General features: G+C 45.2%; 7 protein-coding genes across 16 annotated transcripts; 5 read left to right on the top strand and 2 right to left on the bottom strand.

The window, feature by feature from the left end:
• Window positions 1-13,171: 13,171 nt before the first annotated feature.
• Window positions 13,172-25,595, top strand: LOC115394027 (macrophage mannose receptor 1-like). Its single transcript, XM_030099141.1, has 30 exons — window positions 13,172-13,298; window positions 13,391-13,792; window positions 14,699-14,872; window positions 15,857-16,012; window positions 16,099-16,212; window positions 16,303-16,443; window positions 16,526-16,705; window positions 16,894-17,051; window positions 17,135-17,251; window positions 17,328-17,443; window positions 17,643-17,791; window positions 18,719-18,918; window positions 18,995-19,101; window positions 19,191-19,272; window positions 19,368-19,518; window positions 19,617-19,655; window positions 19,749-19,912; window positions 20,029-20,093; window positions 20,202-20,302; window positions 20,406-20,545; window positions 20,692-20,800; window positions 20,906-21,075; window positions 22,602-22,707; window positions 22,789-23,021; window positions 23,463-23,628; window positions 23,743-23,892; window positions 23,987-24,103; window positions 24,254-24,412; window positions 24,707-24,739; window positions 24,824-25,595. Exons 1-30 carry the CDS (start codon window positions 13,229-13,231, stop codon window positions 25,048-25,050), a joined length of 4,296 nt encoding a protein of 1,431 aa, XP_029955001.1. The 5' UTR covers window positions 13,172-13,228; the 3' UTR covers window positions 25,051-25,595.
• A 7,641-nt stretch (window positions 25,596-33,236) lies between these two features.
• LOC115394025 (macrophage mannose receptor 1-like) lies at window positions 33,237-52,768 on the top strand. The gene is made up of 30 exons (XM_030099140.1): window positions 33,237-33,417; window positions 33,510-33,911; window positions 34,816-34,989; window positions 37,714-37,869; window positions 37,959-38,072; window positions 38,163-38,303; window positions 38,386-38,565; window positions 38,754-38,911; window positions 39,005-39,121; window positions 41,870-41,985; window positions 42,196-42,344; window positions 43,924-44,123; window positions 44,202-44,308; window positions 44,398-44,479; window positions 44,574-44,724; window positions 44,823-44,861; window positions 44,955-45,118; window positions 45,237-45,301; window positions 45,410-45,510; window positions 45,614-45,753; window positions 45,899-46,007; window positions 46,113-46,282; window positions 46,595-46,703; window positions 48,807-49,039; window positions 49,969-50,134; window positions 50,248-50,397; window positions 50,492-50,608; window positions 50,759-50,917; window positions 52,287-52,319; window positions 52,405-52,768. The coding sequence occupies exons 1-30, from the start codon at window positions 33,348-33,350 to the stop codon at window positions 52,632-52,634; spliced, it is 4,302 nt and encodes a 1,433-aa protein (XP_029955000.1). The 5' UTR covers window positions 33,237-33,347; the 3' UTR covers window positions 52,635-52,768.
• Window positions 52,769-53,850: 1,082 nt separating this feature from the next.
• Window positions 53,851-60,691, top strand: LOC115394535 (zinc transporter ZIP12-like). Its single transcript, XM_030099866.1, has 13 exons — window positions 53,851-54,077; window positions 54,856-55,145; window positions 55,808-56,125; window positions 56,207-56,414; window positions 56,615-56,775; window positions 56,917-57,088; window positions 57,562-57,734; window positions 58,155-58,310; window positions 58,588-58,668; window positions 59,646-59,718; window positions 59,858-60,016; window positions 60,110-60,297; window positions 60,557-60,691. Exons 1-13 carry the CDS (start codon window positions 53,936-53,938, stop codon window positions 60,683-60,685), a joined length of 2,250 nt encoding a protein of 749 aa, XP_029955726.1. The 5' UTR covers window positions 53,851-53,935; the 3' UTR covers window positions 60,686-60,691.
• A 3,427-nt stretch (window positions 60,692-64,118) lies between these two features.
• On the top strand, window positions 64,119-115,569 carry cacnb2a (calcium channel, voltage-dependent, beta 2a). Of its 8 annotated transcripts, XR_003932106.1 has the most exons (15): window positions 64,119-64,150; window positions 65,959-66,051; window positions 97,885-98,004; window positions 104,498-104,620; window positions 104,738-104,874; window positions 104,954-105,030; window positions 105,255-105,388; window positions 106,735-106,815; window positions 106,899-106,957; window positions 108,511-108,620; window positions 110,832-110,983; window positions 111,732-111,827; window positions 112,364-112,546; window positions 113,080-114,425; window positions 114,965-114,976. XR_003932106.1 is itself a non-coding variant. In XM_030099871.1 (14 exons), exons 1-14 carry the CDS (start codon window positions 64,121-64,123, stop codon window positions 113,863-113,865), a joined length of 2,067 nt encoding a protein of 688 aa, XP_029955731.1. In that variant the 5' UTR covers window positions 64,119-64,120; the 3' UTR covers window positions 113,866-115,569. The 8 variants fall into 8 exon arrangements, 7 of the variants coding, with proteins under 7 accessions (XP_029955731.1, XP_029955727.1, XP_029955729.1 ...); XM_030099871.1 differs by lacking the exon at window positions 105,255-105,388 and adding an exon at window positions 105,606-105,625 and having other exon boundaries at window positions 113,080-115,569; XM_030099867.1 differs by having other exon boundaries at window positions 113,080-115,569.
• Window positions 115,570-116,810: 1,241 nt separating this feature from the next.
• nsun6 (NOP2/Sun RNA methyltransferase 6) lies at window positions 116,811-122,249 on the bottom strand. Of its 3 annotated transcripts, none has more exons than XM_030099874.1 (12): window positions 122,212-122,249; window positions 121,294-121,395; window positions 121,031-121,186; window positions 120,858-120,949; window positions 120,589-120,695; window positions 120,321-120,474; window positions 120,134-120,215; window positions 119,443-119,562; window positions 119,133-119,277; window positions 118,908-119,053; window positions 117,875-118,000; window positions 116,811-117,806 (listed from the first exon to the last, which is right to left on the bottom strand). In XM_030099874.1, exons 2-12 carry the CDS (start codon window positions 121,366-121,368, stop codon window positions 117,636-117,638), a joined length of 1,374 nt encoding a protein of 457 aa, XP_029955734.1. In that variant the 5' UTR covers window positions 121,369-121,395; window positions 122,212-122,249; the 3' UTR covers window positions 116,811-117,635. The 3 variants fall into 3 exon arrangements, with proteins under 3 accessions (XP_029955734.1, XP_029955736.1, XP_029955735.1); XM_030099876.1 differs by having other exon boundaries at window positions 120,858-120,946; XM_030099875.1 differs by having other exon boundaries at window positions 122,216-122,234.
• Window positions 122,250-123,112: 863 nt separating this feature from the next.
• On the top strand, window positions 123,113-129,320 carry arl8 (ADP-ribosylation factor-like 8). Its single transcript, XM_030099878.1, has 6 exons — window positions 123,113-123,505; window positions 125,851-125,911; window positions 125,989-126,136; window positions 126,853-126,936; window positions 127,042-127,193; window positions 127,793-129,320. The coding sequence occupies exons 1-6, from the start codon at window positions 123,460-123,462 to the stop codon at window positions 127,839-127,841; spliced, it is 540 nt and encodes a 179-aa protein (XP_029955738.1). The 5' UTR covers window positions 123,113-123,459; the 3' UTR covers window positions 127,842-129,320.
• A 43-nt stretch (window positions 129,321-129,363) lies between these two features.
• Window positions 129,364-134,696, bottom strand: maf1b (MAF1 homolog, negative regulator of RNA polymerase III b). The gene is made up of 8 exons (XM_030099877.1): window positions 134,151-134,696; window positions 133,145-133,233; window positions 131,406-131,537; window positions 131,159-131,321; window positions 130,941-131,062; window positions 130,697-130,816; window positions 130,493-130,585; window positions 129,364-130,401 (listed from the first exon to the last, which is right to left on the bottom strand). The coding sequence occupies exons 2-8, from the start codon at window positions 133,225-133,227 to the stop codon at window positions 130,377-130,379; spliced, it is 738 nt and encodes a 245-aa protein (XP_029955737.1). The 5' UTR covers window positions 133,228-133,233; window positions 134,151-134,696; the 3' UTR covers window positions 129,364-130,376.
• Between the last annotated feature and the right edge of the window lie 1,475 nt (window positions 134,697-136,171).

Genomic DNA, 136,171 nt, shown 5'->3' with positions numbered 1-136,171 from the left:
ATTTCACAGGGATGGGAGTGCTTCAGGTTGTCGGAATTTAGAAACACAAATGGCAAATTTCATCAGTACAATGAATAAATGAAGCCCTGTTCAATAATCTATTAAATTGTTTAAGTAGCCTAATTGTTGTGTGACCAGCCGTATTCAACAAGGTGATCATGACATTTTGAAGAATTCTGGCAGCAAAAGTGTGTTTTTCAGAGCAAAATGTTGGTAAAAGGTTTTTAAGTGATCACAACTAAATATTCAACAACAAGTAACAAGCACTGAATCTTAGACTGCAGAAGTTAGAGCCAGCTTTGGTGAGTTTGAATTGCTTATTGTGCTGTTGTTGTTGTTGTTGTGTTTGGGGGTGGTTAGGTGCTTGCACTGCAGTTTCGGTTTCTGTCTGCCCAGTAGAGAGGTCGTTCACGAGGGGTCACACCTTCTATTGTCTGGCTCCAGTCACATCAGACAGGGGCGGGTCAGCCGGGCGCAATCAGTCAAGTTGGAAACAGCTGTGACTCCGTCAGGTACTTCACAGCACAGACTGCGCTTGGGCGTCAGCCACAGCGTCAGCCTAAGTAGTGCGAAGACCTGCGAGTCTACTTGCGCGAGTCCACCGAGCAAGGAAACCGGCTTCACTGAGGTCCATTTGTCACAGTCTAATATACAGGACTGTCTCAGAAAATTAGAATATTGTGATAATTTCTTTATTTTCTGAAATGCAATTAAAAAAACAAAAATGTCATACATTCTGGATTCATTACAAACCAACTGAAATATTTCAAGCCTTTAATTATTTTAATATTGCTGATTATGGCTTACAGCTTAAGAAAACTTAAAAATCCTATCTCAAAATATTAGAATATCATGAAAAAGTATACTAGTAGGCTATTTAACTAATCACTTGAATTGTCTAAATAACTCGAAACACCTGCAAGTGTTTCCTGAGCCTTGAAAAACACTCAGTTTGGTTCAGTAAACTAAATCACAAGTATGGGGAAGACTGCTGATCTGACTGCTGTCCAGAGGACCATCATTGACACCCTCCATCAGGAGGGTAAGACACAAAAAGAAATTTCTCAAAGAGCAGGCTGTTCACAGAGTGCCGTTTCAAAGCACATTCACAAAAAGTCTGTTGGAAGGGAGAAATGTGGCAGGAAACGCTGCACAACCAAGAGAGATGACCGCAGGCTTAACAGCATTGTGAAGAAGAGCCGCTTCCAGAATTTGGGGGAGCTTCAAAGACAGTGGACTGAAGCTGGAGTCCAGGTATCAAAAGCCACTGTTCACAGACGTGTCTGGGAAATGGGCTACAATAGCCGTATTCCCATGGTCAAGCCACTTCTGAACTCAAGACAACGGAAAAAGCGTCTGACTTGGGCTATGGAAAAGAAGCACTGGACAGTTGAAGAGTGGTCCAAAGTCCTCTTTTCAGATGAAAGCAAGTTTTGTATTTCATTTGGAAGTCAAGGCGCCAGAGTCTGGAGAAAGGCTGGAGAGGAGCAAAATCCAAGTTGCTTGAAATCCAGTGTGAAGTTCCCACAGTCAGCGATGGTTTGGGGAGCCATGTCAGCTGCTGGTGTTGGTCCACTGTGTCTCATCAGGTCCAGAGTAAATGCAGCTGTGTACCAAGAGATTTTAGACCACTACATGCTTCCTTCTGCTGAAAAGCTCTATGGAGATGATGATTTCATTTTCCAGCATGATCTGGCACCTGCCCACAGTGCCAAAACCACCAGTAACTGGTGTACTGACCATGGCATTACTGTCCTCGATTGGCCTGCCAATTCCCCTGACCTGAACCCCATTGAGAATTTGTGGGGTATTGTCAAGAAGAAGCTGAAAGACACCAGACCCAACAATGCAAATGAGCTAAAGGCCGCTATTGAAGCATCCTGGGCATCCATAACACCTCAGCAATGCCACAGGCTGATTGCCTCAATGCCACGCCGCATTGATGCAGTAATTCGTGCAAAAGGATTCCCAACCAAGTACTGAGTGCATTAATGGACATTTTCAAATGTTTGATTTTGTTTTGCTGTTATAATTTTGTTTTTTTACTTGGTCTGAGGAAATATTCTAATATTTTGAGATAGGATTTTTGAGTTTTCTTAAGCTGTAAGCCATAATCAGCAATATTAAAATAAAAGGCTTGAACTATCTCAGTTGATTTGTAATGAATCCAGAATGTATGACGTTTTTGTTTTTTTAATTGCATTTCAGAAAATAAAGAACTTTATCACAATATTCTAATTTTCTGAGACAGTCCTGTACAATGTGTTTCTTACGTATCCCAGTCATCGTCGGCAACTGGAAAAGACGCGTAGTCCTCCGCAAACGCAATCCACACAACCTGTCCGCTCTCTCTGGAAGTGGTCCCAGCCCACACTCAGTTATCTTCGGTCTCTGGAACTGTCAGTCCGCAGTTAATAAGACAGAATTCATCAGTTCTCTGATGAAACTCTCAGACATTCAGGTCCTAGCCCTGACTGAGACAGGGATCCGCCCAGAAAACTCAGCTACACCAGCTACACCAGCTGCACTCTCTGCGTCCGCTGCACTAAGCCACACCCCTCGCTCTACTGGCCGAGGAGGCAGTGCTGGCATTCTCATTCCGTACAACTGGTCCTTGTGATCACTGCGCCCGTCGAACAACAACACAACGTTTAAATATCATGCTCTAACGGTGACTACTCCCATCAAAGCATATATTCTGGTTGTGTACCGCCCACCAGGGGGTAATCTGGATGGCTTTGTCTCTGAAATGGACATGTTATTCTCTGACATCCCTGAAGATGGCACACCACTGATTGTCATGGGAGACATGAACATTCACGTTGACAAACCTCAGGCACAGGACTTTTTGGCACTGATGGCTTCCTTTGCACTTGTACTGGCTCCATCTCCTCCCACCCACAAAGCTGGCAAAATCCTTGACTTGGTGCTGACTCGTAACTGCTCCATAGCAGAGGTGACAGTTACTCCACTACACCTATCTGACCATTTCTTGGTAAAATTTGCAGCTGCCTTTCTGCCATTGCAGACACCGACACAGATGGTCTCCTTCCGCAGAAACCTGAAGTCTCTCACAGCAGCTCAGCTCTCTGAGGAGGTGAGCTCTGTCCTCCCGGACTACTCTCACTTCTCATCACTTCCTGTTAATGAGGCTACAGAAACACTCTGTTCCTCTTTGGCGTCCTCTTTGGACAAACTCTGCCCCTGGGTGTCGAAACCAGCCAAGAAAAAACAATCAAGTCCATGACTCTCAGAAGTTCTGAGAGAACAAAGAGCTAGACTCAGGGCAGCAGAAAGAAAGTGGCGTAAATCACAACAGCCCGCTGATTTGTCCTCATACAAACAGAAACTTGCTTCCTTTACCTCCCGCTTGCAGTCCGCAAAGAAAGCTTTTTATCAGAACAAGATCTGTGCAGCTTCTGATTCCAGAAAAATGTTTAATGGCATTCAACTCCCTGCTTTCTTCTCCAGCTGCTCAGCCATCCACTGAGCTGACTCCTGATATGTTCGCCTCCTTTTTCACTGAAAAGGTGGCTGCAATCAGCAACCAGTTCTCTGAGCCTGACCAGCCCAGTCACCTCAAACCCACTACTGCGCCTTCTCTCTGCCCTTTTGCTCCTCTGTCTCCTCGGTCTCCAGACTTCTTCTGAGCTGAAAACCGACAACATGTCCTCTCGATCCAATACCCACCAGCATCCTGCAGACCATCTTGCCCATAATCAAACCTGCAGTCACGCACATTGTCAATTCCTCCCTGGAAACCGGCATTTTTCCTGTTACCTGTTAACAAGCCCGCGTCACACCACTACTAAAAAAGCCTCATCTCAACCCAGCCCAGGTTGAAAACTACAGGCCAGTCTCACTTCTACCATTCCTGTCGAAAATACTGGAGCGCTCAGTATTTAACCAAGTCTCTGAACACCTGCGGAACAACAACCAACTTGACCCTTTTCAGTCGGGCTTCAGATGCGACCACTCCACCGAGACTGCACTCCTTTCAGTCACAGAATCTCTGCGGCTGGCAAAAGCTGCTGGTCAGTCCTTTGTCCTACTGCTGCTGGACTTGTCTGCTGCCTTTGACACCGTGAACCATCAAATCCTCCTATCCTCACTCTCTGACCTTGGCATCTCAGGTTCCATCCTGTTGTGGTTCACGTCCTACCTGTTGAATCTTCTGTAGCGGCAGTCCCTCGTGCTGCCCGGGAACCTCCTCCGGCCGCTCCCTCCGTTGTAGACATGTCTGCCTTCTACACTTACTAGAAAATAAACTCACAAGGAGACATGCTTCCTTCTTCTCGGCACAGCGCACTCACTCGCGCTCTCTCCTACAAGAGGAGGTGTCACTCCTTTTTATTTTTCAGTGACAAAACGGAAAACAGAACCAATCAGAACACATCGTACAAAGATTGTCTATTGTAACATAACGACAGATATCGCACTCTAACACTACCTCACAGGCAGATCTTTCAGAGTGTCATGGCGAGGGGAGGTGTCAAGATCACATGGCCTATCAACAGGGGTCCCTCAGGGGTTGGTGCTTGGCCCCTTACTCTTCTCTCTACACCACTTCACTTGGTGCAGTGATTCGCTCCCATGGCTCGTCCTACCACTGTTATGCTGACGACAGTCAGCTCTTCCTCTCTTTTCCACCTGACGACAGGACAGTCTAAGCTCGGATATCAGCATGTTTGGCTGATATCTCCACCTGGATGAAGGAACGCCACCTTCAGCTAAATCTGTCTAAGACTGAACTCATGGTCTTTCCAGCTTGTCCAGCCTCAGATCAGTGTCCAACTTCACTCGAGCCTACTTGTGCCAACTAACTCAACCACAAACCTGGGTGTCATGATTGATGACCAGCTGACTGTTAACGTTCATGTGGCCTCAGTTTCTTGGTCTTGTCGTTATGCACTCTACAACATCAGGAAGATCAGACCCTTCCTGACCCAACAGGCCACACAGCTTCTGGTTCAGGCTCTCGTGATATCACGCATTGACTACTGCAAGTCTCTTCTGGTGGGTCTCCCTGCATGTACAGTCAAACCTCTACAGATGATCCAGAATGCAGCAACACATCTGGTCTTCAACCAGCACAAAAGAGCTCATGTCACTCCTCTGTTCATCTCCCTTCATTGGCTTCCAGTTACAGCCAGGATCAAATTCAAATCTCTCCTCCTGGCTTACAAATCGCTTACAAGAACGGCTCCGGCCTACCTGGATTCCCTGATCCAGGTCTACTCTCCTTCACGCCCTCTTCGCTCTGCATGTGAGAGACGTCTGGTGCTTTCAGCCCAGCACGGCTATAAATCTCTTGCCAGACTCTTCTCCTCTGTTGTTCCCAAATGTTGGAACGAACTACCTAACTCTGTGCGTTCTGCTGAGTCTCTTTCTACTTTCAAGAGACAATTGAAGACTCAATTGTTCAGAGAACACCGAGGGACTTAATCCGACCCCATGTTTGGGGAAGAATAGGTCAGGCGTTCTAAAACCCAGCACTTATGTACCACTGACTAAGTTGACACACACACACACACAAAAAAAAGAAAGAAAAAAGGAGGGGGTGGGTAGTGGCTCCTCTTCTGCAATTTGATGGCAACTCCCTTGACCAATCGCACTTGAAGCAATTGAAGCAGTTACTAATGGTTTATTTCTTTCTTATGTCTGTATTCTTGCTTGTGTTGTACGTCGACAAAAGCGTCTGCTAAATTAAATTGTAGAATTGTAGAATATTCCCAGTAGAAGCAGGAGGGATGGAAGTTTGGCTCAAACGCCTGATGAATGTAAGATAAGCTGTTGCTACCCAGTCAACATGTGAATTTGCATGTACACTATAGAACTTCTTTAGATATCAGTGACCATATTTATTACAGGCCAAAGGAGAGCTTGTTGGCAAAGCACATTTTGTATAAATGACTGTTGAGTTAAGCATGATGACTTTAATGTAAATGCATAATTTTTTTACCTTTTAAACGGTGCTTTGGGAATGTGCCTTTGAGAGATCGCATGTGACATTTTTTTACTGCTATCATAAAGTGCAGAGAAAATATAAATCCTTTTTTGTTACCACTGGGTTTTTCTTTTCTTTGCTTTGATAAGGTTATTGAAGAAGCTCCTTAAAAACTTCATAGTTACTAAATGTAACTCCAGTTACAAGTGTATGTGTGCCCGCCTCCGGGCTTCACTATTGGTAATCCTCTTGGCGCCAGCCAATCCACTGAGACCAAACTGAAACCTGCGCACCAATCCTGCCTGTGTGTTGGCACAGCACCACACCCCTCCCTGAGGGCATAAAGCCGGTACTCGCTGCTTAATCTCCCTTCTTCTGAATCACCAAAGAAGGAAGCAAACAGCTGGGCCAGCAGGTAGGCGGGCACACATACACTCGTAGAACTGGAGTTACGTTTAGTAACTACTAATTCTACGTCGTGATATGCTTAGCCCGCCTACGGGCTTCGTCATTGGTATAAACCAAGGCGAAGGCTGCAGGGAATGAATGTACTTCCAGCTGGCATGCTGACAGGATTGGTGCGGAAGAAAAATGGAGGTAAACAAATCGTACGTCAGAACAGCTGAAATAACTTCCAGGAGAAAATGGGGCAAGCAGCCTGACCGAGGCACTGCCCAAAAGTGCATAAGCATCGTCAAGTGACACACACACATGCCGACCGGGGCAAAGCCACAGCGGCAGGTGAAGAACAGCCGGGCCACGAAGACCAGCACGGTTAGGCGACAGAACCCCTGTTCTCGCCAAGAACCGACATGGCCACAGTGTCCGTGCACATGTCCATCAGATATTAACGCACAAAGGTGGACGCGGACGCCCCAGAGGCAGCCTGGCAGATGTCACCCACCGTGACACCTCTGCACAGGGCCGCAGAAGCAGCCATACTCTGTGTGGAATGAGCACGAATCACCACCGGCGGCGTAAGATTCTGCGCCTCATAAGCAGCTGCAATAGCGCCCCCCACCCAGTGGGCGAGACGCTGAGAGGACAGCGGAGCTCCACGCCCCCTGGCTCCGTATCGCACAAACAGCTGATCCGTAGTGCAACAGCCAGCTGTGTGCTCAACAACACAGAGCCCTGACCGGGCAAGCAACCGCAGCCGCGGGTCGTCACCGGACGAACCAGGCAGGGAGCAAAGCATCCTGATCCGGATCACCCGCGACCAGAAGTCTGAGGTGATCACCTTGGGATGAAAAGCCGGATTAGGCCAAAGGTGCACGAGACCCCCATCCGGGCTGAACACCATGCAGGATGGGTGGACCGACAGGGCAAAGAACCCCAAATCTCTTGGCGGACACTAGCGCTAACAAGATGGCAGCCTTAAAGGAGAGAAAGCGGTCTGCCGCCTGCTCCAAAGGCTCAAAGGGGGGTCCCTTAAGACCCTCCAACACCGTGTGGAGGTCCCACGGGGAGACCACATGTCGGGGGGGGGGGGTGGCCGTAGGCGACACGCCACATGCAGAAACCGCTTCACCAGCGTGCAGAGAAGCTGCTGAAACCGCCATGACCCGCTGCAATGTCCGATGCAAACACCGCCAGGGTGGTTGCAGCGCGACCACTGTCCAGCAGGACCTGGAGAAACTCCAAAACTCCACCGAAAGCGCAGGAGACCGGGTCCAAAACCCTCTCCAAGCACCACGTGGTGAAGTGCTGCCACCGAGACCTGGAGGCCTTGACAGTGGAGGGAGCCCTGGCACTCTGGATGGTGGAAACCACTGCTTGGGGAAGATGGAGTTCCACTAATCTCACCCTCTCAGCCTCCAAGCCAGGAGCCTCCCACCCAGGAGAGGGCGGGACCGAAGGGCGCCCCCTGCCTACAGCAGCCCATCGGGCCCGTCAGGAATTGGCCACGGGTCTCCGACCGCTAGCTGGACCAGGTCCGCGAACCATCGGGCACTCAATGAGTCTGGAGCCACCACAATCACGTGGAGGTTCTGTGTCCTTACCCTGCGCAGTGTCGTGGATTTTTATTTAAAAAGTATCCTCGGCCAGTTGTGATGGACAAAAACCCACAAACACATTTTACAGAAAAATCTTCAATTATATCCACTCTTGATCCTTGAAGTCTTCAATCGTGGTGTTCCTCGGAAAAATCAGAGAGTTGGAGTCAGAATGCAAAATAGAGAGCTTTATTACTGAAACTCCTAGGAACCAGCGTGACTGTCTGAAAACTGGCGCACGGACCGCTCTCCGCTCCTTCTCTTTATACTATTTTCTGGGAGTACATTGCATCTCATATGACTTTTCGTTAAACTACACACATGCTGCAAAACACTCCGTAACATTCCACACATCTAAGAGCACAATTGTGAATCTGTCATTTGTCGGGCTGCAGCTATCGATTATTTTAGTAATCGATTAATCTATCGATTCATTTGGTCGATTAATCGATTAATCGGATAAAATATATTTTATATATACATATATATTTTAAACATTTCTTTTTTTTATTTTGGCAAGCATAAAACTCACCACGGACAAAAAAATTAACTACTATTAATGCTTGCAGTAACATTTATTAAACTGCACGAGAACACTCATTGCTAGGATGAAAATTGCACTTTAAATTCACAAATTATTTGAATAAAAAATAAATAAAATACCTGAGAGAGGGCTAAGTCCTTACCTTCATTATAAAAAAAAATGCACATGAAAGCTGATTATTAAAGAACACTTCAAGTACGGCAGGCAATATTCAGTATTATCAAACAATTCCTATTGATATTAATTTGCCATCTATCTTGTGCAAAAAACAAAAAAAAAAACCAATAATACTCAGGCTGAGTCCAAAACAGCACATTCACCTTTTTAAACTGGCAGCTGCCCTAAAATTTTAAAGTGCATTCAAAAGAGTGCACAACAGCAATTTCAGAATAAAATCACTTTTTTTTTTTTTCCAGCATCGACGTGGTGCTGCTACAATACGCCAGCTCCGCTTGGCAGCACAAACTTTGCACTGAGCTCTTCCCTTTTTTTCTCTTAAATTTGTCCCAAACTTTTGACATTTTCTGGCCTTTCCTTTGTTGTCCTTCCTCCTTTTCGCCAGCATTTTCTTAATTCTGCTCTTCAACGCCCCAACGCGCTGCGAAAACGCGTCTGTGTTGCGACAACCCGCCGCATCTGACGCGTCTGCGTCTCGTTGCTGGTGGAACGCGCCTTCCCATTTGTTTTCAATTGCATTTTGACGCAGCTCTATTTCTCGCGTCGTTTTACTGCGCTGTGCTCTATCTGCTTGCTCCGACATGTCCGTGCGTCTTACACTCTCGTGCGGAAACATGCTGCGCTTTAGTTCCGGGCGCTACACGCCAGCGGTTTCACGGTAGTTTCACTGCACACAATTAATAAATGAATCCTCGAAGCAACATAATTTAATTCAAAGCTTTTTTATAATCGAATTATTCAATTTATTCGATGAATCATTTCAGCGCTATTCATTTGCCTCTCTTCCCCCCTCCCTGCAAAGGTGCCTGTCTGTGACCTCTTCTGAGTCCTTATCAGGATCCACTAATTCTCAATCCATCCTTCACAAATGCCAGATGTTGTTCAACAATTCACATAGTGTCACATTCCTTGTCAAATGAGCCCCATTTGCGTAAGAGGGAAACAGAGAGGCAAAGCCTCAAGTAGTTTTAACTTTAGAAAAAACAGACTGTTCAGCTGCCAAGAGGCTGCTGTAAAAATGAAAAATGGCAGGCAGGAGAACAGAAAAAGGATACATGTCTTTTCCATGCCTGTGTCCACAAGCACACTATTTCTAACAGAGACATGCATAATGTGAATAATATTAAATAACATAATATAATAAGCATGATGTGAAGAATATTACAAAATTATTCAACAGCAGCAACGGGGTTAAGAGGTGGGCTGGAGGGAACGCGTGGAGTGGGCCTCCCCGGGACATTCTGTCTGTGCCGACGTTGAGGACCCCGGGCACGTGTCGCGCTCTGAGAGAGGCGAGGTGCTGGTCCGGCCCAAGAAACTTCGGGACCCCACTGCCCCCGCTGGGTTCATCACCAACAAAGCGCTGGTCCGCGGCCTCGAAGCAGCCGCCCGCGCTCTTTCATGGGACGCCCTCTCCACAGCTACATCTCTCAAGAGCAGCTATCCTCCCCCTTCCCGTGCTTGTATGACTAAGCATCAAGCTCGGCAGGGCTCATCTGAGTACGACGAACCGTCAGAGCGGCAAAGCGGTGCCAGCCCGGGTCCCCGCCGTAAGGCGCCCCGCTCCCGGCATCACTCGCAACGCTCCCAGCTTTATTCGCCGGCCTCCGCTCATGTTAGCACAGCGAGGCATCAGAGCAGGGGAGCCATGCCGCCCCGGGCTACCGCCGTGCAGCATCCCAGCCCCGGAATCACTCATACCGCTTCCAGCGATGTTCTCCGCCGGCTCCTGTCTGTATGAGCACAGCAGAGCGGCAGAGCGGCGAACTTATGCCGGCCCAGTTTCCCATCGTAGGGCGCCTTGGTCCCGGCTTCATTTGTTACGCTCCTAGTGAAGTTCGCTGGCTTCCGCCTGTATTGACACAGCGAAGCCTCAGAGCGGCGGAGCTATGCTGGCCCGGGCTCCCGCTATTGAGTGTCCTGGACCCGGCATCAGGGCCGGTTTTAGCTATGGGCAATGTGGGCGACCGCCCAGGGCGCAAGCCATGTGAGGGCGCACTGGTGCCGTGCACACGAGAAAAAAAAAAAAAAAACACTCGCCAATATTCCAGACTTGCACTCATTTCCATGTCAAGTTAGTGGTGTGAGCGCTGGGGTGCCCTCATTTGCCAAGCCATACAGCTTGTACGTCCGTTCGGCTGTCCGAAGAGGCGGGGGGGGGGGACTGGGGGGGCAGACTGACACGTACGGCTTCAAAATTAATTGTATTTCATAATTAATACAGAGCCACACATAACTGACTGGGTTATGTGGGAAAAAAAAAAAATGAAAAAAAAAATTACGTAAATTTGTTTACGTCATGTGACTCCGGACTCAGGTGAACTGTGACCGGAAGGTGCTGGCAAAAGGTGTAATGTTTTGATCATGGATCCAAGTAAAAGACCAAAGAAGCTATCAGGTGCCCCGTTTAGAAAAAGAAGAAGAGGAGAAACAGGCAAAAGATAAAGGTATGCATATTTTTATGAGTTATGTGAATGACACTATTAGCCATTTATTAGCCTTTTGCTAAGCCACAGAAGACCACTGTATCTGGTATTTAGTTTTGCTGAACTACCAACTATTGTAATTGAGGCATCATGTCATGCAACTAATTTCACCCAGAGGCAACCTGGTATAGTTTGTGTTTCAAGTGCAACATGAAGTGAAAATTCACACAGACATCCTGACTGTGGACTTATTCCCATACGCTATATGTTAAGATCAATAACTTCTAACATAAATTGACATGGCATTTTGTAAAATACACGAGATATGGCTTTTTAAATAATTTGTTTTTCCGCAGGGGTTTTTCCTGCGCGCCGTTCTTGCTCTGCCGCGGCTGGCGGATGTTGTGACCGTGTCGGTGCTTGGCGGGAACAGGAGTTCTGCCGCTTACCATGTCGGTCCTTCTGGCCCGTCTGTCGTGTCCCGAGTGGGGTTACGGACCAGGGTTTTTCCCCGCCATGCTGCTGTGGCTTCGGCACGGTTGGCGTGTGTGTGTCACTATGGCGATGCTTATGCACTTTGCGGGCAGCGCCTCGGTGCGGGCTGCTTGCCCCATTTTCTCCTGGAAGTTATTTCGGCCGTTCTGAACGTACGGTTTGTTTACTTCCGCTTTTCTTCCGCACCAATCCTGTCAGCATGTCAGCTGGGAGAACATTCATCCCCTACAGCCTCCGCCTTGGTTTTTACCAATAGCGAAGCCCGTCAGGGGGCCAAGCATATCACCACCAAGAATTAGTATTTCATAAATGTAACTCCAGTTCCACGAGTGTATGCGTGCCCGCCAACCGGCTGGCCCAGCTGTTTGCTTCCTTCTTTGCTGATTCAGAAGAAGGGAATGTCGCCGTCGAGCACTTGGTGATGTACCCTCGGGGAGGGGCGTGGTGCTGTGCCAACATACGGCTGGGATTGGTGCGCAGGTTTCATTTTTTGTCTCAGTGGATTGGCTAGCGCCTGAAGACTACCAATAGTGAAGCCCGTAGGCGGGCACGCGTACGCTCATAGAACTGGAGTTACGTTTAGTAACTACTAATTATATTTGACGAAGATTAGATCAATTATATTCATTAACAAGACAATGTTAACATACGTAAATTGTGTAATTGTTCGTATTTTCAGTACACTTATGTAATGAAGTTTCATGGGAATCCGACGAAGCTTCCTGTTCCGAGCTTTACCCGTATATCACTGCAGGATTTCATCTGCCTTTACTATAAACCTCCTGCACAGAACTTCAGGCCCCAGGAGACAAGGTTTGCCGTCATTCCTCGACAAACAAGAATAGGTCAGAGTCCGACATATGTCTGGGTCACATGTTGGAGGGCTTTTAAATTTGAAGCTGATACAAGAAGTCAGAACTCTTCACTAATCTCGATGTACATCTACACATCTGAGGGGTATCGCGGGGTACCCATGCAGTTTTAAGGCTAGGTAGTCAGATCAACAGTTGTTTCCCCCATGAGGAAGCAGGATTTCCTCCTGTCCTCTCTGTCCACTGACTTGTATCATCACTGCACTCCTCGCAGTCCTCTTGGGAGGTGGTGTCCCACAAAGAAATCCACAGCATCAGCAAAAAGCTGCACTCTTCATTCAGTCCTCATTCACTTTGGTGTGAAGTCAACATCTGGTCTCCGGGGTTTTTAAACAGGTGCAGATTCAAGCACAGGCTGATGCATCATCTCTCATGAATAAAAAGAAATCTTTATATGAAATTATAACATCGATTGAAAATGACAGTTTGAAAATAATGATTAAAAATGTTCACTTTCTACGTGTTCTGTTTTTCATAGCTTGACAATGTTGGTTCACGAATGTTCTTGCTGAATAATGTGATCAGATTGTTTCCCACTTCCTGCCTTCCTCCGCTCAGCCCAGAGGTCAGTGAAAGCTGGTGGATGCTGCAGTTCTGTGACCAGCAGTAAGGACTCATGTGACAGGATGTCCATCACAGTGATTAAGAGGGGAAGGCGCCGTGTCTCGGTGTCATTGCTGCTCCATGCCACATGGCTTTGAGCACATCGGTCTGCTCCATGCACAGCTGGAAAGCTCTTCTGCTGCCTCGTTCACCACTGAGTGTTGATAATGTTATCCTCTTTGCATTTTACTGTCGTCATCTGCCTCCTGCAAGTCCTCTGCATCACTGCTGACATCGGTAAGAACTATTGTTTCAGTGACTTTACCTTTAATTCTGCAAAAGGCTCTTGAAGTGTTTTAGAACCACTGTTCTGCTGTGTTCTGTTCCAGACAGCGGCACCTTCCTGATCTTCAACGTTGACCACAACAGGTGCGTAAAGGTGGAGAGCCCCACCTCCCTTACAGCCGTCCCTTGCAACCCTCGTGCCAAGGACCAGCAGTTTCGCTGGGCTTCGGAGTCCCGCATCCTCAGTATCTCTCATAAGCTGTGTCTGGGCGCCACGGAGATTAAAGACTGGGTGAAGGTGGCCCTCTTCGAGTGCGACAAAAACAACATCCTGCAGCACTGGCAGTGCAAGAACGACACCCTGTTTGGCCTGAAAGACGAGGACCTGCACCTCAACTACGGCAACTTCCATGAGAGGAGCATAATGATCTACAAAGGCTCAGGAGTCTGGAGTCGCTGGAGGATATACGGCACTCGGAATGACCTCTGCTCAAAGGGCTTTCAAGGTAACCAGTCTTGGTGAACAATGAAGGAGGCTGTTACGCTATCGTTCTCTGAGTGTATTGTATTAAAACACACATACTGGTTCAACATGAAGCTGTTTTATACCTGGCTGCCTCAAAATGTTGAGTCACGCTTCAGAAACATTAGTGACATTAGTAGTTTGCACAAGTTACACATGACTTTGTTAAACCAAGCTGAATATCTTGGAGAATTAAACTTTTTCCTTTTTTTTTAAGTGATGTCAATGAGAAAAAATTCAAATTAAACCATTTTAATTCCAAATTGCAAAAGCATATTGTGCAAATGTTTAAAACTGTTTCTGAGTACAGATTTCTCAATCTATTTTTTTATGGTTTGTCAGAGAGGCTTTTGACAGCACTCTGGCAGTGTTTTTGTATGCTAAAAGAAAAAAATGTCCAGTATTTGTGTTTATTTGTGCAGTTTATTTGTTACTTATTAAAGGTATTATGGACGATGTTTTAGCCAGTGAATTGCGTGATGCGAATCTCAACTATTGGTCCTCCAACATGTCAATCACGCTGGAGAAATGCTTGCGTAACGCCGTCAAGCGCGCTCATAGGAGCGGTAGAGCAGGTGGGCTGGTCTGGCACATGCACGTTTTTCAAAAAGCGAGTAACAGACGTTTGTCTTTGACTTTTTCGAGAAAATCGTCCACTATGCCTTTAAGTAAAAGGTGTCATTTCAGTCAGGGGTCTGTGAAGAGATACACGTACAAGCTTCAAATTTCCACTCGAACATAATAGCAGACGCTTGTATAAGGATGTCGCTTGGCTTTAGTATTAGAGTAGTATTGTACATTTAAGTGAAGTCATAACAAAGCAAAATATCTTTAATTTGCTCAGTCTCGATGCTAACTGACGTTAAATCAATGATCTGTGTCTCCTCAGAGATTTTCACCCTTGGAGGTAATTCCTTTGGAGCACCTTGTCAGTTTCCTTTCAAGTATGGCGATAATTGGTACTCCGAATGCACAAAGGATGCACGTGCAGATGGACTGCTGTGGTGCGGCACAGACAGAGACTATGACAAGAGCAAGAAGTGGGGGTTTTGTCCGACTAAAGGTAAGTATCACAACACAAAATGACCGGTTTGCTCTTTCAGGCAGTGGTGCCGCACTTCACAGTCACTGCGATACACCCCCCACAGTTATCTGGCTTTATTTTACTGAGGTCAGCACTCACAGGTCTGGTTTCTGACCCCTCCTCGCTCCAGTCCACTGGTAGAACAACAGCACCACTTCATGTCACGACTTGACAACACAGCCCTGTCCTTGCTTTCCTCTTTCCATCCCTTCTTTCCCCTGATGTTGCTCGAAGTCTGGAGCAGGAAAACAGCTGAAAAATGGAAGCATTTCACTTTACTGCAGTCTTTTATAAACCACAGATGTGTGTCAATCAGCATCATTCAGAACAAACTTTGACCCTTATCTCTCATACTCATCATCCAGTAGCTTAAAGGAATATTTCACCAAAACAACAATATGGCCTGATTTTCGACTCACCCTCATGCTGAGCAACACTCTGGAGCACTTTTTTGATGTCTCAAATGCAGCCGGAGATCCGGGGGGATTTTCGTTGTCAACAAACTTCTATATGACAGGGACCGACAGAGCCAGAAAAAAAAAGGTCCATAAAGTCCACGAAAAGTGCCTTCATACTGCTCATCTGCTGTAATCCAAGTGTCCTGAGCGGGTAACGTCCATAAATAATTCGAAACGAGGTCACTGAGCACATTTTTAAAGCAGAAACAGAGCCATATCGTACTTCCGCAGTGCACGTCTGCGCGCGCACCCTGAACTATGGAAGCCGCGGCAGACCATGTCAGACGCTTTTGCGCTTTTGCTACTGTGCTAAAGCACAGTAGTCCCTGAAATGGGACTACTTTCAAGTTTGTTGACAACGAAAATCCACCCGGATCTCCGGCTGCATTTGAGACATCAACAAAGTGCTCCAGAGTGTTGCTCAGCATGAGGGTGAGTAGAAAATAAGGCCATATCATTGTTTGGGTGAATATTCCTTTAATGGTGTGTCTTTTCCTGAGTGTAGACTCCCCTGGCTGGGACACTGGCCCAGTCACGGGGGTCCAGTATCAAAGGAACTTGCAGTCAGCGTTGACCTGGCATCAAGCCAGGAAGAGCTGCCAGCAGCAGGGAGCAGACCTCCTCAGCATCGTGGAGCTCCACGAGCAGTCATACATCTCAGGTACGTGGCCACCCCCTCTCACCCACCCGTCCATTTTCATGCTGTTTTAAACCTCGTGTTTTTTTTTCTCGCTCGTGCTGAAGCAGGGTTAACAAGTCATTTGGGAGCGCCTCTTTGGATCGGACTGAACAGCCTGACGTCTGAGACTGGATGGCAGTGGAGCAATGGAAACCCATTCAGGTATCTGAACTGGGCTCCAGGTACGTGTCCATTTGGTTTTCTATGATGTGTTTGTAGCGTTTAGGTAAATTAAAAAGACACTCAGGAACTACACTCTGCACTTCCTGCAGGTCATCCCTCGTCGGAGCCCGGGCTCTCCTGTGCGACCCTGAATCCTGCAAAAGCTTCAAAATGGGAAACCAGTGCCTGCTCTAAGAAACTTGGCTACATCTGTCGCAGGGGAAACTCAACCAGTCTGCCTCCACCACCAAGTAGGACTTTTTTTCGAAATGACTGGAAGGAAACAAAGCGGCACAAGATTGAACGCTCAGCTCTTTATATATCTGTTCACAGGCAAGGAGCCCAGCTTCTGCCCCAATCACTGGGTCCCCTACGCAGGAAACTGCTACTACTTGGAGAGGAGTAAAAAGATGTGGAAAGATGCTCTGGCTGCATGCCGCAAGGACGAGGCAGATCTGGCCAGCATACACAATATCGAGGAACAAAGCTTCATTATCTCTCAGTCTGGATATTGTAAGTACAGAACGAACCCAAACAACCATGATGTAGGACTAAAGTACAGCATTACAACAGACATTCATATGAATTTATTGAGAGTATTTGAATATCTTGGCAACAAAGTAAACAATGCAAGGTGGATCTATTTATCTTGGATTATTAGCCATTATATGACTCACTGCTCGGTGTATTTCTAACCTCAGTGCCGACTGATGTCCTCTGGATCGGCCTGAATGACCAGCGGAGCCACATGCTGTTTGAATGGTCCGATAACTCCGACGTCACCTTCACCCAGTGGCTGAGCGGCGAGCCCTCTCACTCCGCCAGCTTCCAAGAAGACTGCGTCCTCATCAGGGGGAAGGTAACAACCGCCACTGTGAAAACAAACCAACCGACAACATCAAAACTGCATCAGCTCTGACAGTTAGAAGGTTTCCCCTGCAGGATGGGAAGTGGGCAGATCACATCTGTGAGAAGACGTACGGTTACATCTGTAAGAAGAAAGGATCCACCAAGCCAGCTGAAGGGATCCAGGTAGACGTCAACCCAGGATGCGTAATTGTGAGTGGTGATTTTTGAAAACAAGTATTATCATAGTGGGAGTAATACTTAATATCACAGTATTTTTACTTTTCAGGGCTCTGTCAGGTTCGGTTCATACTGTTACAACAGCGGAGTGGAAGCAAAAACGTTTGAAGAGGCAAAGCAGGCGTGCTCACAGGCTGGGGCCAGTCTGGTGGATATAACTGACAGGTACTGCACCGTGATGTGAAGATCCCACACAGAATCCACCTCATGAAAGAATCAAACGCATACTTATGGAATGCCTGGTACTGAACTAAGCTGTTTTGCATTTTTGTCAATTAAAAGGAGACTAATTTCCCTGGAAATCCACAGCTAAAGAATTTTCTCATACCTTCTCACTTTCCTGTTTCTGTGCATTTCATTGCAGATATGAGAATGCTTTCTTGGTGAGTTTAGTGGGTTTGAGGCCAGACAAGTATTTCTGGATGGGTCTTTCCAACACAGCTGACAAAAGCACTTTCAAGTGGACGACAAGAAGAAAAGTTACCTTCACTCATTTCAATGCAGGAATGCCAGGTAAACTAAACAAACTTATAGTATTCATCATTTAGAGATAAGATCCAATTCAAAAATTATAATCTAAATGCAAGATCTCAACACTTAATTAAAGAAAATTACTCTTAAAACTAGTGAAATTATCAAATATCTCTCTTAAAAGGAGATCTTGATATAAGAATATTAAACCAAGAAATAAGTCTCCGTATCTTAAATATATCTTAAATCAAGTGAGATGAGACATTTTGACTGAAAACAGGACTTTTGAACTTCGTAAGATTTTGAATTTTTGCAGTTTTTGCAGTGTAGAATAATGTTTTAAAATATAAAATATTCAAAAGGTTTATAATATAACATAAGCAACAAATTTTATATTGAAATCAAAATATCGACAATGTCACAAAAATATTTTGTCATTTTGAACTTGAGAAAACAAACATGAAGAACAGTTCAGAAAGCACAATGTTGACTTGTCGTTGATGTGATTGTACATCACTGTTGAGCATCGTCAAGATAAAATAAGGTCATCTCTAAAAATAAGGCTCGAGAAACTGCATTTCTGAGTGTAGATTTTCCAAAACTTATTTGCGATTAATTGATGTCTCTAAATTGCTGGTGGGTGTGACTGTGAGTGTGTGCCACAGCCAGCTGGGGTCAGCAGAAGAGGATCAGAAGCCTGAGCTGGATAACGTGGTCTAGAATATCGAAGAATAGATTTTATCGTTAAGTAAAACCAACTGTTGTTAAAACAAACCATAACGAGTCATTATTCAGGGGGAAAATGAGAAAAACATTCAGGGATTGTTTAACCAGCTTTCAGCAGAGTCACTGCTGGTCCTGTGTTTGATTGCTTCAAGTTCCTGACATTGTACAACTTTCAATTCAGTTTATTTGTATTTTTTTGTTTTTTGTTTTTTTTTTTTGTTATTTGATTTAAAAAATAAAAAGACAGACATCAAGGATGTGTTGCAATGACAACTGGGATGTTTGCCGGGCTTTGGGACGTCATCAGCTGCAGCAGGAAGGAGAACTATATCTGCAAGAAGGGGGCCGAGGGTGTGCACGTGACAACAGTTCCACCCACCACTCCGACCCTGTACTGTGCGTCCGGCTGGAACCCTGTCGCCGGCAGAAACGCCTGCTACAAGGTAGGAGAACAAACACAGCAGTGAAAGTTGTGCTGCTTGAAGTGCATAACACTGATCTTTTCTATTCATCAAATAGTTTTACAAGAACGCAAACAACGTCAAGAAGACTTGGCAGGAATCCAATGACTTCTGCCAGGCCATCGGAGGAAACCTGATAAGCATTCACAGTTCGAAAGACCTGAGGTGCCGCTTATACTCTGTGATGTACATCAGAATTCAGGCCAGAAAAACAAAGGTAACGATCGGGTAATCTGTGCTTCTGTTTTCCAAAGTTTGTACAGAGGTGAGCCAGCTTGGATAGGCCTCACCTACCGTGGCGTGCGTGAAGGTTTTGTCTGGAGTGATGGATCGCCTGTAAGTGGCGCTTCACATTCACAGAAAGTGATATTTCTAATTTTGACATTCCAGGGTATAATGATGTGCGTTTCCCAAAAAAAACTGTGATTTAGTTCGCCTATGAGGACTGGGGACGTGGGGAACCAAACAACCACAATGACAATGAACTCTGCACAGAACTCCAGTTTTATGGCGGTTACGGACAGCATTGGAACGATCGGCACTGTGACGCCTACAACAACTGGATCTGCCAGATACGTAAAGGTAACACTGGCAGAGACAGTCTTGAAAGAGAAGTTCAGATATTAAATAAAGCATTTCCCTGTCGTTTGAGGCGAGTACTGTGATTCTTATGTTTTCAGGAGTGGAACCCAAACCTGAGCCTGTAATTGTGGAACCAGGTAGGTTTGGCTAGCTTTGTTTATCATTGCCGTAGCATAAGTACAGCCCTGGTGTGCTCTAAATGACTCCTAACGCCAGTTTTCTCTTTACAGTATACAACAAGACAGATGACGGGTGGCTGATATATAACGACACGCAGTACTTCATCAACAATGATAAACTGGCGATGGAACACGCTCGAGCCTACTGCAGGACAAACTTCGGTGATCTTGCCGTCATCACAGGAGAAAGCGAGAGGAAGTTTCTTTGGAAACAGGCAAGAAAAAATCATGCTTCATCAAAATGTAGCAACATGGAATGAGAATTAAAAAATTCAAAAAATGTGTGCAAAAATTTGACATCAAAGCATTTGACATCTTAACTTTCAATTAGATATCTCAAGGCTCACACGGACAGTACTACATTGGCATGACAGTGAACTTGGATAAATCATTTAGGTAAATCATTCTACTTGATATTAGGAGTTCCAGAAAATCATCGCTGATCAGTTCATTCGGTAACGTCATGAGGATGATGCATCATTCATTTTCTTATTCTATTTCCAGCTGGTTAGATGGGACTCCAGTGACGTATACTGCATGGGACCGAAATGAGCCTAACTTCGCAAACAACGACGAAAACTGTGTCACAATGTACACGAGCATGGGTCAGTCAAATGCAAGGACGCTCCATTTCTTTTGTTCGGTTCAAGTAAGAATAAATTCTCATTGATCACATTTTCTGAACATTTCCATTAACTCTGAATTTAGGATACTGGAATGATATCAACTGTGGTTTGGAGTTACCCTCCATTTGTAAAAGAAGCAGCCATTCAGTCAATACAACAATGGTCCCAACCACAGTTCCTAAAGCAGGATGTGCACCAGAGTGGCTGTCTTTCCAAAGTAAGGTAATAATAAATTAATATATAGTTTTTGTCTGAATGGCATGTAAGTCATTTATCTCAAAAAGTTTCCCCCTCCTTTTATTTGGGATTGAAAATTACTGTTGTGTTATTATTCCAAATAAAAGTGAAAATGTCTCTTTTTGACACAGTGCTACAAAATAGTCACAGGGAAGGACAATAAGAACTGGCAGGACGCAAGGAAATACTGCCACGACCAGGGAGGGAATCTGGTTTCTATCCTGAATGACAGAGAGCAAGGTGATCAATGTGCAGTATCCTGAAATCACCTTTCTGAATAAAACCGTTTTCCATCTTGTTCCATCCTTTTTCCCCATCATGAGTTTCTCATTTCTTTCTTCGTAGCATTCCTAACAACACAGATGCTCCACCACAATCAAGACTTGTGGATTGGCATGAATGACGTCAACTGGGAAATGCATTTTGTGTGGACAGATGGCAGAGCCATTAAGTACACCAACTGGGCCGAAGGGCACCCAACAACAGTACCCGATGGTCGCTATTATATGGAAGAGGTTATCTATCACTCTGTGATTGACAGAGGGTTCAACTCTTTGCCATGAAGCTATTGATGGATTCTAAACAGTCAAAATTAAACAAAGTTGATCATTAGGGCTGCCCGATTAACCGACACCTCATCGAAATTGAGGTTTTAACTACTGCGGTAACCAAACCGCACAGGGCTGAGGTTTTTCGAGGCATTTGAGTGACAGACCCATCCGCCAATCAAAACGTTCGAGTCTCGCGTTCTGGGCCACCGGCCAATCAGAAATGACAACAGGAAGCAAGTATGTATGCACTGCACTGCTGCAGCTGACTGGCGTCAGGTTGCTAACAACAAACCCTGCGCGTGTGCTTTGCGGTGTCGTGAGGAGCAAAAAGTTTTCAGTGTGACTCGTTCACGGTGTGAAAATGGCTGAGATGAGAGGGAGCGGAGCAGTTGGTATTAAAAAAGAATCGTTGTTCAGTTGTTTGGACTTACTTTGGGTTTGAAAAAAACGACGTGGAGCCAAATGTCCGAGATTGTGTCGCCGTGCAGCAGCCAGATCCAGAGGAAACACGTCTAATTTGTACTACCACCTGAAGACTCGCTGCTACACATTACAGAAATGTCGACAAGTCGTAGGTTATTCCGTCGCTCACCCGATCGCCCGACAGCTCCAGCCTTCATCCAGCGCATGTCGATGCGCTCATCTTTCTCCATGAAAACATGAAGCACAGCCCAAGAATGTGAGGGAAGATGACCCCGAGTAGGATTACTAAACTGATTGTGATCCACGAATATTACAGCAATAAGGATTCATTTTTTTTTTACCCTTTATCTGTAGAGGGTGGCAAGTTCTTTTTTTTTTTTCCGAGTTGAAGTTGGTTTCACAGTGGTGCCTATTTGCAGTTCTTTTTTTTAATTTCCATTTATTTCACGTTGAAAACTGTTGTCTAAGTAATTTTCTCTGAACCATGGAAGCAAGACCAGTATTGAATTACAATTTCGACAGCATTGGGTTTTGATTCTTTTGTTATTTCATTAAAACGACGCACTCTTTTTCTTTTTTTTTTTCAAACGTGATGCAGACAGCACGGTGGTGTATCGGCTGCCGCTGCCTGAAGCTTTGTCAATTTAGTTTACATTAGATTATTTTATGTGTCAACTTGAGCAAGACCATGTAAAAGTAACAAGATTTTTTTCGACCAAAATTTTGGCTGTTTTCTGCATTTGAAAGAATAAAATGTGAAAATCGCAAATCGAATCGCAATCGCATTATTGGTCAGAAAAATCGCAATTAGGTTTTTTTTCAAAATCGTGCAGCCCTATTGATCATTATTGCTATTAATGCTAAATTGTTCCATTTTTTGAATGATTAAAGTGTAGGTTAGCATTTAAGAGACACACATTAGGTCAACTGATCTTCTAAAAATTCAATGATGGTATGAATTTTGGAGGAATAAAAAGCCTGCACACAGTTTCTAGCTAGCAAGCAAGCAGCCTGAATGAATGTGATGACATTCCAGGGGAAGTGATGCACCTTTCTCTGCCCGATAGGCGTTTGACTGTGTGATGATGGTGGGGAGCATCTCCAAAATAACAGGACACTGGAAGGTGGAGGACTGCAGCACAAATCTCGGGTTCATCTGCAAGAGGAACGGCGGTGAGTGAGATTTTATTGGGACCATGTGGGCAGGAAGAATTTCCTGCCGATACTTCATGAAAATACCTTGTATTTGTCCAGATTCTCAGATCGCAGTGGCACCCACCACCGTGCCACCAAATGCCTTCTACAAGCTTGGCAATGACTCCTACAAACTGGTGGCTCAGAAGATGAGATGGGATGAAGCTCGGAGGCAGTGCCAAGCAGATGATGCTGATCTGGCCAGTATCGTGAACCCCGTAACCCAGGCGTACATCACGCTGCAGATCTCTAAGCTCAATCAGTCTGTTTGGATTGGCCTCAACAACAATGTGGTAAGAAATCTACCAGTTCTACAATGACAGAGAGGTTATATAAAGACACAAGGCTTTATTGAAACTTTATGATAGGGATCATGTATTCTGATTTCCTAAACAGAGGACCTTTGGTCCAGCCTCAAGATGCTTAAATTATAATCAAGGTTTTTTCAAATACACTGTGTCATTATAATATATTCAGAATGTCCCTTCTCTGTATAGACAGTCAGTTCAGTTGGAGCAGTAGTTAAACTGTTGGACGAGTAGTTAAACCAAAATTGTCTAAACTTCAGTCAACATTGAACACTGAAATCTAGATAAATTAATATATTTATATTGTTTTCTTCAGTTGTTCAGTGCAGTCCTGCAGTTGCTTCTCTCTGCCTTCCTTTGTTTGGTTGTGTTGTTGATCACCACCCTACATATTTTCCTCAGCCTTGTCTGTTTTTCTATTTGCAGAGTGGGGGTCGCTTCAAGTGGGTTGATGGCTGGCCTCTGTCTTACACCTTGTGGGGAAGAAATGAACCCAAAAACAACTACGGCTGTGTTTATGTAGATGTGGACAAATTATGGAAGACGGTGCCTTGTACCAACACATACTATTCCCTTTGCAAAAAATCAACAGGTCAGACCGTTGTCCTTTTTTTCCTTCTTCTTCTTGTTGCTCTTTATATTAACTGTAAGTATTCTTATCCCAGTGTTTTGAAGATTGACATGCACTTTTTGGCCTCCTTTTCAGACATACCTCCCACTGAGCCCCCTCAGCTCCCTGGCAGATGTCCAGAATCTAAGGATAACAGCTGGATACCTTTCAGAGGCCATTGTTATTCATTTTTCCCCTCACAATCAGCTTGGTGGGCCATCGCTTCGGTGGAATGTCTAAAATTGGGTACATTGCTATGAATTCCAGTTGATCCACTATTAAACTGTTATACCACTGTGTGTAAACAATGACATTGTATTATTGTGGCTCTGCCTGTCAGGCGCCTCTCTACTCAGCATCCAGGACCCTGCTGAGAATCTGTTCATACAACAGAACTTGAAGCTTCTGCAGGATGGTGCTAAAAGTTTCTGGATTGGTCTGTACAAGACTAATAATGGTGAGAATATAATGCGAAATGCAGCTTTAGTGTCTCAGAGTCACTTAAAGTTGTCACCAACTCATGCCTAATGGACAGACAGGTTGTAGGTGAAATGAATACAGGTGATCAACAGAGTGAAAATATTGTCTTGTGTTTTTATTTTTACAGATGACTGGATGTGGATCGATAACACTGTTGTAGACTATACCAACTGGAAGGAAGGAATGCCAAAGTACAGTAAATGTGTGCAGATAAATTCTCACGGCGGACAGTGGAGTACGAACGACTGCAACACACACTCGGCTTTCATTTGCAAAATGCCCAAAGGTAGGTTCAGTCATTTCAGAAGATCATTTCAGATGGATTAGAGATAAATGAGGAGGATCTGATGTTTGGTGTGTGTTCAGGATGAAAAAGTGCTTCACATTAAATAGATGGTCACATTGGGGGTTACCTCTGAGCTTTTTCTTGTCAGCAATGTTGAAGGACAGGATGACAGCTGAGGCCAGGAAGGAAGTTTCATTAAACATGATGTTTGCAGTTGACGTGAGAATGACAGCAGTAGGGACGACGATTAATTCACGAGTTGATGTTTTTTTTTTTCTTGTCTATTTTCCTCAGTTGTCACACCGACAGAAAAACCTACAGCTGCTGGTATGTTAAAGAAAATTATTTCAGATCAATATGGCAAATGAAAGCTCTATCGCTGATAATGTAATGTCTGTTTTGCCTCCTCAGCACAAATTAAAGAACCTTCACATGGCTCTGCCGGCATCCCTGTTGCGGTGGTCCTCATGATTGCCTTAGTTGGATTCGGTGCCTTCCTCCTCCTCCGGAAACGAATTCCCTCCTCAATGCTGGGACAATCCACCTTTGATAACAAATTGTATTTCAACAATCCAATTCGAGCTCCTGTCGACGCTCAAGGTCTGGTGGTCAACGTAGAGCAAAATGAGCAGGCATAGCAGGATGGCAGAGGAGTGATAGCCAACAAAATCAGGTCAAACAATACCAGCAGATCTTGTCAACTTTTTGTTTGTGGATCACTTTATGAGGAAACTGGATCCCAAGCAAACCCTGAGCTGTTTTGTTTGCTTGTTTGTTTCTGTTTAACACTGAATTATGTACTGTGAAATTACTATATAATAACTGACATAAGCAAAACAGAGGATTTGGGACAAGACCTTCTGTGTATACAAAAAAACAATGCAGTTTGTGAAATGTGTGCAAATATTTTGATTTTACTTTCAGAAATCAGTTTACCCAACGTCATTTGCATGAGAAAAATCAGAAGATGTCAGAACAACCAAGTTGTTATCTCATTTTTGTGTCTGCTTTGGTCTTTGATATTGTAAATAAATGTCCAGTAAATAATGACATAGTTAAATTGTCCTATTTTCACGTTTCACTTTTAAGATTTCCTACTCTGACTGAAAATAGTAATTTTGTACACAAATTGCGGAAAAACAGTCATGAATCAAAACCCTACCATACAGCACAGACTGTATTTGTACTAATAAATGTAAATAGTCAGACTTTATTAATGCCCTTGGAGATAATTCATTCTTTCCATATTGAGCCACCCTGTCTCTGGGATGGAGCCACATTGAATCATTCCAGGGGAGCTGAAGGGGGTCAAGGGTCACTGTGGTGACCCATCGACTTGATATTTGAACTTGTGAATTCCCGGTCCAATGTCTGCTTCTCTGACCTCCAGGTTAGTGATGTGAAGTGAACAAGGTGATAAATGATTGTAGTAGTGCCACGAATCAATATCCGCAACACGTTGCACATTTTTAAAACACAATTCACAGGGATGGGAGTGCTTCAGGTTGTCGGAATTTAGAAACACCAATGGCAAATTTCATCAGTACAATGAATAAATGAAGCCTTGCTAAATAATATATTCAATTTTTTAGGTAGCCTAATTGTTGTGTGACCAGCCGTATTCAACAAGGTGATCATGACATTTTGAAAAATTATGGCAGCAAAAGTGTGTTTTTCAGAGCAAAATGAGGATATTGATTCGTGGCACTACGACAATCATTTATCATTGTTCACTTCATATAACTAACCCAGAGGTCAGAGAGAGGTTTTGAAGTAATCACAGCTAAATCATCCGAATAGAAGCAGGAAGGATAGAAGTTTGGCTCAAACGTTTGATGAATGTTAGAAAAGCTGTTGCAACCCAGTCAACATGTGAATTTGCATGTGCACTACAGAACTTCTTTAGATATCAGTGACCATATTTATTACAGGCCAAAGGAGAGCTTGTTGGCATAGCACATTTTGAATAAATGACTGTTGAGTTAAGCACGATGACTTTCATGTAAATGCATAATTTGTGATTTGATAATTTGACCTTTCAAATGGTGCTTTGGGAATGTGCCTTTGAGAAATCGCATCTGACTTTTTTTTTTACTTCTATCATAAAGTGCAGTGAAAGTATAGATCCTTTTTTGTTATCATTGGGTTTTTCTTTTCTTTGCTTTGATCAGGTTATTGAAGAAGCTGCTTAAACACTTCGTAATTACTAAACGTAACTCCAATTCTACGAGTGTATGCGTTCCTGCCTACGGGCTTCGCTATTGGTAATCCTCTTGGCGCCAGCCAATCCACTGAGACCAAACTGAAACCTGCGCACCAATCCTGCCCATGTGTTGGCACAGCACCACACCCCTCCCTGAGGGCATAAAACCAGGTACTCGCCGCTTAATCTCCCTTCTTCTGAATCAACAAAGAAGGAAGTAAACAGCTGGGCCAGCAGGTAGGCACGCACGCATACACTTGTAGAACTGGAGTTATGTTTAGTAACTACTAATTCTACGTTGTGATATGCTTAGCCCGCCTACGGGCTTCGTCATTGGTAAAAACCAAGGCGGAGGTTGTAGAGGATGCATATACTTCCAGCTGGCATGCTGACAGGACTGGTGCAGAAGAAAAATGGAAGTAAACAAACCGTACGTCAGAACAGCCGAAATAACTTCCAGGAGAAAATGGGGCAAGCAGCCTGACTGAGGCGCTGCCCAAAAGTGCATAAGCATTGTCAAGCGACACACACACACACGCCGACCGGGGAGAAGCCACAGCGGCAGGCGGGGCAAACCCTGGTCCGCAACCCCCACGGGGCGGGGCAGCCGGGCCATGAAGACCAGCACGGTTAGGCGACAGAACCCCTGTTATCGCCGAGAACCGACATGGAGACAATGTCCGTGCACATGTCCATCTGATATGAACGCACAAAGGTGGACGCGGACGCCCAGGAGGCAGCCTGGCAGATGTCACTCACCGTGACCCCTCTGCACAGGGTCGCAGAAGCAGCCATACTCCGTGTGGAATGAGCACGAATCACCGCCGGCGGCAGAAGATTCTGCGCCTCATAAGCAGCTGCAATAGCACCCTCCACCCAGGGGGCAAGACGCTGGGAGGACAGCGGGGCTCCACGCCCCCTGGCCCCGTATCGCACAAACAGCTGGTCCACAGTGCGAAAACCAGCTGTGCGCTCAACATAGAGACGCAGAGCCCTGACGGGGCAAAGCAACCGCAGCCGCGGGTCGTCATCGGATGGGTGGACCCATCGCAGGATGGGTGGACTGACAGAGCGCAGAGATCCCCAACTCTCTTGGCGGACGCTAGCGCTAACAAGATGGCAGCCTTCAAGGAGAGAAAGCGGTCCGCCGCCTGCTCCAAAGGCTCGAAGGAGGGGTTCCTTAAGACCCTCCAACACAGTGGTGAAGGTCCCACGGGGAGACCACATGCCTGGGGCGTGGCCGTGCCCAACACGCCCTGCACAGAAAACCGCTTCACCAGCGATTGACTGCGTGCAGAGAAGCGGCCAAAGCCGCTGTGACCCGTTGTAATTGCCGATGCAAACACCGCCAGGGTGGATGCAGCGCAACCGCTGTCCAGCAGGGCCTGGAGGAACTCCATTGAATCCCAGGTACCGCCCACCGCCAGGTGGTCTGAGGTGCCCCCCCCTTTTACAAGAGACGCATCCGTGAACACTTCCACGTGATGTGGCATGTAGCCCAGGGGGACTCCCTGCATAAGGAGAGCAGGATCCATCCAGAAAAGGAGATCCTGGCGTGCCCGGGGCGGGATCAAGACCTTTCTGCATCCGTCCTGCTTCCCCAAGCAGGGGAGGAGTGCAAACCACCGTTGCAGCCTGTGCGTGCGTAGAAGGCCCAACCGGGCGGGCCGCGGCCATTAAACCCAGGACGGTCCTGACCAAATGGACCCTGACCAGAGGTGTGGTCACTGCAGACCTCAGGGCCGAAAGGAGGGAGGTACGCCTGTCCTTGGAGAGGCGGGCCGTTGTAAAGAGCGTGTCCAGTTCCAAACCCAGGTAAGCCATGTGCTGAGCTGGGGTTGGTGCGCTCTTGTCCTGGTTCACCAAGAACCCCAAGTCGCTCTCCAGGAGGTGTTTGACCATCAGCATGCGGAACCTCCTGGTGGCTATGAGAGTGTTTAGGACTCACAAGGTCCAGAATGGGTCTCATACCTCTGCTCTTCTTGGGAACCAAGAAGTAGGGGGAATAAAAGCTCAAGTGCGGCTCCTCCGCGCTCAGCTCCGTAACCGCACCCTGGCGGAGGAGCGAGGACACTTCTGCTTCGGGAGCGGCCGCCCCCGCAGGGAATGTGAGCAGCATGTGAAGAATCCCATTGAAGAGAGGCAGGCGACAGGTGAACTGCAGGGCATAGCCACGTCTTAGCGTTCTGGACAACCAGGGAGAAAGCGGTTCCTAACATAGCATGCCACGTCCAAAGCGGAGCGTGAACAGCTGTACCGCGGCCTGAGAAGACGGCCCACCGTCCTCCCAGCCTTGGGAGACGGGGGGGGGGAGACAACGCAGCTTGGACACTGCGCGTAGCGCACAGTGGGCGAGCCAGTGGCCTTAGCTCGCTGCTGTGACCCCCTTTCACGGTCGCAACACAGCGAAGAGGGGGCGTCCCATGAAGAGCGCGGGCAGTCGCTTCAGGGCCGCAGACCAGCCCTTTGTTGGGTACAAACCTGGTAGAGGCTGCGTGATCCCGAGGCTTCTCAGGCCGCTGAGCCTTGGTGAAGAAGCTGGGGGATGTTCAATAGCGGGAGCCCAAGCCGGCAGAGCTCCGCCACTCTGAGGCTTCACTGTGTCAATGGACTCTATGCGCAACTCAACCACTTCCTGAACTTCAGGAGGCTCCTTGTTTCCTGTCTTTCATGATCGGACGAGCTGATTAATGCAGGTGTGTCTGACCATTACTGTTGTGGTTACAGAGGTCATGGACACCTGGATATATCAGCTCGCCCTATCATGAAAGACAGGAAACGAGGAGCCTCATGAAGTTCAGGAAGTGGTGAATTTTGCATAGAGTCCATACAGGCGGAAGCCGGTGGAGAAATTTCTCTAGGAGCGTAACAAATGAAGCCGGGACCAAGGCGCCCTACGATGGTAACCCGGGCCGGCACAAGTCCACTGCTCTGCTGTGCTTATACAGACAGGAGCCGGCGGAGAACATTGCTGGAAGCGGTATGAGTGATGCCGGGGCTGGGATGCTGCACGGCGGTAGCCCGGGGCGGCATGGCTCCGCTGCTCTGACGCTTTGCTGTGCTAAAATGAGCGGAGGCCGACGGATAAAGCTGGGAGCGTTGCGAGTGATGCCGGGAGCGGGGCACCTTACGGCGGGGACCCGGGTTGGCACTGTTTTGCCGCTCTGACGGTTCGTCGTACTCAGATGAGCCGAAGCCGTTGGATAGTGCAGCCTGGAGCGTTTGCAGGGTGCCGGCAGGACATCGGCAGCGCTCCGCTTGCGTGACGCACACGGCGGGGAAGCAAGCGGCCCCAGCTCGCTGCTGTGCTCCGCATCCACAGCCGCACCAGAGCGTGGAGGAAGAGCCGGTGATGGTGCGTGCGTCCAGGCGACTCTATGCGCAGTCTGCTCCCTGTTCTACGCCACTTATCATAGCAGACGAAGGGAGGGAGAGCCCTGCCGAGCTTGATGCTTAGTCATACAAGCACGGGAAGGGGGAGGATAGCTGCTCTTGAGAGATGTAGCTGTGGAGAGGGTGTCCCATGAAAGAGCGCGGGCGGCTGCTTCGAGGCCGCGGACCAGCGCTTTGTTGGTGATGAACCCAGCGGGGGCAGTGGGGTCCCGAAGTTTCTTGGGCCGCCGACCGCGGTGACACTACACTGGAACAAATTTCTGTAAATTTACAGTGAATTTACAACAGTATCTTACTGTTTGTTATAGTAAATGTAAAATACTGTTAAATATCCATCCACAGCATGTAAGTCAACAGTAAAATCAGTCAGTTAACAACAACAGTATATAACTGTAATTTTACAGTATAAAACAGTATTTTCTGTCAAGCGGTGCAGCCAGGCACCATATTCCTTCACAAGTCTTGTCACTATCCATCAGCATCTTACTGATAATTGGGGGCTTATATTTTTGTTTTGATGACACCACTTTATTAATCAAATTTTTCACATTACTCAAGTCATTTGATGTGCATGTGAAATCACACACATCCATAATGAAACGTACAGTTCTACATCGTACGTGGTATGCTTAGCCCACCTACGGGCTTCGCTATTGGTAATCCTCTTGGCGCCAGCCAATCTACTGAGACCAAACTAAAACCTGCGCAACAAACCAGCCCGTGTATTGGCACAGCACCACACTCCTCCCTGAGGGTACAAAACCAGGTACTTGCCGCTCAATCTCCCTTCTTCTGACTCAGGACTTGAGACTTACAGAAGCCTGCAAGATCTTCGCGATCAAGACTCAAGGATCAAGACTCCAGGATCAAGATGGACAAGTCGGCCCATGATAGATCGACATCGGGGGTCGTTGTGCCCTTCACCTGCCGCTCCTGCAGCGCTGTTCTTCAGGAGAACAATCACCACGAGCGCTGCTTCATCTGCTTCGGCTGGCAGCATCACTGTCAGTGGTCTTCCTGTCCTGCCTGCGAGTCCCAGCGGCAAGCGGCAAGCAGCAAGTGGCTTTCATGGACACCGCGTCCCCGGCTTCCGGGAATGAAGGCACCGCCGAACAGGTTCCTGCTCCCGCCCCGTACAACTGGGCTGAGACCGGCAGCTGCAGCAGCAGCAGCAGCAGCAGCATCATCTCGGTGTCAGGGAGATCAACCCAGCAGGACTCCCCCTCCATTTTCTCCCGGGCCAGCCGCCAGAGCGCTCCCCGCAAGCCCGGTCAGGCCTTTGTGTTCCCGTGTTGAGTGCACAGCTGGTTTTTGCATTACGGACCAGCTGTTTGTGCGATACAGAGCCAGGGGGCGTGGAACCCTGCTGTCGTCCCAGCGTCTCGCCCACTGGGTCGGGGGCGCTATTGCAGCTGCTTATGAGGCGCAGAATCTTCCACCACCAGCGGTGATTTGTGCTCTTTTCACACGGAGTATGGCTGCTTCTGTGGCCCTGTGCAGAGGAATCACGATGTGTGACATCTCCCAGGCTGCCTCCGGGGCGTCTGCGTCCACTTCGTGCGCTCATATCAGATGTGTATATGCACAGACACTGTGGCCATGTCGGTTTTCAGCAAGAAGATGAGTTCTGCCGCTTACCATGTCGGTCCTTCTGGCCCGTCTGTCGCGTCCCGAGTGGGGTTGCGGACCAGGGTTTTTCCCCGCCATGCCACTGTGGCTTTGCCCCGGTGCCTCGCTGTGGCGATGCTTATGCACTTTGCGGGCAGCGCCTCGGTGCGGGCTGCTTGCCCCATTTTCTCCTGGAAGTTATTTCGCCCGTTCTGGACGTACGGTTTGTTTACTTCCGCTTTTCTTCCGCACCAATCCTGACAGCATGCCAGCTGGAGAACATTCATCCCTGACAGCCTCCGCCTTGGTTTTTACCAATAACGAAGCCCGTAGGCGGGCTAAGCATATCACCACCAAGAATTAGTATTTAAGAAATGTAACTCCAGTTCTATGCGTGCCCGCCTACCTGCTGGCCCAGCTGTTTGCTTCCTTCTTTGCTGATTCAGAAGAAGGGAGTGTCGCTGTTGAGCACTTGGTGATGTACCCTCGGGGAGGGACGTGGTGCTGTGCCAACATACGGCTAGGATTGGTGCGCAGGTTTCATTTTTTGTCTCAGTGGATTGGCTAGCACCTGAAGACTACCAATAGCGAAACCCGTAGGCGGCCACGCATACGCTCGTAGAACTGGAGCTACGTTTAATAACTACTAATTATATTTGACGAAGATTAGATCAATTATATTCATTAACAAGACAATGTTAACATACGTAAATTGTGTAAATGTTCGTATGTTCAGTACACTTATGTAATGAAGTTTCATGGGAATCCAAAGAAGCTTCCTGTTCCTAGCTTTGCCCGGAGATCACTGCAGCTGATACGAAAAACCGATAAGAAATTTCACAGGATTTCATCTTCCTTTACTGTAAACCTCCTGCACAGAACCTCAGGCCCCAGGAGACAAGGTTTCCCATCATTCCTCGACAAACAAGAATAGGTCAGAGTCCGACATATGTCTGGGTCACATGTTGGAGGGCTTTTAAATTTGAAGCTGATACAAGAAGTCAGAACTCTTCACTAATCTCGATGTACATCGACACATCTGAGGGGTATCGCTGGGTACTCGTGCAGTTTTAAGGCTAGGTAGTCAGATCAACAGTTGTTTCCCCCAATAGGAAGCAGGATTTCCTCCTGTCATCTCAGTCCACTGACTTATATCATCACTGCACTCCTCCCAGTCCTCTTGGGAGGTGGTGTCCCACAAAGAAATCCACAGCATCAGCAAAAAGCTGCACACTTCATTCAGTCCTCATTCACTTTGGTGTGAAGTCAACATCTGGTCTCCGGGGTTTTTAAACAGGTGCAGATTCAAGCACAAGCTGATGCATCATCTCTCATGAATAAAAAGAAATATTTAGATAAAATTATAACATCGATTGAAAATGATACTTTGAAAATAATGATTCAAAATGTTCACTTTCTACATGTTCTGTTTTTCAGAGCTTGACGATGTTGGTTCACGAATGTCCTTGCTGAATAATGTGATCAGATTGTTTCCCACTTCCTGCCTTCCTCCGCTCAGCCCAGAGGTCAGTGAAAGCTGGTGGATGCTGCAGTTCTGTGGCCAGCAGTAAGGACTCATGTGACAGGATGTCCATCACAGTGATTAAGAGGGGAAGGCGCCGTATCTCGGTGTCACTGCTGCTCCATGCCACATGCCTTTGAGCACATCGGTCTGCTCCATGCACAGCTGGAAAGCTCTTCTGCTGCCTCGTTCACCATTGAGTGTTGATAATGTTGCCCTCGTTGCATTTTACTGTTGTCATCTGCCTCCTGCAAGTCCTCTGCATCACTGCTGACATCGGTAAGAACTATTGTTTCAGTGACTTTACCTTTAATTCTGCAAAAGGCTCTTGAAGTGTTTTAGAACCACTGTTCTGCTGTGTTCTGTTCCAGACAGCGGCACCTTCCTGATCTACAACGTTGACCACAACAGGTGCGTAAAGGTGGAGAGCCCCACCTCCCTTACAGCCGTCCATTGCAACCCTCGTGCCAAGGACCAGCAGTTTCGCTGGGCTTCGGAGTCCCGCATCCTCAGTATCTCTCATAAGCTGTGTCTGGGCGCCATGGAGATCAAAGACTGGGTGAAGGTGGCCCTCTTCGAATGCGATGAAAACAATATCCTGCAGCACTGGCAGTGCAAGAACGACACCCTGTTTGGCTTGAAAGACGAGGACCTGCACCTCAACTACGGCAACTTCCATGAGAGGAGCATAATGATCTACAAAGGCTCGGGAGTCTGGAGTCGCTGGAGGATATACGGCACTCAGAATGACCTCTGCTCAAAGGGCTTTCAAGGTAGCCAGTCTTGGTGAACAATGAAGGAAGCTGTAACGCTATCGTTATCTGAGTGTTTTGTATTAAAACACACATACTGGTTCAACATGAAGCTGTTTTATACCTGGCTGCCTCAAAATGTTGAGTCACGCTTCAGAAACATTAGTGACATTAGTAGTTTGCACAGGTTACACATGACTTTGTTAAACCAAGCTGAATATCTTGGAGAACTAAACTTTTTCCTTTTTTATTTAAGTGATGTCAATGAGAAAAAATTAAAATTAAACCATTTTAATTCCAAATTGCAAAAGCATATTGTGCAAATGTTTAAAACTGTTTCTGAGTACAGATTTCTCAATCTATTTTTTTATGGTTTGTCAGAGAGGCTTTTGACAGCACTCTGGCAGTGCTTTTGTATGGTGAAAGAAGAAAATGTCCAGAATTTGTGTTTATTTGTACGGTTTATTTGTTACTTATTAAAGGTATAATGGACGATGTTTTAGCCAGTGAATTGCGTGATGCAAATCTCAACTATTGGTCCTCCAACATGTCAATCACGCTGGAGAAATGCTTGTGTGACACCGTCAAGCGCACTTGTAGGAGCAGTAGAGCAGGTAGGCTGGTCTGGCACATGCGTGTTTTTCAAAAAGCGAGTAACAAACATTTGGCTTCGACTCGAGAAAATCGTCCACTATGCCTTTAAGTAAAAGGTGTCATTTCAGTCAGGGGTCTGTGAAGAGATACACGTACAAGCTTCAAATTTTCCACTCAAACATAATAACAGACGCTTGTATAAGGATGTCACTTGCCTTTAGTATTAGATTAGTATTGTACCTTTCAGTGAAGTCATAACAAAGCAAAATATCTTTAATTTGCTCAGTCTCGATGCTAACTGACGTTAAATCGATGATCTGTGTCTCCTCAGAGATTTTCACCCTTGGAGGTAATTCCTTTGGAGCACCTTGTCAGTTTCCTTTCAAGTACAGCGATAACTGGCACTCCGAATGTACAAAGGATGCACGTGCAGATGGACGACTGTGGTGTGGCACAGACAGAGACTATGACAAGAGCAAGAAGTGGGGGTTTTGTCCTACTAAAGGTAAGTATCACAACACAAAATGACTGGTTTGCTCTTTCAGGCATTGGCACTGCACTTCACAGGCACTGCTATACACCCCCCACAGTTACCTGGCTTTATTTCACTGATGCCAGCGCTCACAGGTCTGGTTTCTGACCCCTCCTCGCTCCGGTCCACTGGTAGAACAATAGTAGAGGTGTGCTGATACATCGATTATTAGATTAATCGTGATGCGACACATAATGATTTGATTACGACTCATAAATATTTAAAATCGATTATTTTTCATAATAACTAGACGCCAGGAGCACGGACGCCACTTGCGGAACCAAAGTATTGTTCCTGCGCACCACCCGGACATCTGTAGTGACGGACCGGTTAATATGGCGACAGCTCGCTCTTTAGCTACAGTAACAGAGGCTGTGTTCGAAACCGCATACTTACGTACTACTCATACTAACTTATTGAGTATGCAGTGTGTTTACACTGGCAGTATGCGATTTTGAGTAGGCGAGAAGTTCCCGGATGCATACTGCATTCGCCAGAAATGTTGAGCATACATCGTGTGTTCACTACTCATACTGAAATTGCCCAAGATGCAACGCGACGGACATTTGAATAAACTTTATTCAGTTCACAATGACTGTTTCTTCATGATGTACATTTAACAAGCTGAGTATGGTTCTAGATTTAATCTTCCCTCCATTGTTTGTGCTCGTAGGTATGTTATGTTACGAGATTTCTGATTGGATTGACAATGATTAAAAATATTAAAAACAAAAAACAAAAAAACAAAAAAAAAAACCCTTACATCTGAGAACTAGTCCATGCTGAAAGCGACCATGATGCACCGAAGACGGCGAGCCGATCTTTGTTGAAGAGCCGAAAAAACTCTCCGTCGGTAAAGCATCATAATTGGCATAATAAGTGGTCCGTTAACGGGACACCGGTCCAAACGGCGACGTTAAGCGAGATATATTGCTGAAAGATTGCCTTCTTGTTTTCAAAGTAAAAGCACAGATTTATCACTGAGGTTGTTTTGCATGAGAAAGGGAAAGGGGTGGTTTATTTTGGTGAAAATAACCGGAAGTGCGTTGCTCACTGCGGCTGGCTTGAATTTCGCCGAATTCGTCCGAACAAAATCATAAACGGCTCGTATTCGGACAAATAAACGACACACTCGGGCTCTAAACGACCACTTTGTCGCCTAATTTAAAAAAAATCTCGATGAAGTTATACATTTGACGAGTTTAGAGCTAAAGTGAAATCAGCTTTAGCAGATCGATTTCTGCTCATGGAAGAACTGCAATGCATTGTGGGTTATTATGTAGTATGCTGTAGTGTAAACGCTTCGCATACTGTTTGATGGACTGAGTAAGCAGGATGCAGGATGGATAGTATGAGTATGTAAGGATGTAGTAGACAGTGTGCGGTTTCGAACACAGCCAGGGTGTGAGATTCATTCTTCTGGATTAAAGCTAGTGCTAAATGCCAACGCTGCTTTTGCTAAAGAGAAAATCATTCAAAGTTCTCGTCCACAACATATTCATCCAATAGATATTCGTCCATTTTACGCTACACTGGAACAAAAAGCACCGTGTAGCCTCATGTAGCCCCGGAAACAATGAGCCGTACTGCGCATGGCGCGGCGCTGTAAACAAAGCTTTCAGTTCAGAGGTAAACAAAACAACCAAAACATTTATCTCTGTAATATGCCTGAAAGAAGTCCAGAGGCGTTTGGCAGCATGACGATGTTTATTCCAAGAGCAGGGATCAGATACATGCGTGAGCATCAGCAGTCGAAAAAACAGGCACACAACAACACTGCAGCTCCCGTAGCTCCCGCTGACGTCACACTACCGCCTAGCCATATAGACATAGATATCTAGATGTAGGTGTCTAGATATGCTGCACGCCAAGTAGTAAATTCAAATTGAACATATATCTGCATATATGACATAACGGCTATTGTTTGCACTTAAGGGAGGTAACTGTTGATCTTTTGTCAACAGGGGCAGCCTTTTGTTGTATTGGCTCTTTAGGCCACAGCTGCAGGCACAAAGTTTATGGCATGGTTGCTGATGGACCACTTGACATCAATAAAAAATACTTTTTTTGGATTTGAATTTGTTTGATTACTTTGATTTATGTATACCGAGAAACAGCTGTACATTGTTTCAAAGTATGAAACAATGTACAGCTAACATTAAAATCTGTTCGGATCGTAAAAGGCTACAATCATACAATATTGCACGCCCCAGCTGCCGAACAGGACAAGGGGAAAAAAATAAAAAATATTTATGTATACCGAGAAATAGCTGTACATTGTTTCAAAGTATGAAGTGGGCACTAAGTGAGGGGGAAAAAATGCACAAAAAAATCATGATAATCATTTTTATCATTAATATCGTGATAATTGTTGAATAATCGAATCGTATCACCCTGAATCGTAATAGAATCGAATCGTGAGGTGCCTTAGATGGCACACCCCTAAACAACAGCACCACTTCCTGTCACGACTTGTCAACACAGCCCTGTCCTTGCTTTCCTCTTTCCATCCCATCTTTCCCCTGATGTTGCTCTAAGTCTGGAGCAGGAAAACAGCTGAAAAATAAAAGCATTTCACTTCACCGCAGTCTTTTTGAAACCAGAGATATGCGTCAATCAGCATCAGAACATACTTGGACCCTTATTTCTCATACTCATCATCCAGTAGCTTAATGGTGTGTCTTTTCCTGAATGTAGACTCCGCTGGCTGGGACACTGACCCAGTCACGGGGGTCCAGTATCAAAGGAACTTGCAGTCAGCGTTGACCTGGCATCAAGCCAGGAAGAGCTGCCAGCAGCAGGGAGCAGATCTCCTCAGCATCATGGAGCTCCACGAGCAGTCATACATCTCAGGTACGTGGCCACCCCCTCTCACCCACTCGTCCATTTTCATGCTGTTTAAAACCTCCTGTTTTTTTTTTTTCTCGCTCGTGCTGAAGCAGGGTTAACAAGTCATTTGGGAGCGCCTCTTTGGATCGGACTGAACAGCCTGACGTCTGAGACTGGATGGCAGTGGAGCAATGGAAACGCATTCAGGTATCTGAACTGGGCTCCAGGTACGTGTCCATTTGGTTTTCTATGATGTGTTTTTAGAGTTTAGGTAAATTAAAAAGACACTTAGGAACTACACTCTGCACTTCCTGCAGGTCATCCCTCGTCAGAGCCCGGGCTCTCCTGTGCGACCCTGAATCCTGCAAAAGCTTCAAAATGGGAAACCAGTGCCTGCTCTAAGAAACTTGGCTACATCTGTCACAGAGGAAACTCAACCAGTCTGCCTCCACCACCAAGTAGGACATTGATTCAAAATGACCGAGAGGAAACGAAGCGACACAAGATTGAACGCTCAGCTCATTATATATCTGTTCATAGGCAAGGAGCCCAGCTTCTGCCCCAATCACTGGGTCCCCTATGCAGGAAACTGCTACTACTTAGAGAGGAGTAAAAAGATGTGGAAAGATGCTCTGGCTGCATGCCGCAAGGACGAGGCAGATCTGGCCAGCATACACAATATCGAGGAACAAAGCTTCATTATCTCTCAGTCTGGATATTGTAAGTATAGAACGAACCCAAACAACCATCATGTAGGACTAAAGTACAGCATTACAACAGACATTCATGAGAGTTTATTGATACTATTTGAATATATTTGCAACAAATTAAACGATGCAAGGTGGATCTATTTATTTTAGATTATTAGCTGTTATATGACTCACTGCTCTGTGTATTTCTAACCTCAGTGTCGACTGATGTCCTGTGGATCGGCCTGAATGACCAGCGGAGCCACATGCTGTTTGAATGGTCTGATAACTCCGACGTCACCTTCACCCAGTGGCTGAGCGACGAACCCTCTCACTCCGCCAGCTTCCAAGAAGACTGCGTCCTCATCAGGGGGAAGGTAACAACCGCCACCGTGAAAACAAACCAACCGAAAGGCTGAGACAACATCAAAACTGCATCAGCTCTGACAGTTAGAAGGTTTCCCCTGCAGGATGGGAAGTGGGCAGATCACATCTGTGAGAAGACGTACGGTTACATCTGTAAGAAGAAAGGATCCAACAAACCAGCTGAAGGGATCCAGGAAGACATCAACCTGGGATGCGTAATTGTGAGTGGTGATTTTTGGAAACAAGTATTATCATAGTGGGAGTAATTAGACCCTCCAGAAAAATGCGATTATGCGACCGCATGAATTCACGCATAAATCACCTTTTTGCCGCTGATTATGCAGGCGCCACATATTTTCCAAAAGGGCTCATAATTCCCGCAATAATCTCACATTTACTGCGAAAAAAAGAGAAATGGTCTCGCTTTTCGTGCTGTGACGTTCAATGAACGAGCCGGTCGTTTGAACGCGTTCTTTTAAGTGAATGATGACAGCCGGATCACAGCTGTCTGAGAGCTGTTCCTTTGTATAAATAGTCCACGCTTCCTTCACATGTCTCCTGAGTGTCTCCTGAGTCCAGCTGTTACCGCTGCCTTCATGTGAATGACGGGGTTTCATTTTTCTGCCGCTCGCTCCAGTCACCTGAACGCAGCAGCTAACTCGCGGAGGAGAAGTGTCCAGAAACCCGAGAGTTGCCGGTGTTTTGGAAGAACTGGTTTCCCTATTAACTGGCGACTGGGTTTCTTTCACGTCCCTTGTTGCTGATATAAATGTTAAAAACCAGACAAAAAGCCGCGTCCGACCTTTAATGAGTCACATTTAAACATCCGCTGCTACTTGCAGCAGCAGCAGGAAGTGCTCAAGGAAGTCAGTCACCAGTTAACAAGGAAACCAGTTCATTTGAAACACTGCATTGACGGCTTTCTCACAGGTTTTAGCAATTTGCAATTGCGCACGCACGCACACACACACAATTGCTAAAACCTGTGATAAAGTGTGTGTGTGTGTGTGTTCCATTGATGAGCATTGGTGAGTAACAATTTAAGATAAATAACGAACTCATAGAAAACTAGAATTTGGCACTCAGAGAGCGCAGACCTCCACAACAATAAGAACGCCATATATAAATATCTGTACTGTCCTTGCTGCTGTGGCAACAGCTAGACAGCCAGCTAAACTCTCACTCTCATTCATCAGACGTGTCTTCGTAGACATTTGTGGATTTATTACACAGTCTTCAGTTGATATGAGTAGAGAGTGAAACTGTAAAACAAGCACACAATGAACAACAATCAACTGTCTCTGTTAAACAGTAAAAGAAATCTAAATAAACCAGTCAAGTCGAGTGTCTTAACATGTTAGCTTGAAAACACATGCAGTAATGCATCCTCTCTGAGATTCAATTCAACTCCAAAAGTTCAGCTTTAACAATTCCTAACATGATAAACTTCATAAAACAGTATTAAAACTTAAATAATCCACACAGGTGTTGCTTCTGCGGGAGTAGAACTTAAGAAGAAAAAATAATTCGCTCCGTAAATCAAGGTTTGGGCTCCTTTGCATCCTTTTTTGACAGCTTCTGAGCTATTTTTAGAACTTCCGGTTACAGCGGCCGTTGTGACTAGCCAAAATAAAAGCATGAACTTCACAATAAAAGCATATCATACAATTAACTGAAAATAAACCTGAAAGGCAGAACAATATCAGTAAATTGATGTAAACAAACCCTGTTCAGTGTTTCCTGCAGGATAACAGTTTGGCCACGGAGAGATCCGTGGCAGCCCGTGGGGGGTTGTGCGCACAACTGCTAATTAGCCGCAAACGCAGCTACTTTTTTTCCCCCCTGTCCATTGTCCAGGCGCTGCAGAATTTAGCGCGGGCGGGGCGCCCGGACTGAAAAGGTCTGGCGGAAACCCTGCCTGTCATCAATTTAAGACGTAGTACTGAGGCCCTCTGCTGGATAGATATAGTACTACACTGGTCAAATGAAAGTCGTCACCCAAACATAACTCAGCAATAAAAACAACAACACAATGACGGACATGCAGAGATGCATAACAAAGGAAACTAACAGTCCAACATCGGGTGAAATCACTTACAGACAAAGCTCTGATCAAGTTTTGAAGAGAAGCCAACGGGTGGCGATTTTGTTGTGCTGTTGCGCGACTCTTCCGTCCGTGAAACAGGTCCGACTAGGAACTAAAACTAAAGTTCCGCTGGGCGGTACACCCTATTTGTCAATGATAAAAGAATCCTTTAAAAAATTCGTGATGTTCCGGATCATCACCAAAATTTAATGGATTCTAAGTTAGCCCAAGACCCACTTTTCCACAAAGTTTCATCGCAATCCGTCCATTACTTTTTCCGTGATCTTGCTAACAAACCAACTAACCAACCAACCAACCAACCAACCAACCAACCAACAAACCAACAAACCAACCAACAAGCCGACGCGATTACATAACCTCCTGGCGAGGTAATGAATGTGATTTAGTGGTGTGTGTGTGTGTGTGTGTGTGTGTGTGTGTGTGTGTGTGTGTGTGTGTGTGTGTGTGTGGGTGTGTGTGTGTGTGTGTGTGTGTGTGTGTGTGTGTGTGTGTGTGTGTGTGTGTGTGTCTGTGTGTGTGTGTGTGTGTGTGTGTGTGTGTGTGTGTGTGTGTGCGTGTGTGCGTGTGCGTGCGCGTGTGCGCGCGTGTGTGCGTACGTGTGAGAGAGAGAGAGAGAAAGAGAGAGAGAGAGTGTGGGTAATCTATATATCTGGCATCCTTTCTCGTATTTCACAGCATACTTCACAACTGTCCGCAATTTTACCGCATAAAATGGCATAAAAACCCTGCATATTCATTTGCATAATCAAGCCTTTTTGCTCGCATAATCTGGGATTTAAGTACGCATAATCAAGAATTTTTGCTTGCGTTTTTCTGGAGGGTCTAGGGTAATACTTAATATCACAGTGTTTTTACTTTTCAGGGCTCTGTCAGGTTCGGTTCATACTGTTACAACAGCGGAGTGGAAGCAAAAACGTTTGAAGAGGCAAAGCAGGCGTGCTCACAGGCTGGGGCCAGTCTGGTGGATATAACTGACAGGTACTGCATCGTGATGTGAAGATCGCACACAGAATCCACCTCATGAAAGAATTTAACGCATGCTTATGGAGTGATTGTTACTGAACTAAGCTCTTTTGCATTATTGTAATTTAAAAGGAGATTAATTTCCCTGGAAATCCACAGCTTTGTTAAAGAACTTTCTCGCCATTTTACCTTCTCACTTTTCTGTTTCTGTGCATTTCATTGCAGATATGAGAATGCCTTCTTGGTGAGTTCAGTGGGTTTGAGGCCAGAGAAGTATTTCTGGATGGGTCTTTCCAACACAGCTGACAAAAGCACGTTCAAGTGGACGACGAGAAGAAAAGTTACCTTCACTCATTTCAATGCAGGAATGCCAGGTAAACTAAACAAACTTCTAACATTCATCATTTAGAGATAAGATCCAATAATCCCAAAGGGTAGAATAATGTTTTAAAATGTAAAATATTCAAAAGGTTTATAATATAACATAAGCAACAAATTTGATATTGAAATCAAAATATCTACAATGTCACAAAAATATTTTGTCATTTTGAACTTGAGAAAACAAACATGAAGAAAAGTTCAGAAAGCACAATGTTGAATAGTCGTTGATGTGATTGTACATCACTGTTGAGCATCGTCAAGATCAGGGCCGGCTCTAGGCATAGGCGAACTAGACGGCCGCCTAGGGCGCCACGTCCCGAGGGGGGCGCCGCGGTCGTACAAGGGGCGCCACGACGCTCTGTGTTCCGTGTGCCCCGCTGTGCAGCGGTCCGACGCACTGCGCTCCTCGTCCTCGGCGCTGCCCGGCACTGATCGGTATTGTTCGGCATCGCTCCTCAGCACCCCCCCCCCGCTCAACAAATGTCGGGACCGCTCGAAAAACACGCTCCCAAGGGGCGCTCGTCTCGGGCTCGCCTAGGGCGCCTCTGAAGCCCGGGCCGGCCCTGGTCAAGATAAAATAAGGTCGTCTCTCAAAATAAGGCTCGAGAAACTGCATTTCTGAGTGTAGATTTTCCAAAACTTATTTGCGATTAATTAGTGTCTCTAAATTGCTGGTAGGTGTGACTGTGAGTGTGTGCCACAGCCAGCTGGGGTCAGCAGAAGAGGATCACAAGCCTGAGCTGGATAACGTAGTATAGAATATCGAGGAATAGATTTTACCGTTAAAGCTACGGTTGGCGATTTGAATGAAATACATTTTTTTAAATAGAGGTTAAAATGATCTTTATGACCCGATGGGAAGCAATTCATAGCGTGTTTTTAGTTTGGAAAATATCCGCTCTCTACAGCAGGAGTAAAACGGGAAAAACAGCAACCAATAGTCTTGAGGGAACACCTTTTTTTAAACCAATCAAATCCCTTCGCCGTTCGACCTGCCCCCTGCGTGTACATGTACGCATGCACTGACCCTGGTTCAGTGCGCGCTTAGAAGGACGGAGCGTCGTTGCAGAATGGCGGAGAAGAATGTTTGGGGGTTTATTTACCATTGAGTCCGCCATAACTTGGCGTGGTGCAAATGAAGAAAAACGAAGAAACGAAGCGCTGAAGACAGGTTACGCCAAGAACGCACAGGACACGGAAGTGCCGCGCGCACCGCGCGAGCCACGAACATCTCCGCATCTCCGCTCCCAAAGGGAGCTCCTCCAATGGGGTGGGAGCTGGGCAGAGCTGGGCAGAGCTGGGCGGAGCCGTGAGGAGATGCTACATGATAACGCTAGTTTTCCAAGATCGCCAACCCTACCTTTAAGTAAAACCAACTGTTGTTAAAACAAACCATAACGAGTCATTATTCAGGGGAAAAATGAGAAAAACATGCAGGGATTGTTTAACCAGCTTTCAACAGAGTCACTGCTTGTCCTGTGTTTGATTGCTTCAAGGTCATGATATTGTACAACTTTCAATTCAGTTTATTTTTATTTATTTATTTATTTATTTTATTTAAAAAATAAAAAGACAGACATCAAGGATGTGTTGCAATGACAACTGGGATGTTTGCCGGGCTTTGGGACGTCATCAGCTGCAGCAGGAAGGAGAAATATATCTGCAAGAAGGGGGCCGAGGGTGTGCACGTGACAACAGTTCCACCCACCACTCCGACCCTGTACTGTGCGTCCGGCTGGAACCCTGTCGCCGGCAGAAACGCCTGCTACAAGGTAGGAGAATAAACACAGCAGTGAAAGTTGTGCTGCTTGAAGTACATAACACTGATCTTTTTTCTATTCATCAAACAGTTTTACAAGAACTCAAACAACGTCAAGAAGACTTGGCAGGAATCCAATGACTTCTGCCAGGCCATCGGAGGAACCCTGATGAGCATCCACAGTTCGGATGACCTGAGGTGCCGCTTATACCCTGTGATGTACATCAGAATTCAGGCCAGAAAAACAAAGGTAACGATCGGGTAATCTGTGCTTCTGTTTTCCAAAGGTTGTACGAAGCTGAGCCAGCTTGGATAGGCCTCACCTACCGTGGCGTGCATGAAGGTTTTGTCTGGAGTGATGGATCGGCTGTAAGTGGCGCTTCACATTCATAGAAAGTGATATTTCTAATTTTGACATTCCAGGGTATAATGATGTGCATTTCCCAAAAAACCTGTGATTTAGTTCGCCTATGAGGACTGGGGACGTGGGGAACCAAACAACCACAATGACAATGAACTCTGCACAGAGATCCAGTTGTACGGCGAGTACGGACAGCATTGGAACGATCGGCACTGTGACGCCTACAACAACTGGATCTGCCAGATACGTAAAGGTAACACTGGCAGAGACAGTCTTGAAAGAGAAGTTCTGATATTAAATAAAGCATTTCCCTGTCGTTTGGGGCGAGTACTGTGATTCTTATGTTTTCAGGAGTGGAACCCAAACCTCAGCCTGTAATTGTGGAACCAGGTAGGTTTGGCTAGCTTTGTTTATCATTGCCGTAGCACAAGTACAGCCCTGGTGTGCTCTAAATGACTCCTAACGCCAGTTTTCTCTTTACAGTATACAACAAGACAAATGACGGGTGGCTTATATATAACGACACGCAGTACTTCATCAACAATGATAAACTGGCGATGGAAGATGCTCGAGCCTACTGCAGGACAAACTTCGGTGATCTTGCCGTCATCACAGGAGAAAGTGAGAGGAAGTTTCTTTGGAAACAGGCAAGAAAAACTCATGCTTCATCAAAATGTAGCAGCATGGAACGAGAATTAAAAAATTAAAAAATTCTATGTGCAAAAATATGACATCAAAGCATTTGACATCTTAACTTTCAATTAGATATCTCGAGGCTCACACGGACAGTACTACATTGGCATGACAGTGAACTTGGATAAATCATTTAGGTAAATCATTCTACTTGATATTAGGAGTTCCAGAAAAACACCGCTGATCAGTTCATTCGGTAACGTCATGAGGATGATGCATCATTCATTTCCTTATTCTATTTCCAGCTGGTTAGATGGGACTCCAGTGACGTATACTGCATGGGAGCGCAATGAGCCTAACTTCGCAAACAACGACGAAAACTGTGTCACAATGTACAAGAGCATGGGTCAGTCAAATGCAAGGACGCTCCATTTCTTTTGTTCGGTTCAAGTAAGAATAATTTCTCATTGATCATATTTTCTTAACATTTCCATTAACTCTGTGTTTAGGATACTGGAATGATATCAACTGTGGCTTGGAGTTCCCCTCCATTTGTAAAAGAAGCAGCCATTCAATCAATACAACAATGGTCCCAACCACAGTTCCTAAAGGAGGATGTGCGCCAGAGTGGCTGTCTTTCCAAAGTAAGGTAATAAGAAATTAATATATCATTTTTGTCTGAATGGCATGTAAGTCATTGATCAGAAAAGTTTCCCTCTCCATTTATTTGGGATTGAAAATTACTGTTGTGTCATTTTTCCAAATAAAAGTGAAAATGTCTCTTTTTGACACAGTGCTACAAAATAGTCACAGGGAAGGACAATAAGAACTGGCAGGGCGCAAGGAAATACTGCCACGACCAGGGAGGGAATCTGGTTTCTATCCTGAATGACAGAGAGCAAGGTGATCAATGTGCAGTATCCTGAAATCACCTTTCTGAATAAAACCGTTTTCCTTCTTGTTCCATCCTTTTTCCCCATCATGAGTTTCTAATTTCTTTCTTCGTAGCATTCCTAACAACACAGATGCTCCACCACAATCAAGACTTGTGGATTGGCATGAATGACATCAACTGGGAAAAGCATTATGTGTGGACAGATGGCAGAGCCATTAAGTACACCAACTGGGCCAAAGGGCACCCAACATCAGCACCCAATGGTCACTTTTTTGTGGAAGAGGTTATCTATCACTCTGTGATTGACAGAGGTTTAAGCTCTTTGCCATGAAGCTGTTGATGGATTCTAAACAGTCAAAAATTAAACAAAGTTGATCATTTTTGCTATAATGCTAAATTGTTCCATTTTTTGAATGATTAACGTGTAGGTTAGCATTTAAAAGACACACATTAGGTCAACTGATTTTCTAAAAATTCAATGATGGTATGAATTTTGGAGGAATACAAAGCCTGCACACAGTTTCTAGCAAGCAAGCAGCCTGAATGAATGTGATGACATTCCAGGGGAAGTGATGCACCTTTCTCTGCCCGATAGGTTTTGTTTGACTGTGTGATGATGGTGGGGAGCGTCTCCAAAATGATAGGACACTGGAAGGTGGAGGAATGCAATGTAGAACTCGGCTTCATCTGTAAGAGGAATGGCGGTGAGTGAGACTTTATCGGGACCATTGTTTATTATTTATTGTTTTCTAGGGATCCCCATTAGCTTCCACCGTGGTGGTCGCTAGTCTTCCCGGGGTCCCAATTAAAAAACATTAACAGAAAATTACAGTCAAAAAAAGAAACAAAAAAACAAAACAAAACAAAAAAGTTAAACATTTCTCGCCGCACATATATTGACAACTGTTTAGCCCAACTCAATCAGCGTGTCACTCACCAGAGATCAAACGGATTTTTTAAATGCTTGTAACTTAGAGTCTCTAATTCTATGAGGTAGTTCGTTCCATAGCCGAGAACCCCTGTATAAAGATGACTTCTGCAAAAAACAGGTTCTTGGGCGGTCAACAACCACGTCTCCTCCAGAGGCACTTCGTGTGGAATAAACATGGGTTTGATTTACAAACGTCACTCTCTGAAATAAAATGTCAGGTTCTTTAGATATAATGATCTTCTTCAACAGCATTAACGGCGTATATTGCACTTTACTATGAAACATTAACCAGGACAAAGTAGAGTGCATGTCTTTCACCTTGGTAGTATACGGACATTTCAGAACTAAACGGGCAGCCTTATTTTAGGCAACCTGCAACTTAACTAAGTCAGATTTATTTGCGGCGAACCATATAACGGGACAGTACTCGAGCTGAGATAAGACAAGAGATTAGATGATCTGTTTGATGATCTCTGGAGTGACATAATACATGCACCTTCTAATCACAGCCATAGCTCTGCCCATTTTACTGATCACATGATCGATATGATTTGACCAAGAGAGATGATGATCCACTATGACTCCCAGCAACTTAAATTCTTGAACCTGTTCCAACAAAGAATTATCCATGGTAAGTGCAAGTTGCACATTTTTCAGCAGGCGTAATTTACTCCCTATAAGCATCGTTTTAATTTTAGAAACATTCAAAATCATATTATTATTTCTGACACATTTCAGTACAGCTGACAACTCCACTTCCAGCACATCAGAGGTCACATTTACATCCGGATTAACATAGTACATTGTCGAATCATCCGCATACATAACAAAAGATGCCTTCTCTAAAACATAAGGTAGATCATTCGTAAAAACAGAAAAAAGAAATGGCCCCAGACAGCTGCCTTGGGGTAGGCTGCAGGGGACACCAGTGCTACTAGACAGAGAGCCATTATAAAACACTTGCTGGCTTCGGTCTCTTAAATAGTCTCTTAACAAAAACAAAGATCTTGAAGAAAGTCCATAGCACTTAAGCTTAGAAATGAGGAGGTCATGGTCAATTAAGTCAAAGGCGGCACTGAAATCAAGAAATACAGTTCCCGCTAAGCTGCCATTGTCCAAGGCATGATACCAGTCATCGATCATGTGAACTAAAGCTGTAACAGTGGAATGATGAGATTTATATGCATGTTGAAACTTCGTAAGTAGGCAATTGACCACAAAATACTTCTGAATTTGTTCACATATAATGCTCTCCATCATCTTACCTAAAACAGGCAATATACTTATTGGTCGACTGTTCACACCAATAAATGACACCTTATTGTTTTTTGAAATCGGGATAATCTTTGCCTTTTTCCATTCATCAGGAAAAACCCCACATGTCAGACACCTATTAAATATGTGGCATAAGGGACGTGACACAGATTTTGCCGCAAGTTTAAGAAACCGTGCATCAACATTATCCAGACCAGCTGACATATTGTCTGATAGAGCATTGAGAAGCCCTTCAACTTTTTCCACATCAACTCCAGTAAAATCAAAAGTGCAAGTTTTGTTTTTCATGATTACATTTTTTATTATTTCTGATGAAGGTGCAGAGTCGCCTTTGCTCATGTTAGATCTTAATTCTTGGACTTTGTCCTTATAATAAGCAGAGAAATAATTTGCTATGTCTTCAGGCTTGAAAATACAACCTTTATCAGAGTCAATATGTGCAGGAATGGAGTTTAATCTCCTTCCTAACAGTGAGTTGAATGTTCTCCAGATCATTTTACTATTGTTACTAGCTTCGACACACGCTTGTCACATGCTACTACCATGTGGGCAGGAAGAATTTCCTGTCGATGCTTCATGAAAAGACCTCGTATTTATCCAGATTCTCAGATCGCAGTGGCACCCACCACCGTGCCACCAAATGCCTTCTACAAGCTTGGCAGTGACTCCTACAGACTAGTGGTTCAGAAGATGAGATGGGATGAAGCTCGGAGGCAGTGCCAAGCAGATGATACTGATCTGGCCAGTATCGTGAACCCCGTAACCCAGGCGTACATCACGCTGCAGATCTCTAAGCTCAATCAGTCTGTTTGGATTGGCCTCAACAACAATGTGGTAAGAAATCTACCAGTTCTACAATGATACAGAGATTTTGTGTCTGTGTTTTGATTTCCTGAACAGAGGACACTTGGTCCAGCCTCAAGATGCTTAAAGGTGCATTAAGGAGTTTGCACGTTTTATGAGAAACAACGACCTCTGCAGGCCTTGGATGTAACTGCAGCTTAGTGAAACACTTGTGCCCATGGCTTGAAGAGGGGAACTCCTTCCTCGCTCTTTTAGTAGTGCTCGAGTAAAATTTAAGTTTCTTTTGCCTGGTGGGGTCTGTCCTGGAGTTTTGGCAGTGCTAGAAGCCGGTCTTTTCTTACTTTCTGGAAGATCCATCCTCATACTGCTCAGTTGTTGCTCGTTCAGCGTCTGGCAGAGTCATGGCGGACAAAATGAAACTTCAGGATATCATTTCAGCGGGAGCGCGCATTACGTCACATCATCTCAAATTCTCCCCCAAAAAATTCTGGTGCTGGACCGGTGCTGCAACTTTCAAGTGACAATTTAGCTTGTTAGAGGTACTTGCAATGAATATGTCAGGGCACATAGTACACATCATTGAATATCTGTAACATATTTATGGTGGAAAATAAGTATTTTTAAAGCTGAAAAACTCCTTAATGCACCTTTAAATTATCATGAAAGTTTATTCAAATACACTGTGTAATTATAATATATTCAGAATGTCCCTTCTCTGTATAGACAGTCTGTTCAGTTGGAGCAGCAGTTAAACTGTTGGAGTAGTCGTTAAACCAAAATTGTCTAAACTTCAGTCAACACTGAACACTGAAATCTAGATAAATTAATATATTCATATTTTTTCTTCAGTTGTTCAGTGCAGTCCTGCAGTTGCTTCTGTCTGCCTTCCTTTGTTTGGCTGTGTTGTTGATCACCACCCTACATATTTTCCTCAGCCATGTCTGTTTATCTATTTGCAGAGTGGGGGTCGCTTCAAGTGGGTTGATAACTGGCCTCTGTCTTACACCTTTTGGGGAAGAAATGAACCCAAACACAACTACGGCTGTGTTTATGTAGATGTGGACAAATTATGGAAGACGGCGCCTTGTACCAACGCATACTATTCCCTTTGCAAAAAATCAACAGGTCAGACTGTTTTCCTTTTTTTCCTTCTTCTTCTTGTTGCTCTTTTTTTTACAGTAAGTATTCGTATCCCAATGTTTTGAAGATTGACATGCACTTTTTGGCCTCCTTTTCAGACATACCTCCCACTGAGCCCCCTCAGCTCCCTGGCAGATGTCCAGAATCTAAGGATAACAGCTGGATACCTTTCAGAGGCCATTGTTATTCATTTTTTCTCTCACGATCAGTTTGGTGGCCCTTCGCCTCGGTGGAATGTCTAAAATTGGGTACATTGCTATGAATTCCAGTTGATCCACTGTTAAACTGTAATACCACTGTGTGTAAACAATGACATTGTATTATTGTGGCTCTGCCTGTCAGGTGCCTCTCTACTCAGCATCCAGGACCCTGCTGAGAATCTGTTCATACAACAGAACTTGGTGCTTCTGCAGGATGGTACTAAAAGTTTCTGGATTGGTCTGTACAAGACTAATAATGGTGAGAATATAATGCGAAATACAGCTTTAGTGTCTCAGAGTCACTTAAAGTTGTTACCAACTCATGCCTAATGGACAGACAGGTTGTAGGTGAAATGAATACAGGTGATCAACAGAGTGAAAATATTGTTTTGTGTTTTTATTTTTGCAGATGACTGGATGTGGATCGATAACACTGTTGTAGACTATATCAACTGGAAGGAAGGAATGCCAAAGAATGGCAAATGTGTGCAGATAAATTCTCACGGCGGACAGTGGAGTACGAACGACTGCAACAGACACGAGGCTTTCATTTGCAAAATGCCCAAAGGCAAGTTCAGTCATTTCAGAAGATCATTCCAGATGGATTAGAGTTAAATGAGGAGGATCTGATCTTTGGTGTGTGTTCAGGATGAAAAAGTGCTTCACATTAAATAGATGGTCACATTGGGGATTACCTCTGAACTCTTTCATGTCAGCAATGTTGATGGACAGTATGACAGCTGAGGTGAGGCAGGAAGTTCCATTAAAGCTAGGGTAGACAATGTTGTCCAAAAGCACTTTTTGTCATACTGAGTGAAATGCTCCTTGCCCCCTGGGGGAAGTCAAGACATTATGTGGACGGAAAAAGGTGTGGAAAAATCTGACCACTGTAGCGGCCACAGGACAGTAAAAACTCCGACCAATCGTATCGCGCGGACCGCTCTTCAGGAACCAATCAAATCCCTTCGCCGTTCTACCAGCCCCCTGCGCGTACATTTCAATGGCATGTACTGGCCCTGGTTCAGTGCCCGCGCACGTTGCCAAGGCGCTGTCGGCGCTTGCGGCGCTCGCGGCTCGCGTGAAAAATAGAAGGAAGTGGAGCGGGCGCGCTGCGCTGCTATGCGCGTTGTGTGCGGCAGTCAGAAAGGTTAATAACATTGGAGGCCATCACAAACTCTCTGCGCAAGGTGCTTCCGCGCGCGCGCGCGCGTGCGTGCGTGGCACTTCCGCGTCCAGTGCGTTCGCTCCCAACGGGAGCTCCTCCAATGGGGTGGGAGCTGGGCGGAGCCTTGGGGAGATGCTACATTCGTGTTACATGCTAGTTTTCCAAGATCGTCGACCCGAGCTTTAAACATGACGTTTGCAGTTGACGTGAGAATGACAGCAGTAGGGACCATAGACAGTAAATAAATGAACAGGCCTTTCGTGACGTCACCCATAGAGTTCTCAACCGCCGTTCTGAAGACTACAAGCGAGTCCAGCAGGATGTCTCCACATTGAATATTTGAAACCGGATGTAAATGTGATTGGTCCAGCCCATCACATGACCGCATCACGTGGACAGAGGAGGCACTGTGATAGGGCGATTTATGCAAAACTTTAACTAGTAATATAAAATCAACAGATGATTTATGTGAAAATCAGAGTCTGGTGAAGCCAACATGGTTATAGAAACTAGTGATAGAGACCAAAATATGTTCTGAAACCGGGCGCTTTATATGTTTATTTGCACTCTAAAAATCGGCATTTTTGAATGGGTTCCAATGAGACCTGGGCTCTTTTTGAAACCAGCATCATCGCCCCCTGCTGGAATTTCTCCCGAATTACAGCTTTTTTTTCACTTCCGCATTATCTTCATGATTTATGAGCAGAGGTTGGCGTCTGGTGGGGACGAAGATGAATTCACTAGTTGATGTTTTTTTCTTTCTTTTCCTCAGTTGTCACACCGACAGAAAAACCTACAGCTGCTGGTATGTGAAAGAAAATTATTTCATATCAATACGGCAAATGAAAGCTCCATCGCTGATAATGTTGATGTCTGTTTTGCCTCCTCAGCACAAATTAAAGAACCTTCACATGGCTCTGCCGGCATCCCTGTTACGGTGGTCCTCATTATGATTGCCTTAGTTGGATTCGGTGCCTTCGTCCTCCTCCGGAAACGAATACCCTCCTCAATCCTGGGAGAATCCACCTTTGACAACAAATTGTATTTCAACAATCCAATTCGAGCTCCTGTTGACGCCAAAGGTCTGGTGGTCAACGTAGAGCAAAATGAGCAGGCATAGCAGGATGGCGGAGAAGTGATAGCCAAAAAAATCAAGTCAAACAATACCAGCAGATCTTGTCAACTTTTTGTTTTTGGATCACTTTATTAGGAAACTGGTTTTGTTTGCTTGTGTTTAACACTGAATTATGTACTGTGAAATTATTAAATAATAATTCACATAAGCAGCACAAAACAGAGGATTTAGGACAAGACCTTCTGTGTATGCAAAAAAAAAAAAAAATATGAATGCAGTTTGTGAAATGTTTGCAGATATTTTGATTTTACTTTCAGAAATCAGTTTACCCAACGTCATTTGCATGAGAAAAATCAGAAGATGTCAGAACAACGAAGTTGTTGTTTCATTTTTTGTCTGCTCTGGTCTTTGATGTTGTAAATAAATGTCCAGTAAATAATGATATAGTTAAATTGTCCTTTTTTCACGTTTCACTTTTAAGATTTCCTTCTCCGACTAAAAATAGTAATTTTGTACACAAATTGTGGAAAAACAGTCATGAATCAAAACCCTACCATACAGCACAGACTGTATTTGTACTAATAAATGTCAATAATCAGATTTTATTAATGCCCTTGGAGAAAATGCATTCTGTCCACATTGAGCCAGCCTGTCTCTGGGATGGAGCCACACTGAATCATTCCAGGGGAGCGGAAGGGGGTCAAGGGTCACAGTGGTGACCCATCGACTTTGACATATGAACTTGTGAATTCCCGATCCAAAGTCTGCTTCTCTGACCTCTAGGTTAGTGATGTGAAGTGAACAATGATAAATGATTGTAGTGGTGCCACGAATCAATATCCTCAACACGTTGCACATTTTTGAAACACAATTCACAAGGAAGACAGTGCTTTGGGTTGCCGGAATTTAGAAACACAAATGGCAAATTTCATCAGTACAATGAATAAATGAAGCCCTGCTAAATAATGTATTTAAACTGTTGAAGTAATTGTTGAGTGACCAGCCGTATTCAACAAGCTGATTATGACATTTTGAAGAATTCTGGCAGCAAAAATTTATTTTTCAGAGCAAAATGTAGGTAAAAGGTTTTTAAGGAGCCTGCTAATAACAGAAAGCCAAATAATTAAGGTTAAGAGAAAATCTGTTTTTTAAGGGAGTTTTTTTGTTGTTGAAGTGTTACTCTGTTGGACAGCAGCCACTCAATCACCCCTACCAAAGGCTGGCCCCCCCCATCACCTCGTTGTTGAAAATGAGGCAGCGCTCTCCATGGAAACCACAGTCCTCTAAGGCTGTCGCAGCTAATCCTCGGGAGCTTACTCAATTCTTACTTCTCGTAAGAGGGCTTTATGAACAACACCGATGCCCAAGAATTCTCCCCAAACAAGCGCCGCGTCTTCTGTTTATCCGACGGGAAAGCCTTTATCTCAGGAGGAAATCAGATCCTGTTAAAGCAGCAGAGAGGGGAGCACAGCAGGCCTGGTTCATCTGGTAAGCTTTTTTTTCTTTATCGGTTGTACTGCAGGTGTTACTGTAGCTTCCAGGATTTGTCTGCAATCATCGTGTCCTCTCATTGCTGGCTTGATTCGACCTGCACGATGTGGGAGGATGCTGGGAAGCATGTTCTGCTTTGTATGATTGATCCTTGATGACTCAGAGATCACGCACAATTAGGATTTATGCATCACTTGTGATTTATTCATGTCAGCATAGAAACTTACTCACAAATGCCTCTGCTCGTCCTCAACAACCGAGGCTGCTTTAATCAATAGACCATTTAAAAAAATGTTTTAACTCAAGGAATTTTATTAACTGACACACATATCAAGGATGCTTTAAACATTCCCACTGACAGTAGTTCATTGTAGACGAGTAGCTCGGTCTCCATCTTCACGGTATTATTAACAACTTATCCTTTGTCTCTAGTTTTCCAAAATACTCCCGATTTTCTCTGTAGTCTCCCCCTTCGTGCCCCCGTCTCCCTGCCCCTGTGCTCTCTCACTTGCCTGCACTAATCCTTTTGTTGTGGGCTGAGGGGCCCAGGCTCTGGCTGACCATTGGGCACAGTAAGGGCTGGTTCAGTTGAAGAGTGCCGGGCGAGTCCTCCTGTCCCCCCGGCGGACCAGCAGTGCCTATTATTAACGCCTCCCTCAGCAAGAACACACTGCTGCTCTTCTTTTTGAGAAGCTCCTCTGTTCTCCATTGTCATTCACCTTGATGTAAATTTCTCCCTCAGTTTTTTTCTAAATTCTCTGACTCGATTCTTCAGACAGTGCCAGGACGTGGAGAAACAGCCCTGGTAGCAACATGCACTTCAGGAACAGCGCTCCACGCCTGCTGCTACTGCTGATTCACTTATGCCTGCTCATGAGAGGACTGGAGGTGAAGGGGCAGGACCAGGGGTACCTGCAGGAGGCCCTCACGGCCTTGGATTTGCCCCTGGGGATGAGCAAAGAGGCGACGCTCCAGAAGGACAGGACAAGCGACCTGATCGGCACGCTGCTGCAGGCAGTGCACTGCGCCGAGCAGACCGGTACGTCGCAGGACACGTGTGAGAAGGTAAGGCTGACCCCAGTCCCAATGTCACCACTTAACCGTCAACATGTAGTAAATTCAGTGCTTATTTTGCGTTCTGTGTCCTGGAGGCATGCTCGTTATGGCAGGAATGTGCGTGAATGTAGGGGCTTAAGTTCTTGACCTGTATGGGGCATTCACGCTGAGTGGCCTGACATCTCTGAGTTTGACATAATAAACTCCAAAGAGTGGATCTAGAGGTTCTAAGCACGTCCATGCAGGCGGACTGACAAATGGGAGTTTGCATTTGTTTAAGCCGAAAGAGTACAACATTAAAGAATTGAAACAGTAAAGCTTTTCTATTCCGTCTCTGTTCACTGAATAGGCTGTTTTTTCCCTCAAATTGAACAGTGCTCACCCACTCTCCTAACCTTGGCTGATTTGTGCGTGGGTTTAATTGGGCTCGCGTTCAAGTTGCCACAGCACAAACAGCACCATGAAACCTTTTCCAAGAAGCACGACACAGTGTGTACAGAAAAGAAAACAGACCTTTTATTAAGCTGACCTCTTCCGCACCTCATGCTGACTAAACATTTAAGCTAAACACTGAAGTTTATGTCTGAACGTCAATACTCACACGACCTGGCAGAGCCTTCAGTTTTAATGGTCCAACGAAAGCCATCTCACTCGTCTTTGTGTTTTTGCAGTGCCTGACATCAGACATTGTCCTCTCTGTGCTTGAGGACAATGGGAAGACTTACTTAACAGAAGAGGACTATCTGCGGATGTCAACCGTTTTGCTGTACTATATAATCAATCTGCAAGACCTGTGTGTGTCGAACGTTGCTCCCCGTCCCTCCTCATCCTCCCCGTCTGGGAACTTCCAGTTTTATGTGTTGGCCCTCACCAACCTACATCCAGCTGAGGACAACCGCTTCCTGTCCTCCAGTGAGACAGAGAGTATTCTGCAGCTTATCAACCAGCACTACGACCCCTCCAGCGGGAAGACGGCATCGGATTTGCAAGTGAGGAACTATTTTCTCGCAGTTCGTCCCATCATGGCAGACGTACTCCTATGTATTAATCTTACATCTCTGGATCCACAGTGTATCGATGCAGCTCATCTACTAGAAAGTGTTGACGTTACGGGGAGTTCGGGCGCCGGTGAGTCCGCGGTGCCCAAAGTGGCAGCGGCGGTCATCAGCCACGTGCTGCGGGGCCATTGCTTCCGGCGCAGCAACCTCCCATCGCCGACCTTCTTCACGGACTACATCTTTCGGTCTTTAAATCGAACGAGTAACCTACAGATTATTGGTAAGTTCAGGAAAACATTTTAAAATTTTTATTGGGGCGGGGGGGGGGAAGGCAGGCACCATTTAAACCATACAGTAAGTAATGTATGATGTTTCAAATTGATTGTGTGTTTGTGCCTTAAAGGGATTGGAACATGAGTACACGTTGCTGAATTTCATCCCTTGCTATTATATCATGACTGCTACTGTTTCTTTGCTCAGACTTGGAGGAGCTGCTGCATCAGCTGGGAGTAGGAAGAGAAGTGAAAACACACTCCCACAGGAAGAGGCGGAGCATCACAAGCAATTCAAAGAAGCTGGCTGTGCACGCATTGGATAACTGCAACCATGATTCTGAGGGAAAAAGCAGAGACTGGGCACAGGTGAGACTGAAATAAACGACTGGTACAACCTGGAGAAACATCATGCACGTGGCGGTAAAATGCATGGAGATACAGTGAGACTTGATTTGAAAAGCCTCCCACTCATCCTCCTATTTATCTGTTTTCTTTGATTCCAATCAGGTGTGTTTTTCAGCCAATCAGTTGGTGGATATTTTTGCTCTGGATCCTCATTTGCCAATTTCCAAGGAGCACTTCAGACATATTTGCCCAGCCATCATTCAGCAGTTGCTAGGCAATGCCTGTGAATCTGCAGAGCAGAAAACAAGAGGATCTCTACCCACTGCTGTGGAGAGTAAGACATTTCACTCCACTGCTTCTCTCTGCAAACGGAAATACTGTACGTGTAGGAATCAGGATAGCATTTTATCACTGAATGTCATGTTATATTTTCGGACACTATCTGAAAACAAAGTGGACAATGGTTAATTGTTGGCATGAATCAAAGATACAGTACATAATTGCTGAATAAATAAACAGTTTCATTCAAATCGATTTGGAAATCACATGTTAGCGCTCAACTAGTGTTACAATTAATTTTTGATATACTTTTCCAATAAAATGGATTGAAATTGTTAGAAGTTCTTCTCTTAAGTCCAATATACAAAAAAAATATTGTTCTCATGCTTACAGTACAATCACAAATTCAGCTAAAATTCATTTTGTTTTGAAGAGATTTTAGAAAGGCAGTTATTTTATTTTGTTCACAGATTGCATACAGTGTTTCTTAAGCTCCTGTCTGCCCTTGTTTTTTTGGTTTCTCTCCAGAGTATGGCTACAGCACAGCTGCTGTGCTGCTCATCACAGTGGGCTCTATGTTCGGTATCTGCTTGATCTTCTTCAACTCCTGTCAGGAAACCTACTCCCTCATCCTGCAGCTGTTTGTGGGCCTGGCGGTGGGAACGCTCTCCGGAGACGCTCTCCTGCACCTCATACCTCAGGTACAAAGACGCCACACCATGAATCCAGAGCTACTGAAGATACACTACTCACATAATGTTCGGTATATTCTGTGTCTGGGTGTCACGTCAGACCATTTGAAAGTGTTTACATCAGGGTGGTCTGCGTGCTAGGCCACATCTGAGTGGCCGTATGGAACTGGTAACTCTGTACCCAGAACCTGAATGACCTGAAGGCCGCCCTTTAAAACCTAACCCTTATTGAGAACTGTGTAAATCAGATGTGGAAACTACTGTTATGCTTCAACTTAAATGGCCTAATTTCATGATATAATTTCACTGTTGCATGGACTTTTTACCTTTACCATACAATTTACTGGAAAGTCAGATATCCCTAACCTTTTGAGCAGTATATGAGTCCATTGTGAATTGCTTTTCGTTCCTTTTCACTGGTTTTTGCAGATCCTTGGCCTCCATGATTCCACTCATAGTCATGACATTGGTGATGAGCTTGAGGAGAAGGAGTACCTCTGGAAGATTCTGGGCATCATAGCTGGAATCTATGGCTTTTTCCTCATTGAAAGAATATTTTCCTTTTTGATTCCTTCCCACAGCCACGTAAGATTTTTGTTTTGTGATGTTCATATAAATATATAAATATATATATATATGTATATATATATATATATATATATATATATATATATATATATATATATATATATATATACATATATATATATACATATATATATATATATAAATAAATATATATATATATATATATATATATATATATATATATATATATATATATATATATATTGAAATACTGTTACAGTTTTCAAGTGTCATGATGAGAAACCGCAGCATCATGACTTTCTTTTGTGTGCAGGGTCACTCCAGTGACCTGTCCTTAGAGCTCAGCTGCAACGGCCATTCACAGAGGGGCAAATCAATCTCCACCATACAGCTGGTGAGTCTTATCAGAACCAGCACGGAGCTGTGATATTTTTTCTACAACGTCCTTGGCAGAAAGCCTCGATTCCCATCATCATCCCTGCTATTTACCTAAGTGATAAAGAAGTCCATAGGGACTGTGACAAGACAGTTCTAGGAAATTAATCATCAAACTGCTGTACATTACACCATGTGTGCACTTTTGCAGAATAAAGAGAGGAAATAAGGCTTTACAGCTGAAGTGAACACTTTTTTTTCCCACTTGTTTCTGGTGTACATTGTGAACATTGCTACTGTTTCATTCAAGGTTCAGATGTTCAGGGTTGATTTCATGCTGGAATATTTAGGAGCTGTGTATTCTCTAATTCTTCTTGTTATTTTAAAGAAGCCCGTTTAGATGGCTGGAAAGAAACTGTTATGATCATTTTCATATGTAGTAGTACCTAAGCACATACCGTATTCTCAGTCTCTATCCTTCACCATGCAGACCTCTGACCCCTGCTGATCTGTAACACTTTTGCCCTAAACAAGAAAACTTTCACTCCTAGTTGTGACAAGTTTAGGGACTGTGCAACACACTGGCATGATTTCGACGCAATCATCTTCCATCCAAAACTTTTAGGCAAGCAGGCAGCAGTATTAATCCAGCGAAATCCACATAAACCGTTCTCACATTGCTCTTACATAACAGTTAAAGAGGAGTGGTGTGGGAGGGGGTAAAGGAACAGAGCATGTAGGATGCTGGAGAATGAGAAGCATTGAATCATTCAGAAAGTACTTCACGCTTGTGTTGAATCATATGCATACAGCGCTTACCTAATTGGTTGAACATTTTGGACCTAAGGATTGGCGTGAAAGAGGAAGACCTTTCAATTTAAAGCCGCATTTGCAGTCAGAAAACACAAACCTCTTGTGTCTGATTTGCGACGACTGAATCAAAAGCAAATATTGTTTGAATCCCTGCTGTGAATAATGATATAATCTCTCCTGCAGGGACCAGTGGATGACTTGGAGTGTACGGAGATATCTCCAGAACATACAGGCGTACAGAGGCCTTCACAGCAGAGTAAGCTAAACCGCTTCTTCAGAGAAAGCCGCACACAGATGAACATGCTGTACCGTCTAATTAGTTGCCGGGCGCCACAAAGCAATTGTCACGGTCTGGGGATGAGCGCCGACAGCACAGACTCTCTTTGTGTTCGCAGGGCAAGGGGTTCCTCTGCTGGCTGTGATGGTAATCGTTGGAGACAGTCTTCATAATTTTGCAGATGGCCTGGTCGTCGGGGCCGCCTTCTCCTCGTCGGTGGAGACCGGCATGGCGACCACCGTGGCCATCCTGTGCCATGAGATCCCTCACGAGATGGGTGAGAGGTCGCAGTGTTGATTAGTCGCTTTTTCGGCAGCTGCCTGGAGGCAATCCGACTGACTCATCGTCTCTGCCTTTCCTGTCTTTGAAGGAGACTTTGCAGTACTGCTCAGCTCAGGACTCTCGGTGAAGACCGCCGTGCTCATGAACTTTCTCAGCGCGCTGACGGCCTTCATGGGCCTTTACATCGGACTCTTTGTCTCCTCTGAGATAGAAGTCCAGCAGTGGATATTCTCGGTCACTGCAGGCATCTTTCTCTACTTGTCACTTGTAGAAATGGTAAGGAACACATCAACAGTGACGAGTCTGATAACCTTCTACATAATTCTTTTTTTTTATTCGTAACGACATGTAGCTTTAAACAAAATCTTTGGTTAATGTCCAAATGCCTTAACAGATGTGAACATTTTTATCTTCTGGTTTATTCGGGGCGAATTAATCAAAGTTGATTAATGGTTGCAAGCAGGAATCAGTGGATTTGTTCTGTTCTTGTGATATGAACAATGTTTTCACTCTTCTTTCTGCTTTCTTTGTTCAGCTTCCAGAGATGAGCCGAGTGAAGACCGACCGACCGTGTCTCATGTTTCTCCTCCAGAACCTGGGCCTCCTGTTGGGTTGGGCCTGTCTTTTGTTGCTCGCACTCTTTGAACATGAACTCAAATTCTAAGCAAAGCACATATCTCTCCAGACAAGGCTGAACTGAAGCCAACACTGACTTGTTTTAGGGTGGTTTTTTTTTTGGTTTGTTTGTTTTCCTCCATTGTAATAATTGCTGTTGGTTGTGAAACCAGCACGTTGTAACATCATTATTGCTCGAAAAGTGAGTGTTTCATGAGGATGTAGTCTCAGCTCTGGATCTCCAAAATGCCATGTACTGTATAGTTACATGTATACTTTTTCTTTTTCTACATGTAATGATTTATTTTTCTATGTTAGGTATGACGAGTGCCTGCATCCGGACACTAAATGTCGAGTTTGGCAGCAGCACAGCTGAAGCTGTTGCTCTGTGAAATTTTCATGTTGCCTCAGACAATCAAAATGATTCAGTATTGTCAAGTATTGTAAAACTACTTATTTTACATTTATTGTAAATCTATTTTTTTTTTTTTTGTTATTGTCCTCAAACCGATGAGAAAGTAATTTTATAATCGTCACATCCATTTGGAGTTTTGTTGATTTTGTACTTTGTTGGTCCGAGTGTCACTATAAATGCTTGTAATATTCATATAATTTAAAAATATATCGCGTCAAAGAACTGTGACATTTGGAACAATCTCAAAGGAAGGTGGAGACTGTGCTCGAATATCTCATGTTAATTAAATAACTGAAGGGATCTTCTATTGTCTCAGCATTGCTCTTTACCAAAGATGGAGAGACACAATAATGCCTAGAGTCACCAATTAATGTGAAATGCATGTTTTTTTTTTGTTTTTTTTTTGAGTACCTCCAAAAAAACCCTCAATCAACACAGAAACTATTCACAGAACGACCCCAACTAAACTCAATCTGAAGTTATTCTCACTCTGAGGTGAGAGTCCAAGCAAAACCACGACCGTCTGGCCTCAGTAAGTCAACATTTAATCCGTATTTAATTAGTTCCTCTCAGTCATGCAATCCTTTTGTAAGTTAAGGTTAAAAACCCCTAATGCTTCAAAGAATGCATTTTCTGTAATAAGTATAAAATTACACAAAGTAGTGGCTTCCAGGAAAATTCCACATTATTGAGAAATATTATTAGGGGATTTTAACCTGTAAAATTGAAGATGACCGATTGCTTATTTAAAAAGAAGTGTACAAAATCAGAATAGGTAAATGGGGACATGAGAAAGTCCTACATCAGGTACAAAAGACGCACTGAAACCGTTTTGTCAGGCGTAAGCTGTTCTCTAATAGTTTATTTTAGGAGGGCCCCGTTTTGAAAACCGTTGCTGTGCTTCGGCTTCTCATCTCAGAGGAATTGTTCTTTGTTTTTTGAGGCCTCCCTGTGATCCAACATGAGGGCACTTCCACCCACCTGAGCTACTTGTTCTTCTCATCCACCAACCTGGATGACTAACGCTCGCTGCAGCGATCCGACCCACACGGAGCACGCGCTCTCTGCCGCTCGGAGTGGGCCTGGAACGGGAGGGGGCGGAAGAAAAGGCTGTGATGAACGCATTAGCACAATGAGATGTATCAGACACAATAAATCAAATATTTGTACAAAATATTGGATTTTGAAAAACCGGCAGAGCGAGTGGGCGAATGGGAATACTTTCATACTCATTTTAATTAGCTCGCTGTAGTTAAAAGTCTGGCGCTCGACAACATTAATTGAGTAAAATTGAAGCATGTCTGTGCCGGGGATTAGTTTCATTGCACGAGTGGCGTGGGGATTAGGTTGCTATCTTACGCTCATGGGCAAATTGTTCAGTCAGATGTGTCGACAGTGTCATCAGACTGTTTAGCTATCACGTCAGAAAAAGCTGACGCCGATTACTGTGGCTTCCCCAGCACTGTTCGAACAATAGGAGGAAGTCCATGGCATTTTCTCTTATTCGAGCAATTCTGTTGTTATTTTAGAAATGCCAACTCTTTCAGGAAAGCTTCGACAGACTTTTGTGTGTGTGTGTAAACCCCACTCCTTCGCACCAAAGACATTTTTTGGCATGTGTGCACCTTTTCAAGGCAACTGCTGCCAGGACGGAGGAAGGAAAGGCCGGCTTTTATCTGGGTATTGGTGGTGTGTGAACACTTGCTCAGCAAAGGCCTGCCAGAGGAAGAGTTCAGCTCCTGGGTCATCAGGGCAGCAGAGCACCGAAACAAAACAGGAGTGAAGAGAGAAACACAGAACAGGAAATATGGAGGTATTTCTCCTTGGAAGCAAAACGATCTGGCTGAGAGTATTTTGCACCTGTTGTTATCAAGTGAAACTCAGCTGGTTCAACAAATACTGACAGTGAGACAGTGCAATCTTTGCTTACTACTTTTTTAAAATACATCCATATCTAATTAATCTTTTTTTGTTGTTGTTGTATGCCAAAACCATTTACAATGTCTTGACTTGAACTAGTAGGCTATAAATACTTTTATAAAATAAATGTCTCTGTATGGAGTGCATCGGGACAATCTTGTCCTTTTAGACAGTGAAGAACTTGAGAACTCGTCTCTAAATACTACATTTCCCAGCATGCAGCCAAAGCCATTATCTTCAGCTCATGTCCACAATCATTTAAATTTGAGAATTCCCATGATGAAAACAAAATGCGCTGTCACTAAAAACAGGGTCTAATGTATATCGTTGTAGAGCGCTTTCCAAATTGCAAATGTACATGAAGCCACCAGATGGCAATGAAGAATAGAATGAGAAGCCTTGAGGGCTGGGGGCTGGATGGAAAAAGTTTTTTTTTTTTTTTTTAGAAGCAGTGTGTGTAAAAACAGCTCTCATAATTAACTGTAAGACTTGATAAATGAGGCATTTGGGCCACACAGTACTTGGTTTCTCTGGGGCTCTCTGTTTATGTTCACACAGGTAAGGCCAAGTGAAGACATTAAAAGCACTGAGCGTTTATAAATATATAATTGTGCATCACCTTACAGGATTGACACCCCCCCCCCCCCCCCCCCCCCCCCCCCCCCCCCCCCCCCTCACTTGCAGAACTTTGCCAGTCTAGAGCAGTCTGAATGAGCCGGTTCCCAGCATGCTGTGCATCTCATCCATGCCTCTGTGCTGAGAGGAGGCAGAGGTGTTGGCGTTGGATGAGGGCTGCGGGAGCTGCAGGGCTCTCAGTCGGTGTGGGAAGGAGCTGATGAGGAGGCTCGGCGAGGCTGAGAGCTTCATTATCCGAGAATTCAATTCACCCTTCATCATCTGAAGTTGAGAGAGAGGGGGAAAAAAAAAAAAGAAAGAAAGAAATCTGCGAGCCTGTGTCTTCCGAACAGGCTCCTCCTTTTTCACTCTCAAACTTCCAGACTGGCAGCGGAGCTGCGGCTCCTTCTCTCATCAACTCCCTGAAATAAGTGTAAAGATGCTCCCGTCTGACCGGGACCTGGGTCCAGACGGGCGTGTTCGGGTGTGATGGTCTTCAACAACACTCCGAACACACGAGCTCCGCACAAACGCATGGATTCCTTCGAGCACTCCACCTTGCAAGTAAGTTCATTTTAATTCCACATTTGTATTTTATGCAAAGTGTGCTCTTGTGTAGTTTTACCTAAAACTTCGGGTGGAGCAGTCGTTTCATGTTCCTCACCTGTTCCCCACTCGCTCTCCTCCCTCGACGCCATTGGCTGTCCCTGATCCACGAGGACTGTGTTGCGTGAGGCCATTATTTAGTAATTAGTGTTTTTTTTAATGTTTGTATTAAATCTGATAATGATTTTGCCAAATATACCAAAAAGCAAACAATTGGCAAATAATGTTATACATAATTATATTATGTTGTCGTGTATTATATTTCACTTACATAGTGGAGATATTGCTAATTGTTTTAGTAAACTGAGGATGATTTTATGAATTAATAAGTCTTTTCTGTTCTATGACAAATGTATAGCTTAGTATTCACCAGAAATCTTCTTTTTAGTGACTTTGTTAAATCACAAATATTATTTCAGGTTTTATTTTCCTTGTCTTGGAAGAGGTATTTCTTATATCTACACAGATTTGACCAATATTGTAATAGTGTAAAAACCACCTGGTTAAGCAAACACGGCTTAAATGAAAGTTTAACTTCTGTCTTCATTATTCAGAGCTGAAATTAGGTATGCAGTCATTAGATAATCTGGGACATCCTACATCTACTCTGAAACTACATGACAAATAGCTGTCTCTTAAAAATGTCTTGATTGAATGTGGTAAATAAACAAATGATTTTGGATCAACAACAAGAAACAAGCCAGCTGTAAGTTGAAAGCAAACTAAATAAATAAAAAATAAATACATTTTTGTTTTAATCAATGACTAAATTGCTATTGCAAGACAGAATCACAAAAAATGCCTCAAATTACCGTGATTCACAACACCTGTTCAACTAATATAAACATGTATGTCACAGTTTGGGTGGGACTTCATTCTCCGATATAAAGTGGATTTCTTTGTTGGTATCATAACTCTACTCAAGTAAATGTCCTTAACACTGCCTGCATATAAAAATAAATCTTTAAAGGACTTTCAACATACGAAACAAATGAGAGAACATAAAAGTGGAATGTGATTATTTTAGAGTATGATGTTATTTCTCAGTGGTTATCCGCTGTCTCGCTCTCTTGGCAGCTTAAACTGGTCTAAAGGAAACACTCCTAAGAAACCGTCTCTCTGCTCTCTCTTCATGTGCATGATTAACATGTCCCGAGGGAGCAGGCTGGAATAAAAGGCAGCTTCGAAATGAATTTCTGGTTTACGGTTGCTATTGGCAACGTACAGTATGCCGTATAAGCACTTGTGCATTACTTTTCCAGCTACGCACAGTAGACCACCCACATAATTGCCGCCATCATATGAGACATGTCATAATATTATACTTTGAATAAAGCACTGTTAACTATGATAATTTAACTGAGAGTGACTGGTTATGGTTGTACCTGGTGGATGGGTTTGATGAGGCTACAAAAAGTTTGAGTTAGTAACACAAACTTGTACAAAATGTTAATTTTGCCTTAACATCAGGTTGACGTAAATACAAAGATACATTTAAGTGTTCCGGGCGGCTGATTAAACTTCAACATCTGGTTAACTATCTGCAGTTTATAGGCATTTTTTTTTATCCTAATAATTATTGGTTTTCTTCAAGACGTTTATAAAATGTACCTTTGATTGCTTAACGCTCATTTTCACATGTAGATTACTTGGTTCTGAGTCTATGTGCATGTGGACTTTGTCCTTATTTTCTCACACTGCTAATGTGTCAAGAAGAGATTTCATGATGATAAAACTGTTTTATTCTGTCCTGTTTTGCTCCGAAGTCTCAAAACAGAGGCGCTCGAAGGAAAGGCCGTTTTAAAGGCTCAGATGGCAGCACCTCGTCCGACACCACAACCAACAGCCTTGTTCGCCAGGTAAGTGCGGCAGCTCAGGTTTTAAAACCCTGGATCTTCTTCTCTCTCAGCCACTGGGCTTGACTCTTGTCTCCCAGCTGATTCCTACTCCTGGATGGTTAAAAAAAGTTTACAGTTACAAAACTTTAATATGTAACTGTTGAGTATCCACTGGAGATTTGGGAAATACAATAAATGCAATCTTGCGTAAGAGCACTGCGTCACCATCGTCTATCAGGGATGAGAAGAGCTTTGAAAGCTCCAGATAAACACAGTGGGTACAGCATGTGGAGTGGCCGGCTCTCCTCGGACCTGCGTCCCGGGCGCTTTGAGCGCCGCAGCAACGCGCCGGCCTGGTATAAAACAGACCCTGCAAGGTACACACTCCTCGAGTCTGGTCTTTGTAGAGCAGACCTGAAAAGGGACGCCGTGGGCTGGGTTAGGGATGCGCGCTCCTGCCGAAATGTTTCTGCCTTTTTTGGAGGAGGCACAGATCGCCTCGTCTTTGGCACGGCGGCGGCGGATCGACGGGAAGCTGAGGGGATCAGAGAAAACACACCTCCGAGACCGCCGCCTGCTTCTTCTCACGGCCGCCGAGAACTTCTGAATGAGCGCTGCTGCGGCTCGGTACGAGCTGCTTAGTGAGAAATTGCCCAATTTTCCTGCCACCCCCTGGGACCGTGTGCCCATTCCCACAGTCTTTTCTCCAAATGAGGAGTTCCCCTAAATTCACAGTCATCACTCAGTGCAACACCACATCCTATTGAAAGGCCATTCTGGGCCATTCAAACGAGAGACAGTCCAGGGATGTGTTTCAGGCCCAGCGACGCTCGTGTCTGCCCAGAAGAAATATCCTCTTTTAGGTATTTGCTCCACCGAGGTCCCAGAAATAGCAGATCTTCCAGTAACTTCTCCTCTGTTTGGATGATAATGTAAATACTGTTCCTCAGTTGTGTCATCGCAGCGGCAGTTTTCGTCTGACCCCGTTCCCTCGACTCGTGCTCAATCATACCGAATGTGATTGTTTTCACTATTCACAGAAAAATGAGGGCGTGGCGTCTGAGCTAATGGCAGAGCAGGATAACTTCAGCGGGGCTGTTCGTCGCTCTGTCCTCCAGTTCTGTCTTTTCACTGTGAACAGTCAAACCTGCCAGGGCGGAAGAACGATTTTAAAAGAATCTGTTTCGGAGTTTTTCTCGCTTCTATCTGGCCGGCTGCTTTTGTGCCTCACAGTCCTTATATTCTTGTAGGTGTCTCGAGAACTTTTCATCGGGGTCAGCATGCGATCGATCCGGCAGAGCTTCGAGCGTTCAAACACATTTCCAGTAACTGCGTATAAACATCTCCTGAAGGACAGGATTACTCATGCTCCTACAGATAGACGGGCCAGAGGTCAGACGGAGAGTAGGCTGCCAGAGAAAGGATGAGACACGTTCCCCGTGGTCCTGTCCTGAAGCCCGGAGGGGGTGGGGGGGATGAAAGTCCAGGCCGGACCAGACGCTCAGCCGTGGGAGGGACAAGGTCAGCGTTGAGCTGCAGCTCAGCAGTCCATTGAGAAAGAAAAGGGGGCATTGCTCATGGATCTGTGAGCAAACTCCAGCATCGTCAGGTGGATCGTTTATTTTTATTTATCTGTAGGTGGTCTCTTTCAGAGAGCAGAGGAACCGGCTCACTGCCGGCACATCACTGTCTTGTTTGTGTGTTTTGGGGCGAATTGAAATGCGATGAATTCCAATACTACAAACACTAGAACAATATGTTGTCCATCATCAGGGGAGGGATGCATGCACTTAGTTTCTGGTTTAGACATTCACAACCGTTTACAAGCAAGAACATTTGTCATCCTGGTGTTCAGGAAACTGAGCAGCGGTCTGCATGTTCTGTGCATGCTGGGAGCAGTGTCCTGAGCTCGGCGCTCCATAATCACAAATAATGGACTTAGTTGTTCAGGGAACATTCATCTGCTGATCTGCAGTCGATATGGCTCGACAGGAAGGACCAAATGTGAGCATTTATCATTTTTATCTTCTTCGCTCCTCCCTTGTTTTAATGAATTACCGAGGCTCCACACGAAGGCTGTGGATGCAGATAAAGCGGAGGTCTCCAGGCACGGTCAGCACCACAGGCAAAATCACTGTAACCTTCATTTTGACACGTATCAAACACATTGGCTTCGGACTAAATACTGAACACATCTACTGGATCTGTGAATAGATTTTATGTTGTGAAACTTGCTGTGTTTTCTGGTCATCTTCTAGGTGATTGTCCATCCGTAGACAGGCACTGTGTTTTGAGTGTCTGCTCTCGTCTGTTGCATCCTGGGAAGTGATCCAGTCCCCCATGACCCTGAATAATAATAAACTTTCTTTATATAGCGCTCCTCTAAAAACAGTCCTAACAAAGTGCCTCACAGAGAGCGAGAAACAAAGCGCAGAACAAACAGCTGGATTAAATACAAGTGGATGAACGGCTTGAAAGAATGTGTATAAAAGTATTTCCTGGGTAGTGAAGTTAAAAAAAGACAGCGAGTCCTCGAGCATCATTTCTTCTGTCAGGTCGGATTAATGTGAAATTGCTAATGATAAATACCTAATCACTTTGTTTTTTTTGGCTCCTCTGAAGCGATACCGTCAGTTGAGCAGTGTGTGGGGATGTCAAGGTAAAAGACGAGGACACACATGGGACAGGTCTCCAGCCCGTTGATGGGTATTCAGTAAAAAAAAAACTAAAGTTGGAGTAACTATTCCCAATGGAGAACACCTTTTATTAAAGGATTTGACTTGAGTTCATCTGCTGTATAGCAAATAATGCAAAAAGAAAACCCGGTTTCGGTGTATATTCATACCAGTTGAAACTGTGGTTTATATAACTCATGGAGTATTATGTCATAATTAACCTCTCGCGGCTTCCCACTCTCATTATGTTTATGTAAATGGTTTTGTGTGTGTGTGTGTGTGTGTCGTCCGCCTCCTCCTGCCTCCTTCACCTCTGTCTCTGTGCAGCTCTCATGATATTTCCAGCTGCAGGAACATGCCTCGTGGTTGCCGTCTGACCCTTGCTGAACGCTCGCTCCGTCTGTACATTCAGCCCTTCGTGCTGAAAGGCTGGCGGTGAGCACAGGAAGCCCCCCCCCCTTCCTATCATTCTCCAGCTTTCCTTCTACTTAATGGAGAAAAAGAAGGACAAAACACTTGTTATGGCTGCAGCGATTATCAAATCTGGCAGACCTTGTGATTTTATATAATGCATGTGCGTTGGCATGATGACCTACAGTGGCAGCCTCGATTTAATCTTAAAGGTGTTGCATTAACCTTGTGAACCTTTTTGGCTTTTTTGCCAACGAATTTGAAGCTTTTTCTCAATACTAACATTCACTTCCAGAACAAGTGTAACTTATGGCTGCAGACTACAGTAATTGTTTCATGTATAAAATCAAAGAAGTCAAAAAAAGCAGCTGTAATCCTCTGCTGCTGTGCACACCATCACTATTGCACCACACTGCCATCTAGTGGAAAATACTTTAGTGTATGTGTTGTTGTTTTTTTCACCTTTAAATGACAGTACATGAGTAAATAAAAACTCAGACCATTTTAATTGTTTTTATTTTCAAATTACATCATCTAAGGATCAGGCGCTCATAAGATATGTTTCACATAAATCTGTTGATTGGTAGAAAGGACAGATTTTGAGTTGCGGACCTCAAAGCTTTGGCTTCAGTACTTGAGCAGGGCATGCTTTGCTTTTACATTTGACCTGAATCCAAGTTAGCCTGCCTCCCTGCTCGCCCCACCCTGCTGTGCTGCAGCTAAGACTAAATTAATTTGGCAGTTTCTTGATACACACACACACACAGACACACACACACACACACAGACACTCACACACACACAAGGTTGCTTCCTACAATTGTGAAACATCAGTCTTGCATTTGAATAATTTTTCACCAAAACACTTTAAAGGTTCCCTGATAGATAAACTGCAGTTCTGATGTTGATATTGTACTGTGGAGATTTATATCTGATATAATCCATCTGTTTTATCTAAGATAAACTAATACTCGGATCGTGGAACAGTCAGATCCATAAATCTGTCTCGTGGAGCAGAAAAGCAGGAAGTTCCTTCATTTGATGTGTAACTGGCAACTGTACCTTCCCTCTCCTTTTTTTTTTTCTTGTTTTAATCATAAGATGGATTAATTTAATTAGCCCCTAGTCTTGCCTTGAGAGATCACTGTTTCTGCCCGTGTGATTGATTGGGACTCTCTTCCGGGTAGTGAAGCAGAGAGAGTGCAGAAGCCTTTTTACTGTTCTCTTACTTCAGTGATCTTTGTATCAACCTGTCATTGTGCGTTTTGTGAACAGCGTCTGATAAAGAAGAAATTTGTGCAGCACATTGAGTAAAACCTCAAAAGCTCATACCCAAATCAAATAGGCGGCGTGTTATTGTGCAGACATGTTCATCACCCGCAGCTGAGCGATGATCACCTCTGAGGCGGGGGGGGCGGCCGCCGACAGGTGAACTGATAGATAGGACTCCTTTCTCACTGTAAGGTGCGCGGTTCTGTCTGGATAATGAGGCCTCTCCATCACGGTGACACACGTCAGCCGGTAAAATATTGGCAGTAAACTAACGAAGCCTCGATACTGATGAAAGATGATCCTGGGTTTACATTCAGCTGAGTGTTTGTCAGACCTGGGAAGATATACTGTTTTTACACACACACATACTATCACTGATGAGCTCAAAGCACCGTGTGGTCCTTCCAGCCGGTGTTATTTTCACCAGAAGCCTTACAGGCGAAAGACTGATGATATGTTCTTATCAAAAGCCGGAGTCGCTTTGTGGAAACAATGGGGATCGCTTCTGCTTTCCGAAGATGGAAAACTGAGTTTGTCTTCATTTTGACACATTACCTGACAGCGGGAATCATGTTTTTATCCCGCTGACAGTCCGCGTCAGAACGAGCAACAGCGCTGATCGTGACTGATGATGTTTTCAAAACTGAAGAAAGCTCGACTCAGAATTATGGTGGAGTTTCGGGTATATATATAAAAAAAAAAAGGAAAAGTAATCCTAAATAACTAACAAATGCCGCCATAAATTAAAATATTCACATTTTGATTGAAAGCCACACTGTCTTTACTGGTTTTCATCTTCATGAACATAAATCCCTCTAATTTCACGACGAGGCTATTATTATCTATTCGTATTCATTAACTTTCAGTCCGTAATAACTTTTTAATATCACCGCATAATTTGCAGATGTCCTGAATCCATAATAGATTTAGGACGAGCGCTGTCAAAGCATTAAAATTCAGCCCAGTAGCTCACGCTGTGTACCCTGCTGCCCTTGCTGCCAGATGAGCTGCAGAAAAGAAAAGCATCCACAGCCATGCTGTTCGTATGAATGTTACCCCTGCATCCCCGCCCCGGCTCTGTCGTTTACTGCTGAGACATGATGTGGGGGGGGGAAATAGAAAAAAACGGCGTTTCTGGCTGACGCAGCAGTGGAGCCGGGCGTCACTCAGGACTCAATCACCTGAACGCAGCAGGAGAGGGGAGGAGGACGGCGACAAGTAGCAGGCGCTCTACCTCTGCGGTGACACTCCGCTCACCGTGCGAGAGGCTTCCCTCTGCGCCACAGGCGGACTTGCACTGCTACTCTGCTCCTGACACACTCACACACACACACACATGCACACACATACACAAACACAGTGCAGCCTCTTCAGCAACCAGTAGCTTTCTCAAATGAGAGAGAGAAAGGAAAAAGCTGATCTAAGAAGAGAATACACAAAGTGAGTAAAGCAGGGGGGGAGTGTGTGTGTGTGTGTTTGTGTCAATGTTTTAAAGCAAACTCAACCTTGGATGAGAGGGAAGATGAGAGGTGAGGGAATATAGAGGCGTGTCCTCCATTAGGAAGCAGGAGACAGCGGTCAATAAAGGACGCTCTGAACTCCACCTCCTCCCCCTGTTGAGAGGGAACTTGTATGTGTGTGTGTGTGTGTGTGTGTGTGTGACAGGGAGTGTGTGTAAATCCACTGGCGGCTGAACTGCCGTGCCACCCTGCAGCGGTGCGTCTCTGCCACAGCACAGCAGCGCTGCAGAGGATTTGGCAGCAGCGCGGAGGCTCTGCTGGCGCGTGCACAGATTTCGGGGTGGGGTAAACAGTCCGGTCCAGACGTTGCACCTCGCCGCTCGGCCGGTGGACACTTCGCCGCAACAGTCTGGAGATGGGAGGAAGATGAGGAGGTGGAGGGCGGGGAGCGTCGTAATCTGACTTTTCTCAGATCTCAGAGTTTCTGGATCCCGGGGGGGGAGGAATTAGACGCGCACGTGGGGAGGGATGGACAGAAGTCGTGGGGCCGGTTTGGATACAGCAGTCCTCTGCTCCCTCTGCTCGCTCCTCCGTTGAGGATACCTCCTGTTCTCGCCGTCCTCCTCTGCGTCCTTCGGCGGTCCACGACCCTGTGAGCCACGTCTGCAAGCATGGACCGAGGCTGAGTAGATGCCGCTGCCTGACAGGGGAGTCTGCGAGACGGCCTTCCGTTCCTCCCCTCCCTGGTCCCCTTCATGCCGTGCTGTGGGCTGGGCCATCGCCGGAGAGCAGCGCTTCCATATGTGAGTTTGTGGCTCCGGTGCTGCGAGGTTACAGGACCGTGTGAGACGGATTAGGAATCTGATGAATCCAACAGTTTGCCGAAGCCAGCAGGCAGAGACGAATGTGCTCTGCTATAATTGCTCCATGATGGCTCATGCTGTCAGAATTATTTATTCTTATAGAATTTATTCTTGCAGATGTTTCCATACATGCAGAACTTTCCTGAATATATCAGTGTTGCTTCAAAGCGCCAGTCTGGGCAGGCAGTGGACGCCTGCCAGCTCTCTCTCCCTCCATGTCGATCGCTGCTCCCTGCTTGTGTAGATCTCTATCCCGAAACGGTCCTGAATGCTGCAGGATTTAACCGAAATATCTCACCAGCTCTGCCCTCAGGTTTCCGCAGATCTCTGTTCTCAGTGCTGCCAGACATAATAAATCTTTCATTTCATATTTATTCCTGGGCTTGGACCGAGAGCCGAGGCTGCATGTAACCTCGGCGTGACAGTTTCACTTTTCCAGCTCTGGATTTATTGAATGTGTGCGGTTGTAAAGTGTCATTACAGCAAGTTTATTGAAATGAAATGCAGCAAGAAGAAAATGTGGCTCTTTTTCTGTTACCTTGCATTGATTTGAGGTGGAGAATTTGATGATACGTGCATTTCCTTTTACATCTTATTCATTCTTTGCCATCATTTGCTTGCAGCTGGCATCAGTTCATTCATCTGTGTGCAGCGTACATCTCACTGCAGTCTCCAGTGCACTCTCCATCAATAGGGCAGTGCAAAGAATAAGTGCATTTTGGCTTCTTGTACACAAGTCTACAACACTGCAGATAAAACTGATCCGCTCTGATTGAGTTTTACCACTAGATGGCCATGTCACACTTTCACTCTCCTGCACACGTTACACTCACATACACTGTAAACACAAACACACTGGTAGCACACTGCCAAGAACGCCATCAGTAATCAGAGAAATCATTTACATGAAGCCGTGTATCTTTTATTCATTAACAAAATGAATTATGAAGTCATCCTTGGATTTTAAGACGGCTCACTGCAAGATGGAACAAAATGTTCTGAAAACACGAACAGATTCAAACTGAGAATGAAGCATATAAAAGTCGTTATGGCAAAATAAGTATGTTCTGATGTTACAGTGATGCTAGCTCTGAAGCTGTTTGTTGACAGTGAGCAAAACTTGAATGGCGTGCATCAAAGTGCCAGTAAATGTTGTTGTCTGGTTTCGAAATTATTTGGCAGAAAAAGAAATACATTCTGTCCTTTGAGTTTTGCACAGGTTCTAGTTTTGAGCATCACGCAATGCATTGCTTGTGTCCAAGTTCCTCCTAATGGCTGCTTTTTCTGAATCTCATTCAGACGAGCCTTTGAAAAGACACCAAGACATGTGGCCCCGTTATGACGTATTCTGTCTAGAAATGCTGGAACGAAACCTCAATCGCGGATATTTCAGATAGTAGGTAAAGTGGTGCAGACTACTGTAGTTTGGTTATGCAATCTGATTTCGTGTGACGTGCACCACAGTAGGCTGGATCAATGTTTACTGTACAACTGAGTAAGCTTTAATTTAACTGATGAGTGGATTAGCGTGGGACCAGCTGCTGAAACGCCACGCAGCGCCTAAACCCCATGTGTAAGGTGTTTGCATGAAAACAAACCACCGGCCGCGGTGACGTCTCACCGGCGACATGTGGTTGTGTTTAATGACTGAGATTAATGAAATGAGCGGAGCTGAAACCGGATGGACCTCTTGGCATCGGCGGCGGCGGCGCCGGGCCTGAACTCGCGAGGACCCCGGCTGCCGTGACACGCCGGTCTCTCCGTGACACTCCTCTCACATGTTTCCAATACGGAGCAGTAAACCGCCGCTTTACGCCTGAAATGGGGCAGAACAGAATTCTGCCGCGGACGGAATGTGGAGCACGGAGACCCGGCCGGATGGGACTCCGTCTGACAGCCCGTCCCAGACGCTCCTCACGGAAACGCGGCTAATTGAAGACAGCAGGGTCTGCTCCAGTCCCCCCTTTTTTGTTTTCTAGGCTTCCCTGCTCACCGTGATGCAGCAGTAGTCACTTCTGTCTGAGTCACTTCTATAAACTTGAAAAAAAAAAAAAAACAACAACATTCAACTTTCATTTTTGTATAAATATTTACTGAGTTTTGTCGTAGTGCTTTTTTTTTTTTCTGAATGCAGCATTGCTCCCATTTTTGTTTCTTCCTCATTAACTCATACTAATATGAAAATATTCATGCAATAATTGTTGTTTTTGCTTTGAGAAGCTTGGATAAATGTCCGTCCATCTTCCGCCCCGCTGTGGGCCGAGACAGGGCTCGCTGTGGACGGATCGCCGGTCCCAGGACAGTCCCGCTTCAGGAATGACTGGTAGTTTTCGGTTTGTTTGCCTCTTGTTGTTGTTATTGCCAGGGCAATAGGGGTACCAGGCATCATAGTTTGTTTGTGAGAACTGCATGTGTTGTTAAGAACTGTCTGTCATGTAGTTTATGTTTGGAAAATGAAACTTTACCCAGTGAAGGAGTCACTGCTGAGGAGCCCGGCTGGTGGCGTATCCGGCCTTTGACGACAGTCAGCTGAGATCGAGCCTCAATTTGAAAACAAGGAGAATAAACGTCATTCTTATGGAGGCCTTCTGAATGTCTTCAGCATAATTTACTCCAACCAGAGAGCAGAAATCTGAGAGGGAACCAGACGAAAAGAAGTCAGACTCTGGATGATTCATTGTTTTGTTCAAGATTTAATTCGCTAAATGTAGATAAGTAGAAAATCACTTGAAACTGCGACCTGCTGGAGGCTGTGAAGTCACCCCGTAGCGACTGAGAAAACGCAAACACAGACGGGTGTAATTCTTCCCAGAAACCGTTGAGCCTGGCGAGTGGTGAGCTCAACTCCCATGGCAAGAAGTGTGACCTGGAATTCCCAGTTTTCCAGGCGCTGGGATGCACGCCCAGTAACGAGCGCGGCGCCAGCGCGGAGGAGACTGCAGCAGGGTTTCCTTGGCTGAGAACATGCGTTCTTTCACCTTTCCAGAAGATATGGAAATGTCCGGAAACCGAGCGGCTAATTGGCCGCAGAGGCCCTCAGGAATGCCTCGGATTGAGGCGGATTTTTACTGCTTTTACATAATCTATCACATCACCGCCGGACTGGAAAGTGTGATATATATCTGTGGAGGCCTGTATAGCGTATAGCTCCGCTCCGGGCTGGAAACACTGATGTCAGCCGCACTGTGCACTGACCCTGCTTCAGTTACAACCGACAGTGTGAGTTTTAAAACTCTCTCTGCTCCACGGTGTGGAAACAGTGAAGGCGTGGATGGAAAGGTGCAACTCAGGATCTCTGCGATATACAATATGAAGCCGATGAGGGTAAATCCAGTGTAAAGCTGCAATAATACATGATGCCAATGCAGAATATAGAAACGAACCAGTCTGATTATGATGATATCTGGTCAATGTACACAAAAATTTATATGGAACTCCAAACAGAGTGAAAACCTTTGTGTTACAGTGTCTTACACGTTGTGTTTGGTCTGCTCAGAAGATTTTATTTGTGATGTTTTCATACTTGTTCTTAAATTAAACCGAACCAGAGATGTGTTTGGAAGCGGACCAAGACCTGTTCTCTCTTAAAACAGTCTCTGTCTGCTTGTTTGCTGCTCGCCACATTTGGATTGCAGCGCTCGCACTTCCACAAATGGGCCGCATCGCTTCGGCTCCAGACGCAAGGCTTGTTTTAATCGGATTAAACCCGGGTGTGAACACGCCGAATACACGACATCTGACATCTGCTTTAGGATACCTGAATGCAGGCATTCCCAAAAATCTACATTTTAAAGTCCTTCAGCTTTAATTCATCCTTAAAAAAAAATCAGTAATTGCATTTTTTCTATGCGTTTCAAACCTGCTGTGTAAGACATGATAAATCCAGCACACACACACACACTCTCTCTCTCTCCCTCACACACACGTCATGTTGGCTGATTTGCTGCAGCTATCAGTGAAAAGCAGCTGCTTTCAGGGCTGGAGTGCCATCATCATTTTTTTTTTTTTTTTTTTTGTGAGCCTTGCAATTTCTGGCAGAGTCGATTCAGTAATTCCATTTATTAGTGTCATAGCGTTACACTACAACAAATTCCTTCAGAGAGGAATACGTCTCCAAGAGGCTCCACAGTTGGAGATTCTGTGGGATTTATTTTAGCTTACATGAAAAACAAACGTGCTAAATCTTGACATACTTTATTCACTCCCTCATTGTTCACCAGGACTCCCATAAATCATTGGGTCACCTGTAAATTAATGACGTTTGCGTTCTGTAACACAACAAAAAAATCTAAAAAGAATTAAAAAATCTTTCTGGTTTCAGAGCTGTGAGCTTTGCTTGTCTTTATTAAAATGGCACCCCAGACAGACAGGGCACCCTGGACAAACCGAGCATCACTTAAAACAGGAGCAGATGTTCTTTGAAGCCAATTAACAGGAAAAGCGATGCAGACAACCTTGTGCACCAGAGGAGGGCTGCTGGCCCATATGGATGTGAGAGACAATTAATTAGAGCGACAGACGTTAAAAATGGATCAGGAGCTGCAGAAAGGCTTCCTCCATCACCAGTTCTTATGATGACTACTGCTTTATGGCGAGTGTTTGTGTTTTTAAGGATGTGGAATTTGCAGACAAGTAATTTTTTGCAATTGAAAAAAAAAACTGCAACTATGAATCAGAGAATAGTGGATGGTAGAGGATGTGTTTGATGAAGTGGTAACCAGTCCAGTCCTAACAATACAGAAGACGAGACACGAAAGGTTCATTTATATCTTTTTTGGGTGTTTTAGGTAAAAATGATTCATTCAGACACCCTGCATACTACAAATAGCTGCTGAGGTGAGGCTTTGGCTCAGGTTTTACTTACTTTGAAGCAGTGGTTGTTCTGCTTGTGTAATGTTCACTGTGTTGACTTTCCTGTGCGTTAATCCAGAGATTAACACACTGCTTTTGTGGCTCAATTTCACCTCAGTGCCGCCACTCAGATCAGCATTTATCGGCTGTGAACTCTTCGCTGATGTTTCATGAGTCATCCACAGTGCTTTGTGTTTATACGTGTGGAACTGAGGTCTGAGGGTTATTTAATGATTAAATTGCTGGTTGACAGGTTGTTCATTTTAATCCTGGATCAAAGAGCAGTGCTGGGAAATATCAGGGAGAAAACACTCCGAGAGTCTCGCTGTCCGTCTCCGCCGGTCGTGGTATTCGTCTCTTAGCAAAAGAGGAGTGTCATGACAACAGGTGCCAGCTGGGTGGGGAGACGCACCCCAGAGAGAGGGAGGTGTCGAGGAGGGAGGCTGGCATCAGGACGAGTGGAGAGCGACGAGCGGACCGAGACAAAGTCAATGCCTTTGAAGTTCGTCTCTGCGTCTCCCTGATGTATTTACTTCCTGATTCGTGGGAGGAGTCGTTGAACCTGCCAGTCGGCGAGAAGCCCCCCCTCTTTTTCCTCTTTCAGAGACCCTGTATGTTCATCCTAATACTCCTATAAGCTCACCCTCGGGAGCTGGCCACGCAGATCTGCTCTGCGATTGGGTGCCCGCTGTGGCTCAGCAGGGCGGGGTTAAACCTGCTGCGATGTTTCATATTCATACTCCACTTGAATACATAATCAGACCATCAGGTCACTGTGTGCTGTCAGGAGGAAGAGATTCGTGACTTTGCTGGATATATCCTCGCCTCGTCTTTTTGCCTTTCAAAGGAGTCTAAACTCCCCCCAATGAAAACTTCGCCATTCTTCTCCTTCTTCTTCTTCTTCTTCGCGTGGTTCCAGTGCGATGCCCTCTTGACAGATGCTGCGTTCGGTCAGAGCCGGAGTTTTGAGCTGGCAGGTTTGCGGGGCAGATGATGGTGACCTGTGGCTCAGTGTGGACCTGGCCGTCACCCAGGATCCTGCTCAGACCTCCTCGAGCAACAGGCTGCTGTGGGGCTGAAGGCTGCTGAGCGGAGGGGCTCGTCTCGCCCGCTGCCCGGCCTGCTCTCGTTGCCATGATCAAACAAACCAAGAATAAAAATGTCTCATGGGTAAGTGGGGCGTGTTGATGTGGAAGGAGTTTTCTCCTCCACTCGTCAGCTTCTCTTTCATGTGTTTCCATTCATTCCACACACGGCTGAAACTGAGGGGACATCTTCATCACTATTGATAGGTCTGTCTGGTATCACAGATTATACAGAGGCTATTGCAGTGTGTTTTCATTGATTTCTGATGCTTTTCTAGCCAGTGGCTATCCCAAACTGAGGCTTAGAGATTTAGCTATTATATAACCACAAGCTACTACATGCCCACTTCATGAAATCTGTCAGTCGACCAACTCTGGCTGTGCAACGAAAATCCTGTCAGATCTTGGAATTGTATTTGATGGCAAGTTACTGTTAAATCTGCCAGAAAGTTAAAAACAAAAAAAACTTACCTGTTTGACCAAAACTAGTGTTGCATCTGTGCGTGAGTCAGTTTTTGACAGTGTGTGTGAGTTTGATATCTGATTCTTTGCCAGTACAGACGGATCAGGGGAGATTAGAGCCAGAGTGGCTTTGCGAGGATGAAATCAGCTACTTGGGGGGGAAAAGGGGGGTGGGGCAGAAAAGAGAGACGATGTGATGGAGTTACTGTTTACTACTCGTTATATGGTCATGTTCTTTCTTTGATTCTGCGCTCGTGTGGCATCTCAGCTTGTTATTTTTTTTACATAATCTAAACCTCTCTGTGTAGTTGCTGTGTATCAGGTGCCAGTCACACCACAGCGGTGTGATGAACCCAGGGCGAAATCCCCTCCTCTGTACACGCCATATGCTGTGCTCTCTTAAACAAGCGTTTGTGTCTGACAGCGTGAATAGTTTGTATTTTTGTCCGATATGTCGTACATGTGCATGTGTGCATAAATAGAGATGTACTTATGTGTTTTCCTCCGGAGGGAAACTCTGCTCCACTTTGCTTCAGCCCACCCATATGGCACATATGTCATGCTGCTGCTGCTGCTGCTCGCTGCATCGCGGCTCCCTGTCCTCAGTGAACCTGGCGAGTTCTGCTCAGACAAAAGCTGCAGAGTCGAGGGAAGTAGACGCTAAAGCCCGATGGAGCGATGCCACAGCGCCGGGTCTCGACATGACGGGAAACAGGAGTGGATATAGATGCATTTTAAGTAATCAGTCATCCAGCTTTTTACAGTATGGTGTAGCAGTAAACATTATTAATGAATGCAGGTAAACAAATAGACTGTTTATTATTAGATGGGAAGGGGTTCCTCCTTTGGGAACCCTTAAATGTCTTCACCAAGTTTCATAAAGGTCTGACATTCAGATTTTATTGCTTCTTGCATGGTTTGGTGCGAGGCAAAAAAGTCACCCTTTAACTCAGAAAACCATAAATGTCCAAGGAAATGTCACCCCGAATTTCAGCATTTATGTTTTCATTTATATTGTTCCCCTGTGTCGTCCTGAATTGATATGATCATGCATGTGTGTTTGTTTCTGAATCGTCAAACCTTCAAAACTCATCCACTAAATTTGCAACAAACTACTTTTTGTGTGCATGCCTTCTCTTTACAATTATGCTATATTGTTTTTATCTGGGTAATTTGTAATAGTTATTGCTGATATTTAAAGTAGTAGCTGAAGTTACAGAAATGCCAGAGTCTGCGATATAATTGAAGCTAAAGTCGGATTCATCAAAAATGCACGCAGAGAGATGAGCGAGAACACACACTTGAGCAGGTGCTTCACAATACAACTTTCCCAAACTTGCTTCCTCCTTCCATACGGGCTCTCAAACAGCACTATTCTTTGCACAGCTGTCCTGCTCTGCCTGTTTCAGTGTAGATATTGTCTCTCTCATGCTCTTGTTCCACCTTCTCATCCCTCAGCTCATCATCCTCACTGCCTAGAGATGCAGCTTTCAAAGGTTTGCCAATAACAACATCCAACTCTTAAATTTGGTGTAAAATCACTAATTTATTGGTAAATTCATGGCGCTTGATGTTTGACTGTCTCATTCAGATGTACACAAATAACGAGCGTGTAGTGGACCTCTGTTACTGCATCATTCTGGGAGCTGAATATCAGACCCGGAATGAAAGGCTCTTTTTTTCATCCCCCTTTTTCAGGAAAAACAGCTTTTTTTTTCTAATTTAGGCTTTAGGTGACTGACTTTTTTGAAAATTACATCATAAATAAGCTTAAGTTAGTACATTAAAGGTACATTTCCAGTGTTAATGAATAACAGATTTTGATCCTGACTGAGAAGTTTAATGGACTGAGCGTCTGAATTCTGTCCAAACTCTGAGAGAAAGACATGTCACGTTGCCAAACGAAGGCTGGACTTTTAATTTCTACCCGATTCATTTAGCCGCTGTTTCTGCAGAAACCGCAGACTTTTGTGATGCAGCTGCAGAGCCCCTGCAATGTGCTCATCCCAGGTATTTACTTATCTATCCAATAAGCCTAATGACTTTGAGGGCCAAATTTCATAATCACAGGGGCGGCCAGCGCCAGGAGGATTAGGACTCCAGATGGTGCTGTTACTGCCTGCCTGCCTGTCTGTCTGGAAACGCATGTACAGCTGCGGGAGGTCACATGTTTTACTACGGCGGTCAGCCCTGCCCGTGCGGCGCCGCCACCGAGCATCGCACACTCTGCCCGGTGACGCTCAGGCTGACCGTCCAGAGTGTCTCTGGACTCGTCAGGTACGTGGCGCGTGCGTTTCCGTCCGCCTCGTGTGCGGATTCACGCGGTTGACGGGACGGCGCAACAGATGTCACGCTATCAAATTAAAGCTTAATGCCGGCTGAAGAGAAACACTTTGGAGTTAACTATGACACCGAACAGCTTACACACGCATGTGTGTATATGTGTGTGTGTGTGTGTAGGATGTGGTGCAGACACTCTTTGGCCAGCTTCGCTCCACATGAGGCATGACACTTACTGGAGGATGACCACACTCGCTCCGTCCTCGCCGGCTACACACTCGCTTCACCTCAGCGGTGACACCGGCTGTTTTTCAGAGTGACTTGCCAAGCGGCACAGCAGTCACCGTTATCCCTTCTGACTGAGGCAGGGCGCTTGGCTTTTTTTTTTTTTTCTTTTTTTTTTTTCTCTCTTTTTTTATGCCAGGCGTCAGCTGCTTGCACCCCTGGGTCATGGTACTCTGAACAAAAACCAGGGGATTTGCATAATTCATGACAGTTGCTGTGGAGCGGAGAGGCGACACAGGTGTCCCGGGCATTGTGGGAGAACGAGCATGTCTAAGAAGCCGAAGGTAAATACAAAAAAAAAAAAAAAAAAAAAGAAAAGGGAATGGCATCAGCCTGTCCTTGTTTCTCTGTGAATCGGCGGCTTACTTCTTCATCCGGAGCTTGTTTTGTTAGTTGTCGTGCTGGCTTGTTTTTTTCAAAAATGCTTTTTGCATTGCTCGTCGTGGATTTTGTGTTTCAGTTTTGGCTGTTTGCGGTTTTATTCGCGACAATGTCAAAGTGTAACAACCTGCTGTGTTAACACAGGCCTGTATTGCTGGGATTGCACTTAGTATACTGTAAGTAGAGCTTAGTTTTTAATCATGGATTGCTGCGGGACTGCGTCGGCGCTTTAGTCCTGTGGACATCAGGCATTTCTGTAAGTGAAAGACAATCTGCGGGGTCATCTTTCTTTCTCTTTCCGTGTGCAGATAACTCAAACGGGTCTCGTGACTTCGTCTGGTCATGCAGCTAAGTCCTAAGCTTGAAAATCAAATTATACAATGTCAGGGCAGAGTTATTTAATCTCTCATTTTACACAGCATATGACTCTGAAATTGTTGTGTTTTTTTATTTTTTCTCTTGATTATTTCTTCATCATTGTGTCAAATGACCATTCACATTCTTAATTTCTAATTTTATTTTAAATTTATTTACTTGATTTGATATCTTTCTTTTCATAATTGATCAAACCAAAACACCCGAAGCCGTTATGATGAAAAGAATAATTGTAGTCGTAATCGGGGTTTATTATGTCAGCCGTTGACCCTGTTTTTGACTGGCTTTCATGTGTGGCAGGGTCCGTCAGCTGGGAAGCAGGAATATGTGTTGCCGTGCTCATGTGCTCACTCATGCATGTGGGTTTTTTTTTTTTTTTTTTTTTTCACACCAATGAACAAAAATGGCAATCCACTCACAAAAATGTTGACCCACTGCGATTTAACACTGCACTGTAAAACATATTTCATGATTTTAGTCACATTAAGACCAGAAATTATTCACAAACTGAACAAGTCAAAACCTTTATGATATGTTACGGCACAGTGTAAAAAGAACTTAAGGTAAAATTTCAGTTTCTGTGAGCATGGAATCAAAAACAATGCACAAATCTGACCACACAGTAATTCCAAAATAAAAATTTTAGAGTAAAGTCTGCAGGGGAAAGAATGTAAAATTATATATTCCCCTCCCCTCATGTTCAAAATCATATTTATTATCAATTCTTTCATGCTAGTAGCTCTCAAACCTTCCGCTGCAGGCGACCGTCTTTTCCTTTTCCTCCTCGCAGCTTCGAACCATGTTTCACGTCTGTCATTTCTCCTCCTCTAAATCCTGGATTGGTTGAAAGGCCGAAGCAGATTTAAATCTCCTTACTGGGCGAAGCAATCATTACAAAGTGAGTCAGGGGATCAAATGGACACAAGCAATCACCCCTGTGGGGGTTATTGTATCTCAGCGTGAACTGGTGTCCCACCGCGGACGACCGATTCACCCAACCGCTCAAACACTTTGACTGTCCTCAGGTCAGCTTGTTAACACGCCGAGGCCTGCAAATCCGAGCATCACTGCATTAAAACCCTCCTCTGTGATGCTTTCACTCATTTCAATGAAGCTTTTTATTATCTACAAGTGTGTTTTTTTTTATTTTTGAGCCTACAGGTGGAATTCCTGGGCTCAGTCTGAGGAAGAAAAACTGTCAGGCCAGTGTTAGTAAACACAGAGGAGTGTTCTGCAGCTGAGAAGGTGTAAATTTCCTGCATTGTGTTGACAGATTGTGTCGACTGAGCCACGTTGGTTCGTGAAACCTGAAATTCTCTAGGAAAAATAAAAGTTAATTAGTACGAACAAATATTTAAAAAATCAATCATCTGTCCCACAGTTACAGTGTTTTGTACTGGTGGAAGTCAGTCTGCACACGCAGGGTGAGGGTTCTACGCCCAGCCTGTGTTTTCCTGCCCCGTGCTCCACTGCATTGGTCACAGCGGTCCCAATTTGCCGGCTGAATAGTTTTTCCTACGACTGCATGTGGACGGGGAGATGCGCTGATGTGCTCAGCGGGCGTGAAGTGAGTCGGTTAACGCCGCACGCCGCGCTGCCGACACTGTACGTCCACATCGCATGTCAGCGCTTCAAGTGTTTGCTTCTACCAAGCTGTCCGGCGACTCTGAGCTCATGATCCTTATTCCCTTGGGCGTGCTCGACAGGCTCCCTCTGTCTCCGCGGACAAAACACTTCTTAGGAAGGGTAAGCGTGTGTCGACTTTTTTTTTTGTTTTTTTTTTTTAGTTCAGTCAAGATCGCTCTGCTTGGTGATGAATGTGGCTCGAATGTGGTGTGTGCACCTTCAGTGCTGCTCTCGGGGTGATCTGTTAGGCAGAGTTAAACCGAACAGCTGTGTCTTCCACCGCTCTTTCTCACCCCCTTTTCTTTTTTTTTTTTAAGTTCTCCACCTCCTTTCCTTTTGCTCGTTGTAATTATAGCTGGTCGCAGGTCTCCAGCGCCCCAGCGTGTGCTGTAGCTTGGTAACCCCAGCCAGAGGCTGGCTGCCCGCCCCGGGGGTTTCATTGGACGTGAATCACAGTCACATCAGGTCCAGTATGGATTCTCCAGCCTGATCTGGGTATTTTACATCAGCAATTCCACTTCAGATCTACGCAGGGCTGCTTTTTTTTCCCCCCCACTAGTGGAAATTCATCTCTTGTTATTGGTACGGAGACAATACTTTTGTTTTTACCTCTCATTTTTTTGAGTATAAAACTTCCCACATGCAACGAAGTGGATTAACGTCTTGATAAATAAGTGTTAAATAGAAAAAAATAGACTTTGTGTAAATAATGGCGAGGAATGACACTTCTGCTTTCAAACTTCTTATATATTGACATAAACGATGATTGACTTTGCCATTTGGACTTGGAACAGGCCTCCTTTCTGCCTTTTGGGGCGCGCGGTCATCAGATTGATGTTTTCTTTTTGGAAAATTGCGACACCTGCTTTAATCAGTGTCCGTAAAACAAATGATCGTAGGCGTCTTAGCAAACTGCCAAAAACCTATCACTGAAGAATAGACATGTGTCAACAGGATTTAATACCGTCTGATGTACAAATACCAAATGACACACGAGGGTCTCATGATCTGAAGGTTCATTTAAAAAAGAAAGAAATGGAAAAAAAAAAACTTACTGAATTTCACAACTCAGGAATTTTAACATTAACGTGACAGTTCAGGATGACAGGATCAGGGAGTTCAGCATCCTGGATGTTGAGTAAGACTGCGTTCGGGTTCAGAGCTTTGGGGTGTTTTTTTTTTCTTTTAGGGCAGAGTGATCGATTGATCCGGCAGCATTCGCCGGCTTCTGAGTCACTTTCATTTGTATAATAGCATTCTTGGCAGAGCAAAACTGCTTTGGATGGACCTTTGCGACATTTCCCCAGTAATCTAATTGTGGTGTGTTTTAGCCCATCAGTCATCTTTTTTTAAGGTTTACTAAATATCATCTGTGGAGTCTGTTTTGAAAGTGTATTTGACACAAAATAAATCACCGCTATTAATGTTGGACGTTATCTCTGTCATTGGCAATATGCTCCTGTCACAATCAATCAATTATCGCCCGTTTCTGCTCTTGTGTCTCCTGTTATTAAGTCCCTGGCGTTGTTGTATTAATGTAATGCAGATTAGCTCGTGATCCTTGGTTCTTTGTCAGCGGCTGGTGCGTTTGGCACTGCCGTCCAGAGCTTCTTGGGCTCTTTAACATCGAGTTATGCCTGAAAGTGTCCTGGCATAATGTGATTTTTACTGTGGAATAACTCATTGATCTGTAAGTCTGCAACACCTGACATAACAGGAAGTCTGCAATAATCTCAACACTGTAGGTGCAACAAATATCCCTTTGAATTATCTGTTAAAATACTTTTTCCTTATTTCTGGTAAAAAAAAAACAAGCATGAATTTAGTTCATTTTTTTGCTGATTGCTGAATTGCTAGTTAAGTGTTGAAGCTGGCGGCCTCCGGAAAACGTCATTCTGCTCATTCTTTGCAAGGTGACTCTTTAGTGACAGCGTAATGAAAGGAAACAAGTGTTGGGCTGTGCTTTTGTTCCGTGAAACTCATCGGGAGGTTCTATTGATTTGCCCACATGGTCCAATTACTGTACGCTGGTTGTGTAAGCCATCCTTGTTGGCCTTTGTGTGGCTGTCAGAGCGAGCGCCTGCTGACGTCAGTGCGTGCATGTATACCGATCGATAAGCCCAAGGCAGCGTCGTCGCTGATTTCCCAGCTGTGGCCGGACGGGTAGACGTCGATCTGTCAAATCCCTCTCAGAAAGCACATTAAGAGGGAAGCTGACGACTGCTGCTGGCAGTGGCCACTGTGATTACATTACGCTATATGACACAGACATTATCGTCAAATAAAACAGGTGATCTGCGATATTATTTTGTTGCTTTGACATCTGTTGCGCACATTAGGCACAGTAAAGCCCGGCCTTGGCATAAAAATCCTGGCAGCGGCAGTCAACACGCAGTGCTTTGATGCATCGGTCCAATTAAGGGACATCTTAAAGTCGCCGCTCACTTTATTTCTGAAAGCCATCTCCTCTGTCGCCATCATAATCCCACTCGATTCCTCTTTATGAGCTGATTTCACATACAGGAGTCCGTTAGTGTGCATTAAGAGACAACAAATCACACTTCTGGATAAAATGTCATCACGCGCAGCAGGCCGAGGGTTTTTCCTGCGGGGTTGGACGCATTTAGAGTCGGCTTTTCCTCCTCCTTTACCTTGACCTCGTGCTCCTTCTACGGGACTGGAAGAAACAAACTCTGGCGCGTCGTTCTAGGAAAAATACTATCCAGTTTATGCGATTCTCATCCATCATGCACGCAAGCATCTGATGTGCCTCGAAGTAATTGTCCAACTGGACTCATAAAGGCATCTCTGTAACGACACGGAGAACAGCATGTTCTCCAGCAGGTAATTCTTGAACCGACCCTCTTGCCAAAGAGCTAAAATACTGTGTTTGAAGTTTGAAGATTGTTGAGTAGCTGTTAAAAGTAATCAAAGTTCTTTGTCTTAAAATCTTGATTTTTCTTCTACAAATAAAGGACAATTTTTTTCTTGTTAAAAAAGAATTCAGTTAGTTTGTACGTTTGGAGAAATGCAGTGAGGCTGTCTGCCATTGTCCTGGAGGGATGAGGATAACTATCCCGCAGTTTGTCACGTGCCGAGCACACATCCTGGACGATAATCCCCAGAAAGGGGTTAACCCTGATCAAACACAATATAATCTAGGATTTAGGCTGGGCTGCCCAGAAAAAGAAGGAAAAAAAAAAACATTTTCTCTCCACTAAAAAAAAAAATACAAATCTGGGTTTTAGCAGAATGTCGAATAAAGCTTTGAGCTTATTTGATCTTTCAGGTTGGACATGAAATGGCACTTACTGCTCGCTCAGTATTCACTGCCTCCTTCTGTTGTTGCTCCCGTTTTATAAGTGGAAAATTACCATTATTTATGGTCTGATTTTCTGAACTCATGACTAAGCCGTTACCCGATACACTGAGTCATGCTTTACCACTATTACAGTGTGTAATGTCTCGGCCTGACGTAACAGCAGCTCCATCCCAGATCACACATCTCGGCCGCGACGTCGGATCAGACAGCGACGGATCTGCTGGAAGTTTCTTTCAAGCAAACCACAACACCCTTTGAACGCGCTCCAGCAGCAATCTGTCGCTCCATTACTTAACCGACGTTTACAACTTTATAGATGTGAGCGTTTGTTGCATTTAACATATTCTAATAAACTTGATTTTTGCCTTATTTTGTGATGATTTTGTGCGTCAAATCACCTCACGGAAAATTACTATGATTTTTGTTCCGTTGATGATGAAAGAAAATATGGCATTTTTGTCGATGCAGTGGAGATAATTGCTTCCTGACGTCTTGGTCTCTGCAGCATGTGTTGAGACTATACAGTGTTCAAATCCTCGAGCCCGGCTCTCCGCCGAGTGTAACCTCTTGAAGGCAAAGTGGAACACATGTAAACTTCCCAGATCACACACTCGCGCTCAGACATAAAAAGCCTCTGCAGCTGCTTTTGGTGCTTTCTGGAATTTTCAGGCCAGCCCTGTTGGCCGGAGATCTTACTTCCTAACTAGCTGTGTATGTGTGTTAGACTGTGTGTGTGTGTGTGTGTGTGTGTGTGTGTGTGTGTGTGTGGGAGGGAATAGGGACAGGGGGCAGGGGGGCTTGTTTTTGGGGCTGGAGGACGGTCGCGCTACTCTCAAGGAGTTCTCTCCCAGCGTGGGAAAGACGCTCGTATTTTCTCTGCCTCTCGGGGAGGAAAGTAGGCCGGAGAAGGGCCGAGAGGAGTTAACTTTCTCCTCCGGCTCCCGACTTTCCCCGCTCGGGCAGCGGAGGCAGACCCGCTCCCCTCTGGAGCCGGGGAAAAGGGGGGGATTTGCAGGAGTGTGGCTGCTGGGAGTTTCTGTCCTCCGAGAGAAGATGGACAGCAGCTGAGGAGATTTTGTCCCAGGCGGGCCAGACAGCAGAGTCGACAGGGCAGAAATGTATCATTCTGGCAGTGAGGAGTCGGATCTGGTAAGTTTGTAAAAACACGCTTTCTTCCTCTCACACCGTGTCCTCTAAAAGTTTCCCGAGCCATCGTCCTCTGCTCTCGTGAACAAAGAGGGAGGGCTTGGGCTGCAGGAGAATGGAGGTTATTAGTGCAGGATTTAAAGGGGCATAATCACACAATTTGTAATTTTTCTCCCCCTGTGGCTTTTCTGCCGAGATAATCAGTGTCATTTCCGAGATGCACACTCATGCAGCATGCTGATTTCAGACAAAGAGACTCATACGAGCACCCAGAATGATCCTGTGGGCACCGCTGCAGGACGGCTGCGAGCCGAGTCGAGACGGTAGTTAACAAGTAGACAGAAGGGAAGAAAATAAACAACCAGCATAAGTTTGGTTTCTGTTTACAGTCACCAGCAAAAAAAAAAAAAAACCTGGTTCTGTTTTAAACTGTGCGTCGACGCCAGGAGAAGGGTCTCTGTTCTTTATAACTTCAGCGCAGAGTCAAAGCGCGGCGACTGTAAATGACTGGATGTCATGTCCGCATGAGTTTCTCGTTAGTATTGCAAATATTTCCTGTTCTGCTTGTGCGGTTGTGTTTGTATGTGTGTGAAAGATACGGCGATGAAAAATTTCAGTCTAAATATTTTCCAGGGACAATAATCAGTGGTTGTCATCGGCCACGCCGTGACGCTAATGACTGGCCCGGCTTGTGAAGCCAGTTCGACAATAGAGGTCCACTCCCACCGTAATGGGCATTGTTCAGATTCCACGTTAAAGAAAACATCAAAGAACACAATGCATGGGATCATCAATAAGATGATTTATTCAAAAAGCCCTGCCTACATGAGAATAAGAGATCTGTATTTCTCACAGTCTGAGCCTAATATTTTTCCAAACTACCTAAAAACTGTGTAAAGCTGCTCGGTCTGTAGGTTTTTAGAGAAGCAGTCACTAACGTAGAGGCGCCGGTTGGATTATATAAGGAGTGTGTATAGGAGCCGCAGTTCAAAGTGTTCGTGTGACTCAGTGAACTGAAAGCTCCATGCATCCATTTGTGGCGATTTGTGAAGCATTTGCTAACTGTATCTCCACAGATTCGTGTGTGTGTGTGTGTGTGTGTGTGTGTGTGTGTGTGTGTGTGTGTTATTGTGTGAGTATCTCTCACACAGAGCTGTGGATACCCAGGTTAGTAAAATGGATTATTCGTCGCTGCATATAGGATTAGGAATAAGCCAGTTAGATGGAAAAACACAAAAAAAAAAAAACAGTGAAAATACTGGATCCCGGCTGACACAGTTGTGAGTTTTCTGTCAGGAGGCCACATTGTTTCAGGGCCAAATGCACTTATGCACATCTGTGTTGGTGCGTTTGTTGAAGCACGTCGTTTGGTCCTGAGTTCACTGCAGTCATTGTACACCGTGCTGTGAGCGACTCTAGAAAACAAAAAAAGACTTTGAAAACCTCTCCAAAATGGTCCAAATCAGACAACTGGCACACCGAACTGTCAGACAGCGCTGAAGCAGCCCCTCATGCTCGACGACGCCAAATCACAATGATCCACTCTCGGCAGTGGATTTTTTTAGTTGATTTGAAAAAAACATTCATGGCAAATGAATGAATAGCCACCGTCAGCCATGCCTGATCTCGGTGTACCGGCGCCGGACCGCTAAGCCTATGTAGCAGTGTTGCATCATAAAATCAACAATTCTGGCATATTCCTGGAGCGGCAGCGGCTGCAGGCTGGTTTGGACTTGGTCTCCATGTTACATATATCAACACACGTGTTGTTCTGCAGCTGGTGTGAATTATACAGGAAGGTACATCCTCAATGAGGTTTTATTGCATAGTTTTAATCTATTGTTTACGTTACTGTAAAGCAGGACAGACTGGAGTCCAGCCTGGGCATCGAGGTTCGCTCCAGAGGCTTTCATACGTTTTTTTGTGTATTTCATCAATAGACCAGTATAAAGCATCTTTGCGGAGTTTCATTTTCCAAGATGTAATTAAAATGCACTTCAGTGGAACCTGGCATTTTCTGAAGGAGGGTTTTGTTTTATTAATCACTGAGCTACTGGGGGAATTCCCTCTGTGTCTTTTGGCAGCGCCGTCAGTTTTTGCTCTGAATTGCAGATTTTCTCTGAAATTGGTCCAGAGTACATAATATATCAAAGTAGGATTTAAAATAAATGAGGCTGAAATCATTTCACTTGTGCACAGTCCCATTTGTGGGGTGGTTTGTTTTGCCCCGCTGAAGACGGTGAGCAGCCCGTTCTGCTCTCCGAGCCGGTCCTCATCAATCATCCGCAGCCTGCTTCATACACCAGCAAAGTGCCAGAATATTGATGACGCCAGCACGAAACAGAACCCCCCCCCTCGCCCCCCCAGGCCCCCCCAGGCCCCCCTGACTGAATCCCCCCTTGGTTGGCCATCATCCTATTATGGTGCTGAGTTTCCACAGAGAAACCTGAGGGGGTATGTGCAGTCAGATAAACTACCTCTCGTTGTGAGGGGGGGGGGATTCACCCGTAATGAGAGCTGCTTCTCTGGAGGGACTCTGGTCACAAGTAGTGTTTACTGCAGGAGCAGGATTAGCACGTCGTTTGCACTCGTTTGGTCCTTTCAGCCTGCGTTTGGAAAGAAGAGCTCAGCGCAAAACTCAAATGGTGTTGATGAAAGAAGATTATCAATACTTTATTAATGTTTGAGTTGGCCTTTGCATTGCCAGGCTGAAATACCTTTTTTTAATCAAACTGCTGCGTGAAGACAGGCTTTCGTGGATTTTTTAACATTTTAATATATGAAACTAGCAGATAATATCATTTGAATTCATGCAGAGTCAAATATCCTCTCGAAGCTTTCAGTGATTGTTAGCAGGTTAAGGAGTTAACCTGTTTTAAGCGTGCATAGTTGTGTTTTATTTCATTTATTTCTCATTGTTCTGTTCCCTCTTTAAAACATTTTGATCCGGCGTATCAGTGAAATTAAAAATTATGACATAAAGGCACATGTGCCCAGTCGCCTTGGTACCTCACTCAACTTCTTACTGCAGTTATTTGATGAAATGATCAAAATTAACATAAATTTTCCCTTTATGCTCACTTTAATGAATGTTTCAAGTAGTTTTCTCCTTCTTTTTTATTTGATTTCCATCAGCTCTTTGCAGTATCATGAATGCAGCCCAGACTGAAGTCCGATCCGTGTCAGAAGGCGCGGCCTAAGTTTCCGGCCAGCCTTCAGCTGCAGTGCACCCTGGGATCCCGTCATGTAATTGACAGCCAGCGGGTCCATCACCTCGATGGGATCATGCACTTATCTAATGCACTGGCACATGGAATGCTGGGTAAACACTTTTTTTTTTTTTTTTTTTCCACGGGCCTGTCGGTGTCACCTTGACGTCCGTGCAGCCGGTCCCTCCCTTGCCATGCCAGAGAGAACGCCGCTCCTCCCTCCCCGCCGTCTCTCTCCCCGTTCCTCTCCCACACGTTTCTCGCACAGATGCAGCGGCAGTCTGGTTTGTCTTGCTCTCCCGCTCGCAGTTGTGATTCACCCCTCTGTTGAGCGTCGATCATTAGTAAGCGCCGCTTGTAGCAGTCGGAGATATCACGCTCTCGGCTGTCATCTCCGCTCCCATTGTCTCCGCCTGACGAAGGATGCGCTCCTCGCGCAACAATGATTTAATTGACTTTGTGTTGCTCCGAGTGAAGTGGCGCTGATTGACAGATGGCCGGAAAAAGAAGCCGCGAATCCAGCCAAGAGTGAGTCACGCCAAGACTGGAAACGCGAGCGCGCTCGCTCAGCTCGTTGTCGGCGCGCTGCAGTCAGCTCCAGCCCGTCGGCCAGAAGTGAAGATCGGAATCTTCATTATGGCGTCTGACCACAACGCTGACACGCTTTAAAATTAAACTTTTTCATAACGTAGAGCTTCTTTGAAAGCATATCTGTTACTATGCCCGTCTTGAAGGGAATCCGTACTGTTGGCGGTGACTTTATTTGCATCCAAGAAACACAGAAACCAGTTCCACTCACACACCAACAGGGAAAATACTGGAGAAATATATGAAAGATTAGCGGAGCTTCAAGGCCAAGTGGCGTCGGTATCAACAGGAGAGAAAGACATTACTGTCTCTTTAGTTAAGTCACAGAGAAATAATCTAGAGATGACAAACATTCACTCCGAGCCAAATAAACCACTTGGACTGCGCGAGCAGTTTATCAAACAAACACCGTGTTTATTTTCTGCATGACCAATCTCAATTTTTACAGCGGAGGAGCACAGAGAACTGGATGCCGTGGCAGAAATGGAAATGGTCCCAGATCATGAGGAGAGAATCCTCGCTGCATCTGCTTTGTCCGCTCCGCTGTGATTCGGTCGGCTATAGGAAGCGGCGGCGGCAAGCGACTCGCAGCCGCCGCCTTCCTCGTGGAGGCTAACAGCGCGGTGATTTGTATGTTTCAGTGTAATGATTGCCGTGCCATCCCTGCGCGTAGAGGTCACTGGTGGTCTTGCAGGAAGGACCTCTGTCTAAATGAATCAATAAGAGCCGTATAGAGACCACGGGACCGTTGCCCTTTCAATTTCCTCCTTCATCTCTCTTCCTCTGGCTGCTGCATAAAGGAGCTGCCACCTCTCACACGGCTCCGCTTCTTTATTCTGCCTCCCAAGGTTGCAAGTCGAGCCGGAATTCTTTGCAATCCTGATGAATCTCATTCAAGCTTGCCTGTTTTGCTTTTTTTTTTTTTTTTTTTTTTTTTTTTTTTGTATGTTGTGTTTGTCACAAGTTATTCATTCAGAATACTAGTTTGCAAAAAAAAAAAGAAAAACCTGGAATTTTCCAAAGCAAGACAAAAACAAACCACAAACTAAGTTCAAGGGACTGAAGTGATGTTACTCCAGCAGCTCAGTGTTTCGCGTTCGCCCACTCGAGGGTCTCACACTGGCCTCAGCTCTCTTGTCTTTGCAAATTGAAATGTACACAAAATCACTCTTTCTAAACAAGACGGAGGAGGGTCACCGCCGAATGATGCTGAATCACTTTGTGAAAGAATGATGTGGTCTGAACTGCCAGTGGCTCATTGGTTCGGACTTGCTGTGTGTCTCACCAAGGGAAAGTTGCTTGCCGTAAGTTCAGCTGAAAAATAAATCTTAAAGATCAAATGATTTCTTCATATTTCTAATTACTCTCTGATGCTTCAAATCCACTGACAGAAACCTTCATGGAGCTCCAGGCAAAAAGGCCAGTTGTCAACTGGCTCGTGTGACGTGATCCCTGGTTTTTTTTCCCCGGGACCACGCCGTGGTGAAAACGATCCTGCGAGCAGAAGACATTCAAGCTTTCCAGGAACGAAAAACCTCGAGACGTCTTTTACCAGGGTGTCAGATTCCAAGTGCTTCTTGCACAGAGCCGTGATTGTCAGTCTGCTGGGTGAAGCCCAGAAACACGAGTTCATCTCCTCCAGGATCATCGCAGCGTCGCACTCCTGTTAGGTTATTATTGCCGGCGTGCGCGTCGGCGCCGCAGTGTTGTCAGTATCAGCAAGGCGGCGGGTGCAGAGGTCGGCCGTGTCGGGCGGCCCCGGGCTCCTTCTGTCTCTCTGAGTTTCTGTCAGCATTGTCATCAGAGCATCGGTCTTCACAGCTTCACCGGCCTGCTGTCCGCTTCCACAGCATCTGTGCCTTCACCTCACAGCTGTGAAGGCGAGTGTCGACCCGCTGCATCAAAACGCCAGTGACCCTTCAGCGGCTCGATTTGTACACTTCTTTCATCTTAAAGTGGCCACTAGACCTCAGTATTGTTTTGTCTCCAAGTCTCGCGTCAATCTGAGCTCCAAGTACGATCTCGCTCAGGTAATCGCCTTCCTCGTTAGGCTAATTGGTCTTAATGAGCTGAAATTACGTTGCTCTTTTCCGTGCCGTTCTTTTCATGTAAGATATCATCTTTTCAAGCGAAGGTGTCTTCTTGAAAAGACCCTGAGCAGATGGAGTGCTGTCATTGATCGGTTATGATGAGCGCCGCTGATGAGGGCTTCATCCTTTGATGTACGGTTAGTGCTCCTCAGGGAGCCGCCGCCGGTCACGAACCAGCGAGCCCATTTCAGCAGCCGGTCCCACCGAGAGAAGCCCGGCTCCGCTGACCCCAGGTGACCTCTTCACAGGTCAAAGGAAGGAGGACTTTCTGAATAATCCGCCTTTGGGGCTTAGATTCGGCAGGTCCTGCATGTGCGGAGGGGAAATTTTTAATTAACGATGTAATTATTCTCGTTTGTCCTGCGTGGCTCCGTGATGCTCCGCTAAAACGTAATGAATGAGCGCCGATCTGACTGGCGAGGATTTAGAGCAGCTTTCACCTCAAATATCCCCGCTGCTGAGTGAGGGGGAGACGACGACAGGGAAACGATGGGCTTTCTAATGTCTCCAACTTTAATTCCATATGTGCATTTGTGTTTTCTTTATCATACTGGATGTGAGCTGCCTGTATTTACTGTTTCCACTGAATGTGTGGATGAAGAATCAACTTCTTGTGTGAATTTGGAAAAATTTCTGATATAATTATACCCATATAATTTAAAACATGTTCTCAGGTGTAACAATTTGTTACACAGTTCAGTTCCAAAAGAGGGAATTAAAGGAAGAATTTCAAAAGTGATGCACAATAATACAGCGTTATTGACACATGATGGGAGAATACTGCTTTAGATTGCAGTTGTTTTTTCATAAATTCCAAACGACATGACGCCAGCTTTCTATAACCAGCTCACATCACAGCGTGAATTCGGCGTGTTTACATGTGAAAAACACCAAAGCCGTGTGTGCAGTTGACACATGAGCAGTATTCATGTGGCACATGCGCTGCCGATCACTGCAGAGACACAACCACAAGCAGATGGAGAGACTGCAAGGGGTGACTGAAGAGGAAAAAAAAAAAAAATGAAAACAGGAGGGGAGTGACAGAGGAGGAGGGGAAGGAGGGTTGGGCAGAGGCGCAGATAGAGAGGCAGGATGACTAAAGTCGCAAAGGAGAGCTGGAGACGGGGAGCGAGCAGGACGGAGACACGGAGCGGGAGAAGGGGAGCGCTCGCAGCCGCCTCATTAGCATCAGTGGGAGAGTCGGTCACATGCACCCACACCGGGACTCGCGCTGAGAGAGCGCTGCTGCCCATCGCAGCACGGGGGGGAGCCCACGGCGGAGGAGGCTGGAGGCAGATCGTGAAGCGGAGGAGAATGGGGAGCATCACTGCCACCTGACTCGCACGGGGGGAGTTAGCGCGGCAACTGCGGCGGCAGTCTGAGCACTCCGGCTTATCAAGGAGACTGGGGCGGACGGGGAGAGAGCTGCTGAGATTATGCACGGGGCAGAGAGCTCCTGTGGATTCCCCATCTTCGGCAGCAGCAGCAGCGATAGCGCGGGGAGCGGGAGCCGCGGCTCTGCAGACGGCAGCGGCGCTAGCTGGAGCCGCAGCAAAGCAAAGAGCCCCGACTCCAAAGACACCTGTCTGCCCGGGGATGAAGGTAGCATTTACAGTCAGGGCGTAGCAGGGACCGGCCGTCCATGTAGCCGCGCCGTTCAGCGTACCTGTAGCCAGAGCAGCCACGGCAGCCGCGCTGCGGGCGCGAAGGTGACCACGGCAGTGCGTCTGAGTGGAGTCGTAGTAGCAGCGGGGGGGGGCAGTGGCTCAGGACACTGAATGACCAGTGTGGCTGATGAAGGCCACCTGGATCCGACTGCTGAAACGAGCCAAAGGAGGTCGCGTCAAGAGCTCCGATGCCTGCGTAAGCGTGTGTTTACCTCGTGAAAGTTGTGTTGGTGTGTTTTTGTTTGTGTGTGCATGCCCTCGCCTCAGTCATCGTCTCCCCGGCGCATCCATCAGCGCGGCGGCGCCGGGGTCAGTGTGGCATGGTCGAGTACTGCCCGGTAATGATGAGAAGTTGGTGTTGTTATCAGTTATGGCTGTCAGATTCTGGGCAGAGCTCCACATCACCTCCCTCTGACCCAGTGGGACGGCGTTCTCCATCGCAGCCGCGTTTCTAACCGCCACCTGATGTAACGATCGCAGGTATATTCACCTGCATGCTTCTGCGCTAAAAATAGCCCGAAAGATAAGCGATCAAAAGCCCGTTCACAACCTTGCATGGAGAAGAAACACAAACCCGACACACACTTTACACGTTTCTATTGGATCGAATATCATCATGACAGCAAAAATCAGCTCATAAATTATTAATTAGCTCGATCTCAAAGGAGTTATTCATCACAGGTACAAAGTGTTGAAGATGAAAGCCACGGATGCGATTGATGAGCAGCAGGGCTTTGTGTAAGATGGAGGACATAAATATGAACAACCTCGTGTTATGTGGGGCGACAACACTTGGTGTGGACTGGATCCATATGTCAGGTGGCGTTAAGTGGAGAGGAAGGAGAGGTGCGATCCTCCTTTGTATGTATGTGACGGCTGGGTAATTCTAATCAGGCACACAGCGAGGGAGGCTATTTTTAACTCAGACGGCAGAGTGTAATGGTGCAGTGAGATGAATGAAAGACCTTGTGTGGGTGGCATAGTGGCGTGCAGGTAAGGATAAGGCTCAACTTAGTGAAGAAAAAATACCTTTTTTTCCCATTCTGACAGCCAAATCATGGTTTAAAATGAGCTCATGGGTTATAGGGATGGTTATGTTTAACTCCTGACAGCCACAAATTGAATTATAAATCCTTTTTTGACAATTTTCTTGAGTTTCTTGTTTAAAATTTTTCAGCAGCTCTTGAATCACACATTCAAATGTATAAACTTAAAGCGATGCTCACTTCCCGTTTCCAACTTTTCCTCCAGACAACATGATGAATATGAAAACATTACAGCGTGCACGCAATAATCTATAGAGCAAGAGCATGGAAGCATCGCTGTATACATTCCATCAATTATTTATAGTTTTCATGCAGCACCTAACATCGGGGACGGGAGTGTGATCATGTGCTCTCCAACTTTTCTCTGTGTTTCTTTGTTTAAGTCTGGATGTTTATGAGAGGAAGCTGGTGTTTCTCACCTGATTCCCACCTTTTTTTTTTTACAAGTCATCGATAATCTTCAACAGAGAAAAGTCTGTAACAACAAAGGAAAAAAGAAAGAAAAAAGTTCTTTCACTGTGCTATTTTTGCTCATCAGTTAATCAGACTAACAGTGAATAATCAAAGTTCAACACTTTGGTTCTGGTTGAACAACCATTAACATGCAAGGGCCATAAGAAGGTAATTATTTCTCTACAGTGAAGCCCTTATTGGCTTAAAACAGCTGTCATCTTCAAAGTGTGAATGAAAATGAGTTTCCGTGTTGTGTGTGTGTGTGTGAGTGTGTGTCACTGAGGTGTTGCTGCTTGTATCTCCGCAGGGTTCGGCCGACTCCTACACCAGCCGTCCATCAGACTCCGATGTGTCCCTGGAGGAAGATAAGGAGGCAGTGCGCAGAGAGGCAGAGCGACAGGCTCAGGCTCAGCTTGACAAGGCCAAGGTTGGTATCGCCGTGTCCACTTCCTCTCCAAGAGGGGCGCTTTGGATTTCACTCCAATTGGTCCCGTGCTTTTTATTTTGTGGATGGACAGCTCATGCTGGACTCTTGGAAAGTTTGAACTTTGTATGAGAAATTGAGAGGTTGTTTTAGTTTTCAGTTCAGTAACAAGTGATTAACAAGTGATTGTTTGCAAATTGGGTCAAAAGCGCAGCTCTCAAAGAGGATTTAGAAAAACAAAAGCCTCAGCAAATTAGGTAATCACAATATTATTATCACATCATCTGTATTGGCAGGTTATGGCTTTTAATTTAACTGTAAATATTAGCCCCAAAGAGCCATTTCAAATAACAAAAATAAAGATCTATGCCTGTTTAAATGAAACACAGTGTTATATTTGACTGTATTCATCGTGGTTACACATTTTGATGCAGTTTATTTTAATGCTTCATTCACCAACAACTCATCACAGCAGCAGCGTAATGGCCTGTAGTTTCATGAGAAGACGAGGACTTGATTTTTATTTCATTGAGTGGAAAGAAATACCGACATCATGTCAGTATCTGAACCTGCAGCTTGTAACGAGAGCTGGATAATATTGACCTGTGTGTACCCGGTCGCAGGGTCATCCAGAGGGTAGCATGCTCAGGTTGACCTTTGACCTGCACTCTTTCCTCACGCTCTCTAAAGACATGCATGTTAACAACACTCATGGTTCTACATTGTCTGTTGGTCTGGATTTGAGTGCTACGTTGCTGTGTGGAGTTTCAGCGTCGCTGAATTGCTCTCTTCTTCAGATGCTGCAGAGATGTGCTTGAATGAGCGAGTCTCCTCTGCTTTCCAGAACGACACAGCGACTGTTGATGTTTCAGTCAGCGACAGTGCGAGTCCTCATAAGTGTAGCGTTACAAAGGAAATCTGGTTTATATTGGTTGAATGAATGACAGCTGGCATCACTCAGATTCTAACATAAACTTTACTTGGGTTTGTTTGTCTTTTTTTTTTTTAAGTAGTCTGGTTTCTTCTTGGCTTGGTTTTTCTTCCTTCTCAACCTTCATGTTTTTTTGAGGGGGAGTGTTTCTTTTCATGGCAGGAGAAAGAGTCATTTGAGAGAAAAAGCGCAGATTATCTTTATACAGAAAATCCTTACTTTTGCTGTCCTGAGATCACCTTTCCTCCTTGTACTATTCAAAGCTGTGAACGCGACTTGTAAAGTTTTGTTCTCTTTAGCGCTTCTGTCATGGATCGGCATGCAGCGTGACTCAGAGTGAATCAGGACGCTGGAGCTGACTCCAGCTGGTTTCTCACATGACGGGGCTGTTAGGGGCCACCGATGTGAGAGGTTAGGGGCCTCGGAGGGCCTTGTGTCTGTTTATCATAGCCTGGGTTTTTTTATTCTCTCTCTCTCTCTCTCTCTTCTTCTTCTTCTTCTTTTTTGCCTGCTCTGCTCCGGGCCACAATTAGCAGCATATAAACAAACATGCACACGAGCGAGCAGGCCTGCCTTTGTGCGACAGGAATCGCAATCAGCGATCGTTTCCACAGAATCTCTCAAATCGCCTCCTCTGTTAAGATTCATGCCTTTGATCTGTGAAATAATGCTGCTATCTCCAGTGCACATTCTGTCCTCTTCCTGCTTTATAGCTCATCGGACGGCTCATAGTCTTCCATTGTTGCTTAATAATTCAAGCAAGTGTCTGAAAAAATTGGGTTTATTGTGTCTTATTGGGTGTTTAGTGCTTCTAACAGCTCGTTCGCTCATTAGCTGTGAGCCTGCAGCTTTGGGCCATCCATCCATTTAAGCAGACGTTTTCCTCCTGCGCCGCGTCTCAGAGCTGGCAGAGGCGAGTCATTCCAGCGCATCTATTTTGTTATTTTTCCAGAGTCACCCTCTCCGGCTCGCTAATTAAAAAGATAAGTTGGCTTTATAGATAACCTGGCATAGATTATCCCCACTGGCATTTTACATGACAGATGACTAGTAAAAAATAGCCTCTCTGCGGTCTGGCCACCAAAGAGAGAGCAGGCCGGGGTCACAGGAAGTGCAGCCTGCTTGACTGTGAGTCTTTATGGGCAGTAATTCACTATCACTTCCCCGACATTCCACTGATATTTGGAGGTAGTGAAAACAGGCTCGGTGCCTGTAATGGTACACGCTCTGCAATATTCATGTGATTTACACATTCCCATACACCCATCTGTTTGTCTCGCCTTGGCGTCAAAGTGGCAATATTGTGTGAAAATCTACATAAAAACAATGATTTACATGTATCGCAAACAGTATAATACGAACATGGACTTTCAATCATCATCTGAGAACCTGACGACCAGTGGGTTTTGATTTCATCTCTCATGCACAGACTCTAAAAGTTCCCCTAGATTCATTCATCCATCGATATATAAACAGCTTTATCTATCTGAAGCTGGTCTGCACTGCACAAACTTCAAATAGAGAACAATCATTCGAACCTACAGGAAATGTACAGTTATCGATTAACCTCAGAGGCATATATTCATACAAACCAGAGTACATGTGCAGTGGGACGATGTGAAAACTCTGATGTTCCTAGAATAGAGATTTTCTACACTTCTGAAAGTCTCCCCCTCTCAACTAAATGCTCGTTTTACAAATAATTTGAGTGATATTCTGCCAATTTTCTAATTGGTTGCAAAATACTTATTTGTTTAGCGGCCACCTAACACTTCCCCAGCCTTTTGTGATCCCTTTTGTGAGTTTTTTGATGATATTTTTATTGAATTGGTAAAAAAAAATTTCAACCATTCAACCATAACGTGTTATATTCTATGAAATAATATGAGTGGATTCATTTTTTGCATTTCTTGCTATTACTCACATTCACACATCGGCCCAATCTTCATGAAACTGCAGATGGGATTTATATGCAAATAAAAATAACTCCTTCAACTGTACACTTCAGGCATTATAGGAGGAATAATTGGCTGCTGCAGGGCCTGAGCGTCTGGGTAATTAGAGAAATATTTTCCCACAATAAATTAACGGAGGGTTACCTGTATGTAGCGGTGCACTGTTCAGGCTCCCGGTGCCGCCTGGGGCCGGTCCGCCCAGCTGCTGCGAATTCATCTCTAATCGATCCGCAACAGTCAAGGTGAAACAATGTGGGAATCTCGATTCATGGCTGGAGATGCTGAGCGAGCGGCTAATGGAAAGGCTGTGGCACGTTACATGCACGAGTGGGGACAGGTGTTGGTCCAGTCCCAGCGAGCGCGGCGAGGTATTATCTAATGGAATATGCATGGCGTGATGTGATACTGTGACAGGCGTCGTGGGCCGTTAATTGACTGGTCTGTCGTGACCGGTTGGTTACTTTGTGTTTTATTTTTAACCCTCCCCTCCTTCTGCTTTTTTCGATTTATTTATACACTTTGCTTTTTCCATCCTTTTTGACCATCTTTCTGCCCCCCCCCTTGCTGAGCGTCTAACCCTCCGCCTCCTCCCTCCCCCCCTCCATGCAGTCAATATGGCATCTTTAATGAAGGCCCGCGTTACGTAACAGGCAGCAGAGCCGTGCGGGCCAGGTCAGCAGATGGAGGGGCGCTGCACGGCAGCGTAAAGGTGTCATCATGAGCACATCCTGCAGTCACCTGTGATGCGAGGTGGCGTGCCAGGAGGCCAGAGTGCTGCGAGATTGCCTGCAGGTCTGCGAAATGTCATTAAAGTCGACAACGCTTGATCTAACAGTCGAGGCGAGTGTAGCAGCTGGGGAGGGAGGAAGGAGGAAAGAGGCAGCAGTCCATGAGCCAACTGAGAGAGAGAGAGAGAGTGTGTGCGCATATGTGTGTGTGTGCTAATGGACCACATACCTTCGTGTATCGCCATGTGACTCATCGCATGCGAACGCCAAGGACTCGGTGTCCTCGACGAGACCCGGAACCGCGAACTCTGGACTGAATGATCGTCTGAACGGAGATGTCAGACACACACACACACACACACACTCACACTCACACTGGCTTTCAATCATCAGCAGACTGAGTGTTTACATTGCTGTCAGCCAGAGGACGGTGATTCCAGGAGGATTTCACTAATGTATTGTTTCTATAATCCTTAAAGTTCATCATGTCACACCTGTTATATTTCATCGCGGCATCAGTTCACAGTAAAAACCTTCTCTTGTGTTTAATGTACGTTTCAAATGGAACCGACAGACTCAACAGTTTCAGAGCAACATCCACATAAAACTCTGGATGAAGTGGATTAACTATCCTGTGAGTTTTACATCAATGTAATTTTGATTCTTTGTGACAGCTGGGGCTCAATTGGTAAAGCTTCCACTCACAAGGTTGTTGGTTCAATCCCTCATCTTGCCCCGGCCATGTTTTGATGTGTTCATGGGAAATATATTGAACTCTAAATTGCTTCCGTCCATCAGTAGGTGAAAGTGTGAAGGGCTTTAACAATGCATTGAGGAAAGCTGGTTTACTATTCTTCTGTATTTTGTTTATCCACTGCATGAGGACGCAATTCCAAATGACAAAGTGAGCCTGTGCTGTATAAAGCAGAATGACAAAAAATAAATAAATAAGTAAAAAAAAAATCCCCACGATATTTTAGATTTGATTTTCAGAGTTCAATTTCCACCTTCAGTGCTTTCAGACTGAAAACGCTTCCAGCAGATAACGACAGGAACAGTGAGATCAAACCAAAAACAATAAACTTTGAGGCTGTAAACGCTGAAGCAAAGGCCCCTGGGTAGTTAAGGAGAGAAGCAGCAGGGTTGTGTAATGACCCTCTGTGGGTTCATCCATGTGAGGAACCACTTTCACATGCAAGTGCTCATTTCACCCACTATTGATTGTAGCTGCTTCAAAGCTCCACTAATCAATTGTTTCTAAATTGCCAGTGCGTCAGATGACTGTGTATGATGTGATCATGTGGAGCCGCAGGGCTTCGCCCTGCAGCCGCGCGGTTCATCTCCGCTCTCCGGAGCTCCTTAACCTGGTCGACTCATTAGGCTGATTGGAAAGACTTAAAATAGTCTCATAAACCAGCTATATATATTTTATATATTTACTACAAGAGCCAACATAAAAAGTTATTAGCTTTTAAAGGATATGTTCATCTTCATTTCTATAGAATTTTTTCATAAACTACAATTCTACATGATAATAATAACTACAGAGAGAAAAAAAACTTAGAAATGAAAACTGTAAATCTTAATTAAAAGATGAAAAAACACTGATAAAACACAGCTTAATCAATATATATCTAGAATGTTTGGGTTAGAAACAGTGCTGGTGACATAACGTGGGTTTGACACGTTTTTAATATCATTTAAATAATAAAGCGATATTATGTGATTAAAGTTGTTCTACTTTTTATTCTCATTGGTATTTTGTGCTAATCTTTACACTGGTTGCGCTGTAGTTAGAACTCAAGTCTCAGAGTGAGAGCGGCCTTTCTGTTTCTCGTTTTTCATGTTGTTCATTTTGAAGAAACTAATTTAAATGATTTTCTTTTTTCTGACTATCTACAGTTGATCAGCATCAAAGCTCTGATTTAGTTTGTTCTCAGTTGGTTCCACTAAATGTTTACCTGCAGATGAAAGAGAGCATGATGGGAGAAAAGGGAATGTAGATCTGACTGCTGCCAAACTGGCTCCAACATTTTATCCATTAGCATTTTATGTAATTTTTAAAGAGATGTGTATCTGAAGCCAATACTGAAGCTTTCCCTGCAAGTATAATGTTTTCCCATTACTGTATATTACATACTGTGGCTCCTAAATTGTATTGAAAATTCTTATTAAGCTCTTCCGAAGTAAACTGTGTTTCATGTAATATGTGTAAAGTACCGTACTTGTGTGTATTGTGGTCGTATTACAGCCTGTGGAGCGATAGAAAGCATTTCATCAGCTTTATGCATAATCTCAAGGACTGATTTCCTCAGCAAGAAACGAACAGTAAGGTCAGGAGTGATTCAGTCGTGGTGAACGTAATCGAATTGATTCATGCATCATTTACACCAGTACTGCTTGTGCAAGACATGACTTTTATTTTACTGACAAGGTCGAGGTGAAGCGATCGCGTCAAATGTTAACCGGTAAGAACAGCTAAACCAGGTGGATGACCGACAGCCAACACGTCTCTCTCTCTCTCTCTCTAAGGTTATATTTACACTCGAGCTTCACAGCTCAACAAGTCGAGCACAAAAGGAGGGTTTTTTTATGGGGCCATTATGGCGCGCACGCCTTCAGAGAGTTGATTGTGTTGACATTTGGTGAGACATACTAAAATCCATGCAAGCACTGATATGTATGTGCCAATAAAATCTGAGCACGTGTAATTACATTTATGCGCGCATAATACGATTTGTACGGGTGTGCGGTCGTCGGTGTGCATACTGAAATATGTGCTTGCCTCCGTCAGCTGTTGTACGACAATTCGATTATAAGATCACATTAGCGACGTGGTTCGAACCCCTTTTTTTAAATTTCTGCTTCCTTCCCGTCTGCAGACTAAACCAGTTGCATTTGCTGTTCGCACAAATGTCAACTACAGCCCGAGTCACGACGATGACGTCCCCGTGCCAGGCATGGCCATCTCCTTTGAGGCGAAAGACTTCCTCCACGTTAAAGAGGTGAGAGCCAACAATCGGAGGACGATCGCCGCCGTAGTGATACAGTGGGAAATGACAGTGACCGCTGACTGAGCGCCGAGGATGTTCCAGTTATTTCTCTTGACTTGTTTTGTGCAGAAATTCAACAATGACTGGTGGATAGGCCGCCTGGTTAAAGAAGGCTGTGAAATCGGGTTCATCCCCAGTCCGGTGAAGCTTGAAAACACTCGAATCCTCCAGGAGCAGAGAGCCAAGCAGGGCAAGTTCCACTCCAGGTGAGAAACCCGAATTTCAGAAGCACGTTTTGCTCTTGTCATCTGAGTTTTATATCGACTTCTTCTCTTTGGTTTTCAGTAAACTTGGAGCAAACTCATCATCGAGCTTAGGTGAAGTTGTTCCTAACTCTCGGAAATCTACTCCTCCTTCGTCTGGTAAGCAGCTCCAGCGGACGCTAATATTCAGCTTTATACATTTAAGCTCTGAAATCAGGCCAAAGGTAGGATTTTTATTGTCCATGTCTTAAATATGTTCTTGTTTTTTTATTGTACTTGTGTCATTTGCTGTGCAGCCAATAGGAAACGTGGCCCATGACCTGTGACCTCCCGCGTTCACCTGTGTTCTGTGTCATAATGCTCTTGTCTGTCTGTGTGGGTAGCCATTGACATAGACGCCACAGGCTTAGACCCAGAGGACAATGAGGTTCCGGTCAACCTGCGCTCCCCTAAAGCCAGTCCAAACACTGTCATGTCACCCCTAGCAAAAGAGAAACGAATGCCCTTCTTTAAGAAGGTAAAGCCTGGACTCCCCCCCATCCTGTCCTCCTCCTCCTCCTCCTCTGTCCGTCCGCACCGCTCTGACTCCTGAATGCCTGTGGCTGCTCGGCCTCACTCTGCGCCCGTCCCGTCTCCGTCCACGCCACCGTCTTCTGTCCTGTGGCGCGCACGCCGCTATGAGCATGCATGCCTGTTCTTAACGCCTCTCTCTTTCCTCTCCCGTCTCGCTGCAGCTAAGCAGAAGCAGAAGTCGGTAAGTCCTGGTGCGCGGCGGCACCGGCCCGGCGGGTGAACGGTCTCGTACTGACTCCTCTCGGGAAAACCTCTGTGCTGTGTTTGTTGATGGTCTCGTGCCCTGATTCAGTGAGAGCTCAGTGTGTAACGGCGTATTTATTGCTCTGATGATGGAACGAGTGGAAAACATACAAAATCTTTCTAACAATCAGGAAATAATGTACAAAAAACAAACTTCCTCTTTAAATGGAGGTAATTTAAATGAGATATTACATGTATTATTGAGCTGGAGTGTGAATTTTTGAGTCAGGCCTCAAATGTCTAAATCCCTCCTCAAGACTACAACCAATAACCAATCAGCGTTTTTGTTCTCAGTTGATTTTTTTTCAACAGATAGTCTTTTCCTGTCTAATTACATTGACGCTGTAATCCAGGAGCGAATGACTCAATACTTCCAGGAATCGAACCCTTCAATAGTATCCTCATGTCAGTCAGCGGCCGGAGCGTCAGTTCCCACCGCGTCCTCGGGGACTCGCAGTGACGACAGCAAACGCGGAGATGAGTGAGAAAAGAGGGGAGACGGCAACGAAAATATCAGAATCGGCCCTCCGAAACACGCTATCGTAAAGATAACAGACTGAAAAAAAGGGTTGGACTCAAGGACAAACGAGGAGAGACTGAGAAATGATTTCATAACCGACGGTTCCTCCGTTCTCTCTCTGTGCTTCCCAGCCGTCTGACCTCAAACCTAGTTTTGACTTAGCTTAGCGTGATTTTTTTTTTGTACATTTGTACCTCCACTGGACTGGAGGCTTCTCCCTCCACACACTGAGCTCCCGCTTTCTCCAGACCCCTCTGACGTCTTCCCGCTCTTCCACTAACCTTTCCCGCAGCGTGTTTTATTTCCTAACGCCGTGACATCAGGACCATGAGACGGGAAGCGAGACGTGCCGCTCGCTGTGATTAGCGTTAGCGTTAGCGTCCCGTCTCATGGTTCACGGTTTTTCCCGCTCATTGTTGTCCCAATCCCTGCAGTGATTTGTGATTTGCCATTGTTTACTTTGTCTCCCATAAATGTGCAAATGTTTTCCCTCTTCTTCTTCTTCTTCTGCTGCTCCCCCTCCGAAGACGGAACACATTCCTCCGTACGACGTTGTGCCTTCCATGCGGCCCGTGGTTCTGGTGGGACCGTCACTTAAGGGCTACGAGGTGCGTCGAAGCGCCGCCGTCTCCAACGCTCCTCCATTCCCACCTGTTCTGTTCTTCATCTCTCATTCTTCCTCGTCCTGCAGGTGACAGACATGATGCAAAAAGCACTGTTTGACTTTTTGAAACACCGATTCGAGGGAAGGTAAGCTCCCGGTGACCTTTTTCCTGCGAGCTCTCATCCCGCTTCCTTCCTCATTCCTCCTCTCCTCGCGTCTATAGGCTGGTATTTATCTGTCCCCCGAGGTTAGTCGAGGGAGTGTGTAACAAGTTTGTTTGGCCTGGAGATGTGTGCAGCTGCTTTAAATAGGCCTCCTCCATGTCCTTAATAGGCCATAGTGGATCCTGAGCGGAGCAGGATTCTCCGTCCGCCCGTCCAAAGAGCAGAGAGGTTCAGAAAGTTGCACAACTCCAAGATCCAGTCAGTGCTGCTGATTTATTTTAAAATCGTTTAATGTTTTTTTTCATGCAGCTTCACACTTTAAGAAATCCCTCTGCCTCTGCTTTCCATCATGATTTTAAATTTGTTGATTTATTTTTTTCACCAAACAGCAAATGGTCGCTCTAGTCAGTTGACAGTAAACTGATTGACCGCAGCTTTAATGCAAGGTCAATCATGTTGATGGGAATATTTTGTAGCTCTCAGTAGAAATGAACATTGGATTCGTTGTGGACTGTTGTGTTTTGTCCTTCGTCTCGAGCTTTAGGAGACTCTGGTCGACATTTATTTACAGTGTTTTGACATTTTAATGACTAAGCGGCGAATCGATTAATCAAGAAACACACTGACACGTCGATCAATAATGAAAATAACAGTTAATTGTGGCTTCACATGCATGAACCTTCTATTGATTTTACTCAGAATCCACATACCTTAACATAAACTGCTGACTTGGACGTGACCTGATAGTGGAAAACTTTTAAAATGAATCTTTCATTAATCCCAGTACTGTACATTATATTATGCATATTAAGATGAGATTTGATAAATACCATTAATGTAGATGATGAAATATTTTTTTGATTGAAAAATAAACTTAATTTCTGAAGACTTTTCTCAACACATGATAGTTTTCACTGAAGCTGTGAGCGGAATCTAATGGTGAGCACAGTTTGGTGATGGGTGCATTTTATCACCTTTTAACGTGTCTGTTAACCTTTTAGAGGGAATTCATGAAAATATGCTACTTATCTTTTCTTTCTCAGCTTGATAGTTCAATACTAAAAATCCCTTAATGTCTACGTGAATCAATACCTTTATCTAACATTTATTGATCACACTTTCTGTTGCCACATATATTCCAACATTTAAACATCTAAATCAGACTGATTTCCTGTTGAATTTCTGTAAAACTGTCACTGTTTCTCAGATATGACTTTCTAGAAGTACTGTACATGTTTGTATTTTCAGAATGTTTATCTTTTCTGTGTTTTTAAGGCAAAAACATCAATTAGTGAAAGTTAAACTATATCACAGCGTGAAGGGGAAACGTAACAGTACATAGTATATACTTTAATGCTGAGTAGAACCATTATCATTTGATTTCCAGTTGTTAATAATTAACAAGAAAAAAAAGAAATGTGATGTAAGTTTGATTGAACCGTTGTGCATTTACAGTCCATGTTTAAGTCTCCCATCCCGGCACGTCTCCTACACATCGTCAGTTCTCCTGATCGCTCCTCTTGTCTTTCTGCCAGGATATCCATCACTCGAGTCACGGCAGACATCTCTCTCGCCAAACGCTCAGTCCTCAACAATCCCAGCAAGCACGCCATCATCGAGCGCTCCAACACGCGCTCAAACCTGGGTGAGTTGGTCCGAAACGTCCACGCTGCCTGGAAACCATCTGCTGTTTTCGATTCATAACATTTTTTTTTAAAGGCGACCCACTTGCATGGAAAAGGAAGGAAACGATTAAAGAAACTCTTGACAGTGGCGAGGATAAGTCCCGACTGCCCCGAGTGGCCTTGGCCGGGTCTCTTTGTCAGGAATGAAAGATAGAGCGCAAAGCGCATGATAACAAGTTCAAGAGCCGCTCTGATTTGACTGAGGCTGATTGGAGTTTAGATGTGATTAGGACAGATTCCTGAGTCAAACGGAGGTGACAGGCTTAATCTCTGCTATGCATCACCATAAACATGAGGCGGCGGCGGCCGCCGAGCAAGACATTCCTGGAGAAGTGCATTATGGAGGCAGAGCATGTTTTAAATGTCTTTTTATGATCAAAGAGAAGCCGGGAAGCAAAACACTGCCTTCTTTTCTTTTGTTTTTTTTTTTTTTTTTGCAAGAACCAGTGCTTTAGAAAAACCAAAAGCAGATTCTTTTTTAAGTGTGGTTGTAGAAGGTAAAAATTAATCAATATATGCAGACGATGAGTTCATGTCACTTAGATAAACTACTAAAACCATTTTAGCATCCTGAAAGGAGACCCAGTAAAAAAATATAAACGCTTTAATACAGTTTGTGGTCGACGCTCCAAGCTTGAGCTCCTGCAGACATCAACACTTCAGCAGCTCCTTTAGAACCAGGGTTCCTCCTGTGAGGCAGCAGGGCTTCCCACTGCACCACCACAGCCCCTCATCGAGTCGTCTGTACTTGTTTTTAATCTGGAGACACGTTTGGAGTTGAAATGTTATTCAAACCTTGACTCTCAGTCGGAGCGCCATGGGCGCTCTGTTTGCTCTTTCAGCTCCTTGCATGTCACTCTGTGATTTGTTCTTCAGCTTCCTGCCAGGAAGAGCGGGGCTTGTGCGTTTTGTTCTATCCCCGTGATTTAGTATTTCGAGCGTCGGTTAGAAACTGACTCACGTCCACGCCGGGCGAGTGATTTCAGGAAGGTTAAACATTAAAAAAGATTGAACTCTCCCGCTCGTCTGGCACGGCGCTGCAGGAAAATGAGCCCGAGTGAGCTGTTCGGCTGGAATGTTTTCACGCGATAAGTTTACTCGGGACTCTGTGGTGGCTGGAAGCCGCCGAGCTTGGAGCCGTGATTTCCCTCAGACTGGGACTCGTGCCTCCCTCTGATATTTGTTAAGTTGTTTTTTGTCTTCGCGTCATCGTCTGATGTATCCGTCAGTCTGAGTTAGAGGTAACAAAGTGCGACCTGCTGCTCCCCTCTGAGCTATTAGTCTGGAAGCCGTCTCCCAGAAGTCATCAAGTCTGCTGAATATTTAAGGCTCTGGGAAGCAGAAAAAAGACACACGCAGCAGCAAATCAGTATTCCACAGCAGACGGATTCTTTAAAGACAAATATGATGATGATATTATTCATATTTTTGTGTTTCTCCATCTTTTTGAGCTTTCTAGTCTTCACTTTCATGATCTCTTAACTTTACATATAGCGCCATCATCAGGTCAAAATATGATTATTTATGAAGATAACCTGTAAAACTAACCCATCGCCCACAGATATATATGTAAGGAGGATTTCTATAAATATTATGTGAATCAGTCATTTTAGTGTCCTGTTTCCTCCACTGATCCGTTTCCAGTGTGTCTCACTGCTGAAATAACTGACGGAGGCAGTAGCCGAGTGGAGCGACTCCCGTCTCCCTGAAGAGTCTGTGGCCTTCGCCGCTCAGACATTCTCCAAGTTGTTTATGGGTGTTTTGAATTGTTTTATATTGAGAGTCATTTCATGTGAAATCGCTGCACATTTCTTTGTTTACTGATTAATCAGCTCCTGCCCATCTGTTACTTTGCTTCGTTCTCACTTTCATCCTGACCTGGAGCCAGTGAGCTGAATAAGTTCAGAACTCTTCTCCAGCTGTTTTTTTCCCCTTTCCAACTTTTTAGCATTTAGCCACCATCAAATTTAAAATCAGTCAGAATTGTTTATGTTTAAGTAAAATGTCACTCTAATCATCTGATATTTAGTCTGTTTTCTGGAGTATTTACGATATGGGTTTATGAAAAAGTATTTAAATGGATTATTGGTCTGTTGCAGTTTCTCTGAAAGACGATGGAATCATCTGCAGCCTTAGCCTGAATGAATAATAGCATCTGTGTCTCCCATCAGCTGAGGTTCAGAGTGAGATCGAGCGGATTTTCGAACTTGCTCGGACGCTCCAGCTGGTTGTTCTGGATGCGGACACCATCAACCACCCGTCGCAGCTGGGCAAGACGTCGCTCGCTCCCATCATCGTCTACGTCAAGATCACCTCCCCCAAGGTGAGGAACAGTCGGCGCTTTGTGATCGGAGGAAAAGAAACAATTGTGGAGGACAGAGTGGAAGAGTAAAAGCAGCCGAGGCGTCGCTCCCTCCCTCCTCTCTCATTAAATCATCCTGCCGGTGCGTCTGCGTCTCCTGTCGCAGCTCGTATTGCGTCTGGTTACCGAGCTGAGAGCAGCACTGATTCATCACTCTGACCTTCGGAAAGAGGTTTTTTATTTCTTTTTTTTTAATGCTCGTGATTCAGGGATCGAAAAAGAAGACTCAGGCAGGAATATCAAAGGAAAGCACAGGTAAAAGAGACAGCGGACGCTGACATTCATGAAGGATCCAGACTCCATTCATGTAGAATTTCAGCCGGAGAATCAAAATACTATATACTCAGGCAGTGTTTATTTTATTGAGGAACTCCAGTAGTGTTTTACTCATCCAGGTTTGAGCAGGTCTTTGGTCAGACTGCTGCACGTGAGAAGCTTGAAAGGAAGCCGTGCGACATCTGGAGCTTCAAACGAGGTTTTAAATGAAACCATCTGATACGTTCAGAGAAAAACGTCTCTTTGTTGGATCTGACAGCTGCTTTCAAAAAGGATCCAAACTCAAACTTTTTGTCACTGAGATTTTTGAGGAGGATTACAGGTTGCTTTTTTAATCTAAAATATTGCTATGAAGCATCACCAGTGAACACATCGTTTAGCGCCGCCGCCGTCCGTCGTGACCTTGCCACTCTCTGTTCGCTCTCGCCTTCAGGTGCTGCAGCGGCTCATCAAGTCTCGAGGAAAGTCTCAGGCCAAACACCTCAACGTCCAGATGGTGGCCGCCGACAAGCTGGCCCAGTGCCCCCCTGTGAGTCCCCCGAAACCCGCCGCTCACTGCAGTCCTGCAGCTTTGTCTCTTTTGGCCGTGGCTTTATGGTTTTCTGCATGTCTGAAGTTCCTCCTCAGTTTTTTTTTTCTTTTTTTTTTTTTTCTGAATGTGTTTTGCAGCCTGCCAGTTCTATTTCCGTTCTCCTCTAATCTTCTTGGTTATTATTTTAGAAAATGAAGCGAGCTCTCCAGGCCTGTGAAAGCAAAGGCTTAATTTAGTTTAAATTGCAGGCGATATCCTCGGGGAATTATCATTCAGGATTTCCTCTGAATTAACAGCTAATGCTGTTTAGCATTTAATTGGCTCCATATCATTGAATTTTTTTTTAAATCATTTTTATCGATTGTTATTTATTTCTCGTAACTTATTTGCAGTTTCTAATTGAAATACCTGAAGTTTTGTGGAGTGACTCTTCTTATGACGCTCCAGCTGAGCGCCGTCTGTTCCTCTTTTGACCCCGTCTTGTTTCATTTCCTTTAACGGGGCTCTGCTTCCGCCGCCCCGCCTCCTCTCAGGAGATGTTCGACATCATCCTGGACGAGAACCAGCTGGAGGACGCCTGTGAGCATATGGCCGATTACCTGGAGGCCTACTGGAAAAGCACCCACCCCACCAGCTGCAACCCCCCCAACCCCGTGCTAACCAAGCTGCCCGCGGCCGCCCTGCCCTCCAGCCCGGCCCCGGCCGCCGGCGTCCAGGTAGAGCGCCACGCCTGACCAAATCATCCATGCTTCAAGTCTGAAAATTAATATTTCTGGTTGTTTGGCTATTGGACCCCGATAGGTCAAACAGATGAGGTATTTATTTCCCCAGTCCTGTGAGGCTTTCGTCGATGTGTTTTCTTTGAACGGCCTGCACCGCTGTGGGTCGTTTGTAAATTGCTCTGTAACGCCTTCCCTCCACCCCTCTCTCCATCCACCGCCGCCGCCACGGCGAATGTCAGGCTGAGCTTGTGGAAAGCGCTGGTATTGATGAGGAGCAGGAGTGAACTTGACATGTATTTGACGGCGTGGTAAGTGGAAGGCTGAAGGAGTGCGGTTTTGAATTTCTCTCCTCCAGGACGGAGAGCTGCCGCTGCTCGTGGATCCGACGGTGGTGTGAGCTTGAGAGTGGCGTTTTACGCTTGGTGTGAATTCGGGTTGAACGTGTTTGACGTGCGGTGGGGGGTGGGATGCGGGTTTGTGTGTGTTCGTGCCGTCGCACTGACCGCTGTGTGTGTCGCCGGCCGCAGGGAAACAGTGCGGAGCAGAAAGGAGAGAAAGCGCTGGTGGAGAGGAAAGGCTCCAAAGAGGACTACCAGCACCATCACCACCACCACCACCACCACCACCACCACCAGAGCCTGGACCAGGCCGACGCCGACGCCGACCTGGAGGGGCCGGGCAACGAGGAGGAGAGACCCCTCCGAACAGAGTCTTCCAGGAGAGCGCAGCACGTCCACCACCGGTCGTCTTCCACCAGGACTGAGCACCACAACCACCACCACCACCACCACCACCACAGCAGCCGGGCGCGGGGGCTCTCCCGGCAGGAGACGCTGGACTCCGAGACCCCCGAGAGCCGCGAGAGCAAGGACTCGGCGTACATCGAGCCGCGCGCCCAGCTCCTCCACCAGGAGGAGGAGGAGGAGGAGGAGCAGGAGGAGGAGGATGAAGAGGAGGACGAGGACGTAGGGGAGGGGCACCCCCAGCAGCAGCAGCGCTACGAACCACTGCCCCACCGGGACCACAACCACCACCACCACCACCACCACCACCGCAGCGGCGGCGGCGGCGGCGCGGCGGACGAGGCCGGCCACGGTCAGGGACACCACCGCTCCAAGGAGCGCGAGCAGGACCACAACGAGCGCAACAAGCAGCGCTCGCACCACCACCACCGGCCGGCGCGCGACCACCACCACCACCACCACTACTACGACCGGGACCGGGACCGGGAGCGGGACCGGGAGGGGGAGGTGGCCCCCAAGAAGAGGGGCGAGGCGGGAGAGTGGGCCAGGGACTCCTACATCCACCAGTGACAGACCAAAACCCCGCCGCCCCTCCCCCGCCCCCGCCCCCGCCCCCGCCCACCCGGACTCCTTCTGTTCTCCCATCGTGCTGCTACACCCCCCCCCCCCCCACCCGAACCCACAGCATCCTATTTATGTACACTTCTTTGTAAATGCTGTTGCATCTTTTTTCAATGGCGGGATTTTTGATTACATAGATACAAATATAAATATATAAATATATGTATGTGTGTATCTATGCATAGACGTTGTTTATGTGTGGATATGCATGGATATTCTCAAAATATATGCATATTTTAAACCTGTGTTTGATAAAGCATGACACAAAAGCAGAATTTTTTTCTGTACTGAGCTGTGCTTTCTGTGATTAGCATTATAATTTTTACTATTATTATTATTATTATGATTATTATTATTAATATTATTGATTTTTATTGCTTGCTACCACTTGAATTTTTTTTGTTCTTCAGACTACTGTGACGGTTGACTGCAGGGGACGACCACAAAACATAGCTTGATGCTGTATTTGCAGAACAGTGTGGCGGTTTGGGAAATCCACGCGTTGCTCTGTATGAGGCACAATGAGCTGGAAGCAAATCCCCCACTTCTAAATCTGACAATGTTCCGGTTTAGCTGCTGTTTTAGAGCTGAGATGGTTTCGTGTGAGGAAGTGGAGTTTTTTAATGCTGCTCCTGATGTTTTGTCCAAACTTGAAATGAAAACAGCAGCTTTAATCTAAAACTTTAATCACTAGGATAAAATTAAAAACAGTTTGATTAAAAAATTCAAGTTTAAAAAAAAAATTTTAGAAGTAAAAGTGAAAAACAGACACTCAAACTCTCTCAGAGTCTTAAAGTAGAAGGATGTTACTTCTTTTCTCTATTTCCTGAGCCAGTTTCAAACATTCCTCTTTAATAACACGGTGGATAATGAATGTGCTGCTGCTGGACGTTCGCTCCACCGTCTGTTTGTTCTGGTTCTCGTTCAGACATGTGGCACAAACTGACATGGTTTCTGGCTTTTTTCTGTGTTTAGGTTGAAATCAGGGTCGATGGTGAGAAGACAGATTTGGGGCAAAAAATATGCACAGACATCGAAAAACGAGAAGTTATACGGTAAAGCCCTTAGACGTTTCTTTAAAAAGTCAGAAGATGATGTTAAAAATTGGCTCCACAAGTCAAATATAGACACCTTAGAAATCTTAAGACTGAAGAAGCTCGAGGCGGGACGCTGCAATTGGATCTGACACCGATAAAAGGAGCTTCATCTGGATGAAAACATGAATAAATTAAGAAATACTGGGACTAACCTGATCTCCCTCTTCTGATAGGAATGCAGTGTGAGAGCGTCGCCTGCTTCAAACCGAACCCGTGTGTTTCCCAAACTGCCCGTCAACTCCTCTTTACTTTTCTACTCATCAATTTACTGCTTTGTTCTTTTTTTTTTTTTTTTTGTTAAATTCTAAATCCATGGTTTTTAGTTTTGGACATATTTATGCCTCTTTCGAGGCGCACCTTAGTCTTGCCTTACAAGACAAAACGAAACGAGTTCAACAGTAACTTCCTCTCTTACATGCAGTACTGTTCTTTGTATGGGTCCAGAAACATTTTATAACATTGGTACACCCTTTTTTCTGCACTTTTACTGACTCACGCTGGTTTCAAGTGAAAGCAAATTTGATATGACACTGCGATTTAATGTACATCCGCCGACGAAACCCCTCTCACGGCTCATCGTTTGGGTCCAGTCCCCTTTTTTCTAATCAGTGTTGTTTGACTCCCACTTTTAACTCCCAGTTCTTAGTTCAGAGGATCTTGATTTCAGGAGGTTTTTGTTGGTGTGTTCTTCACAGAAAATTAAAAGAAGCATTTGAAAAACAAACGGGAACCATTCAAAATGTTTGCCAGATGAACGTTTTTGGGGTTTTTTTCTGTCATGTGTTCACAGGATCTGCTTCATGCGCCTCCACAGTCCAAACTACCATCGTGAATATCAAACTTTGGTTTGAGTCTGTTTACACACAGCCGCCCCTCTCTGTTTCTATGCTACACTGGTAGCACAACACATTTTTCTATGGGTGTACATAATGCGTAAATATGGAGAATAAAGTTGGCGGCACGGGACCGACGTGAAAGGGAGGAGATGTCGGCGTCTGCTTTTGTGAGGAGACCCAGACGGGCCGGGGGAGGGAAGCGCCGTCTATAAATAGTCCATCTGAAACTCTGCTGAAAAATTGAGGTAGACTCACCGGCAACTGCCTCCCGCGTTGCCATGACAACCCCCCCCCTCGCATGAATGACAACACCGCGAGGCGGCGAGCGTCGGAAAAATAGCTGCACACAGCTGCCTCCCAAACAGACAAACAGGCGGCGCTCCCGGAAATGCAGCTGATTTGTTTTCTGAATATTAATGTCGTTAAAGCAGATGAGAAAGAGGTGAAGGGAAAAAAAATAATAATGTTTCAAATCTGGAGTCACAGAACAGCCATTTTAATCTTCCGCCACATGCAGCGTGGACGTGTGTGTGTGTGTGTGTGTGTGTGTGTGCTCCTGGACCGATGGCAGCCTGATGGTATTCCCAGGGAAGAGGGATTGAGCCGAGGTCATCCTGAAGGTCCTCAAAAACGCAGCGTGACAGCAGAGCGGGCCAGATGTTTGTGCACTGCAGGCACGAATCTATAAATCACTCTTTAATGGGAACGCACAGTCCAATCTGTGCCGAGCAAATCAGCGACAATACCACTCATCTTCATATTTACCATTTTTAAGCTGCATAGAGTATGGAACAGTCGTACAGGTTTACAGAATAACGAGCTCGGCGATTGAATGTCGATGAATACTTGATATTGATCAAAACCGTGATTTCAATTCTGTTTTGAGATATTATTTAACAAATTTGTCCCATGAAAAGTGAAAACTGGATTTCCTCACACAGACTGGATGCATGAAGTAAACTCAGGGTTAAAATGTGCCAGTTTATTCATTTACAGTCATACTTTTTTTTTTATTTTTTTTTTTTTTATAATTTTTAATGTTGGGTTTTGGACAAATTTTTGATCAAGACAAGACATTTCATTCATCACTCTGCTTTGGATGATAAAATCATTTCAGATCTATTACATGTAGGAACAGAAAGACTTCTACAAACTACATAAAAAAAGCATTTATTAAATATTTATTTGGTGCCTTTCAAACGTCCCAAAGTAATAAGAGAACGCAAACACTTGTTTCAAACCCTGTTAAGTTGGGAATAAATGACGTGTGGTGCGTCCCGGTCGCAGACGACAAGACGTAAGCGGCGCTAATTAACCGTCCCGGCTGACTCCGGCCCGACCGAAGACACTAAATTGTTAATACCTCCCGTGACCTCTTTCTGCGCGCCACTTCCTGATCCGCGCTCCCCCGTCCATCCAGCGAATCCGCCGTCGCCATGGCAGCTGTGTCGTCACTGTTGTTATGGCGACGCCGGCACTGCTGCATTTGCCAAGCGCTCATTCAGTCTTCATCCCCGCGTGCCTCCTCCTCCTCCTCTCCTCCTCCTCCTCCTCTCCCCTGCCCTCTCTGTTTATAAAGCTTATCCCTATATGGCCCGCAGTTCCAGAGAGCAGCTGTTCGGAGGCAGATGCTGTAAACAGCGCAGTGAGCTCTTTGTCAACACCGGCCCGTCAGAGCACACTCGGTGTCGGAGTGTAAACACAGTTGTTCCCGTCTCGTGCGAGAGAGGGAGGGAGGGTGGGGGGGATGGGGGTGCTGGAAGACAAAACTTGCCCCCACCAGTGATCAGTTTTTCAGGAACTTGGCGATGAAGAAGCCGATGGTGTCGCCGTCGGCGGCCTCCGCTTTGCCTGCCGTCCGGCCCCAGCTCAGCTCGGGACTGAACCTCTGGAGGAGGCGCAGCTGCTCGGGCGGCAGGCCGGCTCCCAGCATGCCCTCTGCTCCGAGGCGAGGCTCCTGGCGTGAGGGAGAGAGCGGCGGTGAGAGGCGCCTCTCCGGGGGCGTCCGGCCGAGCCGGTCTTTACCTGTGGCTGCAGCGTGAGGCAGGGGAAGGTGTGGAGGGCCCAGGCCACCTGCTCCTCGTTCTCGGCCAGCGTTATGGTGCAGGTGCTGTAAACCAACACGCCTCCTTTCTTCAACAGCCGCACGGCCTGCGCCAGAACAACGGCAAAGAGAGAGAGACGACAACTTCAGGATGTTTAGAACATCAGTAACACAGTGATCAGCAAGCCTTTGGTATCGATGTCTCCCATCCTGTAAAAGTCGTGAGGACGACATTTCTGCAGCTCATCCTGCAAGAGAGTGCACGTCCTGTTGCGCGTACTGCCCCCTAGTGGCTAACACACCCATCACAGGTTTAACTCTCACTTGTCACATAATTCAAAGCCTGCCAGCGCGTGTCGCATACAAGCACTTGCACATATATCCTCCGGAAAGCCGTCTGTCTGCTGCCCGCGCGCTGAATAACCTTGAAGAGACTCTGACAGACACTGATGGAGCGCGGCGCGTCAACGCAGTGAATGATGTCCTCTGCACTGCCTGAGGAAGACTGAGCAACTGTTGGCCTGAGGAGACTCTTCCATTTTTTTTTCTTTCACAGTTCAACGTGTGATTCCTTCAAAGACTCATTTTAAATCAGGAATATCAGCAGAACTGATTTTTAAATCCTGCTGTTGGACTCAATAACTAGTCAAAAAAAAAGGCAGCAACTTTCATACAATTAATTTGTGGTGCTTTTTTTGTATTTCATTGTCATGGCATTCGCTCATATTTGTATTTGCAGAGGAGATTGAGAGTTTTTGGGTTCATTCATGAAGTCTGGGATCTCAGTCAGTGCTCAGAAGGTTTTGGCTCCTCTTAAAAAAAATAACTGTTCAAAGAACGGTTTTTAGACTCAATATTAAGTTGTGAGATATCACTTACAGCACTTTCCTATGTGATCAACTTGCACTGCAGGGTGATGTTTTTGTAATGCTGCCACCTAGTGGTCAACAGGAGTTATTGTCTGCTAACAGCAGCAGAAGCGAAGCGTGGTTAGAAACAAAAAGACAAACGTACCGCATGAAATAGTTTGCGCTGCAGCGGCTGGTAGGAGCGGAGCTCCTTCAGGCTGAAGCCGAGGGCCATGTTGGGTCTCTGTCCGAGGCCGCTGCAGGGAGCGTCCAGCAACACCCGGTCGAAGCTCTCAGGAGGAAACGGCGGGCCTGGAATGAAGCATGTTACATTCTGAATATGTAAGCAGGACAGCGGGATTCACAGGCAGGAGGCGGAGAGGCAGTTTACCTTCAGTCACCTGAGCAGAGTCACTGCTCACAGCCTGAATGCTGTTACAGCAAAACGTCTTGATGCTCCGCAAATTCAGCATGTGTGCATTTCGGGAAATGCGCTCGATCTTATTTCGACTCTTCTCCAAAGCCACCACTTCACCCTGTGAGGAGGAACACAAAGACACACAACTAGCACCCATTAGACAAAACCACTGACGTTCTTCAAATCAAACATGGGAAATAAATTTCACACTTAAACAGTGATTTATAGAAGAAAAAAAATAAAATCCTGAAAAGGAACTGTGAGCTGTGAGAGTTAAAAGTACCTGATCCCCCATGAGCGCAGCGATGTGGCAGGTCTTCCCTCCAGGGGCTGCACACATGTCCAGGATCCGCTCTCCAGGGCGAGGCCCGAGGACGTGACCCACAACCACAGACGGGAGGTTCTGCACAACAGAAAGAAAAAAAAAAGTTTCTGACTGCTGCAAACTTTAAAAAAATAAAATAAAAGAGCCTCTTTTAAGACTTGAAAAAAAAAAAATCCAAACGTCTTCATCCAATCTTTTTTTTCCAGTGGCAAATTTGACAAATAAATCTGACTTCACTTACATAAGGCATTCTATCTGCTTCAGTATTGCCAAAGTGCCTTAAAGCATCTCAATCATGGTAACAGCTGTTATTCAAGCAGCCCGGTCTCTATTAAAGCAACACTGTGATTGAGGGACAACACAACTGTGATGCTTTCATTTTGAAGGTTGCAGCAGAAGCTCTCCAGTGTTGAGAAAACATGCACTGAAATACAAGGTAAGCAGTGACAGCAGCTAATAATTCAGAAAAAATAATGCACAGTGGTGACATGTTTGAAGCATCAGTTCAGTCCTGAGCTTTCTGAAAGTCTGTACGCAAAATCTGAGACCAAAGTTCATGAAGAAAAGGGTTCATAAATAATGAAAATAATCATTATTTTCAGTATCAATAAACCTCCCTCTATTATTCACAATAATATGTAATCAGTACCTGAAGAAAGGTGAGGCTGGGCAGGACACCATCAAAGGAGGGACTCTGGTAAAGCGGCTCCACCATCCGAATACCGACGCCTCTAAAAACACGCAGTCACAGAGTCACTGTTAGACACTTTTGGGAGAAAACTCTGACTTTTTGAAAACATGATCCATGAGAACAAGGAGGGCCAAAATGAATTTACCTGACAGGTTCACCTGTGCAGAAAATACTGGAGCGGTCCATTTCTGCAACTCCGTTTCCCACAAACACCTTCTTACCCTGGAAGCTGGTGGCCCCACGGGTGCAGCTGCCCTCAAGGTCAGAGAAGACAGACACCACATCCCCGACCTTCATGTCTGAGGAGAAAACAGGCCAGGACGGATCGAGACAGAACAGAAACGTGAAGTCAAGCTGGATACACTTCATGTCTCAACGTGTGTCATACTTCCAGTTTTTTAAGTGAGTCTTACACTTGGGGCTGGCCATGATTCCCTGAGCGAAGACGTGAGCTCCTCGCAGCACGGCGTTCCCACACTGAGCGCCCACCACCACCTCTGAGCTGAGCTGCTTCACGGGTCTGGAAACACCAGAGGGAACACCGACACGCTCTCACCGCTGCGACTGGAACCGGAGTTGGTAACGGGAGGCGCTGAACTTCCCCGTGGTTTTGTGGGCTTCAGAAAATATGCGGTGAGACCAGCCGATTTTCTTTGACTTGGCTCAAACATTTCTCACATACCTGGGGCCGTCGACAGGAAGGAGCAGCACATCGTTCACTCTGGGGTGTGGAAGAATCTGGATGCAGTCTTCGGAGGGGCTGCATGTCTGCTGCTTCAACGATAACAACATGCCACGAGGTCATTCTGCATCTGCCGAGCACATCCACAGTCAAACTCCAACCTCCAGACTCACTCTCTTCAGCTCCTCTCGCAGCTTGTCGTGGATTTCTTCCAAGGGAGCCAGATGAGTGCTGGCCCGCACGCAAGTGTAGGACGGCGGATGAGAGAGACACGAGAGCAGCTTCTGGAAACGACACTCAGCCTCCTGAGGACCCACGGCTGCAAGAACCTGAACACAACCAAACCAGTGGAGACAGTCGAAACAAGTAAAGCGTGTTAGGAGCTTTAAGATAATTGCATAATAATTTCTGATTCTGATTCTCAGATTTTATTTACCTCCTTGTTCATGAAAACACTCCTCAGATATTCCGTCACTTCAGGCTTCAGGGAGATTTTCGGAAAAATCGACATGTCTTCTGTTTTTGACACAACTCCAGCCTTTGCACACAAAAAAAAAAAAAAAAAAAAAAAAAAAACGACTTTAAATTTTGGAGATAGTGATGAAAATGTGCAGAAATGTTTGGGAAAGACCACTCTGGTGAGAAACAAAACTAAAGCTTGATTCATTCTGTGCAAAGTCAGATATTTAAACTATATTATGAATAAATCTCATCACGACATGGACCTCAGGTACTCAGATTGAAACAACTGTGAATAAGTAATGGTGACATAGTGATCATTAATGATTGAAATTGAAAATGGATCTGTATTTTTCAAATAATAGAAAAATCTACAGGTTTGATATCCTGTGTATGCAAATAAGGAAAAAGGCATTAACCATTTGCTTGTGTTTTTATTATCAATTTTACTCTGTATCCTCATCTTATGACATATAAAGGTCGTGATTAACTGTATGAATATTTTTTTTTTTTACATTTTATGAGGGTTATTACTGTTGATTACTTGCATTGTTCATATGTGTGACTGGTAATAAAGCAATGGTCAAATCATAAAGCGCAATCAATGATCATCTAAAATGTTATGAGAACCAACACTGTAAGAGCGAAAAAAAACAGTCAACCAGGAGGAAATAAATGCATATGGACCACTTTTCACATCTTATTTCTACACATCACTGTCATATTTCAACGTGAGATGCTCAAATAACAGAAATAATATTATGTATCAGTAACCTAAACAAAAAAAATGTTCCCACCAACAAATAACACGTTAAATAAAACATTCGTCATGCAAATTTACATCGTAATTTTGACCTAAAAGCTCTAAAAGTGGTTTTATTCCTCTGTTACTCACTGACTCGCTGTGTCTGTTGGCTCTCACATGCTCGCTGCTGTCACTTCCGCATACGTCACCAGCGTGGTCACGTGGCTCAGCGCTGGGTTTTTTGTTTGTGCGTCTTTATAAATATATTTCGACGTATACTGTTTTCCTTTTTCTTCGTGTGTATTTTAAGTTTAACTTGACTATATTTTATCAGCTTTTTTAAATCAATGACTTTAAAATATTTCAAGAAACATTTGGTGAAGTGTATCTATCTATCTATCTATCTATCTATCTATCGACAGTACTGGACACAGCAAACTGTAAAAGTTACAAAATAGCTTACTGAATACAGGATAAATAATAGAAGTAAAGAAAAAAGAATAAAAACAGAAACAGGATAACAGACGATTACTGAGATGACATATTCTGATGATGAGTGAATCTGCAAATTAAATATGAAATATGAAAATGAGCAATAGATTACAATTATTGCAGTAATCAATGTGTTATTTTGTCATTACAAAACAGGATGGAACCTATCCTGGCAGAAGTTTGTAGAGCACCTTAATAGAAGCACAATATTTATAAGGGAGAAGAGAAAATCTCCCAATTTGGATCTTCAGATGAGTCTGTCTCTTCTGAAGATAAAGACAAACGTGCTTTGTGCACTTTATTATTTGTAACACAAACCTGTCGTATTATCCATTTGTAATAGCATTTTGCCTGAAAAATTATGCATAACTAAGAATTATTCGAAGGACAATGCATTGCAAGGGGTAAATGTTAGATAGCTCATTGGAATTTGTACCATATATTTTTTGAAAGCTTACATTTACGTGAGATAAATATAAGATACTTCAAGTCAAGTTTTTAAAACCCCGACGTATGTGCAATGACGTCATCACGTAACCGGAAAATCACTGAATTGTCTGCGTTGCGATTTTGGTCGTAGCACCGGAGCTGGCAGCTAACGGGCAAAGGGAGCGGAGCCACGGAGCCAGCGCAGTCCACGCCGAGCGGCTCTCCAACACTCCCCGACTTGAGCGCTCTGCGGAGGCTTCACGGACAGCCCACAGCGGGAAGTCGCCAACCCACGGTGTCCATCCCTTCATCAGCTCCGCTTTGGATGTTACCGGTTCGCATGGAGTCCCTGCAGAAAAGAGATCATCCAGCTAATGTTAGCTAGCCGCGGACTGCACCGTGAGAACGAAGGAACGGAGAAGCTTGGAGCTGCCGCCGGCCGCTGTACACAGAGAGACGTCGGTATCGACCGTGAGAATGGGCCTCATATTCGCCAAACTCTGGAGCTTCTTCTGTAACCAAGGTGGGTGTCGATCCGGGGGGATTGTTACGGCTCACTAACCCCCCTGCGAGCCGCTCAGCCGGGGATAATGAGAGGTGTTAGCCCGTTAGCACAAAGTGAGCAGCGGTAACAGATGGGGGAGAATTATCTCGCTGCACATCTCTTTGACTTCAGCACTCCGGCTGCCCTGCCAGCTGAAGTGTCTTTGTTCCACTCACACGACAACAACAACCAGTTCAACTGCACTTTGTGGACAGCTCGGGGGCCGCCGCTGCTTTTCGTCTGTTTTCTCAACCAACACGATTACCTTACGTCTCGTAGTTGCCTAAAAAGCATAAATCCTCTTTCTGGGAGTTTGTAAACATCCCCTTTAGTTTTTAGAGAGATGTTCCGTCTGGACTCACACGGATTCAGATGCTTTGAGTGATGTTTTTCACAGGAAAGTCACAAATCATGCAGCTGTTGCTGCTTTCTCTCTTTCCAAGTTACAAATCTATGGATTCTTGTTTAGCCTAAACATATAGGGTTTGCAAAAAGTTCTAAATAAAATTGCACGTGTTTTCTAGTTGTCGTTTTAGTATATGTTGTTATTTTTGCTTGAAATTATGGTGCAAACTTACAGATGATATTGTCCGCGTAAAAAACAATAAATGTATCACTTAAATGTCCTTTATTAAGCGTGACACTGTTATTGTATTTGGTAAATGATGGAACAAAGGCAACAAGAGATGTGCTAATGGAACAGCTCGGTATTCATTTGGGTAGTACGTCTCTAAAGTAGGTACTTCATGGGGAAATTCAATCCCCAGTGCAACAGTTTGTGAATACGTTTAAGAGGTAACTGGGGAAAAGATGTGAATTTAATCATCTGCTGCTCTCAACGCAATTAAAATATTCAGAGAATCTGAACAAGTCTGCACAGAAGAGACAGCTGAAAAGGCTATGAGCTGGCTGTGACCTTCAGGTGTTCAGCCAGCGCTTAAGTAAAAACCTACGTGAAAGTAGGACTGAGAGCAACGCTGTATTCAGCCAGACACTAACAACAGGCAGAGATGTCTCCTTCTTAAGCTCATTTTAATTGAAGTAATTTTCCTGAATCATAGTTGTCGTTTGAAATAATAAATCTGGGAGTAAAACTGGCCTGCCTGCAGCCTAGACCTATCACCCACTGACAATATTTGCTATACAAACAAAAGAGGCTCCTATGCCAATACATGTATGGAGGGACGTGTAAAAAAAAAAAAAAAAGAGTTACAGTGTGGTGAAAAGGTTGTTTTGCTCTTTTTCACCTCTTGAATTACATAAAAACTGGGTTGGTATTCTTTAAAGTGAAAATGTAGACTTGTGCATCATTGTATTTAGTTTTCAGTCCACATGTTTGCACACTTCCAAGAGTTTGGGAACTTGAGATTTAGTATGATCTGCCTGGGGATTGGGGCTGAGGCCTTTGGTGGTAGCTCCTTTCACCACTGTGGTAATACTGCCTGGCCCGGAGGACAGCAGACTCTACACCTACACCTGCTTACCATCCCTAACTCGGGATTACGCTGATCCCAGTGTCAAGTTTCACTCACTTAAGGAGATTACAGCGTGGTGTGAGTGAAGTCGTCCGACTCAAAGTTGCGGCTAAATGCACGTAATCAACGCAGTGTGGACAGAAGGAAACAAAACCCACCAGACGGGAAGGTGGATACTCTGCTGTTACTGTTCCCAATCCACACCCGAGTGTGGACGAGCCTTTTTACTGGAGTAATATGATCAGTTGATTGTGTTCACAGTCTTCAGTCTCTGGGGTTTGTGAAATGTCCGATTTATTTTTTTTTCTTGGCTGTTAATTGCGCTGAGTGAGCGGTCTCCTGGTGGCTCCTATTCGAGCGTCCTTTCAAACCCTGCATGGTTCACGGAGTCCTCTGAACTGCGAGTCCTCTGGGCAAACTTCCTTCCTCTGGGGCAGACGGAGGCCTCAGAAGGGCCGAAAAGTCAAAACACTCAGCCGGGCTGTTTTGTCATGAATGTGTCTGCTCTGATTTGGTATTTGCCCCCTGCCTGTTTACCTTACTTCACACTTCACAGTTATCAAAACCCTCACTTTTCTTCTGGCCTGGTTTATGAATGGAGGTGGGGGGGGTTACTGTAGCCATTGCTATGTTTGGAAGAATGAGGTCAGGGAAGAGTCGAGGAAGGAAGGAAGTTCAGCTTTTATGATTTTCAGTTGAATGGCATGAATGCTTTCTGTGTCACGTAATGTTTTTATACCGACCGAGTGACGCGTGTTAGTTCACACATGGTTTTCTCACCTCCTGGAAACTGAATTTCTGACAGATTATAGGGGGGAGGAAATCACAAATGTTCTATGTTCATTTCAGAGCACAAAGTGATCATCGTGGGCCTCGACAATGCAGGGAAAACCACTATCCTCTACCAGTTGTGAGTACTTGACTTGTTGCTGTCAGCTTCTCAAAATGGCTCGGCTTGCAAGAACTCATTTGATGATTCTGCTCAAGTTTGATGAACGAGGTGGTCCACACTTCGCCCACCATCGGAAGCAACGTGGAGGAGATCGTGGTGAAGAACACACACTTCCTGATGTGGGATATAGGAGGGCAGGAGTCTCTCCGGTCCTCCTGGAACACCTACTATTCCAACACAGAGGTGAGAAACCCTGCTTCTTTCCACTGGGTTTTCTTTTTTTTTTTTTTTTCCCCCTCCTCCTCTCAGCTCAGCAGCTGGTGTGGTTGTTCGGAGCACAGACGGCAGCGGGGTCCGCCCAAGGTCAGAGGTCAGCCCAATCACAAAAGCCTCTGAAATGCAGAGCCGGGGTCAGCTGCTGCTCTCGCCGCAGGGGCAGATGTGTGGGAGATCCTGAGGAGAGTTCACTATTGTAGCACAGACCCAATGCATGACACGGAATACTCAGAAAAGGGTTAAAGTAGGACCACACACAACACACACACATACACACACACACAACCTGATTCCTCCTCTTTTGTTCTGCTTTGTTGTCAGAAAATTCCTGTGCAAGTCAAACTTTCACATTCAGGCATTTTTTTTCTTTCAACAAACTGACCTGCTTGACGTGAGCGTCGCCCGGATGCTGGAGTTACTGGAGTAACCTGTTTTTTTTTATCTCTTCATGTCAACGCCACGGTCATGTTGAGACGAGGGTCACATTCACGCCGGTACATCTTCTGCCTCCTTCTCAGGCCTCGTCCGTCACGTCTCCTCTGTCTTTTGTCATTCGGAGACGCTCACTTTATCTGAAAAGGAGCTGGAAATGACCTCCCGCCGTGTCGCATTTAATCGGCGTGAATGTGTTTTTGAAAAGCGGTCGCCGGGTGTGTGATTTCTGCCTTCTCTCTGCCCCGCAGTTCATCATCCTGGTGGTGGACAGCACGGACAGAGAGCGGCTGGCCATCTCTAAAGAGGAGCTCTACAGGATGCTGGCTCACGAGGTACATTGTTTACAGCTCGCGGTTTGAAAAGGTGGCAGAGAGCGCGCGGGGGGGGGCGGGGACGGGGTCACGCCTTCATTGTTGTTCCCCCTCCATCTCCCTCAGGACCTGCGGAAAGCAGCTGTGTTGATATTTGCCAATAAGCAGGATATGAAGGACTGCATGTCCGCGGCCGAGATCTCCAAATACCTCACCCTGAGCTCCATCAAAGACCACCCCTGGCACATACAGTCCTGCTGCGCGCTGACAGGAGAGGGGTAAGACGTGACGGCGTCGGCACGCTTTCAATAAACTCTGCATTACACACTGAAATACCATGAAGACCCCACCCTCATCCAGCTGCTGAGCCCTGAGGCATAGCGATCACACACACACACACACACGCTTTTCATCTGCTTTGGTTAATCATGCGAAAAAGAAAAAAGGAAAAAAAAGCAATCAGTCATCAAGGGGGAAAAAAAACTTTTTAAAGTCATGCATTCCAACTTTATATCAATCGGTTCATCCATGATGTGTTTTCTTCCCCTCTGTTCACTCGGAAACAAGGCTTTGAGTGTCAGGATGAGCCTTCACGTTGTTGTGAAAAGCTGCTTAGATCTCATTTTTCTTCTCACGATTTGGGACAGAAAAGTGCCGTGATGACATGAAGCCCTCTGGCGCCCCCTTGAGGAGGCCTGTCCAACTAAAATAAAAAAAAAATTAAGTGTTTTAAAGTTGTGTAGCAGGACAGAATTAGAGATATCTGCAAGCTCTGCTCCCTTTGATCGTTTACTTCTTATCTCTGCTGTCAGGACGGAGAAACGGTGTACTGGAAACTCGTCTTTCCTGCAGTAATCTCTCCTTCTTGTTTCCTCAGATTGTGCCAAGGTCTCGAGTGGATGACCTCCAGAGCTGGACTCAGATAGCCCCGCCCCCCCGGCCTGCGATGGCCTGTCTACCTGCACCACCCCCGCGGTGGCCCGACACGTTGGCTCATCCTTACCTTTTTTTTTTTTTTTTTTACTTCTTTATTTTATTTTTTCTAAAGTCAGATTCGGGAGCGCTGCACCGAGGCTTCAGTGGATCTGGTGCTCGTCCCGGTCAGCAGGAGTGAAGAAGAGACCTTTAAAGCAGGCTCTCACAGCGGAGGAGAGAGAGGACTCCGCCGCCGTTGACACTACATACATATCATGTTACATTAATCAGAGCAGAGGATGCCATAAGCACCATGTGGAAGTCCACATACACACACCAGGTCTTTTGTTTTTTTTGTAATTTGTCACAAAGCAGTATTGTGGAGGCTGTTTTGGTGGGAGGATTTGTTACACTGCACAATGACTCATAAAAAGTTCTCATGATGTGTTTTGGTTCTCAGCACAGCTATTGATATATCCGTTACATTTCATTTCAGCTCCATAAGCTACACTGTCGGTGGTTGTTCTCACTTAAAATAATAATACTGGTGCCACATTGAATCATGGGGGAACTACAGAAGTCCTATTTTATTACCTGTGAGCCTGTACTTGGGCATTATCGTGGTGTCGATTTGCAGCATTAAGCATGCTAATTTTTTTACTTTCTGTATCCTCAAAATTAACTTAACCATGCAACATGGTTTTAAATGCAAATACAACACTCGGTTTTATTAACAGTATTTTAAATGTAAATGCTCTGTTTTTTAAGGAATGCGTTGTGACTTATTTAATTTCGTTTTTTGCTTCGTAGGCATGACTTTCATCAGCGTGAGTTAGCTCCTCGCCCAGGGTCTTTGATTTCTGCGTCATCTCCTTAAGTCATATTCCACCTTTTCTACTCTTCGAACAAAGGGATCAGAACGAGTCGCCGCCGTCGAACAGGCGACACACACTTTAACGGGAAGCCGAGTATCCGCTCAGTCGTTCAGTAGCATAAACGCAAACCTAACGGCCGTTACATAGTTTTTAATACTTGATCCTCAGCCTTAACCGAGCTGTTCCCAGTGTCTGGAGGGCTGCCTGTGACTTTTTTTTTTTTTTACCTCCCGTTCCCATCTCCAACCTGGTAAAAGAATTCCTCGAACTCGCCGACAGATCTATGCACGTGTCACTTTGAAACCTTGTTAAACCTTCTACAAGTTCTGCAGTGGCCAAAAAAGGAGGAGGTGCATGAGTTTCATCGAGTCAGAGTGGAGAAAGAACGGAACCATTGGGGTCTGGGGGAGTGGGGGGGGGGGCGGGGGGTGTTGCCTCTGGGGTATTTTGTGAGGAAGGTCCTTTTCACACCAGCCGTGCGGCCCCCAGACCGTTCACAGCGTTTACCTTGAGCTCACAGAGCGAGGAAACTGATCATACTGTGCGGTGACGTTTAGTCCGGGTCATGTACTGTATTTCAGCTCCATTTCCAATAAAAGTTTGTTTTTGAACTTTGACCGTTCCACGTTCCTCATTCTGAAGGACACACTGCGCCGCACTGATCCAAACACCAGTTTTATTCACAGCTGCGATATATTGGCTGATCAAACGAAGCACAGAGCAGTTGATAAAAGACACAAAACTCCTACCTACTTTTAAAGAACGCATAGGGGAGCATCTCAACTTTTAGAAAGGAACCTCTGCCACGTTTCTGTCTTTTAAACTGGACCATACATTCACTTTTCACTGAAGCCTTTTGTGCCGAGGTAACGAGCGAAGAAAAACACTGGCAGGATACGTTCAGGGATGAGTGGGGGTTCAATCTGGAGAATAAAAAAATATACTGAATAATGAACACATGAAGGAACTAAAGTGAATGTTAGGTGTTCTAAGCTGCCAGGCCGAGGCCGGGACTTCCCCCGTCCTGCTAGAGAGGAAACAGAGGAGCACACGGAGCCAAGATTGAACAAGTTTCAGTAATAAATGCAACATATTTAGATTTGAAAGAAAAAAAAATAAAATCTGACAGTAACTTCACACAGGGAAAGCAAAAGAAAGCAGCTAAAGATGAGGAACAGAAGAGTTCTCGGCTGATCACTCAGTCTCTTTTATGAACTCGGCCCAGTTCCAGGTGGGAATATCAAAACTTGAAACAGTGTTCATAGATGCTGGTGTTTCCTGGACTCCTCTTCCTGACATCATTGGCAAAACACCCAACCCCGCAGCAGTCTGTTTTCCAACCGGACCGCCTTCAGCTCGACCGTCCATGAAGTGGTCTCTTTGGAGAAGCTGGCCGTTTCCAGCTCGGGGGTCAGGGAGCAAAGAAAAAAAAAAAAAAAAAGTACTGGACAATCAACAAGGGACCATCACAGATCATTCACGACCACCGACGCACAGTCGCCCGGCGGCTGACCAGAAGGACATGCAGTAAGTCTAAAGTGTGAAGGTAGCTTTGGACGAGGCGGCCACATCCCACGAATCGAAACAACAACAGAAGAAGTAGATGGAGCGAAGAAATGGTAGAAGGAAAAAGCCAAGACTGCTCATCTTTGGCTGAAGGGTGTGTGACGTCTAGACACACAGAGCTCTGGGGCACCTGGGAGAAGGAGGAGGAGGAGGGACCATGGTTAGAAACCCACTTCAGACAATAGCCGTGTTGAGCAAAAGGGTTGGATCGCTCGTCTCACCTGTCCTCGCAGAAGCCGTCCATCTCCTCCTCGTCATCCAGCTCCATGTCCAACTCGTTGTCGAGGCAACCGCGACCATAGCTGCTCAGGACGCTGCAGCAACAGATGGTTTTAGTGCTCAGACTCGGTAAGTTTAATCTACCATGAAGGTTAAAATGCACATTATATCTTTACGATCTGGTGAGAAGTATTGCTGTTACTGACCTGATGGAGCGGCACGTGAAGAACACAATCCTCTTCAGCTTCTTGTTGTAGAAGAAGTAATTGAAGGACCACAGACTGCCCTCTTCACCGAAAGGGTCCGAGTCCAGATCTGGGTTGTAGCTGTGAACAGAAGTTACATTCTAAGAAGGTTTCATTTGATCTAATTGAGCAACTTCCTGCAATGTACAGCAGCAAAAAAATAAATCTTTCTGACATGGAGCTTCAAATGAAAGCGACCTCCTACCTGTAAATGTCACAGCCCTGCAGGTTGATCTCCTGGTCCATGGCGTTCCATAGTTCAGGCCCCAGGGAGTTAAACTCCTCCCCCACCGCAGAGAACAGGCTGCTGTTGACTGCGTTCGCCACCTGGAGACAAGTCCCAGTCAGTAATCAGTGAGGGAGACTCTTCATCGGCTGGGAGGAGGAAGAGTCCGCAGGGGGGGGGGGGGGGGGCGCACTGACCCAGTTGAGGCTGGGCTCGCGGCTGAACTCGTGGGCCCGTGCCGCACTGAAGTCGTAGTCCGGCCTGAAGGACTCGTTCAGGGTGGTGATGAGGTAGAAGAGCGTCTTCCTGCAGCACTTGTCACTCAGAGGGTTTTCTCCGTCCTCGCTGCTCTTGCCCAGCCTGCACACGCAACAAAACAGTCAAACACTCCTCACAAACCCACAGACATCATCACCAGGGACCAGACGGGACTGCGGTACTGACTGTGAGGGGCTGGTGGCGCTGGTGGACTGAGGGGGAGAGAGGGCCTCCAGGACGTGTGGCTCCCCCTCCTGGCAGAACTGCTTAAACATGTGTTTGTCGTCTCCTGCCATCTTGCAGGAGTAACTCTCGATCCTGCCACACAGAAAAGGGGAATCCAGACTATAAGCACTTTTCAAACATACATATTCAAACATAATATATTTCAGGCCGCTGCAGCACTGAGATGAGGAGCGTCATATCAGTCCCTCTCTCACAGTTTAAACATCAAACGCATCCAGCTTAGCTGGCAGACCGTCTGTTGATAAGAGAGGTCGTATGTTTCCACTCCTATCTGTGGGAACACCTGACAGCTGGGTGCTAAAATGTCCTGCCTGCTCTGTCATGTTTCTAGGTCAGACGCTGCCGATACCGATATGTGAGAGGAGCAGACTGCTGTGCACTTGTTTATTTTGCCACTCCTACCTCAAGGTTATATAAGAGCAAAAGGTTGTGCAACTCAGGATTGGAAAGGGTCTCAATAGTCAGGCTATCCTGAGAGGCTAAATATAGGGGCATCAGAGGACGACGGAGTGGAAATAGATGCTCTGGTATTTCACCACAACACAGCTGACCGGCCGCCTAAACAGTGCGGGTAAGCCGAGGACTGTGAGGAGATCACAAACACTACTCTATTTCCATACCAGCTTATTTCCACTGGACTGTATTTAGTTAATATTGGACTTGCTAGTCATGCCATTTGTTTATTCAACCGACAACAAAAAAACAAATTTGTAGAGTTAGCGGTGCAACAGAGCAGTGAAATTAAATGCTGTTTTATGTTATATGTTCTTCTCTACAGGTCTGCAGGAAATGCCATGAACGCGTTGGAAGCCTGACATGTACACTTAGCTCGCATCCTGCTGCCTCACTAATCTCCTAAGCAGTCTAAAACTCAGCCTGGCCGCTCCAGGAGCACTCAGCTGTCATGCTGTGTCACCATGTATGTGTACATACACCACACGCTCCACAACGGTCACCAGACCGATCGCAGAGTGGGGCGAGGGGGACAATGAGCTCTGCGTCACTCTGTGTCACAACAACCACCGGAGAGTGGTGTCACCACCCACACGCAGACTGGGCTGCATATCTGTACAACCCACTGCCCTTTATGTAAGCACACTAAAAGTCTGTCCTCCAGCTTTACATAACCTCACCTTTATCCTACAGCGACAAGAAAAAAAGAAAAAAAAAAACAACACTGGTGTTATTCATTAACTTTCCATCCAGACCCTGAAAGTGGGACTATAGTGTAGTAATTTGTTATTACGATATCAAGTAACAAACAAGTGATTGTTTGCACTACAACCCTGTTTATGAACAGCATGAGCTACCAACTGTACCTCTCATATGCTCACTCCCCTCTCAATGTGAATTTCAGCCAGATAAGAAGTTGCTTATAGGTAATACGGTCATGCTGTACAATAAACACAAAGACAAGGTTCGGAACAGCTGTTGTTCCTGCTAAGCCTGTAAATCTACTCCACTCAAACAGACACTGTAAAGTTATCTGTCACTTTGAAAGGCAGTCTGTGTGTCTATCAGTGCCAGGGATTTGTGTGTGTGTGTGTGTGTTTAAATATTCCTGTGCTGAAGTGCCCTACCTTTTTGGAAGACAATGAACCTGAACAGTCGCTTATCTGAACGATAAGCGTTTTATGACCGACCAACATACAAATTTCCTGCCCATTTCTGACTCATACCTGCCAAGGATGCGAGAGTCCCCCATTTCCACACACAGGCGTGAGCTGAGGGCTTCAAAGCTGGAGTTTTCCAACAGTTTCATTGTTGCCTATGGCCAAACGAAAGAGACAGTTTGTTGGCAGATCTTATTACGAAAAAAAACACACACTTCAACTTCAAAAGGAGTCTTCATTAGTTTTATGCACCATGACCCTCCTGGCAGTGAGGATAAACGCCAAGTAAAGTACCAAAAAGGAGATGTACCAAAAAGGAGATGGAACAAGAAAGCACAACTCCGTTATTAAAATAGAAAGCAATTTAGTTTTGTGTTCCGACTGCAGCTCTGCTGGGACCAGATATGTTGTGCAGACGAAGCCAAATCAAACACTATCGGTTGTTTACAGAATCTAGAGCACTGGGGCTCCAGCTGACAGGACGATTATGTGGGCATGCAAGAGCGTTCATGCATGGAAAAGCATTATTTATTACTTTGCAATGAGGACCCATTATGCAGCGCTAATGGAGTGTTTTTTTTTTAAATGTCATATACGTCAAACGAGCTCCCTGGTGTCGACTGTCAAGACAGAAAAGGAGGAACTACAAGCTAAACTAAAACGGAAAACACCACCGGAAAAGAATAACCATCTAACTACATTAAATGTACATTACAGATTTTCCTCATAGGCTAAGGTGTGTAATAAACGTTTAACTGTGGTCCTTCTCGTTATTATTCTGACCCAGAAATATTCCAAAAATATCTCCAGATTACGTCTCGGTGCCAAGGTAACGGTTACCTGGCACCGGGACGTGTCCAGTGCAGCCTTCTTGAAAACAGAAATCATAGTAAATAAAAAAGCTTTAACTGTTTAATACCGAGAGTCTGTAAATCCCCGAGAGGATTTTTTCCCCCCTACATCAAAACATTATTTCCTCTTGCACAGCCCGCCGCCCCTCCCCCACCCGAGTTAATCGTCTTTCTTCCTGGTTCGCTACATCCATTTATCAACCGAAAAAAACCTTGCTTACCTTTAATTTCAGCACAGACGGAAAGCGGCTGGGCAAACGTCGGTCGGCTGTATTCTTTGAAACTCGAGTTTTTCCTCGGACTGTTTATCGGAGATTAACGAGCCGCGCTTTGTTGTTGACCAGCTAATGTCAAGTTAGCCGCTAGCTTTTTTTTCTGCTGTTGACGCTCCTGTCTTCAGTTCACAGCCGAGCTATTAATTCGCACTCGCGTTTGAGCATCTTCCGAAAGCACTCGGTCGAGAAGGAGTTATTCTGAGGCCTTTTAAACTTATGCAAAAACTGCTCTTTCCGATTAAATGCGATGAGATTAAATCCAAAGACAGTCGTCGTACGTCGGAGTCTGTCTGCAGCGGCATCCCTTTCGACCTGATTTCACAGAAGCGAATCTGGATTAGCGAGACCAAGTCGCCTTTTTTCTCAGCGACTCGATCGAAAAAAAACGAGTAAAAAGGTTTGAATAAAGCTTATGATCTAACGGAACGGGCTAAATTTGCTGCAAATCGTCGATTACCTCAACAAGACATCTATTCTCCTCTAAACAACGGAATCTACTGTACAAACAAGCCCAGCCCCCTTTCATTTATAAAGGCTGGACTGATGAGCCCGCCCACATTTGTCTGGTCGCTGTTTTGATTGGACGGTCGAACCTGTCAATTTTGGACGGAAAATAACACGATTGGTCGAAACCTTCTCGGTCTCCAGGGTGAAATAGAAACCCAAACAGCCCAAACAAGTGAGCAAATTCAGAGCTGCTCGCTGTATACAAGGTGTTTCTGTCCAGTGTGCCATGCCCTGGAATAATTAAATTACATAATACTATGCATACGATTTATAAAAATCTGGAATTTTATCTACACCATGTCTTATTCTTTATTTGGATCTTATAACACTTGAATTTGTGATTACATGCAGGGCCGGCTCTAGGCATAGGCGAACTAGGCGGCCGCCTCGGGCGCCACGTCCCGAGGGGGGCGCCGCGGTCGTACAAGGGGCGCCACGACGCTCTGTGTTCCGTGTGCCCCGCTGTGCAGCGGTCCGACGCACCGCGCTCCTCGTCCTCGGCGCTGCCCGGCACTGATCGGTATTGTTCGGCACCGCTCCTCAGCATTAATGGAAATGTCTAGAGGAAGCTATAATAACCCCCAGAAAAGTAGTTTCTACTTAGAAAATAGCCTTTACAGTCTTTATTATGTTTATTTTCGCATCAGTTCTCTGCATATTTTCTACACAATACAAATAGACCAAAGTATGAAATCTCAGGACTTCATGGAATTTAGTCGTTTAGGATGGAGCTACATTCAGGCTACTCTAATGTAAAGAAAACCACCTTTCTGATTAAGATCGATGACTTTTCTACCTGGCTGTGAGACGATTTAAGCCTCCTGCAACACCTTAACGCTACTTTATATAGTTCCTTTACTCAGAGTGAGCTTCTAGAGCTGGGGAGGCAGGCGGAGCAGATGTGCAAAGAGGCGACAGTTTACTCTGTTAAAGGTTTTTGATGAATCAATGCAACTTTTGAACATGTTTACAAGATGTTTTCATAGGAAATCCTGCTATTAACGCCATCAATACCAGAAATGATTAAACACGTTCATCTAACAAAATAGACTGTAGCAGCTCACGGTCTGCAGACTGTTGCAGAACTGTGAGTCAGTAATGCAGAACACGTCGTTGAAAAAGAAGGTTGAATCGAGTGAATTTTAATCCCAGAGAGTCAGAAACTGGCCGGACTAATAAAATCAAATGCAAAACAGCACCAGAGTGTTGAAAGTGAATGTGAAATGGTGAGACGAAGGATGGAAGGTGGAAATGAAATGTTCCCAAAAGTCTTCAAGTGCTGCAGATAAAGTCAAAATGATGGGTTGAGTCGCCATTTTAATGTTTACAGTGTCCTGTTCTGTCTGTGTGTGTGTGTGTGTGTGTGTGTGTGTGTGTGTGTGTGTGTGTGGTTTCATTACAAAAATGGCTAACAGCTCCAGCTAGTAGCCCAACATGAAAACTGCATCATTTTCAGTGTT

Source organism: Salarias fasciatus, chromosome 9 (genome assembly GCF_902148845.1).
Source record: "Salarias fasciatus chromosome 9, fSalaFa1.1, whole genome shotgun sequence".
Taxonomy (NCBI): domain Eukaryota; kingdom Metazoa; phylum Chordata; class Actinopteri; order Blenniiformes; family Blenniidae; genus Salarias; species Salarias fasciatus.
Note: the sequence above shows the minus strand (reverse complement) of the source record. Positions and strands in the feature narration are given on the sequence as shown.

What these genes read in the sequence shown, in the direction of transcription:
- LOC115394027 (XM_030099141.1), top strand. Translation starts at nt 13,229, where the DNA reads ATGTTATCCTCTTTGCATTTTACTGTCGTCATCTGCCTCCTGCAAGTC. An exon ending in CAGTCTGCCTCCACCACCAA is followed by an intron (nt 16,444 to 16,525) that starts GTAGGACTTTTT and finishes ATCTGTTCACAG; the next exon opens with GCAAGGAGCCCAGCTTCTGC. An exon ending in CCTTTGCAAAAAATCAACAG is followed by an intron (nt 23,629 to 23,742) that starts GTCAGACCGTTG and finishes CCTCCTTTTCAG; the next exon opens with ACATACCTCCCACTGAGCCC.
- LOC115394535 (XM_030099866.1), top strand. Translation starts at nt 53,936, where the DNA reads ATGAACAACACCGATGCCCAAGAATTCTCCCCAAACAAGCGCCGCGTC. An exon ending in AGACGGCATCGGATTTGCAA is followed by an intron (nt 56,126 to 56,206) that starts GTGAGGAACTAT and finishes CTGGATCCACAG; the next exon opens with TGTATCGATGCAGCTCATCT. An exon ending in TGAGATCCCTCACGAGATGG is followed by an intron (nt 60,017 to 60,109) that starts GTGAGAGGTCGC and finishes CTGTCTTTGAAG; the next exon opens with GAGACTTTGCAGTACTGCTC.
- nsun6 (XM_030099874.1), bottom strand. Translation starts at nt 121,368, where the DNA reads ATGTCGATTTTTCCGAAAATCTCCCTGAAGCCTGAAGTGACGGAATAT. An exon ending in AATCATGGCCAGCCCCAAGT is followed by an intron (nt 120,475 to 120,588) that starts GTAAGACTCACT and finishes TTTTCTCCTCAG; the next exon opens with ACATGAAGGTCGGGGATGTG. An exon ending in GCCTCACGCTGCAGCCACAG is followed by an intron (nt 117,807 to 117,874) that starts GTAAAGACCGGC and finishes CCCTCACGCCAG; the next exon opens with GAGCCTCGCCTCGGAGCAGA.
- LOC115394025 (XM_030099140.1), top strand. Translation starts at nt 33,348, where the DNA reads ATGTTGCCCTCGTTGCATTTTACTGTTGTCATCTGCCTCCTGCAAGTC. An exon ending in CACAGTTCGGATGACCTGAG is followed by an intron (nt 44,309 to 44,397) that starts GTGCCGCTTATA and finishes TGTTTTCCAAAG; the next exon opens with GTTGTACGAAGCTGAGCCAG. An exon ending in CCTGAATGACAGAGAGCAAG is followed by an intron (nt 46,008 to 46,112) that starts GTGATCAATGTG and finishes CTTTCTTCGTAG; the next exon opens with CATTCCTAACAACACAGATG.
- cacnb2a (XM_030099867.1), top strand. Translation starts at nt 64,121, where the DNA reads ATGGATTCCTTCGAGCACTCCACCTTGCAA. An exon ending in CAGGGCAAGTTCCACTCCAG is followed by an intron (nt 104,875 to 104,953) that starts GTGAGAAACCCG and finishes TTTGGTTTTCAG; the next exon opens with TAAACTTGGAGCAAACTCAT. An exon ending in CCCCGGCCGCCGGCGTCCAG is followed by an intron (nt 112,547 to 113,079) that starts GTAGAGCGCCAC and finishes CGCCGGCCGCAG; the next exon opens with GGAAACAGTGCGGAGCAGAA.
- arl8 (XM_030099878.1), top strand. Translation starts at nt 123,460, where the DNA reads ATGGGCCTCATATTCGCCAAACTCTGGAGCTTCTTCTGTAACCAAG. An exon ending in ACCACTATCCTCTACCAGTT is followed by an intron (nt 125,912 to 125,988) that starts GTGAGTACTTGA and finishes ATTCTGCTCAAG; the next exon opens with TTTGATGAACGAGGTGGTCC. An exon ending in TGCGCGCTGACAGGAGAGGG is followed by an intron (nt 127,194 to 127,792) that starts GTAAGACGTGAC and finishes TTGTTTCCTCAG; the next exon opens with ATTGTGCCAAGGTCTCGAGT.
- maf1b (XM_030099877.1), bottom strand. Translation starts at nt 133,227, where the DNA reads ATGAAACTGTTGGAAAACTCCAGCTTTGAAGCCCTCAGCTCACGCCTG. An exon ending in GACTCTCGCATCCTTGGCAG is followed by an intron (nt 131,538 to 133,144) that starts GTATGAGTCAGA and finishes TCTGTGTGGCAG; the next exon opens with GATCGAGAGTTACTCCTGCA. An exon ending in GACGGCTTCTGCGAGGACAG is followed by an intron (nt 130,402 to 130,492) that starts GTGAGACGAGCG and finishes TCCTTCTCCCAG; the next exon opens with GTGCCCCAGAGCTCTGTGTG.